General features: G+C 32.2%; 15 protein-coding genes, 2 non-coding genes and 1 pseudogene across 23 annotated transcripts; 12 read left to right on the forward strand and 6 right to left on the reverse strand.

Annotated features, from left to right (window-relative positions):
- The first annotated feature begins 20,685 nt into the window (after positions 1-20,685).
- Positions 20,686-24,245, forward strand: LOC123881897. 2 transcript variants are annotated; one of them, XM_045930654.1, is made up of 4 exons: positions 20,686-21,257; positions 22,712-22,752; positions 23,155-23,458; positions 23,612-24,245. In XM_045930654.1, exons 1-4 carry the CDS (start codon positions 21,182-21,184, stop codon positions 23,920-23,922), a joined length of 732 nt encoding a protein of 243 aa, XP_045786610.1. In that variant the 5' UTR covers positions 20,686-21,181; the 3' UTR covers positions 23,923-24,245. The 2 variants fall into 2 exon arrangements, with proteins under 2 accessions (XP_045786610.1, XP_045786609.1); XM_045930653.1 differs by having other exon boundaries at positions 20,730-21,257; positions 23,152-23,458.
- A 5,119-nt stretch (positions 24,246-29,364) lies between these two features.
- LOC123881899 (monogalactosyldiacylglycerol synthase 2, chloroplastic) lies at positions 29,365-32,669 on the forward strand. Its single transcript, XM_045930655.1, has 8 exons — positions 29,365-30,258; positions 30,589-30,761; positions 31,098-31,259; positions 31,360-31,501; positions 31,585-31,809; positions 31,891-31,953; positions 32,147-32,221; positions 32,314-32,669. The coding sequence occupies exons 1-8, from the start codon at positions 29,869-29,871 to the stop codon at positions 32,569-32,571; spliced, it is 1,488 nt and encodes a 495-aa protein (XP_045786611.1). The 5' UTR covers positions 29,365-29,868; the 3' UTR covers positions 32,572-32,669.
- A 3,734-nt stretch (positions 32,670-36,403) lies between these two features.
- Positions 36,404-38,223, reverse strand: LOC123881900. Of its 2 annotated transcripts, none has more exons than XM_045930656.1 (4): positions 37,132-38,223; positions 36,966-37,050; positions 36,740-36,872; positions 36,404-36,652 (listed from the first exon to the last, which is right to left on the reverse strand). In XM_045930656.1, the coding sequence occupies exons 1-4, from the start codon at positions 37,145-37,147 to the stop codon at positions 36,494-36,496; spliced, it is 393 nt and encodes a 130-aa protein (XP_045786612.1). In that variant the 5' UTR covers positions 37,148-38,223; the 3' UTR covers positions 36,404-36,493. The 2 variants fall into 2 exon arrangements, 1 of the variants encoding a protein (XP_045786612.1); XR_006799633.1 differs by having other exon boundaries at positions 36,501-36,652; positions 36,966-37,033; positions 37,132-37,356.
- Positions 38,224-42,852: 4,629 nt separating this feature from the next.
- Positions 42,853-45,730, forward strand: LOC123881901 (actin-related protein 2/3 complex subunit 3). Its single transcript, XM_045930657.1, has 4 exons — positions 42,853-43,073; positions 43,175-43,283; positions 43,999-44,268; positions 45,283-45,730. The coding sequence occupies exons 1-4, from the start codon at positions 43,071-43,073 to the stop codon at positions 45,426-45,428; spliced, it is 528 nt and encodes a 175-aa protein (XP_045786613.1). The 5' UTR covers positions 42,853-43,070; the 3' UTR covers positions 45,429-45,730.
- Positions 45,731-49,699: 3,969 nt separating this feature from the next.
- On the forward strand, positions 49,700-51,797 carry LOC123881902 (prostatic spermine-binding protein-like). Its single transcript, XM_045930658.1, has 3 exons — positions 49,700-49,980; positions 51,119-51,183; positions 51,269-51,797. The coding sequence occupies exons 1-3, from the start codon at positions 49,867-49,869 to the stop codon at positions 51,600-51,602; spliced, it is 513 nt and encodes a 170-aa protein (XP_045786614.1). The 5' UTR covers positions 49,700-49,866; the 3' UTR covers positions 51,603-51,797.
- A 2,867-nt stretch (positions 51,798-54,664) lies between these two features.
- Positions 54,665-59,219, forward strand: LOC123881903 (ubiquitin C-terminal hydrolase 22-like). Its single transcript, XM_045930659.1, has 3 exons — positions 54,665-55,909; positions 56,123-56,253; positions 58,188-59,219. The coding sequence occupies exons 1-3, from the start codon at positions 55,026-55,028 to the stop codon at positions 58,949-58,951; spliced, it is 1,779 nt and encodes a 592-aa protein (XP_045786615.1). The 5' UTR covers positions 54,665-55,025; the 3' UTR covers positions 58,952-59,219.
- Positions 59,220-60,284: 1,065 nt separating this feature from the next.
- Positions 60,285-63,076, forward strand: LOC123881905 (heat shock 70 kDa protein 8-like). The gene is made up of 2 exons (XM_045930660.1): positions 60,285-60,411; positions 61,265-63,076. Exons 1-2 carry the CDS (start codon positions 60,377-60,379, stop codon positions 63,060-63,062), a joined length of 1,833 nt encoding a protein of 610 aa, XP_045786616.1. The 5' UTR covers positions 60,285-60,376; the 3' UTR covers positions 63,063-63,076.
- A 650-nt stretch (positions 63,077-63,726) lies between these two features.
- On the reverse strand, positions 63,727-66,231 carry LOC123922698. The gene has a single exon (XM_045975397.1). It carries the CDS (start codon positions 66,229-66,231, stop codon positions 63,727-63,729), a length of 2,505 nt encoding a protein of 834 aa, XP_045831353.1.
- Positions 66,232-69,608: 3,377 nt separating this feature from the next.
- LOC123881906 lies at positions 69,609-71,671 on the reverse strand (annotated as a pseudogene).
- A 1,388-nt stretch (positions 71,672-73,059) lies between these two features.
- On the reverse strand, positions 73,060-76,003 carry LOC123881907. The gene is made up of 3 exons (XM_045930661.1): positions 75,845-76,003; positions 75,298-75,583; positions 73,060-73,358 (listed from the first exon to the last, which is right to left on the reverse strand). Exons 2-3 carry the CDS (start codon positions 75,548-75,550, stop codon positions 73,324-73,326), a joined length of 288 nt encoding a protein of 95 aa, XP_045786617.1. The 5' UTR covers positions 75,551-75,583; positions 75,845-76,003; the 3' UTR covers positions 73,060-73,323.
- A 2,785-nt stretch (positions 76,004-78,788) lies between these two features.
- On the forward strand, positions 78,789-82,110 carry LOC123881908 (uncharacterized protein At2g34460, chloroplastic). Of its 2 annotated transcripts, none has more exons than XM_045930663.1 (5): positions 78,789-78,962; positions 79,056-79,274; positions 80,674-80,793; positions 81,468-81,740; positions 81,846-82,110. In XM_045930663.1, exons 1-5 carry the CDS (start codon positions 78,855-78,857, stop codon positions 82,008-82,010), a joined length of 885 nt encoding a protein of 294 aa, XP_045786619.1. In that variant the 5' UTR covers positions 78,789-78,854; the 3' UTR covers positions 82,011-82,110. The 2 variants fall into 2 exon arrangements, with proteins under 2 accessions (XP_045786619.1, XP_045786620.1); XM_045930664.1 differs by having other exon boundaries at positions 78,821-78,962; positions 79,041-79,274.
- A 2,297-nt stretch (positions 82,111-84,407) lies between these two features.
- Positions 84,408-84,480, forward strand: TRNAR-ACG. The gene has a single exon. It is a non-coding gene; the product is annotated as a tRNA-Arg (tRNA).
- A 75-nt stretch (positions 84,481-84,555) lies between these two features.
- Positions 84,556-84,639, forward strand: TRNAL-CAA. Its single transcript has one exon. It is a non-coding gene; the product is annotated as a tRNA-Leu (tRNA).
- A 137-nt stretch (positions 84,640-84,776) lies between these two features.
- Positions 84,777-89,086, forward strand: LOC123881909 (translocase of chloroplast 90, chloroplastic). Of its 2 annotated transcripts, none has more exons than XM_045930665.1 (3): positions 84,777-85,108; positions 85,334-85,468; positions 86,709-89,086. In XM_045930665.1, the coding sequence occupies exons 1-3, from the start codon at positions 85,096-85,098 to the stop codon at positions 88,910-88,912; spliced, it is 2,352 nt and encodes a 783-aa protein (XP_045786621.1). In that variant the 5' UTR covers positions 84,777-85,095; the 3' UTR covers positions 88,913-89,086. The 2 variants fall into 2 exon arrangements, with proteins under 2 accessions (XP_045786621.1, XP_045786622.1); XM_045930666.1 differs by having other exon boundaries at positions 85,337-85,468.
- A 5,817-nt stretch (positions 89,087-94,903) lies between these two features.
- Positions 94,904-96,271, reverse strand: LOC123881910. Its single transcript, XM_045930667.1, has one exon. It carries the CDS (start codon positions 96,200-96,202, stop codon positions 95,120-95,122), a length of 1,083 nt encoding a protein of 360 aa, XP_045786623.1. The 5' UTR covers positions 96,203-96,271; the 3' UTR covers positions 94,904-95,119.
- A 12,514-nt stretch (positions 96,272-108,785) lies between these two features.
- Positions 108,786-114,626, forward strand: LOC123881911 (bifunctional purple acid phosphatase 26). 2 transcript variants are annotated; one of them, XR_006799634.1, is made up of 11 exons: positions 108,839-108,988; positions 109,098-109,300; positions 109,544-109,744; positions 109,937-110,048; positions 110,231-110,457; positions 110,608-110,746; positions 112,291-112,511; positions 112,669-112,790; positions 113,023-113,184; positions 113,942-114,049; positions 114,305-114,445. XR_006799634.1 is itself a non-coding variant. In XM_045930668.1 (10 exons), the coding sequence occupies exons 2-10, from the start codon at positions 109,124-109,126 to the stop codon at positions 114,375-114,377; spliced, it is 1,434 nt and encodes a 477-aa protein (XP_045786624.1). In that variant the 5' UTR covers positions 108,786-108,988; positions 109,098-109,123; the 3' UTR covers positions 114,378-114,626. The 2 variants fall into 2 exon arrangements, 1 of the variants encoding a protein (XP_045786624.1); XM_045930668.1 differs by lacking the exon at positions 113,942-114,049 and having other exon boundaries at positions 108,786-108,988; positions 114,305-114,626.
- A 178-nt stretch (positions 114,627-114,804) lies between these two features.
- LOC123881912 (bifunctional purple acid phosphatase 26-like) lies at positions 114,805-118,975 on the forward strand. 2 transcript variants are annotated; one of them, XM_045930669.1, is made up of 9 exons: positions 114,805-116,236; positions 116,542-116,742; positions 116,834-116,945; positions 117,126-117,352; positions 117,511-117,649; positions 117,791-118,011; positions 118,170-118,291; positions 118,440-118,601; positions 118,674-118,975. In XM_045930669.1, exons 1-8 carry the CDS (start codon positions 116,051-116,053, stop codon positions 118,459-118,461), a joined length of 1,230 nt encoding a protein of 409 aa, XP_045786625.1. In that variant the 5' UTR covers positions 114,805-116,050; the 3' UTR covers positions 118,462-118,601; positions 118,674-118,975. The 2 variants fall into 2 exon arrangements, with proteins under 2 accessions (XP_045786625.1, XP_045786626.1); XM_045930670.1 differs by lacking the exon at positions 118,170-118,291.
- Positions 118,976-119,695: 720 nt separating this feature from the next.
- LOC123881913 (synaptotagmin-5-like) lies at positions 119,696-127,118 on the reverse strand. Its single transcript, XM_045930672.1, has 12 exons — positions 126,665-127,118; positions 126,515-126,565; positions 126,315-126,435; positions 125,593-125,714; positions 125,046-125,147; positions 124,796-124,870; positions 123,948-124,027; positions 122,984-123,134; positions 122,648-122,878; positions 121,031-121,327; positions 120,612-120,725; positions 119,696-120,026 (listed from the first exon to the last, which is right to left on the reverse strand). Exons 1-12 carry the CDS (start codon positions 126,872-126,874, stop codon positions 119,880-119,882), a joined length of 1,701 nt encoding a protein of 566 aa, XP_045786628.1. The 5' UTR covers positions 126,875-127,118; the 3' UTR covers positions 119,696-119,879.
- Between the last annotated feature and the right edge of the window lie 11,796 nt (positions 127,119-138,914).

Consider the following 138,914-nt stretch of genomic DNA (forward strand, 5'->3'; position numbering starts at 1 on the left):
TTTCACCGTTATATAGCGATGATAAACTCTATTGAAAAAATTGTGAGGCGCATAGAATGAGTTATTTTCACTCACTTAAATTTGTTTCCTTATCACCTGGATTTTTCGGGCAAAGAGGGCAAGATAACACTTTGTATCACTTACTTAAGTGTTGAAATTATAAATAAATAAAAAAATCTACTTAAGTGTTCAAATTTCTTGTTGTAAAAAAAAAGTGTTCAAATTTCTTACCACTTACATGAATTCGTTGTTGTTACCTTTTTACAAATTTATACTATATTGAGTGTAAAATTCCAATTTTATTCTAATTTTTAATAAAAAAATCTTTTCAGACTTAAAATTTTCTTCTTCTTTTGTCCTTAGACGAAGTGATAAATATTAATGAAACTCAGCGATCGGAAGGAAGCTAAAGCCACACTTGATGTCAGAACTACCCCAAAATCATATTAGTGGTCCAGTGGGCCACATACAAGTGGTAGAAACCCAAATAAATAAAAAATCAGCGAAACTCACACATAATTGTGAGGTTCTAATTAGTTCGAACTCATGCGCATGTGCCAAACCTAACAATATCGACATTGTCAGTTGCACTAAAATTTATTGATGAGTGAAACTCATTTTAACCCGTAAAACAAATTTGTGAAACCCAATTTAGACACTAAAAATAAATTGTAATCTCCGAAAAAAATTAAATCGGTATAGCTTATTTCATACCCTTCTTACATCATTTCCTTATCTTGAACAAAAGGTTCGTGTCTTTGACATGGAAAATAGAAATTACTTGCATAACAAAATCATAAAGATTTGCCTTTTTATTTATTTATTGTTTTTCATAAGCTCTTCGACATAGATAAATCTTATTTGAACATATTTACACTTAAAAATGAACGGTAAAATCTTTTATCACCCACTAGTTAGGTTGAAATGAAGTGATTTGGCAATTGGATGCATCATAGTGAATTAATGGAGGATGGACTGATCAAAACTAAAATGATTTTTGGCTCATAGTCGAACTTAATTGCTAAGTCTAAATGAGTTTGGAGGTTATTATATTTTATCATGAGTTATATTATAAAATCAACTCACATTTGATCATGAGGTTATTATAGTTTTAGCGGATATAAAGTTTAAATGGGTTTTGAGGCAGCTATTGTATCTTGGGGGTTTCTTTAATGAAAGTCCAAAAGACTACAATATAGATTTGGCCAAGCCAAAAATCTTATAACCGCTTGCTTACATGTGACATGATAAATTAAGTGGTTACAAATCGAGAAGACTAGATAAAACTAACTAAAATGTTAGTTTGAATGACAAAAAATGTGGTCAACACTCACTTTCTTAATAATAGGAATACATAGACATGTGTGAGCATTTAGTTGTACAAGTACACTAGAGGATGCATAGTTGTACAAGTACACTAGAGGTTGCATAACATGAACATAAATTGGCCGTTAAGGACAATAAATGAAACACATTATTTTAGAATGAGGAAACATTTCATTTTTATTTTTATGGAATAAAAATAGAAGAAAACTTATGTTTTGAGAAAAACACACCAAAACTTAACGAATTTCCGAGCTTTATTTTCTTCCTATTTTGCTCAAAACATTTTCAAGCCACTCACTTCTCTCATTTATTTTTCGCCTCTTCAAAGAAATATGTCTCTTTGATATTCAAAGTGGTCATAACATTATTTTTCTCTAGTCATTCACAGTAGTCACATAATATATCATTGTTCACTAGGGGTGAGATTGTTGTGTTACAAGTGTGTGGTTAGTTTTTACATCAACTGTGAATGAATTAAATCTTAAATATATAATAGAGATGACATATATATCCAATGTCTCGAGCTCTTTGGTGGAAATGTTGCGTCTTCCTCTATTGTGGTCCTATAACATTGACTCATTGTTACTTTCGACACTCTCCCATACTCAAGACACGTTATTGGTGCAAAGTATTCATGAGTTTTGTCGATAACTAATACCTATTGGAGAATCTTGATGACCACTTTAATAGGTCTCCCTTTACAATTACATATTCTCCATCAACCTAAGACTTTGTTGAAGGGATCAAAGTTGAGTTGTAATTTGACCAATGTAATATTGATCGGAATTCATCTTTTCACTAGTATAAACAACACTCTAGTTATCTAGAGAAATGATATTTGAATATAAAAAATTTATGTCAAGTGTTTTTTATGGATATTTTTTTTCTACAAAAAAATAATAAATCGAATGGATGTGTTTGAAATGTTTGAAAAGTGTTTTTTTTTCACTATGATATAGATAAAAAGTTTTCATTATCATTAGTAAAAAAGTTAAGAATGTTAATAGTTATCTTTATCTATATACTAGTGTGAAAGGAGGCTTCTACATGCAATAACAACTCATGTCTTATATGGTGCACAAGTCTTTCGAAGACTTAGATTTTGTTTTTTAAATAAATAAAAAGTTAATCAAGACTAAACCTTGGCTATTGAATTAAAAAGCACGGTTCCCATGAGCATAGTATAGTTGATAAGAATATTATACGTAAAATGTAGGGATTGAGATTCGAATTCTGACACTCTCACTTATTCATTTTTAAAAGTGAAATTCTAACTACCAAACCACTTGATAAAAATAATAGTTAAAAAACACCAAATCTTAACGTTATTATGTCATTTATATATGCATGGTACAAGACATATATGCATGCTATATAAAGCCCTAGTATGATAGCAATTTTTTATTTTTACTTTTAAATAACATATCTCATTTATTTATTTGAGAAATACGAGCCAATACCTATCTCAACGGCGTATTTCAAACGCATACGATGCTAGGATCAGCTTTTCTCTACCACTTTTTCTTTGGATTATAAAAGTTGATTATTCCCTTGTTTTTAACTTTTCTTTTTATGTAACAAAAATAAAAACTTTTCTTTTTCATATCTATCTAAAAGAAATATCTCTTTCATCTACTATAACAATATATAAAATAATATATAAAGACAATACTTTCAATTTGATTATAATATCGTAGAGAGATAATATATAATAGAGACTACTGCCGTATCTTCATTATTTTGAGCATACAAATGTGATGCATGATAGTATTATTTGTTCAAGAAAAAAATTATGATGCATGATATTTCACTGTCATTCAGTTCAAATGGGCCAAATCATGCAATTAGGAGGTGACCAACATGCATGCATATTTTCGCCCAGATTCGTATGTATGAATTTTTTTTTTTTTTTGGTACAACATGTATGAATTGAATACAACGAAAACAACCTTTTTCTTTCAATTGTAAAATAATTAAAATTTGTGAGCTACTTTTATCTTCAAGTGTTTCTGAAGGTCCCAACTATGCTAATTTGTGCGTGAACATAACTCAGCCGATAGAGATGTTGCATGTAATATGTAAGAAAAATGTGGTTCGATGTCACTCTGATACATCTACTTATAAAATGTTCTAAAAGTATTACTATGGGATATTAAGAAAGTTGATTGTTGTCAAATTTATTGACAATTAATATGAATTTTACAAGTTTAGCCTTTTAAGAGAAAAAATTAGTCGATGTTTATATTAATGTATATTTATACGGATTGCAAAAAAATAAATAAAAATTAGGTTTAAATGCAGTTTAACCCCCCTGTTTTGATTAAATTAGAATTTTACCCCTGTTTTAAAATGCGGACTTTTGCCCAAAATCTGCTTCGTAAAACGTTAAGTAATCTCTCTTTGTAACTCCAAATTTAGTGGGGTTTGATTATGTTGAAAGCTAACTCGATTACGGTCATTTCGGTATCCGTTTAGTGAATTATTGATCAAAATTGAGTTGTGTGTGAAACTTTAAAGTTGTGACTCGAAAGCAGATTTTATGCAAAATTTTGGGGGACATATCTTCACTAAAACGGTAATTAATCTCTCTCTGTAACTCCAAATTTAGTGGAGTTTGATTCTGTGGAAATCTAACTCAATTACGGTCATTTCGGTATCAGTTTGGTGAATTATTGATCCAAATTGAGTTCTGTGCGAAGCTTTGAAGTTGAGACTCGAAAGCAGATTTTGTGCAGAATTTTGGGGGACATACTTTCACTAAAACGGTAATTAATCTCTCTCTGTAACTCCAAATTTAGTGGAGTTTGATTATGTGGAAATTTAACTCGATTACGGTCATTTCGGTATCAGTTTGGTGAATTATTGATCCAAATTGAGTTCTGTGCGAAGCTTTGAAGTTGAGACTCGAAAGCAGAATTTTAGGGGGGCAAAATCCAAAAAATTATAAAACATGGGAGTAAAAGTCTGCATTTTAAAACAGGGGGGGTAAAATTCCGATTTAATCAAAATAGGGGGTAAAACTGCATTTAAGCTTATAAATTAATTAAGAGTATGTTTGTACAAAAATAATGATTGCAAAATATGGTTAAAAACTTAAAATTATAGCTCTTGCAATTATAGCATAATTTTTATTGTGTCAAAGATTTTTTGTCAAATAGCTTAGTCTAGTGGCTAGAATTTTACATTTTTAATTAAGGTGAATAAATGAAAATATTAGGATTCGAATTATGGTCTCTGCAATAATTTGCATGTCTCTAAAGCTATGTTCACCGGACTATTGTGTCAAAATTTTGTCCTATATATTATTGTGACTATTTTTTTATTGTTGGAGCCATTTTTTTTTCAAAAACAAAACCCTTGTTTTAGTAGCTTCTTGACCACACCCTAACAAGAAATTATATTTGTACACCATAGTAATTAATTCATCATATGTAGACCCATTCACTAATCATTAACCATCAAGCAAATTAAGATGCATATATTGTTGTGTATGCAAATGCAATATATAATAATTGAATTTCTTTCCTTTTCATGTTAGTTTGTACTTGTGAAGTGTGACACACTCCAAATCATATGAAACTAATATTAACCAAACCATGATCAATTAGAAAAACAAAGCTTTAAATTTCAATAACACAAAAGGTGAGTGTGTGCTGTCATGGATGGTGGAGGGTCCAAAAGAGACCAATTTGGTAGCCATCGAAATCCATAGCTGAAGTTGGCAGCATTTGCAAATTGCAAATTGCAATTAGGAAGGTAGATCCAAAATCCACATTTGTGGGACTCTTGTCGTTTTTTTAAGGTTTAATTGGAGGAGGTTTCGATGGGATCGATTACATGTGCTATTATGCGAATCTTTTTTTTATTGTTCATCTAAATTGTGCGAATCTTCTTCTATGGTCGGAGAGCATTTTTATGCTAATCACTTATTAATAAATAATTTGCCAACTATGTATACAAGAAAAAAAAGAACATTATGTTCTAGCAAACTATTATTATTTATAATTGCTTCAAAATAATAAACTCTTGATAAAATAAATGTCACCGACATTTGTACTATGAAAGATTTAGTGAATCTCCTCTCCAAATGTGTATATATGGTGGAGGTGTCCTTGGGGGAGAGTCAACCTAGCTATATTGAGACTTGGAGGTTATATTCTATATATTGGGTGTGCTTGCTTTGGATTTACATATCTTTGGGTCACATGTTCAAGAGTTTGACTCCAAGATTATATATTGTGGATTTGGATCTCTAATGTTTTTATTCAACCTCATATCTATAGAGAAACAAATTGGTGCACAAATTTCTTGTTAAAAATGACTATTTTCTTTGAAGGAGTTATTTGTAGATCATGTTTTTTTGTTCTTGGTATTTTTTTGTCTTTTAAATGATGTTAGTAGTAGGGTCAATTTACATTGTGTACTTCATGTTGGAGTTGATGGAAACATTTTGAAAAAAAGTCTCGCATCACCTTATGTACTGCATTGAGCCTTGAGTCCAATAAACGCTCGCCATCTTACATATGGTCGTGTCTCTCTATCCAACAGTCAAGGAAGTCAGTTTTTTTTGGATATATAGACGAAATAACAAATCATTAGAAATTTACACACAACAACGTGGAGGACCGTGGATCGAATCAGAGTCATGGCGTCCAACACTAATAATTTTGATATTTTTATCAGTTGAGATATAACAATTTTGGTCTTTTGTAATACCAAAGAGACTTTACTAATAGTAATGATGTTGATAAAATCTTTCGGGTAATAATCATTGTCATTGGGTTAAGTGGGACACTGTTACTCAACCTCGTTCTAAAGGAGGCCTTGGGATTCATGTTGCTAGAAAGTCCAATATTGCTCTCCTAGGTAAACACATTTGGGATTTAATTCATCATCCTGATAAGTTATGGGTGCAATTGTTGGCGGACAAGTACCTCCGCCATGACCATATTCTCCACGCGACTAAATCTCAGGGGGCTTCTTGTGTGTGGAATTCTATTGTTAAAGCGGTTGAGGTACTCAAACCAGGTTTTAAATTTAGGATTGGTAAAGGTGATGTGTCTCTTTGGTATGATAATTGGCTTGATTATGGTTGTCTTTGTAATAGTGTTCCTTACGTCCATATTAGTGAGTCTCACCTTTTATTGAAGGATGTCTACAATCAGGGTAATTGGTTGCTTCACTCTTTAACTACACAAATCCCCGACAATCTTAAGTTGCATATTCAGAGCATCTTTATTAATAATGACTCACCAGACATTCTCATATGGGGATTCTCAAATTTTGGAGTTTATTCAGCCAAGTCTGGCTACCATTGACTCTCTCAACATTATGCTCCACCCCTTTCCATAGCTCATCATCATGGGTGGAATTGGTTATGGAAAATGAAGATACCAGAGAATATTAAGCACTTTTGCTGGCTTATAATGCATGAGAGTCTGCCCACTAATGCATTCCGCCTCAGACGTCATTTGACTTCCGACTCCACTTGTAAAAGGTGTCATGCACCTGAGGAGAGTTTGATTCATTTGTTCAAGGATTGTCCTTTCTCTGTGGCAATTTGGGATATTGTTCCCTTCTCCAAAGAAAATTTTATGTCCATAACAGATTTCCTTGATTGGTTTGCAAACCATGGAACTTCTTCCAACGGAATTATGTTTATTGTCACTTGTTGGGTCATCTGGCAGGCCCGAAATGACATGGTTTTCAATGATGGTAAGTGGACTATCTGGCAATGTCTTAATAAAATTCATTCTTATATGGCTATTTTCTTGCAGGTCTTAGGTACTTCTACCATCCAAAAACCGATGCGCGGGGTCACTTGGATCCCTCCTCTCGAAGGCACCATAAAAATTAATGTGGATGGCAGCTCTTTCAATAATCCGGGAAGATCAGGCTTTGGCGGTACCTTGCGTGATAGTAATGGCAATTGGTTACTTGGATTCTCTGGCTTTATTGGCATCTCTACTTCCTTATGTGCCGAACTGCATGCAATTTTAAATGGTCTCAAGATTGCTCAAGCTAAAGGACTTAGAAATATTATTATTGAATCAGATTCCACTCTAGCAGTTAATTTTGCTTCTCATGGAACTTCTCACTTTCACCCTTATGCACCGATTATCCAACAAATTCGTCATCTTCACCAGGGGGATTGGAATGTTTCTTTTCAGCATACTCTTAGAGAGGGTAATGAATGTGCCGATTGGCTTGCGAAGACTGGAGCCTCCTGCAATGATACTTTGAAGATTTGGAATAGTTGTCCTCCTCAACTCAGTCTCGTGTTGATGGCTGATGTTATGGGTGTTGCTCGTCCAATAGCTTAGTTTCTTTTCTCTTTTTGTTTTTGTGTTGTTTGTTTTATTTTCCATCTCATCAAAAAAAATAGTAATGATGTTGATTATTTTTTTTGGTACAATAATGTTAATTAGTGGTAGGCTTTATGGGATAAAAAATTGGTATATAAATGGCAAGAAGAGAGAATGAATTATTCTTATTAAAAATTTAAAAAGGGTCTTGTTAACATGTGCATATAGGGCACATGATAAGGTATCTTAATATAGAAATTTAACATTTAATGATACAAGACATTTAATGCTTGAAAAGTTAAAATGCACAAATTCTAAGACATAATTTCTATTTTTACTACCTTAACATGTGCCATATATGCACATGTTAACATTCTCGATTTAAAAAAACACAGACTGAATGAAGGATAGTTTTGGAATTAACAAAATGTCAAGCCACTTTTTGACACTTTCTTCGCATATGGATGAGAAATGAAAAGTGGGTGGGGTCCATGAAATTTATTCTCAAATATATTCTCTAACGTTGCATGCTCATCATTCATGCATCTCCCCAAAAGTTTTCTTTGATATTTTTTCGGAGTGTCGAGACTGAAACTTTCTACCTTAGAGAATAGTTTCCTTTTTTTTTTTCGGTTTGTTTTTTGTTTTGATTAGCCTTATAACAAAAAAAAACGAGAGTAAGAGTCTATCTCGTTGCAAAATAAAAAAACAAAATCTCATTATAAAAAAAAAATTAAAAAAATCTCTCTCTTGCATAGTATATTTTGGACTTTTGGTTACCAAACACACTATTAACAAAATTAACACTACAAGGGTGAACTCAAATTTGAGAGTTATATGCTTATATACGATGATAGCTCAATTCTTAAAGGACGATGTATTTTATATTGATCTTAACTGTTGATCAGAACAGGTAGATGGCCAGCTAGCAGTCCGTTGAGCAGGTGGTTGACGGCGGGTCGAGCAGCTGATCCACGGAGGGGGGTTGTACCTGCAGGTGCTCCAATGCCAAAGTCAGACAAGGTAAGAGAGCAAGAGAGATACTAGAGAGAGAAAGTAATTGAGAGAATAAATAGTGTTACCTAGCTCTCCTGTATAGGAGAGGTTATATAGCCCCCAGCTCTGGGCCAAAGGTCCTCTTACTGGGTTGAACTTGCCAAGGCCCAATAAGATGGACTGCCAAGATATCACCCTTAGATAGTGGGTAGAACAGTAATTTGCTCATATTTTGGAGAGGTTCCACCATGTTCTACTGACATGGATGTGATGGGGCAAGCCATGTGGACTTTAGAGGGTATGAAGTGGACTAGTTCTAGTCTAGTCCAGAACATATATGTAGAGGTTGATGTTCGAATTCCAGACATCTCATTTATCCATTTTAAATGTGAAATTTCTAGCTATTAGGTTACCTAATAAAATAATAATAATAATAATAATAATAATAATAATAATAATAATACTAATAATAATAATAATAATAATAATAAAAGATCTTACCACATTTATTAATCAAGTCAGATTATTAAAAAAAATTAGATTAGATATTCCACATGTTATATAACTATTGGCGGGAGCTTTATTTTATTTTCTTACGAAAAATGAAAATTGGACTTGACACAAAGCGACAGCACCAACTTGATGGTCAGTTAAGGCTTCAAGCTAAAGTATCTCCAGAATGGTTATGTTTGATGGTTATGTTCCGTTAATGAAAATTAATTTTACATTGGTATTTTATTGTCGAAATAGATTATTGGCCGGAAATTTCACCTTAATCATGGATAAGTAAAGTGTTTGGGTTCGAACTCCAACTCTTACATGTATTATATGATATTTCTACCAACTGAGCTAAATTCACAGAGACAATTTTACACTGATATTTAATAAGAATCAAATGTTAAAATCTTGAACAGTTTCTCTTTTTCATTATTTTCATTCTTGAGAATCTAATTGTTCAGTTACAGTGGAAGAAGGAGACTCAATATATATTGGTCTTCTTTTCAATACTAGTGAGACTGCCACATCACCTAATTGTAACAAACTCTGTGACACGTCATCACTTATTGAACTAACTCCTAACAAACTAATTACACGTCAGCATAGGTTCTTAGTTTGACTAGCTAATTACACATTTAGATGCAACATTACATAAGTGCTTATATACACTAATATCCCCCCCTCAAACACAAGGGGTTTCATAGCATGAGAACACCTTGAGTTTGCTTCTGATGTCTGCATAATTGTTAGGAGATAGAGGTTTTGTGAGTGGGTCTGCAAGTTGATCAACTGCTGGGACATGAAGAATGTTTAGCTTCTTTGATAAGACCTTTTCTCTCACAAAGTGTATATCTAGTTCAATGTGTTTAGTCCTTGAATGAAGAACAGGATTGTGAGCCAAGGATACTGCACTGAGATTGTCACATAAGAGTGTAGGAATGTGACAGGGGATTTGAAGTTCAACTAGTAAAGACTGAATCCATAACAAATCTGCAGTAGTATTTGCCATGCTTCTGTATTCTGCTTCTGTACTTGATCTAGCTACAAGAGGCTGCTTTTTGGAACTCCAAGAGACCAAATTTGATCCAAAATAAATGCATGAACCTGAGGTGGATCTCCTGTCATCTTGGTCATTTGCCCAGTCAGCATCACTATAGGCTCTAATTGAGAAGGGAGGGCTTGACTTTGAAGGATGTAACAGTAATCCATGATTTTCAGTTCCCTTGAGATACCTTAAAATTCTCTTGACTGCTTTCCAATGAGATTCCAGTGGATGTGCCATGAATTGACATACTTTGTTAACACTAAATGCTATATCAGGCCTTGTTAATGTTGCATATTGTAAGGCACCAACTGTAGATCTGTATAATGAGGGATCCTCCATAGTATCAGTGCCAAATTTACTCAGTTTGCAGCTGCTTACCATTGGTGAACCAATTGGTTTACAGTTTTCCATTTTGGTTTTGCACAGTAGATCCTTTATGTATTTGGATTGATGAAGCAGTATGCTGCCTGAAGTAGAGTGATGTACCTCAAGGCCTAGAAAGTAGTCTACCTCACCAAGTTGTTTGAGAGCAAATTTGATGTTGAGTTTGTGGATGAGATCCTTTATGAGATGTGGTGCTGAACCTGTGATGAGAATGTCATCAACATAAACTAAGACATAGGTACAAGCTCCATTTTGATGATGAACTAGTAGAGAAGGATCACATCTACTCTTGGTGAAGCCCATTTGAAGTAGTGTCTGAGTGAGTCTATCGTACCAGGCACGTGGGGCTTGCTTTAAGCCATAGAGGGCCTTGTGAAGCTTGCACACTAAGTTCTTGTCAGAGCTTTCAAATCCAGGAGGTTGTGTCATATAGACCTCTTCTTGTAGTATACCATTTAGGAAGGCATTGTTAATATCAATTTGCTGAACAGACCATTTATAGGTGACTGCAAGTGTGAGGATGATTCTGATAGTTACAGGTTTGATGACAGGTGAAAAGGTCTCTGTAAAATCAAAACCTGGAGTTTGAAGGAAGCCCTTGGCAACTAGGCGTGCTTTATATTTGTTTATGGAGCCATCAGGATTTTCTTTAACTCTAAAGATCCACTTGCATCCAATGGCCTTTCTATGGGGTGGGAGAGGTACCAGGGACCAAGTTTTGTTATCCATTATGGCCTTGTATTCTGCTTGCATAGCTTGAAGCCAGTGGGGTTCAGCTAATGCACTTTTTACATTGGTGGGTGCAATGTTGGCAGTGAAGGTTTTGGGTTTGAGATTGCCAGTTTTAGTTCTTGTAATCATGGGATGTTTGTTATGCTCAATATTGGTGGGTGAGGAAGAACTGCTGGGTATGTCAGAGTTTGAGGGTGGGGTGGTTGACTGATCATTAAAGTTGGAAGGTATAAGGGGTTGAGTTATCAAAGAGTTGATTTGAGCTATTGTTAAGGGTGCTGTTTTTGATGTTGTGTTGGAGTTAAAACTTGTAATGGGAATAGAGTTATTTTGTAGTGATGTAGTGTCAGAGGTGTTGTCACTAGTGCAGTTTGGAGGGAAAATAGTAGAGTAGGGAAAGTGTGACTCATGAAAAACTACATCTTTAGACACATATACCCTTCCATGTTCATCAAGGCATTTATGACCTTTGTGTTGAGGGGATACTCCAAGATATACACAGGGGCTGGATCTGAATTGAAGTTTGTTTTTATTGTATGGTCTCAGATGTGGAAAACACAGACAACCAAAGACTCTAAGTTGAGTGTAATCAGGAATGCAATTGAATAGTGCTTGATGGGGTGATTTGAATGATGACAGAGCATTAGATGGTAGTTTGTTTATTAGGTGAACAGCTTGGGTGAAGCTATGGTCCCAAAATTTCAGGGGCATAGAGGCTTGTGACAATAGAGTAAGACCCATTTCTACTATTTGTCTGTGTTTACGCTCAACTGTTCCATTTTGATGGGATGTGTGTGGACATGTGATCCTGTGTTGAATGCCTAGTGTGTTCAGAAGTGAAGTGAAAGGCCTGAATTCACCCCCCCAGTCAGATTGGATAGCTTTGATAGAAGTTTGAAACTGGTTTTTAATGTAGGTTAAAAACTGGTTAAATGCTTTTAAGGCATCAGACTTTTGGTGAAGGAAATAGATCCAAGTGTACTTAGTAAACGTATCTACAAAGGCTATGTAATAATTGAAACCATTGTGAGATACAAAGGGAGCAGGCCCCCACAGGTCACAATGAATTACCTCAAAAGGTGTGGTGTAGATAGTGTTAGATAAAGGTGCAAATAACCTGTGAGATTTGCCAATACAACAAGGAATACAAGGAATGACAGTATCTTTATTGGAAAAAGGTATATTACACATATTCAAAACAGTTTGAATTGCTTTATTATGAGCATGGCCTAACCTTAGGTGCCAGATATGAAAAGTGCTATCTAATTGTCCATTGGACATAGCATTATTACATTGAACATTATTATGCAAAACAGAAAAATTACTGAAAGTAGAGCTAGGGGACTTATGCAGAGTAGAGATAGGATTTGAAGACACCTTGTGATTGACATTGGTGTTGGGAGGAGTGAACTTGAAGGGCTTGAACTTGTATAGTCCATCAGATCCAACTGTGCCTTCAAGCAGAGTGTGTTTAGAATCCTGAGATTTCACATAGCAGGAATGAGGGTGAAATTCAAAAAATACATTGTTATCTTGTGCAAACTTACTCACAGATAAAAGATTTTTGGAAATGTGTGGAACATGTAATAAATCATTGAGTTTGAGTTGCACATTAGGGTCATAGGGAGAGTAAAAATTGGAGTGACCTAAAGAGTTAATGGACACACCTTGACCGTTTCCCATTAGAACTTGATCATGTCCATAATAGGGCATGCGATAGCCAATGTTGTTGGGATTGAAGGTAAGATGATGGGAAGCTCCTGAGTCAGGGTACCAGGAAGCAGTAGAAACTGAGTCCATGTCTGGTGTGTTGTAAAATTGGGGTATGGCAAGATGAGCAGTGGGACGAGGGTAGGGATTGTAGTGTAAAGGTCTTGAGTTGTTACCAGCATTGTGACCACGACCTTTAGGTTTAGAGTGAGGAGGTTCATACCTGTACCAGCAAATTGCAGCGTCATGGTTAGATTTTCCACAAATTTGGCATTGAACTTTACCAGTGCTAGGTGCATTTTGAGTCTTGCCACGACTTCTGCCTCTTCCTTTTCCTCGTCCACGGCCACGATTAGTGTTGACATTGTAATGCTCAGTGCCTGATTCTTGATCTTCATATTCCAATTTAGGACTATTGGAATTGGTTTCCACCTGAGCTATGTTGGCAGAAACGCTAGGGTTTGCTAGTTCTTGGCGAAATTTCTCAAATTGAACTTCTTGAAGCAAGAGTAGGGCTTCTACGTTCTCAACTGTTGGTGTTTCAAACCGACTATAAACCATCATTACGAATGAGTTGAATTCTTCTGGTAATCCCTCTAATATCGCATCGACTTGTTCTTGTTCAGAAACAACATCACCTACAGCAATAAGGGAATTCACAATGGATTTAACACGAAGAAGATACTCGTTTACCGATTTTGAGAGTTTCTTGGTGTTCTTGAGCTCAGATCTTAATTGGCGTGCACGCGATTTGAGTACAGAGTTGAAGAATTTGTGAATTGTGTCCCAGACTTCGTGCGAATGCTTGCAATTCAGAACTCGTGGAAGAACACTGTCGGAGATGGTGGAAAGAAGCCACGTGAATAGTGTTTGATCTTTGAAAAGCCACCGTTGATATTCATCGGAATTCTTTCCGTCTAAACGATCGGCGACGGAGGTGTATTGCAGCGGAATCTCTGGATTGACGACAAATCGGTGAAGATTGTGAGCAGTTATGACTCCATTGACTTGTTGATTCCATAGGAGGTAGTTCTTTTCGTCTAATTTGATGGTAAGTGAATGAGTGAGACCTGATTTTGACGAACCCTTGGTGGTGGAGGGTAGATCAGTGGTGGCGATGTCTTCGGAAGCGTTTGCAGATGGAGTTTGTGGTGGCTCCATTGAGGAAGACGACGCGAGTTGATAAGTAGTGCGGAAGCGAAAAAAAAATGGTTGAACCTTAAAGGCTCTGTGATACCATGTTAAAATCTTGAACAGTTTCTCTTTTTCATTATTTTCATTCTTGAGAATCTAATTGTTCAGTTACAGTGGAAGAAGGAGACTCAATATATATTGGTCTTCTTTTCAATACTAGTGAGACTGCCACATCACCTAATTGTAACAAACTCCGTGACACGTCATCACTTATTGAACTAACTCCTAACAAACTAATTACACGTCAGCATAGGTTCTTAGTTTGACTAGCTAATTACACATTTAGATGCAACATTACATAAGTGCTTATATACACTAATATCAAACATTTATTTTATGTCATACTATTTCCTCTTTAAATAATTTTTTTATGCACTAAGTTTAATTAATTTTTTTATCTTAGTAGTTTAATACTATTGTCCTACTTAACAATTCATCATTTGACCTGAAACTTGTCTAAAGTTACCGACTTAGTGTTTAGTTTAAAATTTATTTTGACAGCAACCTTAGTTTTAAAATTAGAAACCGCGAGAATGTGTCAATATAAGACACAAATCTTATATAGTTTTAAAAGATCGATTAGATAGAAAATCAAATTTTTTAATTAGAAAAAATAGAAAGATAGATGTGAATAATATGATATGGGATGAACACGTAAATAGATGCTGGCACTTAATCTCTTTCGTGCCTAACAATGTTTTAGGATAAGATCTGGTTTACCTAATTGATAATATTATACTCCCAAAACCAAAAGTACATACTATTCCTTAAATCTAATTTTCTTTCTTTTTGACAGATTCTAAATTTAATTCTAATAAAACCAACGCTGGGATTAAAATATAAAGAAGGGAATTGTATTTTTTAAAAATTATTCTATTTAATTGTCCGTAAAATCTTAGACAGTTCAATTAACAAATGTCAATATTTAGTCTAAATGCTTGTAACTAAATTTGAATATGAGATCTCGCAGTCGTGTGTGAGATGTTTTTATTATAGTTATTACTTCGTCCAAGAGAAAAAAAAGTATGATACTTAATAATAAAAAAATTATATACAAAATAAAAAATATTTTTTTTAATAAAAATAAAACAGTGATGGGTAAATAATTTGAGACTGCCAGAAAGGCTGATTGCTTCATTGCTTGTCAGTATGTTACATAAATATATTATTTTTTTGACAGTCATAAATATAAATATATTGTGTAGCTAATTAATGATAATTTGGACACTATGTATGGATTTATTTTGATGGAAATCTAGCTCAAGGTTGAGGTGACCAAATGGAGTGGACATGAAGGCCTTTGAGTTTATACACACATACATACATCAAACCCTTATCCATTCCTCAAGATAATTCATCAATCCACACCCTCCAATCCATTACTACTCCTTTGCGTGTATCAATTAAATATAAGTGCCTAATTAATCAGATGTGATTAAAAAATTATGATACTCTTATTCTGGTCAAAATTTGATTATATATTGAAATTTGAATTGCATAATGAAATGACCTTTCATACTTGTTTTAGACAACTTTTTCACATATAAAAACTATACTAGTATATAGTATAAAATAACTACCTACATTATTCAATTAAAAACGTTGAATTGTGGGAGTAGATAGAAAGTAGTACAAATTTTAAACGTGTCGCCTATATTGTGGAAACTTTATTATAATATATTTTTCCGCATGTCTTGGCATGATGATATTGTATGTGTTTGGTTCTGCGGTGGATAAAATTGATTTTGATAGAATTGAGTTTGACAGAATTGATTTTGATAGAATTGAGTTTGATAGAATTGATTTATGTTTGGATATATTCATACAAAAGTGAGTTGAACAAATAATTTGAGTGTAAAAATCAATTCTAAAATGAGAAGCTACAATTTCTAGCTTCAAGTAGAATCCATTCTGGAGGCAGAATCAATTCTAGTTTTGAGGAACCAAACAAGTCAGAATTCATTCTACATGTCCAGAATCAATTCTGGCTGCTCCAGAATTGAAACCAAACATACACATTGTATATTAAGCTTTTGTTTTGTTTTTCTTGTTCTTTTTCAGCTGTAAAAAAATATTTTTAAATATAAAAAATGAACTAATTTAAATTGTAAGAGATTTGAGTTTTTAAACAAATTATTAGAAGTACGATTAATTAATGACTCTTGCGTATATAGTAAAAAGTTTAGTTGAAAAGAGTGAAACCACTTTGTACATCCCATTAAATTCTTTAGTGGAAAATTTCAAAGTTCATGCATATAATAAAAGCTATAACATGGTATACAAAAGAAAATGCATTTTCTTGACACCGAATATTAAATGACCACAAGCTCCCTTTCTTTGTAAGTTGTTTATTGCTTTTAATTACTACAATACAACAATGTCATGTCACAGATTCACGAACACTACGAAATTTCGTTCAAGCTATAGTGTTTGAAACGTATGATGGAATGGAATGGTTTTTACTCGATCACTCAATAGTAAATTAAAACACTTAATTTGATCCTAGTAAAATTGTACTCCCACTTCCAAAAGTCTATTTTTGTTGCTGTTATTATTATTATTTTTTTAAGGGTTATGTTAACTTGTGCCCTAAGGGCACATGTTAAGCTACCTAAAAATAGAAATAGAGCATTTAATGATAGAAAACATTTAATGTTTAGAAAATTAAATACACCACAAGTTCAATAAATTTTTTCCACATTTATCTTCTTAACATGTGCCCTTAAGGGCACAAGTTAACATTCTCATTTTTTTAAATCCATGATTTAGTCAACCAAAATTTAATAATAAAGAATTTTACTATTCTACCCATTTCAAAGTGGAGTTTTAGATTGGCTCAAACCCAATTAACATTCATGTGACTATATAATCATCACATTATCACATATCAAAGTATGACTCATTCTAAATCTTTCGGTTAAATAATATAGTTGTTATATTAGTTAGCAGTAAGAGTAGTTTAGACTTTTCTATTTCCTTCATATATATTCTTATTGTAAGACTATGCATTTAAGCTTTGTTCATTGTAATAACCACATATTTATTAGATAAATTTAGATATTAGAGCGTTTGCAAATACACTCTCACTATTAGATATCATATCCACCATGAATTCCGATCAAAGAAGAGTAGCACGAAAAATCACATACCTTACAAACTACTATAAATATTAGTATGATCTTTTTAGGTATAAATAAACTCTCGTATTTCACTTAAATCATGCCTACGCTATACTCACTCCTGACATAAATATAAATAAAAAAAATACTTCAAATTTTGGTCACTATTATAAGCAAAAATTAACTACTTTTAAACTAATTAATACTACTATTCATAATATACTCTTATTTAATTCTATTTTATTTTAGGCATTTATTTCACGTTTACACTTTTACACTTTTCAAAATGGGTAATATAGTAAAGTTAACTCGTGTTTTGCATTAAATCAAGAAAAATAACTACACTTAACTAAATTTCTTAAACACCGTGTAAACAATTTTCTTTCTTATATTTGTGTCTGGAGAGAGTAGTATCTTACTTTGACATAAAAGTGTCTTTACATGTTCACCATTTCACTTGAAAATGAAGTGAATAAAAAGTGGATCGGAAGATGTTTTTGAACAAAAAAGAAAGAAAGAGAAAAAGAAAAAAATTGAAGAATGAAGGGGAAAAAGTGGAAGATTACATATTTATCTTTGAAGATTTCTCTCTCCACCCCTGCATTTCTTTTCTAATTGTCGTTTTCCAATTTTTCCTTGAATAAATATTTTGGAACACGTTTTTTTTAATCTTTTTTGCTTTAGGAAACAACTCTGGAATGTGTTTTCGGAAATTTTCCCAAATTTAAAATAGAAAAATTTCAGAAAACGCGTTCTGAAATTTTTATACAAAGACAAAAATGAAAAAAAGGGGTAAAAAAACACGGGGGTGGGAAGAGAATTTTTTTTATCTATGAGGATATGCAATCTAATGAGTTATTTATTTCATTCATAATTGGGTATTTGGGCCTAGTACTGAAAACTTAATATGGGTCTTTTGGGCAGAAAAGTTCTTTCCCCCGAGATTCTTTTCTCCCCCCTCTCCCTGAAAAGTTTTTTATTGCCCGTGCATAAAATGTTCGGAAAATAATTTTTGAATTTTTCTAGTGTAAAATTTTATTTTCAAAGACAATTATTTTTTGAAAAATACGTACCGAAATTTTTAGCAAGGACAAAAAAGTCTTTTTAGGAGGAGAAAAAAGTCTGGGAAAGGAGAACTCTTCTTTTGGGCATTTGGGTCTAGTCCTGAATGAGAATGAAAATTTTAGCTCTTTTAATTTTTCTCTTGTCTCAATACTATATTCTTTTAATTTTAGCTCTTTTTTCTTTTTAACAAAATTTTAGCTCTTTCTTAATACTATAATGATTTGAGTATGTGTTCTGTTTGGTAGAAGAAAAAAATCAAATAGTTAATAAATTAGTTTACAGCGGATGAATTAATAACAAATAATTTATAGTTTATATACACAGTCAGTGTAAAACTATTTTACACATGCGTCCGATAATATACCAATACATGTATTGCGTTTTTTTTTTTTTGGTTTATAACCATCTAGTTTCGAGGTGAAGAACATAGAGTAATAACAAGAAAATAAATGAGACCCACACATGCAACACCATAAGCTCCACCGGACACTCGTTCCATCGCCGTAAAACTGAATCAAGATCGTTCACAGTCAATGGCTTTACGACCCATTGTGTTGACTGTTCCCACCGCCACAATTAAATCCACAACACCATCAACAGTAGAATCGGCCAACAAAACGGAATTTCTAATGCGGGCCAATAACTCCATCTGCAATTTTATGGCTCCGACGGAGGGCGGATGAGACGGCAGACGAGATATAACCTGAGCATTAGCCTCTGTCGTTGGTGCAGAGGAGACTTAGAAGGGAACAAGATTATCTGGATCTAAAAATTTTCTTTTAGTTTTTATTTATTTAAGGCTTAAATATCACATTAGTCCATGTATGTTCCCGGTTTTTTTTTGTTTTAGTCCATGTATGTTTTTTTTTTTTTTAAAACAGTCCCTGAATGTCCAATTCCTTTTGGTTTTCGTCTCACCCCTCTCAAAAATATTGATGTGGCTAACGACATGACATGTGGCATGCTGACGTGGCAAATGAAGGACCAAAACAAAAAAAAGTTATTATTGAAGGACCAAAACTAAAAAATAAAGTTTAAAATCCCTAAAATTTAAAAAAAAATTGTTTTTACTTTAACGTTTTTTAATTTTAAAAATAAAAAAAACAGTTATTTTTTATGTAAGACAAGTTATATTATTAACAACTTTTAGTGCCTTAATGCTCACTTGTTATTAGTTTGTGCAATATTAAGGCTCCGTTTAGATTAGCTTATTTTTGAGCTTATTCAAACAACTTATACAATATAAATTAGGCTTTATGCTATTTTATAAGTTCACACGAGTGAAAATTGTATTTTATAAGCTATTTTATCACAAATTACCTTGACAAACTTATAATACTCCCTATTAGTGAATTAAAATAAAGGTATAATAGGAAAATAAGGTGCAAAAATACACTTTCTTAATATTATTTTTTTTCTTCTAAAATGTCAAGTAATTTGAAACGGAGGGAGTAATACATAAAAATTGCATAAGCTGTTTGCATAAACTCAAAAATAAGCTAATTCAAACGGGGTCTAAGTTGATGTGCAATTTTAAGCATAGTGTCATTATAGCCAGATTTTTTAGAATGTCCTAAACCAATTTTAGCACATTGTGAACAAGTTTTTACACTATAGACTTATGGATTTTAAATTTTAGCACCCTTATATATATATATTTTAAATTTTGTTTTCTATTTGAAAAAAAAAATTGGTTTTTTTAAAACTAAAAAATGTTAAAAAATTGTTTTTTTTTTTAAAAAAATAAATTATTTTAGGGATTTTGTTTTTTTGGTTTTGGTCCTTTATTAAATATTTTTTTTGGTTTTGGTCCTTCATTTGCCACGTCAGCATGTCACATGTCATGTCGTCAGCCACATCAGCATTTTTGAGAGGGGAGAGACGAAAACCAAAAGGAATTGGACATGCAAGGACTGTTTTTTTTAAAAAGAACATACAGGGACTAAAACAAAAAAAAAAGGGAAAATACAGGGATCAATGTGATATTTAAGCTTTTATTTAATTACATCGATGTAAGTTAAATAAATTTGAACCATTGATAAGTTTGATTTCCATGTGTCAAATATGTAAACTATGGCCAAGAAATTGTTCCACCCAGAAATCGAACCCAGATTCTCGCGAAATCCGTCATTTTTGGTGGAGTTCATTAACCACTTGAACCAAACAACTTGGTTACTGTGTTTAAGAACACATAATATGTCATTTCATTAAAAAATGTGACAACATATCATTGAATGCACATATAAAAAGACTCTATACAGTGCACAACAATTAACCTCTTACATATGAAATCAACTTTTTTATTTTAGGCGAAGAGAGTACAATACAACACAATAGTATGGTGTTCCTCTTTGCAGTTGGAGTGAATAATTAATCCCCAAACTAAACTAGTCACTCACTCACTCCAGAATTTTGATGAATACCATTGCCAATGCCATAATAAACAAAAATCTAGTAACATGTTACATATCCAGTTACAGAAAAAGGTTGTTTATGCTTTCTTAGCCTTCTCAACACTACTATGATGACGTGTTCCTGTCAAAAAGACAATCCACTCCTCTTTCTTTCTACATGTTTTTTCATTCATTTGACACCAGAAACAAAGACACAACAACAACACAACACAACATAATAACATAAACAAACACATTTCTTCACCGTTCATTCAACCCATCATAAAATAAAATAAAAAAGCTCTTTTATAAACTTTTCTTGCTTTTTCGCCGCATAGCCACAAATATAGCAAACCCCATTTGGTGATTCATTCTCAACCATCAAATCCCTTTTTCATTTTCTTAATCAAATTAATGGGTAAACGCAAACGAACTTCTGATTTCACTCATTCCCATAGGGATCATTATCCTCCTTCCTCTTCTTCTTCGGGTACGTTTTTTCCTTTAATCTTAACTGATTTTTAACCAGAGGAAATCAAGGAAACCAATCATCTTTGTTGACCCTTTTCTCAAGATTTTAATTTGGTTTTAATGGGGTTTCTGGGTTTGGTTTTTAGCTTAAAAATTTTAGATTTTGATTCTTTCTATTAACCCCTTTTGAAGTTTTTTTATATATTTGTGCTTGATCAGAGTATCTTTAAAAATTTAATGGAAGTGGAGTTTTCTGAATCTAAGATGAGGGATGATACATAAATGTAAATCGATTTTATTTATTTACTAGCAGGCCAGACAGGCGCGTTCCGCGCCTGCCTGTGTCTAACTTATGTAAAAAAAAAAACTCTTATGTTATGAAATTAAAAATCAGAGATTAATAAAGTTTTGCAATTAAAAAAAGTACCTTATTTAAATTTCTGCAAGAATTGTGATAGTTGGAAGACCTTAATAAGAAAGGACCATTGTGTTATTTGAATTTAAAATTTGAATTTAAATTGAAGGGTAATTTGGACAATATAAAAAATCCAGCCCAAACTCACCTATCCTTTTTATATATTGTTATAGATTTATTTATTTATTTATTTTCTGAGCAGATTTTAATGCGTTTTATTGCCTCATGCAATTGACATAGCTAAGCTAAGTACTATTACACATTAAACTATGGTCAGTTTTTGGCATTTAGTTAGCATATAACCGATCTGAGAATGTTTTATTATCCTTTTACATCATCACATTGCGTATTCAATTGCTATGCTTTATAAGTATGGACTAGGTGGGATTGAAACTTAACCTAGGTAGATTGACGATTCAATTGAAAACGTGTCCGGTGTTCAACACTGAGATATGTGGTTACATTTGATCATTTTTATTTTCTTGTTCACATACCAATGTGGAGTGTATATGGTGTTTGTGTGTGCTTCATAACCAATTTGAGCTGGCTAGGACATGTGTGTCAACAGATTATGTGATATAAAAGTGAAGTTACAATTTTGATTTTGAAGTGATGTGCTATAATTTGCATGCTATAGTGTACAGAAAGGAAATGGTCGGTTTTCAGTTTTCATTTTCTAAAATATACGTTCATTTTAAATTGATAACAAGGAGATGGAAGACTCGTGCGTCAATAATTGTAATAGAGAGAAGGTGGAAGGGAAGTTAGGAATAATGTGTTTTTAGAAACAATGTCTTGCCATTTTCAAAATTCCTGAAAATGCTAGATATATTTTCGAAAATTGTAAATTAAAATTGTGAGGAAAATATGTAATTTGTATTCTCTCATGTTTATTAGTTGAAATGAAAATGAAATTGGGAAATATAGAAAGTAAACGGGCCCTTATTTTATGTTTTCCCTTTCTGTTATTTGTTTTTAGTTAGTAGGCTTTATGATTTGTGTGATTGATAAACCATATTACTAAATGATTGTTGTCGTTTTTATCAATCCTGCAAAAGCAATTCAATGCTCTTCGAGGATGGAGCTGTTGTCAGACGAGGTTGGTTTTCTTTTCTCATTCTTTCAATATAATGAACTAAAAGTTCCTCAATATTACTAGTTTACATGGCTTGTTCATAAGGCCATACATGAATAAACGTGCACAGTTAAATAATGTAGACATCTGCTTAGCTTTGGAAGTAATATGGAATTAATTCACAATTGCTTCCTTTTGATCTTTTTTAAAAAGTTCGGGAAGAGGAATTCATTATTAATAACGGTGACACTAATGACGATTTTACAAATGTCCCATGTGAGATTTGAACCATGTTCCTTGAGGTTACAAAGTCAAGTTCTTACTGTTGAGCCGATACCTCTTGTACATTGCTTCCTTTTGATCTAATTGCGCACATAATTGATACTTGATAGGATTAACTTATGTCCTTTTTCTTCTTTCTAGAAGCCTTCATATTCAGGCGACCAAGGTACACTCGCTCTGCCATCTGTATTGGATATAACAGATGGATCTATGAAGGTACTTAATACACATCCATCTATGGCGCATCATAATCATCATCCTCAGAATCTTGGTCGTTCAATATTTTTGAAACGATCACGGTATTACTATGGTCACCAGTATTCTCGCCGCAACTCTGGCAATCATTCCAATGCCTCTTCTTCTCGTAGCAAGGGTACATCCTCGTACGATGACAAGCTTTCTTTCAAGGTGGTTCCTCAACCCAACTCGGCACCCAGACAACATACAGGTGTGTCTTTTATGCTTATTTTTTGCTCCACAAGTTAAAAGCTACTTTACATTCTTTACGCTTTGAGAAAGAAACTCACTCGATACTAGCGTTGAATTTTACTAGGAAGATTGATTATTCAAGTTTTTCTTGTGCATTTTCGATCTATTTTAGAATACAGAGAGAAGGCATTTTCTAGGCCAGAGAGAATCAGGTCAAATTCTTTCACAATGGATTCCGTATCACCGGACATAGTGAAGATGACTTGCATGATATGCGAGAAGCCACTGAGACGGAAATTTAATTTTATGGGGAATTCACTATCTTGCAATGAGCTTGCAGTTGTAGCAGTCTTAGTATGTGGTCATGTTTATCACGCTGATTGTCTCGAGCAAAGAACTAGCCTCGAAGAAATGCGCGATCCGACATGCCCCATGTGTGCAGGTTTACTCTTACAGGATCATGAATGTAAAGAACAAGAATAATTTTCAAGTAGATGAATGTTACATTACAACTTAACACTTCTATGGAAGAATAACAAAAACTGAAAGATAGGTCATTTTGCTGCAAATGGACTATGTAGCTAGGATGAAGATCCTGTTGACTATCAGGAAAAGGATCTCTGCATTGTCTTGAGAATTTGCAGATTTAGGGAGAGTTTATGTAATTTCCTTTAATACTTAAAAAAAAATATTAACTAGGCACATAGTGTGTTGTAATATTACTGTATAAAAGCTGACCAATGATGCAGAAATTGTAGTAGTTGTAAATGTTTTAGAATTTAAAAGATATACTTGTTTGATCTCCACTCTTCATGCATACCATATTTCAATTTTCAGCTAATGCATACTTGATTAACCTATATATGCTAAATGGTTGCTATTGACATGGCTCCATGGTACAAATTGAAGTGAGCTACTGAGGCAGAAGAACCAAATTGTACAAGCTAATGCCATGAAGACTAGAATCAATATATAAACAAGGCTCCTCTAAAGTGAATTTTTCACTTTTGGGAAGTGAGTAATATATGAATCGATCGTCGTTATTATAAGCATATGCATAAGAAATCATGAGCAATTACAACATCAACTCTTGATTTTCTTACTTCAGTAACTACTCACTTTAGATGAACAAATCCATAATCAATTTATGTATGCAATGTGGCAGACCTTCGTTTATATGAAGACAACTATGATATAAATTTTTCCAGGTCATAATGAAACATTATTATTCAAACAAACTACTCGTACTTGGCAAGTTTTTCCAGGTCATAATTTTGCCAAGTAGATATATATTATGCTCACGACACCTCATAGACAAAATGAAACATTGAATACGCCGTTCTCGTGAACATAATTCAGTTTATAGGGACATTGAACTGAAGTTTGAACATGGGATTTTCCATTTATTCACAAAAAAATGATGTATTTGGTCTATATTTTAGACTAAATATATCTATTTTCTAATGAATCTAATAAAACTACTTTTGCTTACATATGAGGTTGGAGGGAGTATGCTTCTATGAATCAATGCTTCTATTATGAAACTACAGCGCCGGACGGTCCCTTGGCCAACCAAAGTTATGAACACACACACGCACTAGCTATACTCGACCACAATTACATATAGACATAACAGCTCATTCATTAAAAAAATACTCGTATTATGAACTTATTTTATCGCAGTCTTTCTACTTATGTTTCTTAAGGCAGCAGCCTTTTGATCATGTTAACCATCACTCACTCTATACCTTTGATTCATATTGTCTTATTCAGTTGACAAAATAAAAAGTATTCTAAATATGTGTATATATTTTTTGAAAAAAAAAAAATTTGTTTAATATGTGAACATGTTTTTTAGTCATTTTCAGTACGGATGACAGAAAAACCTAAATTCAAGAGATCCACGTGAACCCAAACTCAAGTCAACGGGCAAAACTCGATTTGACTGGGTTTGAGTTTGGATTCGGGTGACACCCGATAATATGGGTGTGGGTTTGGTATCGGTCAAACTCCCACCCGAAACCCATACACCCACCCGAAATATTTTATAATTACCCCATAGACTCCCTCAATTTTCTTGGAATACCTTAATTTTAGCTGTAATTTAATTTCTTGAAAGTCTATGTTGTAATTTCTTGAAAGTCTACGTTTGAATTTTCTTGGAAAGCCTTAATTTTAGTTGTGATTTAATTCAAAGTCTATGTTGGAATTTAATTTCTTAAATTTGCAAATTATTTTCAAATGCGCTGCGGGTTTGGGTGGAAAAAACCCGAACTCAATGAGTGTAGGTGTGGGTGTTGTTTTGCCACCCGGACAACATTTGGGTTTTAATTTAGATGATAATTTTGGGTGTGAATTTAGTAAGTGTCAAACTCACACCTATTGGCGCCCGTTGCCATCCCTAATTTTCAGGTCAAGGGACTACCTGGTAAATATATAAACATAAACATGGAATATATTCTTAGGCGCAAATGCATGTATTTTTTGGATTTAACAAATAATGGCAACTTAGTCAACATAGATAAAAAAGCAAAAAAACAAGTAATGCCAACTTTTTTGCATTTGCCCCACAAACATCAGCATAATCCATTATTCCAATGGGATATTCTTCACCTCTCCCTGAACAATTTATTACTCTCCGTTCCACAATGAGTGAGTCGGTTTATCGTGTCACGCATGTCAATATATAATTTTGATGATTAATATTTTTAATTGTAAAATAGTAAAAATTATAAAAATATGATATTTTGAAAATACCCATCGAGATGAATCCAACATCTTATATGCTAATATTTGTTTTTATTTATTAATAAAAAAATAAAATCAAAACAAGATATGTAAATAGTACATATAGTAAAAAATGACTCACTCATTTTGGGACGGAGGGAGTATTAGTTAAGCCCCCCTTGTTTTTTTTTTTGGACCTAACCCTTTACCCCATTGTTTCTTGTTAATAATACATTACCATATTTCTATTATTTATATTTAGTAAAATATTTTTGTCAAAAAAAAAGATTTAGTAAAATATTCTTATACACGTAAAGTACAAATGTTTCATACTGCACTCCAAAATAAACTAAAAATAATATTGTATTTGAGTAAAATAAATTTTGAAAAAAATGCGACAACAAATATGTAGTTGAATTTTAATAACTCATCATTTGTGCAAATATGTTTGGATCCTCTCCTTATGTTGAAAGAAAGACAAAACATTGAAGAGAGAAAAAGTAAGAGAGATAAAGAATAATGATTTATGTAGTTTAATTTAGTTAATCACTGTAACTATAGGGTTTAGATAACTCAATCTTTTAAATTTTTGAAATAATAATTTAGTCTCTTAAATTAATTTAGCAGCACACATTTTAATGTTATATACTACTTGTCTTGATGCAATATAAAATTGTTCAAAACAGTATGAAGATATTTTTCATTGATTTTAAATTTTTGATGAATGCTTTTCAAAAAGATGGTTTTTCTTCTTTGTAAGATAAAATGAATTAAGTCTATGTTTGTTTTTGGCGGTGGATATACAAAATAAATTGACGACTATTACGAAGTTACAATTTGTAGTTTCTCGATTTTCATGTTTGAGCTGTTTTGAAACGTGAGAAAGATCCGGTAAAAGCCAGAACAAACATACTACATATAACTTTTAACTTCTAAACTTACCACTACCATGAAGCTATAACTTTTAACTTCTCTCTTTTCACGTTTGATTTGTCTTGAAACGCGAGAAAGATCCGATAAAAGCCAAAATAAACAACATACTACATGTTTGTTTTGACAGTGGATAGTACAAACTAAACTCACGATTATCATGAAACCACAACTTGTAGCTTCTCTATTTTCACGCTAAATTTGTCTTGAAACGCGAGAAAGATCCGATAAAAATCAAAACAAATAATTCTATTAATGTTCTTTAACTTCAAGAATCATATATTAATTCCCTCAACATTATGTACCACAATCTTGTTTGAGATAATGTGAAACACTTAATAATAAATAGGCTTAAATGCAGTTTTACCCCATCTATTTTGAATAAATTGGAATTTTGCCTCCTATTTCACTAAAACGGTAATTAATTTATCTATGTAACTCCAAATTTAGTGGAGTTTGATTATGTGAAAAGTTAAACTCGATTATGGTCATTTTGGTACCAGTTTGGTGAATTATTGATCAAAATTGAGTTATGTGCGAAGCTTTGAAGTTGAGGCTCCGAAGTAAACTGATACCTCAATTTTGATCAATAATTCACCATACTGGTACCAAAATGACCGTAATAAAGTTAACTTTCCACAAAATCAAACTCCACTAAATTTGGAGTTACATAGAGAGATTAATTACCGTTTTAATAAAATAGGGGCAAAATTCTGATTTATTCAAAATAAGGGGGTAAAACTGCATTTAAACCTAATAAATATATCTATTCATTTTCGTGAACATAACTCAGTTGATATATAGAGATATTGTATGCAATATGAAGGATCAAAATTCATTTTTTTTTTTTGGTTTACAATGGAGCCAATGATGATTGAACCTAGGACATCATGCATATAACTCAAATCTCTCACAACTAGTCCAAACTCAGTAGCTTAAAATTCGAACTTTGGTACATTCACTTTTTCACATTAAAAGGTGAAATTATAACTACTATACTAACAAAAAAAAAACATATTTCAACCGATTTCAAATTTTTATTTTATTTTATTTTATTAATCCTCTAATTCCTAGGAAAAGAGGGTCCTAGCAAAATTTAAATTTTAGATCGACATGTTGATAAAGACTCATCTTTCATAAGACTATTCAATTTATAATGTGGATATTGTTATACTAAACACTTTTGATTCTAACCGTGCAAGTATTTTTCACTTTATTAAATTAAATAAATGATTCCTTTTTTTGTAACAAAAAAAATTAAATAAATGATTTTCACTGTTTATAAAAGACAAGTCACTTTTTAGATTTATTAAATAATTAATGTATTATGTAAAAAAATAAAAAATTAATGTATTTAATTTAATCTATATCTATAATATTATAAAAAAACATAGCATACATTTTATATCCCTTTTTCATTTAAACTGAAACTAAACAACTCCACTTCCTGACACGCAACAAAAAACCACATTAACTAGGCATGGCAATGGGTACCCGCGGGTACGGTTTTTACCTTCCCCGTTCCCCATACCCGAATCATTGATAAATACCCGTTCCCCGCCCATTACCCGACGGGGATGAAAAATTGAACCCAAACCCCGTCCCAAATGGGTTCGGGTATACCCAAATGGGTTCGGGTATCCCCGAACCTTGCCCTGTCCTGCTGAACCTTACCCGAACCCAAAATTTTCCCGAACGCTGACATACATACAATATAAATAAATAAATTTTCCCGAACCCAAAATTTTCCCGAACCCAAAATTTTTCCGAACACTGACATACATACAATATAAATAAAGAGAGAAGGAATCATTACTGCTTGTTGGGAAGTGAAATTATTGGAAGTGAGAAAGAGAATTAGGTGGAAGTGGGAAGTGGCAAAGACGTGAAGTGGGAAGTGGCAAAGACGTGAAGTGGGAATTGGGAAGCGAGAAGATGAGTTATATGATTTGTGACATTATAAATAAATAGGGGTAATATAGTAATTTTATATAAACGGGCGGGTTCGGGGATGGGTTCGGGGTGGGTACCAATATCCCCGTTACCCGCCCCATCCCCATGTTTTGAAATCGGGGAAAACCCAAACCCAAACCCAAACCCAGTCAAATCGGTTTTTCCCCGTCAAACTCGGGGTGGGTTCGGGCGGGTACCCGCGGGTACGGGTTCTGTTGCCATGCCTAACATTAACCCTTCCTTGCCTCACTTTACTTACAAGCAACGGTGAAGAACATATATAAGTAGGGGCAAACTAGTCCAAACAGTTAAATTATCACAACAAGTAATAACTACCAAACAAAACCAAAGTCATTTTCAATTTTCAATTCAAAACCAAAACACATGATATGCAAATACAAAAACCAAAAGGACATAACAGCAAAACCACACAACACATTAATAACTAATAACTAAATTAAACAACTCAGCAACAACATTCACAAAGATTCGAATCTTCCTCTCAGAACATTCCATCACAAACCCAAAATCCAACGGTTGTAATCCACCTAAGCTCAAACAAAAATTCCATGGCATAATTCCAGCATCACCTCACATATTACACAAACATTATTACCAACACAAACCGTTCTATATACCTCTCTCATCTTCCTCGTATTTCGATTATTTCACACCAATCATTTTCTTCACTTTTTCTCAATCTCAATTTTCCTTCCTCCGCCGGAGAAACCTTGTATCAGTGGCGGGAACAACGTGTTTGACTGTTAGGTGGTGAGTTTGTTGCATTATTTTCTTCTTCCTCTGTGACTTTTCGAAGCCATGGAGGTTTCAGATGTGTTACCTGAAAAATCACCGAAAATGTCTATAGTAGAAAAAATGTTTGGAGGATCAAATTCAGGGAAAGGAAGTTTCAAAAAGTCGCCGGAAAATTCTAAAGTTTCCGACGAGTCGTCGTCGGAAACGCCGAAAAAATCTAAAGATGTGTCACCGAGAAAGTCTATAGTGGAAAAAGTGTTTGGAGCAGGGAGTGTTAGCTTCAAGAAGAGTTCTAACAATGAAGATAACGAAGGTGGCATGGAATTAATGGAAATTGGTGGAGAAAGAACAAAGAATGTGTTGATTCTTATGAGTGATACTGGTGGTGGTCATAGAGCTTCTGCTGAAGCAATTCGTGATGCTTTTCAAATTGAATTCGGTGATGAATACAGGGTAGGTTTTGTTTTGGATCTGTTGTTGTAGCTTTTGTTTCATTTTTTTTTTTTATTAACCCTCTGGTTTCCGGGAGAAGAGGTTCGGTAATCCAGACTTCAGAGTTCGGACACGAGTAAAGTAAAGTCCGACAAAAAAATAGTTTCTACCAGGAATTGAAACTCTGTATTTTTTGTTCACATGTTTTTGTCTTGTCTTAGGTTGTGTTTGAGTTGTTTTTGTCGTTACTTATAATCTTTTTCTTGGAACCATTTGCGCAGCTATCTATGAAGTTTATGTATGTGTGCTGATGAGGTGACTTTTTTTTTATTTTTTGCCTTGAAATTTCAGATATTTGTTAAAGATGTTTGGAAGGAGTATACAGGGTGGCCATTGAATGATATGGAAGGTCAATATAAATTCATGGTTAAGCATGTTCAATTATGGAAGGTTGCTTTTCATAGCACTTCTCCTAAATGGATTCATTCAGTTTATTTGGCGGCCATCGCCGCCTACTATGCAAGGTATATTCCTTTTCTAATCCTTTATCATTTTATTATTGATTAATTAGTTCACTTTGATCACTATTCATTTGTTGAGTGTTGTAATAATGATCATTCTTTTTTTGTGTTATTTGTATATCAATAACATATTATATTATGCAGCAGCGTTAAAACTCTTCAGGAGAGTTTTGCCGCCCATTTGAGTCCCACAAGACTCTAGAGATTAGTCTCTGCAGTCGCATCGATTTTTTTATTTATTTTTTTTATCAATGATTGAAACTATGTACTTAAGACATTTTGTGTGTTTATGAAATCATAATTTGTGTTTTCTGATTGAAACGATTGTCTCATTTTCAGAGAGGTGGAGGCAGGGTTGATGGAATACAAGCCAGATATTATAATCAGTGTTCATCCTTTGATGCAACATATTCCACTATGGGTTTTGAAGTGGCAAGGTTTGGAAAAGAAAGTTGTTTTTGTAACTGTTATCACTGACCTTAGTACCTGTCATCCTACTTGGTAATTTCATGCTTCATGGTAGTAGCTTTTTGATTTTCTTGTTTTAAAGTCAAGTTGATTAATTAATGTTTAAGTACTCAAATTTTTAAGCTTTTTGCAGGTTTCATCCTTGGGTGAATAGATGTTACTGCTCTTCACAGGAAGTGGCGAAAAAAGCCTTACAAGAGGGACTTGAAGAATCTCAAACTCGAATTTATGGTTTACCAATCAGGCCTTCTTTCGCTCGCGCAGTTCTTGTTAAGGTACGAAGCATAATGAAGGTGTAACTAAATTCTGTTTTGATCTCATTGATGGAACAGTGGAACTGAGTTTGTGTTTATTGTAGGATGAACTAAGAAAAGAACTTGAGATGGATCCTGACTTGCCAGCCGTTTTACTGATGGGAGGTGGTGAAGGAATGGGGCCTGTCAAGAAAACTGCAAAGGCTCTTGCAGAATCACTTTATGATAAAAAAGCTGAGAAACCGATCGGGCAGATTGTAATCATATGCGGTCGCAATAAGAATTTGGTAGCTTCCGTGGAAGCCATTGACTGGAAAATTCCAGTGAAGGTAATAACTAATGAGTGAACAATTAACTACATGTGAGCATAATAGTAAGACAGCCACTGAAAAAATTGTTTCTTTGTATAGGTTAGAGGATTTGAGACAATAATGGCCAAATGGATGGGAGCATGCGACTGCATCATAACAAAAGTAAGTTGTACCGATTTTCTCTAGGCTGCAACATCATAGTTTTCGATGTCTTGTTGCGATTGAGAATTTGAGTCTGAATGTGTCGCATTTGATAGCGACTCTTTGTAATATAAAAAAACTTGATTTAGAAACCTTTGTTTTATGTGCTAATTCATATGTTAGCATATGCTTATTAATTCTATGGAATGTTCAGGCTGGACCAGGTACAATTGCAGAAGCATTGATTAGAGGTCTTCCTATAATCCTCAACGACTATATCCCGGGACAGGCGAGTTATTAAACCATTCTCCTCATTTTTATTCGGTCTTTTTCATTCCATCCTTGTACTGATTCTCAGCTGCTGCTATATGGTAACTACAGGAAAAAGGTAATGTGCCTTATGTGGTAAATAATGGAGCTGGCGTTTTCACCCGTAGTCCTAAGGAAACAGCGCGAATTGTGGCAGAATGGTTCAGCACAAAACAGGATGAATTGAAGACAATGTCAGAGAATGCACTTAAATTAGCGAATCCTGAGGCCGTGTTTAACATCGTTAGGGACATTCATGAACTTGCTAAGCAACGCGAGCCAGGAGCCTTTCCTTACGAGTTGACCGCGTCATTTACTAGCATAATCTAATTGATTATTTGTCTGTTCATCTTTCATCATAGTTTTTTTTAATCATTTCCATTAGTATTGACATGTACAGTTAATTTTTCAAGTTGCATCATTCTTTATAGTATTGGCTTGGTTTTACTATATCATATATAAGGTAAAAATCTAGTAAACAAACAGCGGTTTCAGCAGACGTTGCGATTTGTTTAGGATATTTGTGGGAGTAGGAGATGGGTTTGTCTTGTAAACAAATCATATAAATTATTCAAAACTTGAGTAACTTGATGTTATAAGGTTGCTTAAAGTCAATGTGATTATATGTTATATGTCCTCACAAGCCACAATCTTAGCCACTGCTGATATAAACTTTGAAACTTTAAAGGCATGATCAAAAACAATTTCACCATAAGCAAAGAAATCATAGTATTTTGCTTGAATTTTTTAATGGACAAAACTTAGATTAGCAATGTTCTTGCTGTTCTCAACTAAAAAATAAGCATAATTGTCACCGATAGCATTGCATCTAAGCAAGTGATCAGAGTTCGATTCCTGACTTTTTGCGTATGGAAAGAATTCGGTTGTGTGTTTTAGAGGTTCTGAGTCTCATGGAAACTAAAAAAAATGACATGTATATATGGTAACATGGGCCAGAATTGAAACAAAAGACATGTCATATGTTCACTTAGCATGAGTTTCCAAAACTACCGGCAACTACCAAAAAAGGCAAAACAGAAGATGGTTGAGAAAGCTGTTAGGTAACATGCGACCAAAAGACTAGTAGTTTTGACTCATGAAATTTGAAACCTTGGAAATATGAGTATGTTTCTTTCAGATTTTTCACCAAAAAAATCTATTTTTTTATTTTACTTGTGTTTGTTTCAGATTTTTTCAAAAATTATTTTAGTAAAAAAATTATTTTTTTCATCAAAATGAGAATCTATTTTCAATTACTTTTATCAAAAAATCCATTTTTTTATCACTCATCATCCCTCACCATCTTAAAAAAATAGATTTTTATGATCGAAAACAAACGAAAAATAGCTTTAGATTTTCTTATTTTCTTGAAAATGATTTTTTTTAAATCTCAAACAAACATACCCTATATATTATAACATTTTTTTTATTGATTTTAGAAAATGAATCGAAGTAAAGAAAACCACAAATATAGGGCATGTTTGTTTCAGATTTTTCACCAAAAAAATTTATTTTTTGCAAAAAAAAATCCATTTTTTTATCTTATTTGTGTTTGTTTCAGATTTTTTCAAAAATCATTTTAGTAAAAAAAATCATTTTTTTCATCAAAATGAGAATCTATTTTCAATAGCTTTTACCAAAATCCATTTTTTTATCACTCATCATCCCTCACCATCTTAAAAAAACAGATTTTTATAATTGTAAACAAACGGAAAATAAAAAAATCTATTTTCTTTAAAATAAATTTTTTCAAAAAAAACCATTTTTTTAAAATCTCAAACAATAGCAATACTAATACTATTGCTTGCATACTAAGATTGTGTACACTACTCCCTCCGTCCCAAAATATAAGGGAAAATTGGTCAACCAAAGTTGATGTATCTAGTCCAAATTTTTAACCAAATACATCAACTTTCTTTGACCAATTTTCCCTTATATTTTGGGACAGAGTAGTACTTAATTACAGGTGGACATTAGACAATGAGCATTTATTTGTCAAAGAGTTAGTTGGTGACAGGTTGTTATCATTCCAAAACATGAACACACATTGGTTGAGTGAGACAAAATAGCATCGTTGTTTTCTACTGTTCTTTTTTTGTTATATATATTCCTTCATTGAGGATGATTTGATGAGAAATCATACTGATTTGAATTTAAAATTTAACACTGCATGTACTCAATAATTGTTGTTAGACGTCCGATAAAAAATGAAGGGTTGGGATCAAATATTATATTAAACTGTTAAATCTATATTGTAAATTTAAATAGTTAGATCACAAATCGATGATCGAAATCGACTACTGCGTGCAATTGCTACAACAGCCGATTCAAATCCGAAATCATACATACTTAATTAAGTAGAAGGACATTCATGTTGTCATGTTGATGAATAATAAATAAAATAAAAATCTAAGGGCAAATATAAGGTATCGATAAATCTACAGCATACTAAAGTTTCCTTCTACCAGCAAGGAAACTGTGGTTATTATTATAGTTTTGGTAGTATTAGGATTTAGAGCTAATACGTATTGCTCATGTCTTTCTCTTCACTATTAATTCTCAAGTGGCCAATAGAATAAACTCTATTATACACACAATTTCGATGATGATGTGTAAGCTATATTTTGGATTAAGAAACATAAATATCTGTCAATTTGAAAAAAGAAAGACCATCAACATCGTATTAATATTAAGACAATATATCTATCTGTATCGACAAATATGAACCATACAAATACAAATACTTTTCAACTTAATCAAATGTCTTAGATTCAAATTCATAATTAAAAGGTCATCAGTTCAAATCCTGGTGAGTATTTCCAACATAGTTGGGATGTCATAGTTATCATGTGATGTCTGTGCACGCTAATGTTATATAAAAAAAAAGTTTTAGATTCAAATTCATCTAGTTCACAAAAATGTTGAAATTGTTAAATCGAATGTCATAACTAGAGTTCAAACTCCAGCTTCCTCACTTATGCGTGTAAAATTTTAATGGCATTGACATTTGATCTAACTAAAAACAATCCATCTTTAAAAAAGCAACAATACCATTAAATCTCTTGAGGGTGGTTAAATTTTATATGGATTCCATAAAAGTTATATGGGTCCACATTTTTTTATGGGACCCATGTGAATTTCAACCAATAAAAGAGAGTGTATTGGAGTGTGTTTGTTAAAGAGTGTGTTACTAGCATTATTCTGCCCAATATAGTCCTACCCGCCGAAGGGGCCTATCTTTATAGTTTTGTGCAGATGAATATCCAATTAAAAAAAAAGTTATTAAAAAAAACTCTATTTAATTATGTCATGTCTTCTCAATGGTAACTTATACGACAAGTTTATAAAAATCATTTCATAACAAAATAATTTTTGAAAGAAACTTACGCATAAGCCTAACTAAAATATTAAAATGACTTTTTTTAAAGTCTAAAACAAACGGGTCCACAAATCTTCAAATTGTAATAAATTAGAAGACAATACTAAAAAAATATTCAAACATATTAAAATAAATTTTACGAACACTTCCAAAATTAATATTACCTCCTCCAAAATGGAGTCAAATGTAAAATTAATAACATCAAAATTGTATTTGCTTGTAAATTCTCTAGCAAGTCAAATGTTACCTATTCATTTTTGAAAGGGTTATAATTGGTATTTTAAATAGTTTTATGTGTAATGTGGTAATTTAACTGATTAAAAACTAAAATAAATGAATTAAGGGTAATATTGAGAAGAGAATATTTATTAATATTAATCAAACAAGCTCTAAATTTTCTGCCATGATTTCATTTTGGCCAAATGAATTTTTAATTGAAACTAGTATGATACCCGTGCCAAGCACGGGGGCAAACCTTTAAAAATTTACTTATTTTTGTTTACAACATAAATAAAAATTATGATGAATAGAGTAACAAAAAACGCATGATAAAAAATAATGGTCGATTTTTAGAAAATCAAATAACTCATATAATTTCTTTTCGTGATATCTAAACTAATGGTCAAATTTTAGGAAATCAAACTTACGATTTATTGACACCATTAACAAAAATATATCATCAAACGGTGAATCTCATTTAAAGTAATAACGGATTTGTGCTACATGAGCTCACACATCTCATATTAAAATTTTTGTATTTTATGAGCATAAAGTACTATTAAATTAAACTTAATATATGCTTTCATTAGATATATTAGAATGACCCATAAATAAACACATTTTCTTTTGATATAAATTTTAAAAAATAAATGTTTACCCTTGACTAACAATTAAAACACGTCTACTGCATGTTCTCCAATAATACATATTATCATAAGGAATCACTTTGGTATTGCATACACAGGATAAATACCACCAATCGCAGTTAGGTTCCAAATGTTCTACTTTGCCCAATATAGCGTACACCGACCCCTGCAATATTTAATTGTGACAACTTAGGTACAACTTCATAAATCTAAAATGAAAATAGACAAACAAATCAATATCAGTAATGGTTACCATTGCACATAAACCAAGGGTTGATAGAGTATGTCTAATTGTTTTGTACACCCACTGATCCAATACATGTGCTTTTGTAGTTTCATTTATTGCATATATCGAATGAGGCTTAGAAATTGTTCTGTCCAGCATTCTATAGATATAAAAGACATATTTTATTAAGTGAACATAAAATGCATTCCAAACTACTCCGTGTATATACTGTAAATAGGAGAAAACTATAAACCTTTGCTTCAATTCTGCAGCGGCATCAATATTTGGATTGAATAACACCCTTGTATATTGTCCGAAATTCTGAACAGTAGGTATACCTGAATTATAATTTAGTTATGTTGAATTTTGTTTAAGCATCGAAGCCTTATTAAAATTACACGGTGAGGGTTATGTGATACCTTTCCAAAAATTCATCCTTCCAAAAAGCAATACAACACATGTACTGTCGGATGCATCAGACTTTAAAAAATTAATCAGCTTGTCCACATAATGGCCACGTAGAATACACTTAAATCGATAACTAAACAAAACATAAAGATTAATAAGTTACTCTCTCCATCCCAAAATATAAATAAAAATAAAAGAAAAAAACTTGATGTATTGGGTTAAAAATTTGGAGTACTTTACATTATTTATTTATTAAAAAAATAAATAAATAATTGACAAACGAAAGTCTTAGTTTTATAGACAAACGAAAGTTTATTTAATTTTATGCTAAGTATATATTATAGACAAACCTATCAAATAATCGGTATCATAGTTATCATTAAAAATCTTATGAGGTTCACTGATCATGTATATATTAGCAGGTATCAACTTGTCATCAAATTTTTTGATTTTAGTTCCAAATTGAAAATTAATTTTATAGGCATGATTGGTGGTTCTATATGATCCCACATTAGTGGCAACACTAAAGTTGCTTATGGAATACACATGGCCCTCAGTGAGTTCCTTTTCATATTTGTAAATTAATGTTCTTCGAACTGTTGCATGGATCTTTTCACCCTAGAATACACACAAAAAAAAAAAATTAGATATGATTGCTTAAAAAATTTAAAAAATAAATTGAAAATCAAGATGTGAATAAACCTTCTTATCCATCAAAACCATTTCTAAAGAATATGGCAGCACATCTCTATTCATATCTTTAACAAACCACATGCGAACAATTCTAACCAATACATTCCATGTTTCTTTGGATGGAGAAATTTCAGAAATATAATTATATTTTGGAGGCATTTTCTTAAAAATTCAAGTAAATAAAAAACAATGAAAATAAACAAAGAGATATAACTATAACTAAAGAGAAGAGAATTGAGAAATGATGAGTTTTAGGGTTGAGATTAAGGTCCTATATATAGTGAAAAAAGGACATATGAGTAATTTGGTCAAATTAAATGTTTCCTTTTAAATTACCCTAATAAAAATTTAGGAATGTTTTATGCACATGATTTGAATCAAGACACAAACAATGACTTTATCCATACCATCCCCACATAATTGCGATCCAAAAAAAAAAAGCATAAAAACTATAAGCAACAATCTTCCCCACATATTTCCTTTTTAATACTATTGTGCCACAATTTGACAGCTTTGATTGCTATGAAATAGGATCACCACATTAATATTACTTTTTATAAACATAATTACATATTTGCCGATCAATATCAATTTGTATTGAATGTAAATAATCAATTCCCTTTTTATATATTATTATTATTATATATTTGATTATTTGAATTTTTTGTGTAAAAAAAAATTATATAAATAATTAATAACAATTTCCGAAAAAAAAACTATATATTATGTCTATCAATATAATACAGATGTTGTGACAAATTTCCGGAAAAAAAAAATTAAATTAAATTAAATGGACAAATATATGAATGTCAATATATAGAATAATCAATTGCCGAAAAAAAAAATTATGCCTATCAATATCAATTTGTATTGAATGTAAATAATCAATTCCTTTTTATATATTATTATATTATTATATATTTGATTATTTGAATTTTTTGTGTAAAAAAAAATTATATAAATAATTAATAACAATTTCCGGAAAAAAAAAACTACATATTATTAGTGAGCAATCTCATATATTCCTGTTTTATAGTATATCCTACAATTAGTGACAAATCTCGGTCATAATACAGATGCTGTGACAAATCTCGGAAAAAAAATTAGTTAACATATTTCCTTTTTAAAATATCTATATTCAATACAAATATTGTAGGATGATTGTGAGCAAAACATTTGAAATTGAGCAATAAATACAAATATGTGAGGATGAATGTGAGCAAAGCATTTGAAAATTTGCATTAAATGAGGCTTAGAAAATAAGCCTCAAATGTATAGTATTAAGATTAAGATTAAGATTATAATAATTCAAAATTTAAGATGAGTCGAGTTAGTAACATGAATGAATTATTTCGAGTTTGTATATTGTACTAAAAAGTGTGGTTGTATAATTTTTGGTAGTATAGTTGTATATAGACATATATCATACTATTCTTTTGTGCTAATTCAAAACTCCAACAAATGATTTTGTGTCAACCTCAAGTTTTAAACGAAAAGTACAGATAATTCATTGTTGATTATAGACGTTGTAAAAATTAAACTATACACAAATGATTGCTACTAATTCATTGTTGATTTTTTATTTAGAATTTTTTTCTTATTGGTCTAGTAAATATCAAAAGAGATGATGGTGAGTATGCATTTAGTTTGTGATGATGTTAAAATTTCTATTTTCTATATAAAAGATTTTTTTACCGGTATTAATGAAATTTCTTTTATACAAAAAAAATAATTTATTTAAGAAAATAACTTTGCACGGTATCTTAAGCGTGTGTAGTTGATGGTTTCCGGTAGTAAATATAAATCATATCTAAATTATAAAAAAATTGCACATAAATTATAAATGTTTCCGGTATTTCTTTAGTAATATTAATTAATATAGTACAAACTCACATAATGATGTTGGCTAGAGACTTTGAAGTGTGCCCATCTCAAAGGGCTCAGGTTTGATTCCTCTCGGAGAAAAAAAAAAAACTCTAATTTTAAATTGACCCCCACAAGTGAACGGTAGAATTGATCCCCTTAAATAGTCGATCATTGGACGGGATACTACATTTTCAAAATAGGAAAAAAAATTAATATGGTACAATCATATTTTATTTTACCATAAAGGATTATATATATGTATATATATATATATACAACAACAACAAATAAATTCATTCATTTTATTTCCTTACTATAATAATTTTTGTTTAAAATAAAAACATATTTTAAAAAAAAGCACAAAAAATTAAACTTGTATTTTGTTAAAAAAATTCCTGCAACCAAAAATAATTAATTTATTCAAGTTTTCAAATTATTGGAAAACAAATTTGTGATAATAACAATTTGAATTATTTCTTTTTTAAGTATGCAAATTAAACGCAATGTTATGTTTGACTTTTTTTAGTGAAAGTCATACGTATGGAGCATTGAAACTTAAAATTCTTTTCTTTCTTTATCGGGTAACCGATTGCACAGGTTGACAGAAAATATTTTGTTTTTAACGTGTTGTGAACATTGTTGTCTTCTACTGCCTTTCCTCTGTGTTATATTTTGCTGCGGGATGGATCTATTCATTAAATTCAATATTCAATCTATTAAAGGAAGCCAATAATTTCGGATCAAAAAATGGAATTCAATAATTTCATGGAATCAATTTAATGTTATTTATGTATGAGAAAAATAAAAATTCATTCAATTATAAAAAAATTAACAAAGAAAACATTTAATATTATATATTTTTATAATTAAATTCGTTTATTTATTTAATTTTATTTAACATTACTTTGTTACATATATTGCACGAAAATTCATATAAAATATTTAAAATTTATTTATTTTTATAAATTAGTTTGAATTCATATAAAATATAATTTGTTTCAATTCAATATATTTTTTTTTACTTTGTTACATCCTGTATGAGAATTCCTATAAAATATTTTAAATTTTATTTCGCTTATTTATTTCAATTCATTAAAAAAAAAAACAAATTCATTTTATAACATGAAAATTCATATAAAATATTTTATAGTTTATTATATATACACAACACATTTTCATGACAACATCGTTTTATAATTTTTCTTATGATATATATGTATGAGACTCTTAAAGAAAAATCATAATAAATAAAAAGATGAAAGTTAATTATACTAAAGCAATAACATAATCTTTCAAACCAAAGCAACACATTGCTTAAGCTGTAAAATAATATTTACGATAGAAATATTACATCTTTTCTATATATAAAAAAAATACACAATACACCTTTAAAATTAATTTACATTCATACTTGTGAGAAAGATTAACAATCACTTAAAACTCATATATTATGATTAACAATCACTTAACCCTAGTTCACATATCACTTATATTCTTCTTTTGGGTTCCACATCTGCAAAAAGTGAAAAGAATGATGAATATATAGATTAAGAAGAATATCGATAATAGAAAAATTGAAAATAGAAAAATTGAAAATAATACAAAGAAAATAGCTAAAGAGAAAAGAGATGGAAAATGTGTGATTTGAATGTTCAACCAAAGACCATTTATATAGGGAAAAACATGGGTATATAAGTAACTTTATCCATAATATGTAATTAAACCGATTAATAACAAATATATTGATTCCTTTTTTGGTGAATGTCATCTTATGATTTTTTGTAGAAAATTTAATATTTAACACACAAACATTAGAAAGAAGCAAAAAATCTCATGAAAATTAAATGCTTATAATGCAATACTAAAATTAACTTTGAAAAAATTATTATAATTTTTAAATAATTTCGTGATTATTACTCTTAATTATAAAAATAATTTAACAAATAATTTATTTATATAAAATATATAAACCGACTACAATTTTTAGAATATGTTTTTAATTTTTTTCTTTATTTTTTCAATATCAATCACTTGAAATTAAATGTTTCCTTTTAAATTACCCTAATAAAAATAAATCAACATATAATATTATATTTTAGGAATGTTCTATGCACATGATTTATACTACCTTTTATATATTGAATAAATCTGTGATACGAAATTTGAATTTGAATCAAGACACAAACAATGACTTTATTATAAGCAAAATTTGACAACAATGAAAATTTTAATTTAGGTAGTAAAATTATAACAACTTTCTAAGCAAGCCAAAAAAAGCCAAAAATCTCGAAATATTGAAGTCAATTTAATGCTATTAATGTACAAATTATTTTCAAATAATAATTTCGATTTAAAAATTATTTTCTTTTGAAATAATAATAAAATAATAATTTAAATATGAAAATTAGTATTTAAATTCGTTTTTTATTAGAAAAAAAAATCATGAAAAAAAAATTTGTGAATAAATTTTTTTCTTCCATAATCTTTCATAAATATGTACTTTATTTGAAATATAAATATATATTATTAATTTAAACTTGGTTATATTTTTATAATATTTAAACAAATTTGGTTAATTATTACTTAAATTTATTAAAAAAATAAATTGACTTTGAATATCGATTATTCACGAAATTTAATATATAATATTTTATAATATAATTTATTTATTTATGTGTTATATATTTGTGATTTATTTATTATATTTCATTTATATTATACTAATTATAATTATAATTGTATGTTTGGAATTTTATTATTTGAATTTGAAATATTTCCTTTTTAAAGTATGCTTTTAATATGGTTGTGTGAGGATGAATGTGAGCAAAGCATTTGAAAATGAACAATAAATGAGAGCTTAGAAAATAAGCCTCAAATGTATAGTATTAAGATTAAGATTAAGATTTACTGATTTATTTTTGTCATCTACCAATTTTCTCGCGCGTCTATAAATTTATTAAAATACTCTCATCTACTACTTAAGTAGCGGACACACCCTAAAAATATCCTACTTTTATAACGTTCGCTACTTAGCGGATGACATTTTTCTAAAAATGTTGATCTTTATAACGTCGTGGAAGGATAAAACCGGGTATGATGTAAAAGTAAATTTACTACGGTGCGACCCACATGAAATAAAAAAAATAAAATAATGAATAAATTACTATTCTCAGATCCCATTTTCTGAAGTAACGTCTTCACCATCCCAATTTATCAAAATTCAATTCAAGCTTCACAATTTGTTGCAATAAATTTATCATCAAAATCCCAAACAATTACATACTATTTACGTATCTGGATTTTTTTTATCTCATTTCCAGAAACATTTGGGGGTTTCAAATTTCAATTGAATTCTTCTAAACAAACCTTATTATCATCATTACACAAAGAAATGGTACGTGAATTCAATTCAATTTCAAATCATTCTTATTCATAATCCCTAATTCCCCAATTTTGATTCCAATTAAAAATAATTGTTTATTTTTGTTGTTGAAGGTTTATCACTCTAGTTTTGTAGACGATGATGGAGTTGACAGAGCTTGTGGTTGCCCTCTTCTTCCTCTAAAAAGCCACATTAAGGGTCCTGCTCCTGTTTCAGATCAAGGTTGTTTTTTCTTCAACTCAAGGCTCTGTTTGTTTGTATAAAAAGCTTAATTTGCAGCTTATAGCGGTTAGGAATTATCTATGTCTATTACACAAGATACAATATAGTCGAATTATTTTTGTATATAGTCATAAGCTGTTTTCATAAGCTATCTTATAGAACTTCGGATGAAATTGTGTATAAGCTTACATAAGCTATTTTTACAGAATCAGATAAAATTAAATTAAATTGTTTTTGTATATGCTATATGCTATTTTCATAAGCTATTTTGAAGAACTTACAAAAATAAGCTGCAAAAACTCAAAAAAGTTTATGAAAAATGCCATAAGCTATTTTTAAGAATTCTAAATAGACTCACAAAACTTATGCCAGTAGATAAGCTTGAATTTGTCAATCTAAGCAGGCCCATGTCATAAGTTTTTTCAACAAGTGCTTATGCTACTAAGGGCCCGTTTGGATTAGCTTATTTTTGAGCTTATGCAAACAACTTTTGCAATATAAATTAGGTTTTATGCGATTTTATAAGTTCACACTAGTGAAAATTGTATTTTTATAAGCTATTTTATCATAAACTACCTTGACAAACTCATAATAATAAATAAAAACTGCATAAGCTGTTTGCATAAGCTCAAAAATAAGCTAATCTAAACGGGCCCTAAATAAGTTCAAATAAAATCCAAACAGATTTTGATATGTTGTGTGTTGTGAATGGTAGATAGAACTGATATTGTGGATGAAGCTATCACATTCTTCAGAGCCAATGTGTTCTTCAGGAACTTTGACATCAAGAGTCCTGCTGATAAGCTTCTAATATACTTGACTTTTTACATTAATGTTGCTCTCAAGAGGCTTGAAGGTTGTAGAACTTTGGCAGAAGGAACCAAGGCAGTTATCAACTTGGGTCTTGAAAATGTTCCTGTACCTGGAGAGTCTGGTTTTCCTTTTCCGGGCCTTTTCCCCCTTCCTCAATCACACAAAGAAGCAGGTCGGTATTCCTTTACCTTGCTACTTTCATGATTTGGTATACTTATGCTTAGTTTAATTAATCATCTAATGTTGTGATGTGTTATGTTTTACTGTATCATTAATATTTTAGTAAGTAGTTTCAATTTTCTAAGAACTTGTATTTCTTTCATTCCTTACTGGTGATTTGATAAATTCTTTACATTTGTTACCTTAATATAGTTTAAACTTTAAACTCATGTGACCAAATGAGTGGCTAAGGATGGTCATGCCTCGTTCTGTGGCATTTGTCTGAATGATAATATATACTGTATTGTATCATTGGTTGCTTGGGTTGACACTAGGAGAATGTAGATTACAACAATTCCTTGTATGTACCTTGCATAATACTGGAATGAAGCTAGATAGGCATTTCATAGACTCGATCAAGATTAAAAAAATGGAATGGTGTCAATACCAAATGTTGATGTGTTAGCATTGGTCATGACTCACCTAATTTATAACTCAAGTTTGAAGTTTGGAAACTATTGTTTAGAAAAGAGAGAATGAAAACTCTTACCTTCTCGTGAGAATGAAAACTTCAGTTCTATTTCTTTCTGCACGTAAAGTGAGTATTCAGCATGAACGTATACCTTGTATATGAAGGCTTCTTATTTCCTCTTATATTTTTGTTTTTGAGCTTCTGTAGAGTCAAGTCCAAAGTATTTTTACTTATTTGTTCAACTAGCTTATGATCTATTAGATGCTTTCTACATTGGAGCTTCTGGTCTTCCATTAAATGTGATTGCAACCAATGTTTCACAATGCAATTGCATTGCTTTACATGATATTTTTTTTTTGTAAGCACTTCACATGATATTTGATTGGAAGACTTATACATATTGAGATAGCTTACTGTACTGCATATGATGGCTTACATTGAACTTGAATATTGTTGTTGTGTTCAATCTGGTTGATGCAACAATGCAATTTAATTAATTTGTTTATAGATCACATGTATTCTTATATGTAAGCTTTGTGATTTCAACAAATGCAGAATTGTTCAGAAATTATTTGAAGCAGATAAGAGAAGAAACAAGTGGAAGGTTACTAAGCGTTGCATACAGACCTAATGGCACTCCAAATAAATGGTGGTTGGCATTTGCAAAAAGGAAATTTATGAATGTAATCACTCCTTCTTGAATCATAGATTAGCTGTCAAAAAAGCACTTCAACACTATTGATCTACCAATAAAAAAATATGATGATTCTTGAGGGCATGTTGCTTGTCTATTTTGAATATTTTATTTCGAAAATCCTCAACTACTAGCTAGGTATAGAAAGAATTCATGATGGTAATCGTTTTCACGTCTACTTTGCTTCACATGCTGAAGTGAGTGATCAACTGATCATGATTGAGCTATGACCCCAACCTTTTGCTTGTGCCTTATGTTTAGTTGTTGTATTGATCATGAAGTTATTGCAAAATGGCATCATTTACACTACGGATTCATCGTATCATAGTATTCTACAGATTCTGCTTCAAAAAAAACAAGTATTCCATAGATTCATCGTATCTTCAGTATTTGACTTGTACAAAAGTGTACTTTCGGGAGAATCATATTTTTTTTAAGATGAGACTTATGTTGCCTTTTAAAGAATTATGGATAATTTTGTCAACACCAATAAAAGTTAGTCACATGTAGCTTACAAGCATATGAAGTAGAAGTATTTTTATTATTTTATTATAAAAAAAAAGTAGGAGTATTTTTTACCCACAAGATAACTTTTACTCCACTAAATTTATTCATGTAGCTGATTTTTATTGGATGTTGAGTAAATGACTTACAATTTTACCACAAAGGACAACATAAACAAAAAAAAAAAACTTTTTTAAGTATATGTATACTTACTTGAACCTTTTACTTTGTTTGTCAAAAAAAAAAAAGAAAAACTTTTATTTTGACATAGTATAGTACTTTTTAACCGAGTGTGACAATGCAAAAAATTATCTCAACTCTTCTGATTAGAAAGTAAAGTACTACTAGTAAATAAAGATTCTAGCCCTAAAGGGATAAAAAATTATTCTTGTATGGCGAAGATACCAAATTTAAATTTCTTGGTCACACAACATCTTTACTTTTGCATTTTTTTTAAAATAATAATTTTACAAATAATCAAAAAAGTAATTCAATATTTTACTTTCATGTGAGTGTGACCAAAAATATATGTTGATCGAGATACCACACAAGAATATCTCATGGATACAAGATCCATAGGCCAAATTTAGAAATCAAATCAAAATACATTTGATATCGTAAAACAATTGTTCTAAAATGAGCGTCAATTTTTAATTTTTAAGTTGTACAATCAAACTTTTTTTTTTGACAAATGTTGTACAATCAAATTATTAATGTGTGAATCACTCTCAATACAAAATAAAAAATGTGTGAATCACTCACAAATTCATAAAATTAATTTATTTTTGACTAAAATATATTTCATTTATTAAAATTGTTATTCTCTTTCTTTTACCTATAGTATTTCCTTATTGCGTGTTCGGGTTTTTCACATGACACACGACATGGACGTGCGAATGATTAAAATCTCCAATTTATTGGCTTCACAAAGTCCTAGAGACCATAACAAATCGTTAGTTGGTTCAGTGATGATTGATGTTGGACTCGATAGGGAGAACCATAGTTCGATCCCCTGAAGTCAGAACTAACTCCCGAAACAGATTAAACAGTCCAGTGAGCTGCATACTGGTGGTGAAAACAAAAACAAAAAAAAATCGTAAAGACCATGACGAGATAATAACAATGCCAACACTCTTCTAAACTATGAATTAGTTTACATAAAATAAAATCACAATCAATAAATTTAAAAAACAATGTATTAATGCTTTTTTATTTACATTATATTTATAAAAAAAAAAAAAAAGAGAGGCGTGGAAGTGGAAGTAAATAAATAGGGGGTGAGAAAAGCAATAAAGCAAGTCCAAATTGGTTCCGAAAAACCCTAAAACGGTGGAGTTTGAGTTGAGTTGAGTTTAGTTTCATCAGGGTTTACTCTTTCTCTCACTCTAAAAATCAAAATTAATTTGCACATATCATGTATATAATAACTACATTTTTACTCAAATAATTGCACATCTCAATTTTATAGAATGTAATAATTAATTTGCATTGATGTATATTCCTTTTTGGTCAACCTAGTGGCTAAAAATTCCACTGAATAAGTAATCTCTCTTAATGTCTTAGGTAATCTCTCTCTATAAATACAGAGACTTATCGATTCTCAGAATACAATTCAAATTCATTTCATTATACTCTCTAATCTATACGGTCATAATTTATACAATATGAATACTACAAGGAATATTGCTATCACAATGATATTCTTATTATCTTTCTTTATCTTTACATCAGGTTTGAAACTAATAAGTTAATTTACACTTCAATTTTTTATTTTTTTTTACAATAACATTAATTTTATATATTTGTATTGTTTGAATATGTAGATATGTGCATGGCAATAGAAGGAAGAGGACTTACCGAAAAGTTCCCATGTAAACAGGATGGAGACTGTCATTGTAATGGTGGAGAGAGTGGAAGATGTCTTGGTGGACAGTGTTGGTGTTTTTCACCACCATCTTCTACTAAGAAACATACCTAGCTACTTTAATACACTATATTACGACTTGAGTATTCAATATTGTTATGCAATAATTTCCTTTCTGAATAAAAATTAACACGGAGTATTCTACTACTATTATTATCATAGTTTTAATTTTTTTCTTCTTCTTTTTTTATTTGCAGAAACATAAGTATTAATGTTTGTCTACTTTTCTATTATTCTCATTTGAATATATATTTTAATGCAATCAATTATAAAATATTTGATATATACCACCAATTTTTAAATAATTATGACTCGATTCATTTTTTATCATTTGACCAATTTTCCCTTATATTTTGGGACAGAGCGAGTATATACCAAAAATAATTATAACCTGGTGTAAGAAAATAGATAATCCTTCCGGACACAATTATAAGTAAAAAACACTTTTTAGATTCATTGAAAACATAATGTATCCAGTCTATACTATTAACTAGATACATTATTTTTTCAATAAACTTAAAAAGTAATTTTTTTCTTATAATTATGTGCGGGCAATAATAAAACAGAAAGACACGTTAGTGGGTGTCGTACTAATATAATTATTAGTATACTTAAAAAAAAAAACTTTTTTAAGTATATCTATACTTCCTTGAACCTTTTACTTTGTCTGTCAAAAAAAAAAACTTTTATTTTGACATAGTATAACCGAGTGTGACAATGCAAAAAGTTATCTTAACTCTTTCGACTAGAAAGTAAAGTACTACTAGTAAATAAAGATTCTAGCCCTAAAGGGATACAAAATTATTCTTGTATGGCGAAGAGACCAAATCTAAATTTCTTGGTCACACAACATCTTTACTTTTGCATTTTTTTTAATAATAATTTTACAAATAATCAAAAAAGTAATTCAATATTTTACTTTCATGTGAGTGTGACAAAAAATATATGTTGATCGAGATATCACACAAGAATATCTCATTGATACAAGATCCATAGGCCAAATTTAGAAATCAAATCAAAATACATTTGATATCGTAAAACAATTGTTCTAAAATGAGCGTCAAGTTTTAATTATTAAGTTGTACAATCAAACTTTTTTTTGTTGACAAATGTTGTACAATCAAATTATTAATGTGTGAGTCACTCTCAATACAAAAAAAAAAAGAAAGTGGGAATCACTCACAAATTCATAAAATTAATTTATTTTTGACTAAAATATAATTCATTTATTAAAATTGTTATTCTCTTTCTTTTACCTATAGTATTTCCTTATAGTGTGTTTGGGTTTTTCACATGATATGGCGTGGACGTGCGAATGATTAAAATCTCCAAATTATTTGCTTCACAAAGTCCTAGAGACCATAACAAATCATTTTTTTTGAAGAAACTAAATTAGCCCCCCCAAATTGGCGTCAAAGAGAATCGAACCTCAGACCTTAAGAGAAGCACACTCCCAGGTCCCAAGCCAATATCAATGCACCAACCTAAGTGGGTTTGACCATAACAAATCGTTAGTTGGTTCAGTGGTGATTAGTGTTGGACTTGATAAGGAGAACCATAGTTCGATCCCCTAAAGACATAACTGACTCATAAAACAGATTAAACAGTCCAGTGAACTGCATACTAGTGGTGAAAACAAAAATAAAAAAAAAACCGTAACGACCATGACGTGATAATAACAATGCCAACACTCTTCTAAACTATGAATTAGTTTACATAAAATAAAATCACAATCAATAAATTTAAAAAACAATGTATTAATGTTTTTTTATTTACATTATTATAAAAAAAAAAAAAAGAGGCGTGGAAGTGGAAGTAAATAAATAGGGGGGTGAGAAAAGCAATAAAGCAAGTCCAAATTGGTTCCGAAAAACCCTAAAACGGTGGAGTTTGAGTTGAGTTGAGTTGAGTCGAGTTTCATCAGGGTTTACTCTCTCTCTCTTTCTCTCACTCTAAAAATCTAATCAACAATTCAATACCTATTGTTGACTCCTCTTTCTCTTTCTCTCTCTCGGCAATGGCACTAGCAACGGAATCTCACCTCCCAATTCTCTCCTTCGTTGATCTTCCCTCTCTCCTCCAAGCCGTGGCCGTCGACACTCTTGTTGCTGCCGCTCAATCTCTCGCTCTCGTATTTCTCTCACTCTTTTTCATGTTTCGCTTAAATTCTACCGTTTTTTTTTTTTTGCTTTACTGTGCATATTATTCAGTTAATTCAGTAAACTATTGTCGAAATTAGGGTTTATTGATTTGCTTGCTTGCTACTCTCTGTATTTTGTTTTGTTTTCTGTTAACTGTGAAGTTTCTTTACAATTGTGTTTCATGTAATGTAATGTAATGTAATGTAATGTAACTATATTGAATGTGACTCAAATTGTTTGTTTCTCTTTTAGTCACAACAAAGTATGAAGTAATTTAGGTTAAAAAATAAGTAAATTAGGATTAATGATGCGATGGTTTGCTATAGTGTAATTTGCCTGGTCTGTGAAACACAAATGCAACAGACACTTACAAGTCGACACCTATAATAATTTAAGAAAATTACATAATTCAATGTAATCATAAGTGTCGCTGTCAGGGTGTCGGACACCGACGAATGAGAAGTGCCCGTGCTTCATTTGCCCTGTGTGTTGTCTGTGGCTTGTGTCTATGAAACACTGACACCGATACATCGGCACTAATACTAATTTAATTTAAGAAAATTACATAAATCATAAGTGTCAGTGTCGGATACACTCGATGTCCGATTTCAGGATACACGCCTAGTTCGAGGAGTTCCCGTGCTTCATAGGCCTTGTTTGCATGCTTGAATTTTGTCTCTTGCTTTTCATTCGGAGCATTCTATGCGATTAAATTTTTTAATTCATTAAGAAGGAAATGTATTGTGCAAGAAGATCATGAGTTCTTCTATGCTATGAAAGATCACGAGTTTTCCCTTGCCCGTTTTTGGGGATTATGAAAATAGCCATTATTATGTTTGCTTTTTGTATCTATTAATCACTATCTTCTTTGAGGGTTTCGTCGTCTTTTTCGAAAGCTATAATTTTTTTTTTTTGCTTCTATTGTTTCATTTTTTAATATGTGCAAATATTGAAACTTCTGTATGATAAGTGTGTTCATCTGTATGTCACGCTCACAGCCTCACAGGTTTATTTGGCCTAAGATATCTATTTCATGATGAGATTAAACTAAAGTATCCTTGGAATTTGTATGCTGTTGCATTCAATTTGGTAAATATTTGTATTTACTTCTTTTTGTTTTCTACCCAGATTGGATATCTGTTGACGAATGTCCCTAGTTTGGTGTCTCCAAATTTGACTGCTATGGATTCAAGGTAAGAACAAAAACATGCACCTCAGCAACTGATTTAAAGGTAACACAGTTGTTGCTTATTTTTATCCTTGTTAAATCCTTGTCAGGTTTCCTTTAGAACACCTTCTTGGGAAGAAACCTGCTTACTTAGAAAACAAGAGTGATACGGATGATGATGACGAGGATGACGACGACGACGATGATGATGTACAAGATGAGGATGACGACGGAGACGAGGAAGACTATTCGGGTGATGAAGACGATGAAGAAGGGGATCCCGAGGATGATCCTGAGGCTAACGGTGCAGGAGGAAGTGATGATGGGGATGATGAGGATGGCGATGAGGAAGATGATGAAGAAGATGGTGATGATGAAGAGGACGAAGAGGAGGAAGAGGAAGATGAGGAGACTCCCCAGCCACCAACTAAGAAGAGGAAGTGAGAATTGTATTGTATTAGTAGGAAATTGGTTCCATATTATGGTCTGCATTTGAGTTGAGCTTAGTGATTAGGACTGATAAATTAGCAACCTTAGTGAGTGAACTTGCTTCGCTTTATTTATATGTCAATTATGGAAATTGTTATATTAATGTTTCTCTTTGTTTCTACTTTAAGTTCTGTCCAGTTATTATCGTCAGTGAGTGTCATTTGAAAAAGTTAATTGCTTTTACAATCAATCTTGGCAAGTTTTTCTAATACTATATTAATCTCTGGATCAAGCTCCTCTAAAGTGAAGTGAGTAATATCAAATCCTTGATTTGTACACTTTCCAAACCACTCTCTGGATGAAGCTCTTTAATCTCCAGTTTTAGCTGTGATATTAATCCTTTTGTTGGCTGTTTATCCCCTTTTGGGATCAAGGTAAAGGCTCTTTGTATATCTCTAATCTAGGAACTACTGATATAGTAAAAGTTCTTGTCAAAATTGAAAACAAATATGTCATGATCTTTGTCATGACACCGCTGGCTAATGTGTATTCGTTTGTTGAGTCCTTAACCCTCTGAAGTTAGGAGCATTTGTATGCGTCTCTATTCGACATTATCTCATGGTATTTAAGATCTGTAAATACAGTACAATTGAGAAGGAAGAGACATTTCTCTTAAAAGAAGTAAGATTGTATAAACACGACTTTCCATATCTTAAACTTTATGACAAACCTGATCATATTTCATAATACAATACAATGTGTACCTCTCTTTTTGTTTAACAATCGTTATCACTTTCACACAAACATCTTTCTATAGCCATTTCCGCATCCACCAAACTTAACACATTTGCAGAAGTTATGAATCATGTGAGTTGGGATGATTCCATCAAAGCTAAACCGTTGGCTTGGACAAGGACAATTGAATTCAAATGGATAATAAACAAAAAGAAAGGCATGTGGATAGTTGACCTTGAAGAAGTATGAAGTGTGGCCCATTGCTCAAGGTTATACTATTATCACGCAGCATTCAATTCAATTATTAACAGGATCAACCAAATATGACATTTGAGACCAACCATTTTACTCCATAGCAATAATCTCAATAAAGAAGTGGATATGCAACATTGATTTGTAAGGTGTACCAGAATTTTATTTATTTATTTTTCTTGTCAACAACCGGAAATCTTTTTTTGTTTTTTTTTTTACTAAACAACCGGAAATCTTTTGAAAAATATAATTATAGAGTAATAAGTCAATTTAGTCCCTAAACTATCACTCTCTCACCAACTTAGTCCATAAACTATTAAAAACAACTAAAAGGTCCCTAATCTCTTTTTCATCCGTCAATTTAGTCCCTAAATTATCACTCTCTCACCAACTTAGTCCCCAAACTATTAAAAACAACTAAAAGGTCCCTAAACTATATTCACATCCTTCAATTTAGTCCCTCATAAACATCATTTTATGATTCCTAACAAACCTGTTATAATATCTCCAAGGCACTTCTTAACACACTGACATGAATGAAAAAAGCTAGCTCCTACTAGTATTACCAATAACACAACCAGCCTGCAAATATAATTCACCATACACATGCTTGGAATTTAATAAGAATTTGTTAGCATACTACATATAATGACACTTTTGTACCCTTTATATCATCATTATACACACTAACACCCCCCAAAACATTCCTTACAATAACAGAAGAAAATGAATAGAAGGATAAAAAAACTCCCAGACCCGCAAGAAACAAGATATCACAGCATAAACTTCAAACGGATAAAACAAAATCACAAACCCTTACAAATTTACAAAAGTGAGAACAAAAAACAGACCTTATTTTAGCGTAGTCTTTAACAATAAAAGTAAGTGCTCGAGCTTGAGAAGCTTCCGGTCCAATGGGACCATAAAACTCACTAGGATAAGCAGTATTATTAAACCAGACAAAACGACAAGCTATAAAACCAAAAACGGTTGAATCATATCATTTTTTTTCGTAATCTTTCAGTCAAAAAGTTGAATAAAAAATATATTCTGTGTTAAAAAAAAAACCGACAATTGCCACTGTTTTCATACTAAAGATCTCTTTAGTTCTAAATGATTATTCTGAAAGAATGAATTGAGTTCGGCAACTAGAGGTTGTTTTCGTCGAAGCACGTGAAAGAAGAAAAGGTGATAATATTTTAGGGTTTTATAGACAAGTTAACCGAGGACTAAATTGACAGATGAAAAATAGATTAGGGACCTTTTAATTGTTTTTAATAGTTTAGGGATTAAGTTGGTGAAAGAGTGATAGTTTAGGGACTAAATTGACGGATGAAAAATAGATTACGGACATTTTAGTTGTTTTTAATAGTTTAGGGACTAAATTGACGGATGGAAAATAGATTAGGGACCTTTTAGTTATTTTTAATAGTTTAGGGACTAAGTTGGTGAGAGGGTGATAATTTAAGGACTAAATTGACTGATTACTCTATAATTATATGTTGTTTTGAATTGGGTTAAAGTTCATTCAAACAAGAAGACTTCACACCTAAAAGTCTAACATCGCACATGTAACCTCCTCCAAGGATAATCACCGCGTGATGGACGCCCCCCACTCCATCCACATAACAGTAGAAACTACTTGACGATCGTTTCTCCACGAAACTACTCACCTCAATGGTTCAGTCTCCCATTGACTTGAACATTTTTTTTTCTCTCTACAACACAAAAAAATAACAAGCGAAATAATATTTTAATGTGAGATCAAGATGAATCATTAAAATTAAAATAGATGTGTGATTTTTTGGATAGAAAATGATCATAATTATGACATTTGACACCTCATTGTGATTTACTAAGAGATTAATCTCTATTCATAATAGTTAAGTCAGAACCTAATTACCCAAAACACTTTATCCCTTCTAAAAAAGTGTTTTGTTTAGGGAGAGAAATTTATTTTCTTCCTACGAACTTAGCTTAACAAACTTTGGATTATTGAGGGGGCTTTCCTCTTTCAATAGATTAAAAGAATAAAAGTCATTTTATATATGAAAATGTCAATACTATTCGATCAAACATTCTTACAAGGATTCAAATAAAAACGTCACAATTATTTACAATATTATTTTTTTCATAGATAGACGAAAAGACAAAACTTGAAAACTTACGTACAAGACAGGAGTTCGAGATTCGATCATGAGATCCCAATTAACAATTTCAACATTTTATAAGAAAAAGGTGAATGAAATAAATAAAAAATGACAATTGGTAAATGAATAAACTTAATAAAAAAGGAAAAGAAAAATAGTGTGCGAAGAAGTTGGGATGGGAGAGAGTAAAAGTAGGAGCTAGCAGCCAGCAGCTGAACACCATATTGAGTGAAGCGCAGCCCCTCACAAACAAATCTCCATTCTCTCCCATTCCCAATCTCAGCCGTTCATTCTCCGATCCATGTCCTCCAAAATCAACGGTCAGATTTCCCCACAGCCATGTCCCCACTTGGCCGAGTTCCGCCGCACTTCCTCCAAACCATTCCTCTCCCTCCACAACTGCCTCCGCATCAAACCTCCCGGCGGCCGTGCCTCTCTCCGCCGCGATCCTCACGAAATTCCTCACTGCACCGCCTGTGGTCTCTCCGCTCCTTCCCGCCTCTACGCTTGCATCTCTTGCACCGCCGTCTCATGCCACTCCACTGCCACCGGCGTCATTTCACACGCCGCCGCACATGCCGCCTCAATGTCTCCCGGTCATCAGATCGCAATCGACGTCGACCGCGCCGAACTCTTCTGCTGTGCCTGCCGCGATCAAGTATACGATCGCGACTTCGACGCTGCAGTAGTGATCGCACAGACAGTCGCATCCACTCTCGGCAGCGGCGGAGAATCAAAACTGATCCCTACGCCGCATCCGGAGAATCTCAGAAAGCGCCGCAGAGTAGATTATCGTCCTTCAACTCCGGATCTACGCGAGCGTTCTTTGATCGGAAGCTGTTCTGCTCCGATCGACGGTTCCGGTCGTTCTCCAGATTTTCCACGGGGATTGCGGGGACTGAACAATCTCGGAAACACTTGTTTCATGAATTCAGTGTTGCAGGCGTTGCTTCACACGCCACCGTTGAGGAATTACTTCCTGAGTGATAAGCATAATCGGTACTTTTGCCAGAAAATGAACAATGCCGACGGTGATGATTCTGTCATAGCAACAAGGAAGAAAAATGGAGCTAACAATGGGAATAAGAATGGGCGAATATGCTTAGCTTGCGATATGGATGCTATGTTCTCTGCTGTTTTTTCTGGAGATCGTCTTCCCTATAGCCCCGCAAAGTTTTTATATAGGTTTGTGGAGTTAATCGGCGCCATGTAAATGTTGTGTGCTATGTTTTATAATATAGATCAGATACATTATTTATTTAAAATGCTATTTTTTTTTTTACTTATAATAGTGACAGACGGGTGTAGATATGTTACTTTTTATGTATGAATTGCTGTTACTGAATTCATGTAATTATTGTAAGTTTAGCTCTCTGAATTGTTGTTATTGTGTTTCAGTTGGTGGCAACATGCCGCCAAGTCCACCCTTGCAAGTTATGAACAACAGGATGCGCATGAATTTTTCATTTCAATGCTGGATGGAATTCATGAAAAGGTGGACAAGGATCAGCGTAAGCCGCATAGTGAAGGTAATGTATTCTAAATGAGTTATTGTTTTCATTTTCTTTGAAGTGCTTAATTACAACAATGTGTTATTGTCCCTGTTTTGAATTTTTGTATTTGGCTGGGAGAGAGGAGGATTTGGTTCGATTTTATCGCAAAAGAATTTTTTGTATGAATGAAGTCGCTTATTCTATTATCTTCTGTAATTTTTTATAAACCGAATATCAACATAAAATTATAACTTGTGAAATATATCAAAAAATTTAGATTTGTACTGCTAGAATCTGAAAGGTGGCTTCTTTTGGTTAATACAACAAAATACTAATTTTCTAGATAATATCAAATCTGCTAGGCTTGTTTCATCTAACCTTTGTGGAAGGTGTGGTTTATTTGGTGTTTTTGTTCAAATCTTTAAGGTATGTTTGTTTCCGTGGCTTAAAGTCATGGTTAAGGTGTCATTAAAAAAATTAATATAGCTATGACGGCTATGGATGTCATTTATCTTTAATAATGGTAAATGGTGTTATTATTGTGGCGGGTGGACTTCTGCAATGACCAAAGCCTACATTATCTCACCTCAATCCCTTGTTTCGTAGTCAAAAATTAACTGTATGGTTTTATAGTTACGAGAGAATTTGAATCTTAAAGGGTAACAGGATACTGACATTTGGTATTGAGCAGTATCATTAGATTTTCAAGAACATAAAACTTTAGATGGTATAGAAGATTAATCTGCTACCCATATCAACAGATGGTCAATAGAGAGTGTGGTTGTCTTGCTTTCTTCAATGTTTTCATATTTTTAGTTCTCAAAATGATTTAGAATAATCTTTAAGATAACATAGTTACCGTAACATTGAAATGCAGGGGGAGGGTTTAGATCTCTTGCTTGTTGCCCTAGGAGTTGACATTGATCAAACAATTATCGCCTTTTCTCAATCACAACCTGTGCTATCTTGATGGTGTTAGCGGCTACACTCCAGTGAGTCTCAGTAAGTCAATTTTGCCTTTAGCCTATTCGATTCATCTTATAGAAGATTCTAGATCGAATGATGTAGATGTTAACTCCACCTTTTTCCATTTTTAGGCTCTATTAATTAAACTATCCTTGCCTATCCCCAAGAGAGGCTCTATTAGCTAAACAAGGCCTGTCTATGCCTGAGAGAAAGTTGCCTTAGTTTGTTAACCCCATAAGGGTGATAGAAGTATAAAACTGGGTTTTCTAAATTCTTGGCTAAGATTTTAGCCCTGAAAGAATCTTATGCGGTTCTTTCTACTTGATGTGTTATATCCCACATAAAACACCAAAAGTTTTTCTGTTGTTTGTACAGTAGTTATGTCTTCCCAGTTTCATTGCAAGTTCCCTGCCCTCCTTATTCTCAATCAGAAGCCCAGATTTAGGACCCTGTTAATTCGAGATTCGGCTCACTGTTACAGAATGTGTTTTGGATTGGACTCCTGCATAGAGGGATTCTGGATAACACTAAAATACATCCGGTTCTTAATTGTGGGGTGCAAAATTTTTAAGAGGCTATAAGATGTGAATTTTCTTTAGATATCTACAGAAAATTTAGTATCATTGAAATTATTCATGCTTGATCTGGTAATGACACGAAGGCAATTTAAAATGGTAGTGAAATATTTGTTTCAAAATGTGGAGATTGCCAAGCTAGAATGTTAGTCATGTATATAGTGCCTCAACTCTTCTAGCTCTACTTTTGATTTTCTCTATTTTATTAAGAAAAGAATAACTGCCTTTTTTTGGGGGGGTTAATATCACATCCCGCCTTTTGTCTTATTTTTTATTATCCTTAAACGAACTTATTTTCTACCTTTTTGTGTACTGAAAAGTTCAAACAAAATTGCTGAAATGTGCAAGATCTTCAATGTTAGATGTGCTCTTGAACTTGCGTTTCTTGAAGGTAACATTTTGTGTGACCACATTTCATTGACTGTGCAGGCAGCGGTGATTGTTGTATTGCTCATAGGGTGTTCTCTGGTATTTTGCGATCAGATGTTATGTGTATGGCCTGTGGTTACACATCAACAACTTATGATCCATGCATAGACATCTCACTTGACTTGGAACCAAATCAAGGTGGCCCTACTAAGATTGCTGCTGCAGCTTCCAATCATTCTTGCAATGGTGAGGCTGATTCCAGCCAAAATTGTGGGATATCTACCTTGACGGGGTGCCTAGATAGATTCACAAGAGCAGAAAAATTAGGGTCAAACCAAAAATTCTTCTGTCAGCAGTGTCAGGTGAAGCAGGAAACTCTCAAGCAGATGTCCATAAGGAAGCTTCCCCTTGTTTCTTGCTTCCATATAAAAAGATTTGAGCACTCTTCATCGAAAAAAATGTTAAGGAAGGTGGACCGTTATCTGCAGTTCCCATTTTCACTGGACATGTCACCTTATCTCTCATCCTCTATCTTAAGGAGTCGGTTTGGTAACAGAATATTTCCTTTTGATGGGGATGAACCTGATGCTTCAAACGATCTTTGTTCAGAGTTTGAATTGTTTGCCGTGGTCACTCACTCTGGTAAGCTAGATGCTGGCCATTATGTGACCTATTTGCGATTAAGCGATCAATGGTACAAGTGTGATGATTCTTGGGTTACCCAAGTTGATGAAAACACTGTGAGGGCTGCTCAGGGTTACATGATGTTCTATGTACAGAAAATGCTTTACTATAAAGCAACTGATAAACTGGTTGCCTCATGATTGTCACAAGCGATGGTCCAAATCATTGGTAAATGGTACTATGTCATGGTCAATATCAATTTTTGTCCTAATGATATGCCATGACTATTCCATTCATACACAAGAAAATTAAAAAAACAATGAAAAATATAATTTATTTGTATCACTGTTTGCAATTGTGTATCATTTTTTTAGGAGACGAGAGTTAATACTGGAGCTAGAAACAAGCCAGTATTAATTAATTTATTTGTAACACAGTTTGCAAATAAGTATAATTAATTTATCTGTATCAACCATAAAAAAATATGCATATTCTCAAAAGTCAAAAGTATCATTCTTAAAAACATATATATGTGCGTCAAAAAAAAAACTTATATATGTATGTACCAAAAATAAACTTATTATAAAAAAACCTTATAATAACCTAGAGATATTGTCAGAATTACTTTTTTTTTATTTAGATGGCCAATTAGTTTTGAACGCAATTATGTAATTATTGTTTTTATACTATTTATAAAAATCACTACAATTTTGTAAAAAAATCACTACAATTGACACAATATATATATATATATATATATATATTGTTTCTATTCTAATATATATATATATTAGAATAGAAACAAATACCTATTTATTTCATACCGTCAAAAAAATACCTATTTATTTCATAAATTGACACCACGACTTTTTCTTATTTTTTATTTTATCTGGTAATCACTGAAATGAAATTCACATATAATTGTGAGATCCGGATTCCACGACATTTTTTTAATTATACTTAACGCGCGACCCACGCGGAAGCACGATTATCTTACTAGTTATACTTAATTTTTTAATTTTCTAACAAAAAAAAAAAGTTAATTCTTTTTGACAGAATAAAATTATTAATTTTGATCACTGCAATACTTTTGTTAAGCATAAACAAATTTAATTGAATATAGATAGAGAATAAATTGTTTAATTGCATATGATTGAAAGTGTATGAGGCTGCATACGTCAGTACATAATTTAAATATACAGAGCACAAATAAAATGTCTTATTTGAAATATAAAAGGATGGATTAAGGGTATTTGTCGTACATGAAACATTGAAAGTATGAAAGCTAAAAGATATCGAGATATTAAACTAAACAAATATTTACATTATCATAGCATGCAAAAACATCTCAACAAAGCTATGAAAATTGACAACATAATGAGTACATTTGAATTTTGCATTTCATTCGATTGTCAATTAAAATTTAATATTAAAAAAAAGGCTTTAAAATGTTTAATCAACTTCAAATTTAGACAATGTTTTCTCTATATATCTTAAGGAAGTTAAAGGGCTTTAGTATATATATATAGTGAGTGAATTTTCACTATCAGAATCAGAATCCAATCTAAGGAACTGAAAGAATTGAGAGAGAGACACATCAAGAACTGAAACCTTCCATCCATTTCATGTGTAAAACACGCAGCCCCCGCCATTCTATGAGGTTTGTCTTCTCTTTCTTGTTCAACACTCTTCTTCTAATCTTCCATATGATCAAGGTTCTTCATTTTAATTAATTGCTATTCAAGAAAATTCAATCTTCGTTAGGTTTGTTACACTGACACACATGCAAATGCACAATTGAGTATGAAGTTCAAGAAACATTGAATTGGAATGCAATTAGTTAGTTATGATCATCACTTCATTTTTATTCAAAACTGCAAAATCTTTCCTTTTCATTAGAATTCAAGAATTTGGTTTTTGAGTGTTGAATTAGCTTGCTTGATTTATGGCATGACTTCATTGAAATGTGATTTACTTATTTTTGTTTAATGTGTGAATAAGTTTTGTTGGTTTTTCACAGTATATCTATTAATCTTGATTACTTGTTCCCAAATATGGTGAATTCTCTGTGTAATGTTTTCTATTTTGTAATGAAGAGTGTGGTGTAACTGTGTACAATTTGTGGTCTGTGGTCAGATACTGCACATCGTGTTTTTGTGTGATTTTGGAATGCAATTAGGTATGGTCATGTCTTCGTTGAAATTCAAGAATTTCGTTTGTGTGTGAATAAGTTTGCTTGATTTGTTGCAGTGGCATGTTGCATGATTTCATTGAAATGTGATTTACTTATTGCTATTAATCTTGATTATTTTGGGTCTGTACATGTTCCCAAATGAAGAGTGTGTAACTGTGTACAATTTGTGGTCTGTGGTGAGATACATATACTGCAGCATATCATGTTTCTGTGTATATTTAGGACTATAGAGGAATAATGGTCATTGTTAACATAAATGAATTTTTCAAACAAAGTAATAATTTTGGTACCAAATTCTCAACTTGTTTTTTAAACGCAGGATGACTGAACCTGATGACAGTGATGTCAGAGATGATGAGTATATTGTGACTCTGGCATCTGACAGTGAAACCACCAACGAGGTAAACTTGTTGCCGCCTCCTGAAATACCAATTGGAATTGATATTGGCACATGGCCATGTTGTGTTGCGGTGTGGAATGGTTCCGATTTTGATCTTTTTAGCAACAAAACAAACGAGAACATTATGAAATCAGGTGAAATTTTCAAATTTGATAGCTCTTCTATTGGAGTTATTAGTACTAGTGAAGTCTCACTCTCCCAAGACCAAGTGCATGACATGTCGTATGAAGCTACAATTTACAACATGAGACGCTTGATAGGCAGAATTGATACAGATCCAGTAGTTCATGCAAGTAAAAATTTCCCATTTAGGGTGCAGACGTTGGACATTGGCGTTCACCCTTTAATTTCAGAAAAAATGACCGATGGCTGGAGATATACCACTGTAGAACACGTCCTTGCGGTATATCTGAGTCAACTAAGAGTATTGGCTGAAACTCAACTGAAACGGCCAGTAAGAAATGTTGTGTTTACGGTTCCAGTCTCATTCAATCGATTCCAGCTAAACCGGATATACTATGCTTGTGTGATGGCCGGTCTTGTTGTTCTCAAGCTAATGCCTCAACCAACAGCAGTGGCTTTGTTGTATGCGCAGCAACAACTGCAGGCTTCTTCTTCTTCTTCTTCTTCTTCTCATGAGGATATGGACAGTGAAAGCAACAAAATTGCTCTCATTTTCAATATGGATTCTGGTTATTGTGATGTTGCTGTGACTCTTGCTACAGAAAGAGAATGCCAAATGAAAGCCTTGGCAGGAAGTGCGATTGGTGGTGAAGATTTGCTTGGAAATCTGATGAATCATCTCTTACCAGATTCTAAAAATAAATTCAAAAAACATCTAGATGGGGACAAAGAAATTAAATCAATGAGTATACTTCGAGCAGCAACCCTGGAAGCGATTCATCGACTTTCCTCTCAGACTAGTGTTGAATTTGATTTAGACTTGGGAGATGGTTTGAAGATATGCAAGGTTGTGAAGCGGGAGGAGTTTGAGAAGATAAACAATGAGGTGTTTGAAAAGTGTGAAAGGCTAATCAAACAGTGCTTGCAAGATGCAAATGTAAAAGTTGAGGATATAAATGATGTTATAATTGTTGGTGAATGTTATCATATACCAAGGGTGAAGAATATTGTTACTAAAATATGTAAAGTAACAGAACTTTATAAAGGTATGGATCCTTTGACAGCTTCTGTTTGTGGTGCAGCCGTGGCAGGAGCTATTGCTCCAGCCATTCATCACACCTCTGGGAACTTGGACTTGTTAACTTCTCACGTCACACCTCTTACAGTTGGAATTCGAGCTAATGGCAACAACCTTGTCCCTGTAATACCAAGGAACACATCGGTGCCAACAACGAGGGTTATAGATTTCACAACTATTCATGATAATCAAACTGAGGCATTGATCCTAGTCTACGAAGGCGAGGGACAGAAAGCAGAAGAAAACCAGCTTTTGGGATATTTGAAAATAATGGGAATACCTGCAACACCAAAAGGAGTTCCAAAAATCTATGTGGGTATGGTCATAGACAGTAAAAACGAGCTGAGAGTTATAGCTGATGTTTACATGCCTGGATTGCAGCAACCTGTAATTCCTGCTATTGGAGCTACGATGCCAATGTCAGTGATCGATGATGGGCATTTTTGGCATGCTGAGGCACTAAATAGAACCTATGGTGACACAATGGATTTGGTTACTCTCCTCAAAAATAAATAATATAGTCACGAAGATATCCAGCATATATCATTGTATATTGTTTAGTTGTTTTTTGTGTTTCGTTTCAGCATCAAAGATTGATGTATAGGTCTAATGGAAATAATACATAGAGGACTTCAGTTCTAGTTAACTGTGAATTTACAAGAAAATATGTTCACATCTGTTAGTTGAGAAATTGTCAATTAATAGCAATGATCGGTCTATCTGTTACTCTAGCCTTTCCCCCACACTTAGTTCTAATCATACCTCCATTATATTCAAATTAGAGAACTTAGTCTAAAGAATAAATATTTCAGAGATTTATCTAGACATTACTAAGTTTGACAGTGTTCAAGCAGTTGTGCATTAGGTTGCAAAGACTATCATGTCAAGTATCAAAACAAAAAACTCCAAAAATTTCACTGACCCTACAGCTATCTGCCCTAGCCTTAGAACATGTGACTACTCATGATGATTTATTTTATTATTATTATTATTATTATTATTATTATTATTATTATTATTATTATTATTATTATTATTATTATTATTATTATTTTTTATTTTTTTTTTAAAACACAAAAATGTAAATGTAAAATGTCCCTCCCCCACACTTAAACCAGACAGTGTCCGCAATGTAATCTAAACATAAAGTGAGAGTAAAGGAAGGAACACACCCGAGGGGCTAAGGTGTAGCGGCTGGTGCTTCTATGTCTGGTGGTTTTGGTGGAAGCCCTTCCACACTTTTATGGAGCAGCTTCAACCGCTGTCCTTTTGCTTTGAAAACCTTGCCAGTACCTGTACTTTTAATTTCTATAGCACCAGAAGGAAAAACATTAGTCACGACAAAGGGGCCAATCCACTTGGATCGAAACTTACCAACCATATCTTTCAGGCGAGACTTAAACAGCAAGACTTTTTGGCCAACAGAAAATTTCTTTTTGGAAATCATCTTATCATGGAAGTGCGTAGTCTTTTCTTTATCATGGGAGTGTTTGGTTGGGGCAGCCGGAATGTCAAGAACTTTAACCGTACAGACTGCCTCATTGACAACAACTTCACCTGTATGAATGTTATTATCCTGCAAATCAGATTCAATCTTAGCACAAACAGAGCAAAGGTTAGTGTTAGTAACTAAATCCATATAAAAAACAGAATGTTCTTCCACGGGATGTTTCATGGCATCAAAAATGTTAAACTTAGCGACAATGTCGCCAAACTCCATGGACATGGTTCCATCATAAACATCAACTTTTGTTCTTGCCGTTCTCATGAATGGTCGGCCTAGAATGATGGGTGCCCTGCTGGAATTAGTTTCTCCCTCCATGTCTAGAATGTAGAAATCTGCAGGAAGAATCAAGTCATTAACTTGCACCAGGACATCTTCTACCTTCCCAGCAGGGCGGGCATTGCTCCTGTTTGCTAATTGCACGATTAAACCTGTAGGCTGCAAAGGACCAAGATCAAGGTTATTATAAATAGAAGTAGGCATAACATTAATACCTGCTCCCAGATCAAGCATACAATTTTCAAACTTGTGATCCCCAATGGAACAGGGAATACCAAAAACTCCTGGATCATCACACTTTTCTGGCATGGTCTGACTGAGAACTGAGACATTAGCTGAGGAACCAGTTTTGGGCTGAATGAAAGCAGAAACATTTCGTCCCAAACTGACTCTCTCATTTCCCTTCAACTTCCTCTTGTGTGTGCACAAGTCTTTCAGGAATTTTGCATATTTAGGAATCTGTTTAATTGCATCAAGGAGAGGAATGTTAACCGCACATTTTCTGAATACATCTAAAATCTCCTTGTCTTCCTCAACTGTCTTCTTGATATTTTTCTGTACCCTTTGAGGAAAAGGAATTGGTGGCACATATACTCTTTCTTTTTCGGGTTCGGTCTCAGTTGTAACAAAAGGAGGTTCAGGAGCAGATGATGATGCAACAGTTTTCTTCTTCTTTTTCTCTGGAGCTGGTTCTGACACTCTTCCAGATCTCAAAGTAATTGCACTCACATTCACATTCGGATTCGGCACTGTTTGTGCAGGAAGGTTACCAGAGCCTTGAGCTTGTAGTTGGCCTATTGCATTGGCCATTTGTCCCATCTGCGTTGTCAGGTTCTGAATGCTAGCATATGTTCGTTGTGCCAGTTGCTTGACAAGGTCTTCCAGTGAAGAAGTGGCTGGTGGGGCAGCAGGGGCTGCAGCTTGTGACTGATTCCCATATTGGAGGTTTTGATGATTCCTCCAACTAGGGTGATATTTGTTGGTGGAGAGGTCAGGATTATTGTACCTGTTTTGATTATAAAGGGTTGCTGCTGCTGCATATGCTTGAGGAAGCTCAGTTATTGTTTCATCTTGTAGAATGGGGCATGTATCAGTCGGGTGCTCAGAAGAAGTACAAATACCACACACTTTTGCTGGTTGAGCTTTGCTAACTGCCAACTTTTTCACCAAGGAAGTAAGTTCATCAATTCTAGCATCAAACTTGGTTTCGAGCGCCTTGATGGAGGAAGAGGAAGACTGAATCTCATTTACACTTGCAGAATTATTTCTGGTTGTAAACTGTTGCGAGTTGAGTGACATGTTCTCGATCAAGGCCTTTGCAGCAGCTGGAGTTTTATCAACAAGTGCTCCACCACTTGCAGCATCCAAAATGTTTCGATCCATTGGTAGCAACCCTTCATAGAAATATTGGATGAGTAATTGCTCGGTGATCTGGTGTTGGGGACAACTAGAAACTAGCTGCTTGAATCTTTCCCAGTATTCTGCCAATGATTCGTTTCCCTGCCTAATGCCGCATATTTCTTTTCTGATTAACGCAGCTCTAGAAGCGGGAAAGTATCTCTCTAGAAAGACCTTCTTCAAATCATTCCAAGTTGTGATAGAATTCGGCTCAAGATAGTACAACCAATCTTTGGCAGCACCCTGGAGCGAGAATGGAAAGGCTCTAAGCTTGATATGATCCTCTGTTATACCTTCAGGCCTCAATGGTGTAGAACAAACTACCTGAAATTCCTTCAAATGCTTATGCGGATCCTCACCTGCAAGACCATGAAACTTGGGCAACAAATGTATCAAACCAGATTTCAATTCAAAAGGAATATCAACGTCAGTATATTGAATGCATAGACCATTGTTATTGACATCAGGAGCAGCAAGCTGCCTTAGTGTTCTTTGTTCAGCCATGTTATCAAAAGCAAGTTTAGAATCAAATAAAGTATGCAAAGAGAAACTATGTAAGAATCAGAATCAGACTCGTTAATGAAACAAATAGAAAGAAGAGATATGGTTAAAATAGATTCAAAAAAAATATAAAAACACGAAATTTAGTGTAATTAAGTAAAATAAGAATTTTGGAAATTAGTTTGGAATTTTCTGAAACTATAAAAACAGAAATAAATTAAAATAAAATAGTAAAACACGGAATTTGGACTTTTTAGGTTGCCATCACCTATTTTGTCCCAAAATAGGGGATTTTAAACTCTGATTTTTTTCTGATGAACAGGTACAGGAAAAACTCGATTTAGAAAAGATTTTCCAGAAAACTGTTTTTTTACGAAAACTGATTATTAGGGCACGTAAAATCCAGAAAACACGAGAAAGCAAAGGCTAGAACGCAACCACACAGAAACTGAGTCTAATATTAGCTAAAATCAATTGAGAGTCCCCGGCAACGGCGCCAATTTGATCACCGTCGTTTCGTGATCAAAATAATTTTAAAATAAAAAGTAGTACAAGTTAGTTAACCTTGGTCGTTTCCCAAAGACTCACAATCAGTTTAACAATATTAGGCACAATTCAAAAGCTATAAAATCTGGGGTTTTTGTTTGTGGAAGCAATAACAAAGATTACGAATTTAATTAATATAAAAGCAATCAATCCATTGGTTTTAGGCAACTTTGTTTATCATCTATCATAGGTTCTTATATGAATATTCATACAGTTTATGCTTCGGCTGATTATAGAACTAATTTAACAAGCGAAAATCAGTTTTATAACGAATTCGTTGATTAAGCACCAGCGTGTTCGACTAACTATGGCGATGATCAAGCGTCACCAATAACACAGTTAAAAATCATAACAATAATTCGGCAGCCCTATTTTACAAGCGAAAATAATATAACAATTTCCTATTCAGATTAATTTGAACAAGCGTGAATTAATTTGAATAGTCTCAATGTTATGAACGTGAAACAAAATAATTAAGCATCAATTGCATCAACTCATACACAAAAGAGAGACAAGAAAATTGATATATGATAAGCATAAACATAACGATTTGCTATTAAAACCGAACCTCAAGATTCGAGAACAAAGTTCCTTACACCAATGGATCAATAGAAGTTTAGTTCTCCATGGAAGATGACGGCTGCTCTAGGGTTTGAATATTTTGTGAACAGTGAATGATAACCCTAGCTGCCTTTTTTCGGTTTAAATAATACATGGAACGGGCCTCAAAACAATTGGGCCGAAAAATATAAAGTTGTGCTGAATTAAATTCGTCTGGAACATAAACGCAATTATTTGACACACTTTCGCTCCGAACTGGGTTTTGGCCTCAACATGAAAGTCGTAGCTCTTGATCTCAGCTTTCCAACGCATCTTCCCGCGCCTCAATCCGATATTTGTAACTCCAGTTATGACCTGCGGACCAGAAGGGTGTCAAAGTGCTATTTATTCATAAATTAAGTGCGAAAATAAAATAGAGTTAGAAATAAACTTAAATATAAAAACACCTTAAAATAGTGAAAATAGTAAATTAAACCATAGGAATACACTAGTACAATAGTAGAAGAATGTGCATTAAAATGCACTGATCAGATGTATAGGTCTAATGGAAATAATACATAGAGGACTTCAGTTCTAGTTAACTGTGAATTTACAAGAAAATATGTTCACATCTGTTAGTTGAGAAATTGTCAAATATAATAGAATGCTAAATGGAAAGATAGTGATTTTGTTTGAGATATGCGATTTTGTTGGGTGACTTTTTTTTTTTCTTTGTTCAGAGATATGTCCTCATAATCCATTTGTTGGAAACTATAGTTACATCTCTAATAACTAAAAAAAAAAACTATAAAAAATGATGAATGGACGAGTTATATTTAATGTACTACATTCCAAACTTTGCATTTGTAAACCTTTTCATTATAACAAACTAAACATATTTTAGGGAGAAGAATTTTCTGCTAGGATAGTAAGCTACATGTCTAAGTCGGAGGTAGACTTGAGAAGAAGTTTCAATTTTCAGCGTTTATCTGTTTACTTGCTGTCGGGGAAGCTGTGGAAGATCTTGCAGGCTGCTTTTCTTGCTTTACTAGGTTGTAATTTGTGGGAGGGACTGAAATGATTTAATGACCTCTAGTTTTTACATGTAATGGTGTAATATCTAAAGCTTTTTCTGCATTAAATTGAATGAATGTAAGCTATATAGAAATAATTCAATTACAACTTTGAAACACAACTTTGTCTATGTTGCATTGTATTTAGCAACTTGCAGCACAAGTTACTTCTGGAGAATGCTTTCTGATTAGGGTCAGGGACAAATTTTTTGTGAAGTGGCTGGGAAAATTAATGAGCCAGCTTTTAGAATTTTCATAATCTATATAGTAACTGTCTATTTTCCCAAGATTTATTGCAGAAGAACTTGAATCCGAGGTTCTTAAAGATTGGTATCCTTTTGTACTGATTATCTGGTTAATGATTGGAGGGCATGTCGTGACATAAGGGAGTTGCATGTCCCCATCATTTTGCTTGGTGCCTGAATGATCCGAAAACTTCTTGGCATGTTTTTGTCAATTGTCCTCAGAGTGTGATCGTGTGGCAAGAGGTTGGAATGTGAAATAATTCAAACAACGAAATTGACAACTACTAATTTCGCTTCCTACATATTCACAGTGCTGGTTTGGTCTATTTGGCATGGAAGGAACCGAAAGATTTGGGATGATGTTCAAGACAATTTTTATGGTATCATAGCTCGAGGCACCTCTACTTTGGAAGAATGCAATAAATCCCACGGAGGATATAGCAAAGTTAATATTAACACCTTGGCTTCAAATATGACTCGATGGTCTAAACCGTCTTCGGGTTTTCTTAAATGTAATATTTGATGCATCTTTTCCTACGCATCATAATGTTACTGGCATCAATTTATATTTGAGGAATGAGGACGGAGCGCTTATTATATCTGCTAAAATCTGTTTGCTTATCACCATGGGTAGCTGTTCATGAAGGGGAAGCATTGGTCTATATCAAGCATGCTTGAGGATGTTGAAATTAAATGTCAAGGTCATTTTTGAGTTTAATGCTTAGTTTGTGATTGATAGTTTTCATTCTTCTTTAATAATGATTTCTGAGTTTGGCGCTATTTTAGAGAGTCATAGAGTCTTGCAACTTTATTTTAAAAACTGTTATGTTGGGTTCTCTATGAGGGAAGCAAATGTGGCTGCTAGCACCTAAGGGTATTCAACAAATGAATTTAGAAGACATATATCTCAACAAGGAAAAATAAAAGTCAAACAAAAAAATCACATATCTTTACATGTATGTAGCATTCTGTTGTATTTGACAATTTCTATAAAATTTCTCAACAGACATATATGAACATACTCTCTTGTATATTCACTTTTAACTAGTTTCTCAACTGGATTGTCATTAATTTCCGCTGAATCATCATAGTCCTATACATCAACCTATGTTGCTGGAAAAAAAAAGAAAAGAAAACTATGCAAGATACAATGATATATGCTTGTTATCATGCTTTTATTATTCCTTGTTGAGGCGAGTAACCAAATCCATTGTATCATCATCAAACAAACCAATCTGTCCATCAGCAAACTCTGTGATCCTTGCTTCAATATCAGGGATGTCAGATTGTCGAGAACCAGGCATCACTTTAGAAACAATAACCTGTTTTTATGGTCTATGTCCATGCGAACATGGATTTCAGTAACTCCTTTTGATGCTTCAGGTATATCAGTTATTTTGAAATATTCCATAAGGTGATTCTCCTCAGCCTTCTGTGCGTCACCTTCATAGACAGCGATCAATGCCGCAGCTTGCTTATCATGAATAGTTGTGAAAACTACATGCCTCATTGTTGGCACCAATGTGTTATTCGGAATTACAGGTACAAAGTTGTTTCCATTAGCGCTAATTCCGATAGCAAGAGGTGTGAAAGGAAAATCAAACACCTCCAAGTTCCCAAATGGATTATCAACTCCTAAAGCAATCACTCCTGTCATTGCTGCACCATGAAGTGCAGCATCCAAAGATAATATCTTCATAAAGTTCCTTTCCTTTGCATATTTCAGTAACAAGATTCTTCACCTTTGGTATATTACAGCATCCACCTACAATTATCACATCCTTTATATTCTCAACTTCTACCTTTGCATCTTGCAAGCATTGGTATATTAGCCTTTCACACTTCTCAAAAACCTTTTGTTTACTTTCTCAAACTCGTCCTGTGTTACAGCCTTGCGTATCTTCAAACCATATCCCAAATCTAAATCGACCTCGACATGTGTCTGAGACGAAAGCCGAGTAATCGCTTCCTGGATTCCACATCGAAAAAGAGCCATCGATTTAATTTCTCCGTCCTTGTGAACATGTTTCTTGAATATATTTTCAGAATCCGGTAATAGATGACGGATCATATTTCGAAGAAAGTCTTCTCCACCAATAGTACTTCCTATCAAGGCTTTTATTCGGCATTTTCCATTTGCTGTAGCAGTAACATCACAATATTAACCAGCATCCATATTGAAAATCAGAGCAATTTTCTTGCTTTCATTGTCCATATTCTCATGAGAAGAAGCAGAAGCCTGCAGTTTTTGTTGTGCATACCACAAATCCACTGCTGTTGGTTGAGGCATCAGTCGGATAACTTTTAGACCAGCCATCACTCAAGCGCAATGTATCCAGTTTATCTGCAATCGACTGAGTGAAACCGGAACAGTAAGCACTACATTTCTTATACTTCTTTTCATCTGAGTTTCAACCATTTCTTTTAATTCTGCCAGAAAGTTCCCAAGGAGTTCTACTGCAGTGGTGGATCTCCGCATTCTGCTAACAAATGCAGCGATAAAAGGGCGAACCTTAATGTCCAAGTTGTGCATCAGAAATGGGAAGTTGGTACTTGAATGGACTACAAGATCACTGTCAACCATGTCAATCAAGCGTTTCCTTTTGACAACTGTAGCCTCGTGCTCTTTCGAGAGTGTGATGTGACTTCACTACTAACTCCAATAGAAGAGCCGTCATCTTTGAATGTTTCACATGATCTCTTAATCATCTCATCTATGGTGAGTTTCAAAAGCTCCACTTGTGAACCATTCCACATAGAAACAATACATGGTGATGTACCAATATCAATTCCGATTACTGTTTCAGGAAAAGGCGGCGACGTTTTTTTTTTCCTCAGTGGTTTCACTGCAAGAAGCAGATGCCACAGTAACAGTAGATGCAGGTTTTGTCATCCTGCATATAAAAGACAAGAATGTTGAGAGTTTTCTACCAAAACAATTTGAATTAGATATAAGATTAACACTCAGAACTCATAGCTTTGATACTGTTACATAGTTATCATTACTTTTATTTTAAAAATTCATCTATGTTAACACTAATTAAGCACTCCTCTATAGTTCTAAAATCATACATTCATTGTATAGTAAAGGTAAAGGTTAAGAACACATAGCACAATGAGGAAAAACTTGGTAAATCAAGCACTCCTGCATAGTCCTAAAATCACACAAAAACTTATCTACATGTATCTTTCAATATTGTATACATATATATGGTCAAAAATCTCTATCTAATTTTTTTCTTTTTTTGTTTACAATGAGCCGGGGATCGAACCCAGGACCTATAACGTACTACCCAAACCCCTCACCACTAGACCAAACCTAGTGGCTTAAATCTCTATCTAATTTGCATTTTCATCAATCATACATGTATCTTAACAGGCCTAAGGAACAAATGTTCATCAATCATTATCATACTGATTAAGAAAAAGACCAAAACTAAACCAGTTAAAGTTATTATTTTCTTGAATTAAGATGAAATGCATGAGAACAAGACTTGAAGAAGAAACGTATGAAATGTATTAGGCAAGAAGAAAGGAAACGAAATACCAGAAAACTAATTGAGAGTACAAACTAAAAAAAAAAAATTGAGAGTACAAACTAAAGAAAATTTAACTACTTTCACTTTTATAATGATGTAATTCCTAAAATATATCCAAATAAAATAGAACAAGTTTAATATTTTAATATGTGATTAAGAAAATTAATTATACTTATCTAAAAATTCTTTATAAGTTCAATGTTAGTTACTTTTGTTTATAACTATTTTCTGTTAATTGTAACAAACTTTTGCTAACTGACTAACTAACTAAACAACTCTAAGCTCTATTAAGATATATATATATATACACACACACACCATTGAGACAATGAGAAATCAAAAGATTTAATTTAAAAATAATTAGTCCCTAAAATGTATTAAATTTTTCACGTAGTCTTTGTGGTTAAAATGTCTGTAACTAACGCAGCATATATATATATTAGGGACTAAAATGATTGATTTTATATATTTCAGAGATTAGTTTTTATTTTTATATAATTAAGGAGCTAAGTTGGAGAGAATGATCCTTCAAGTATTAAATTGAGAATATTTGTTATTTGTATAAAAAAAAAACCAATAATTTTGCTGAAAAAACTAAGAATTTAATGTTGTTGCGGTTTTTTCAAGTTTTAAATTTAATTATGTTATTATTTGAAGTTTGAAATATAAACTTTAAGAAGTACGTGATATTTTCCGTCAAAAAAAAAAAGTATATGGTATTTTCTTTTGGCACATAATTTATACATACATTGCAAATCTTTCATGGCCTAAAGTTGGTTTGGGAGCCAGGATTTCACAAAATTAAATGTTTCTCGGACTCGATGATTGTTATCAAGTTGTCTCAATGGCCTAAAGAATAGATGATATTCTAACCTTTCAATGATCATAATCAGCAAAATGAGTATGAATATGAATAAATTTAAACCATAAATCACGTCACATCTAGTTGCCTTTCGGGGTTACATGTTCACGGAAACAGGTCAATTGATAAGCTACCATTCGATCAACAGAGTCTAAGAAAGAACAAACAACTTATGAATCACGCTTATTTGTTAAACTAATAACTGTAAATAAGTTTGAGTGGAGATCAATTTGTGACTGGAGTGCTGGAGAGGCGAAATGTGACACTGGTTGTACCAAAAAATCCAGAGTTTATTTGTCAAACTCCCATATCACCCCACCATCCTCTGCAATACAAAAATAAAAGAACATGGCGAAATCTCAAATTTTAAATACAAATTAAGAATAAAAACACTGGTTTTCAAACAACTTAGCTTTTTCATTTAGCCTAGAATATTTGCTTCTAACAGTTGAAATCCTTACATATGAGATAGTCATAAACCTAAAGCAAGCTTACTTAAAATGCATTGAACATTAAAATACATAATTATGAACACCAATAGAACAACAAACACATAGTTTGGTAACTGAAAACTTATCAACGTCTAAGGTAGAAGAAAATGAGACGCGTCTTCCCAAAATTAACCACCACCCCGTAAAACAAGTAAAACACTAAGCAGTGATTAACGTGAGTCTAAAAGCTTCAATTGCAAACCCAAAACCCTAATCACTTTAATGAGGTGAGCCATAACTTTGTTTTAAAGAAATAATATGTATGACTAAGACCATGATGTAAGTTAAGTCAATTAAAAGTATGCATTGCAGAGCATAATGTAATCCAAAGAGATGTTACAGAAATATGAAATAAACATCTGAATGACAGTCTAAACAGAGACAAATTCTGAAATTTGAATGAAAAGCATAATAATCAATAAAGACGAGTAGTGCATATCAAATATTATGAGAACTCTACATACTGAAACATTCTATTATTATACTAGAGATACTTACTATGTAACTATATATTTTTTGTTATGACTTAAGCTAAAATGGTGATATGCGAGAGATATTACTTGTTTGAATGGGAAAAATGAATAGAAATTATTTATGTATTAGTATAAAAGATGTCCAGAACTTCTTAAAATTCTCATGTTGGGGACACAAGATTCAAACTCTATGGCAGATTAGTAAAATGCATGGTAGTTCAACCAATGTGCTCAAAATATTCCTTGGGTTAATTTTATCAGCAGATCTTACAAAGGAGAATTGTGTTCTACGTCTACTCTACTTTTTGAACATTTCTTATACAGATAACTCTACAAATATGGAAAGAACTCTATCAAATTATTAAGAACTAGAATATTATGCTTTTCATATTACTATGCAGATGATGCAAAGAACTCTACTATAAGAGTACTATTAATTAGTTAAGAACTAGAAAATTATTAATTAAGAACTCTATCAGTGAAGCGTCATCATCTGCATAAGAGATAATATGCAAAGAACTCTGTCGGATTATTGCAACACCTAAAAAGTCATGTCTGGTATTACTAAGGCGAATGGGTGCCAGTCCATTTTTGTTTTGCTTATTTTATTTCTTAAAGAAAAATGTGGATGAATCGGAATGGAAAAGTTCAAGTGGTAGTTTCCATGAAAGCAATGAGTATAAGTATAACACCAAGTTTGATAGTACCCTAGCATTAGCAGAAAACTAGAAATAGGAAGCTTTTCAACTGAAAAGAAAAACAGAATGTATTCCATCAGGTTCTAGAATATTTGCCATACAATATGAATACTATTTTATTTCATTCCATTTCATTCTAACTTTTTCTATCAATCTAAACACATTCTAAAATTAGTATTAGTCATTGGCGTTAGGGCCACAGCACACATGTTTAGTCCCATAAACTAAATAAGCATTTAAGGGTCGATCAAATTAGCCCCTCAAATTTGCAAATTCAACACCACAACCACAATTGTAAAGGTCTTACGCTTATATAAGTTATACCGCTGTAGCAAAAGATTATTCAACTCAATATATAGCCAATAGGTCTTTCATTGGGTTTTTATAGATATTTACCAAAGAAATATTTTGATGGAGAGACTAAATTGATTGACATTCTATAATCTAAGGGACTAATTTGCTGCTGTTTCATAAATATGAGGGATTAAATTACTCGGCCGTTACAATTTTGAGGACGAAAATGCTGATTTACTCTATTTGAGACACACCTAAATTGAGAGGTTAGTATGAAGGAAATGAGAAGAAATCATAAATATGAGTACCTTTAACTTTCTTGTTGATCCAGGCTTCTACTAGCATACCGGCACCAACTCCACCGGCAATACAGGCAGTGCAGAACAACAAAGCGGAAGGTAGTGGCCATTTAGGAAGGAAATAATAGTCTGGTATGTTCCTAACTCTCTTGGGGAGCCGTTTTGCAAGTGCTGGTTTAACACTAGGGTTTTGTTGCATCTCACCACCAACAGATTTCCAATCCACCCCTTTGAATGGATCACTTCCATTCTCACTTCCCATTACACCTTCAATTTGATTCAAACCTTATCTCACCTAGCACCATTTTCAATTCACAAATTAAAACATAGATTAAATTGTTAATGAACCACAAAAATCAAAAATTAAGTAAAACAAGCGGAATCGGTGTGAAATCAGATTGGAGGCTAGGTTTAGGGTTTATCAGATGATTTTGAAAAATTTGAATTTGATCATGGGAGAATGAAGTTAAAGTAATGAATCTAGTTGGGTTACTAGAACATGAAATTAAATTAAAAATGGACGAGTGAAAAACTTACTGAAAGTTAAAAACCTCACCGGAATTCACGATTCCTGCAACACAGTCAGGTAGTGGCGAGTCGACGGCGGAGCGTTCAAGAGGATGACGACGGCGGAGCCCCGAGAGAAGAAGAAGAAAGTGATTGAGAATTCGGGGCTGCAGATGCTCTGCTTCGCGCCTTGACGAAGAAAGGGATCCGATAATTATAATCAAATTTATTTATTTAATAAATTTAAAAAAAAAAACCAAACACAATAATTTCACCTATATTTTAACAATATTATATAACAAATATTTAAATATTTTATTCTAAATATTTTTTTATAGTATTCTAAATAATATTCTATCATAATATAATGACAAACTTAAATATCGAATAAAAGTTAATGACTCGTGCGAATGCACGGGTCTTTGAACTAGTTAATAGTATAAAACAGTAAATTACATAAGTCTACTAGTCTTATATTTATTGATCGATTAAGAGAAAGATAAATATACGCGTGTGAAACCCATTAAAAATAGGATAAAATGTATTTTTAGTCCTTCTAAAAACAATTCCTTCAATTTAGCGCCTCTAAAATTTAAAGTCATAAGTTTTGGTCCTCACTAGATCCGTCAGTAAAATTAATCGTGGCGTGGCTTGGTTGAGTGACATGACAAGTGACTGGGCAACAACATGGCTAATTTAAAATAAAAATAAAAATACAAAATTAGTTGAGAAAATATAGGGATACGAATTACCTTTTTGAAGATTTAGTTAAGAAATATAACATAAATTTAGTATAATATGTTTTTTTTTTCAAAAAAAAAGACTATGAAAATTAGTGGGCTGGTCCATCGGGCCGTGTAAACTTTTGCTTATCGGGCCAGGCTAAGCAGGTCGGGCCATGAAGTTAACGGGTCGAGTGGGCCGGCCCCTTTATTTGATCGGACCCCTCCAGGCCGGGCCAGGGCGAGCCGGCCCCTTTGATAGCTCTAATCAAATACATAAGCTCTTTGTGATTCAACAAATAAATAAAAACATTAATCCAAACAATTGTAAGTTTGCTTTCTATTATCAAATATATAAGCTATTTGTGATTCAAAAAATAAATAAAAACATTAATTTGTTCTCTTTTTAAGAAGCATCTCTAACGAAAAAAAACTGATGCGAAGAGGATAATAATAACTAATATTGATAAGGAGGATGGTGTCAATTGAACTCAACTAGCTATATATAGTTTGACTCATTTGGTTCACAAATGGACTCAATTGTGTGTGTATATATATATATATATAACACTTTAAAAGTTTTTTTAATTTATACATTTGAATTTTTTTTACATTCATATTTATATAAATTTAGTTTATACATTTAGATAATCGATTATATATAAAATACTTCAAAACAAATAGTTCCACATTGGAGTGTACATGGAAAAATGGATAATAAAATTATCTATCTATAATAATAGCAACAGAAGATGCCAAAATTTGATTTGGAGTTTGCATTATAATATTAATTATTATGCACAATATATTTATTGAGTTTTTCATTAAAATTGGTATAAAATCCAATTTATTTATGAATCTAGATTTATTATTTTTTTTACTTGAGTTGTTTAGCCAATAAACTGGTCCAAATTATTAGTAAACTCTCAAATGGAGTTGAGTTCGAGCTAGAGAAAGTATTCATGTCGAACTCTCGATCTTAAAATGAACTAAACCTAATGACTTGAACCATACTGCTCGTGAAATTTAAACAGGCCAAACTTGGACTACAAATAAAGTTCGTTTCAAACTCGAGTTAAGTTTTAACATAAACCAATTTTTATTAAGTCGAGTTCAGACAAATTCGACTCATTTGTAGCCCATAACTTGTTAGAACATTTGTTGGAGGAGTGCTGCAAATACTCAAACTATAAGAAGATGATGAACGACGTGATGAACATATTGCACATAAATTCCAAAGCGTGTGTGAACACACTAAACTTTAGGTTCGATTTGCCCCCACCATAAACTGGATATAAAAGGGTTAACCGGTGAATCCCCTTCAGGATACTTTGGAAACCTTGACATGGATTGCATACACATATCAAACATATCGATCAATGATATTTTACAGAATAAAGTTCCTTACAATTCCTCTTGTGCACTAGAGAAATGAAGAAATATTTAGAAATATTTTTTAGACAGAATCCTGACTTATGGAAATATAATTTATGTTGTATGTTTTCTGCCTCTTAAGTGTCTTTATTTATAGAGAAACTTATGTCAAATGATGAGGGGACACAACCTTTGAAAGGATTTCAAAAATGTAAATTTGAATTTAAAATTAACCATTGCAATCTTTCAAATATATTTTCGAAAATATCCAACATAATTTTACCCATATAATTATCAATATGACAAGAGAGGCAAGGGGAAAGAGAGGGTGTTGACATTTTTTAATGATAGATTAAATAGGACATTCTCGTAAAAAAATAAATATCAATGCATATGAAATTTTATGAAATATGTTACATTAAAAAACTTTAAAAATAAAATAAAAAGTGGAATAAAGTTCCCATGGAAATGAAAATAAATTCATATGTATTTACCCATTATGGATGTTTACAAGAATATTATAATTTTAGCTAAATCTTTTTTTTCAGAAGTGCCTAGGATTAGGAATAAAACTGTTGTAAAAAAAAAATAGGGATAAAACTACCATCATTTCATAGGAATAGATGTAATAAACTTAGCAGATGAGTCCGTTTGTGATAAAACTACCATCATTTCACATAGCAGATGAAAATTTGAGCCGTAAGTGGATCAACAACACGCGGGAAGTAATTTCTATAATATTCAAAAAATGATTATTTAATTAATTAATTAAAAATATTAAACAAAATAATCTGGACCGTTAATTGTTTAATCGGCCGACACGATGGGATTTTACCATCACAAATGAAAACGACGTCGTCGTATGAGAAAAGGTGTATGAATACGTGGCAAAGTTGTAGCGTCTTGTTTGGCAACCTGGAAATTACAATAAAAAAACTGCGTTTTCACAATGGCAGAGTTTAAATGGCTTTTCCACTTATTGTAAGAAATCCTAGTACTTTCCACACTCACCAATTCACCGCCTCCTCTTCCTTCAGAACCAAATCTCTTTCCCTCCTCAATTTCGCAAAGGTAAATCACACTTCATCTCTGTCTTGTTTAGATTTCATCGTTTCAATGCAAAACGCGTTAAGCTTTTTTTGTTAATAGCAACTTTTTTGTTAGATGGAAGGAAGTGAAATCACTGAACAAGTTACAGGGAAAGTAGTGGAAGATGATGATTTGATTTTGAAGAAGAAAGTTTTTGTTGCTGGTGCTACTGGTAGCACTGGGAAAAGAATCGTTGAACAGTTACTTGCTAAGGGTTTTGCTGTTAAGGCTGGGGTTAGAGATTTGGAAAAGGCTCGGACCTCATTTTCATCTACCAATCCATCTCTTCAATTTGTAAGTTCTATTTCCCATTATCTTGCAAAGTACTTCAATTTAAGGTTAATCCAATTTATTACCATGTTAATTTAGTTTGATTGTCATTGATTGGGTGTCTTTTTGTGATTTGATTAATAAGCAATTTTCCCTGTTTGGATTAACTTAATTAAGGGCCTATAGCAAAAGTGCACTTATTTATTATTTAAGTGATTATGTAAAAAGGTAGAGGCGCAACTTGTTACCTGTTTGTCTTTCGTTCATGTATATTTATTAATATTCCAAGTCAAAGTGTTTTCATACCATGGTAGTTAATCCCGGATTGCGGAGCGGGCGGCCAGCCCCAAAATTGGGATAGCGGCATCACGGGTAGCCGGAAGGCCGTTATTTCATTTTTTTTAATTACATAAATAATACTATAAACATATAATTAATGTAAAATTAAACAAACATCTCAAAATCCATAAACATTCATAAATTAAAAATTTATGAATAGGTCATGGGTTTGGGTAGTACGCAATAGGTCATGGGTTCGATTCCCACTCATTGTAAACCAAAAAAATAAAAATAAAAATTCAAAACACAAATCTCAGGTCTTGATCAAACATTAGTACATCCAAATTACCAACAAAAGTCAAACAAATAAAGAAGCATGAAAATATTCAAGTCTCCAACACTTAGATTAATAAAGTAACTAAAAATTAAAACTCAAGTTCATCATCAAAGTATAAGTCTAAAAATCATCCTTAAACTCATCTTCTTCAACATAATCCCCATCGGCCTTGATGAGGTAAAGTGGTCGAGGAGACGAAGACTCGAAGCTTTGATGATGGTGAAGCGGCGGATCGGTGAAAATGTGAGAGAATATGATGGTGAGAATGACGGTTAAGTGTGTTAACAACAAAGGACATGTAATTCCATAAAAATAAAAAAAAACAAAACAAAGGACATGTAAAAAACCAACTGTGCCCTTACTAGAATCAGTCAAATTTCAAAAATACCCTTTAAAACCCACTAACATGAAATAGCAGTCCTGACCCGGGATATGGAGCCGGGATCCGCTCCGCTCCGATCCACTGAGATCCCGACTGTAGCGGCCGGGAACTGTAACTGCACCGCTCCCACCCTACCCGTAGCGGCAAGGCACTGAGACGGGACGCTCCACCGGGATCCCGCGGGATCGACTACACTGTTTCATACTATAAGTTGTTTTTTTTCATATAAGCTATCCTTTAGAGCTTATGAGAATAAGCTGAAAATAGCTTATAGACGTGTCATATCATATGTTGTTCCATGATCTATACCAAATAGTCTGACAAATACTTGTAGATGATCTCAAAATAAATCAATTAAACCACAGACATGTGTGTATGCGAATGACATGGTTTGTAATTTGGAGATATGGTGAGTTCATATGCAGGTTAAAGTTGATGTTACAGAGGGTTCTGATAAGCTAGCCGAAGCTATTGGCGATGATACAGAAGCAGTAGTATGTGCCACAGGCTTTCGGCCAGGGTGGGATTTGCTTGCTCCATGGAAGGTTTGTTAAATTTTTGTACATGTTGTAATGGTTTGATGTATATTCATTTTTTCGTGTTAGCATGCCTAACTTTTGATATGCCTAACTTTTGATATCAGCTGCCACTGATTAATAAATGGCCTTGACTTGGTTTAGATTTAGAACTTAGGATGATTTATAAATGGCCTTAATAAGTTGTCTGTTACATTTTTGTAGTAGGCTACATTATATACATGGTTTGTTGTTGAAACTTGAAACTATTAATTCCACATTTTCCCTCTGGTTTCTATGTTAAACTATAACACTAATCAGGATATCTGTTTCTTCATTTTCTATAGTTTTCTTTCATGCCACGGTTCTTGTTTTAGTAACCAACATAATTTTGGGATATTGGATAAAGTTGAAGACGTGATGAAGAAATGTTTTATCGTACTTAGATTTGCTAACTTTATGCATTATTTGTCATGTGCACTCTCTTTCGGGAATTACGACTTTCCAAGGTTATATTCTACACTAGTTAAGGAATAAAATGTTTGTAATACGAATTTGAAACATGATCTGTCCTTTAAATAGCATCAGATCATAAGAATACTTATCAAGTTATAAAGAAAATCGCCAACGGAACTAGGTTGGGTGGATTATTATCTTTTGTTATTATACAACCCTTTCTTATAATAAAGAGATATATTATGCAGGTTGACAATTTTGGCACTGTCAACCTTGTTGAAGCATGCAGGAAAGTCAACGTAAACAGATTCATTCTTATAAGCTCCATTTTAGTCAATGGAGCAGCTATGGGGCAGCTACTCAATCCAGCTTACATCTTTCTCAACGTTTTTGGACTCACATTAGTAGCAAAGTTACAGGCAGAAAATCATATCAGGAAATCTGGTATAAATTACACAATTATAAGACCTGGAGGGTTGAAAAACGATCCTCCTACCGGAAATATTGTTATGGAGCCAGAGGTATTGCTTAAATATCTGTCTTTCTATTACATTTGCACAACAGAATCTAAATTTATTATATGCTTGTAGAACAAAATTTGAATTTTTTAATTTTCTTTGTATCAGGACACCCTTTATGAAGGTTCCATATCCAGAGATCAAGTTGCAGAGGTAGCTGTGGAATCATTGGCTTATCCTGAGTCAGCTTATAAAGTCGTGGAGATAGTTGCTCGACCTGATGCTCCTAAACGCGCATACCATGATCTTTTTGGTTCCATAGTTCAACGATGATATCTGAGATTAGGACTTGGTTGCAGATTAGCAAATCGCTTTCTGGTGGAAAATTTGTATTTTACTCTTTGTTAAAGTGTGTCACGTTCATTGAATTGTATACCAAAGTAATGTGGGTATATATCCTTTCATTTTATCCTTTCTATTCTATCATCCCCATTGAAGGTTAGTAAAGAATTTCAATAGAAAACTGACAGAAACCATCTCTGCTTGCTTTCTTAAGAAATTTGATGTGTTTGACAATATGGACAGTGATAACAGAATACCAGAATGAACAAGGACTCTTTAGGTAGTTAAGTAGTTTAGTACAGTGGTTAAGGAGTATTGTTTTAAGCGTTTTCGTTTTCTTTTCATTTGACTAGATTGCAATTCATTGTGCAACTGTCTTTCTTAACTTGAGGACTATGTCTGAAGTTCAATTTCAATATACCGAGTGTTTCATGTTTATGGTATTTATCGTAGGTTCGGCTCCTCTAAAGTGGAAAATTAAGAATTGTTTCAATAAACCTGTAATTTACTACAATGTGCTTCAAATATCAACTAATTTAATCATCAGTTACTTAGACTCTAAACAGCTCATTTTAGAAGAGTTAGATCCTTTATTGTATTATAAGTGAATGAAATATTGCATAAATGTGAAATGTGTCACAAACTAAAATATCCAATAAAATTAAAGAACTAAAACAATTTATGATTTTGCATTTCCTCAACAATTGCACAACAGGACTATCATCACAAAGTTTATATGAACCAAGTAACCACAAAGGTAATGACTGCAAGTGTAGGTGAGACACCAAGATTTACTACTCCTTTGCTTTCCATTGGTGTTGGTGGAATTGCAGCAACATCTTCAGCTACACTCTCTGCGAAACCACAGGGAGCGGAGACAAGTATTGCCATAATGAAGATGGTGAAAACTATCGCAACCCTGCAAGTCTCCATTTTTGTATGTCAGCTCTAGCTCGACGAAGAACTTGTATGTAAATGGTTGAGATGAAAATGATAGTGGAAGGAACAATGCAACTCCTTTTTTATAGCTGAGACAGCGAGACAAGTGAGCAATATTGAGCTGTAAAATGTTACATGTAGCTTTAACAGTAAACATAATGATTTGAGAGTGTTGGGGATAATAATACTAGTAGTAATGTTATGTCTCCCTCATTCTAAACTTTTTGCGGGTTGCACTGTATAACGGTGCTCAGTTCATGTTAATTTGAATGAAATATCATTTCAATCATAGTAAGCATTAAGCATGTGAATTAGAATACAGTATTTGTCAATTCTGCCAAAACAATAATAAAAGTATGATAAAGCAACTTATTTATTCATTCAAAATTAACGCTACTCGTGAAATTGTTGAGGTAAACAAAGTAGTATAACAACCCACTAGTTTTGGTCTAGTGGTGAGGGATTTGAGTAGTATGCTATAGGTTCTGGGTTCGATCCTCAACTCATTGTAAACAAAAAAAACTAGTATAACAACTTATTTAAATTATGCGCTACGGTGATTGTAGTTAATAATTTTTGTTCATATCGAATCGTTCAGCAAAATCTAAAATCAAATTTCCATAAGAATTTTGGATTACAAAGTCTCATTCACTTCAGAATAGGAGGATTAAGAAAAAAATAAAATAAATTGATACTACAAAGGCTATATACAACAGTTTTATTTTTCAACATCCACCTTTTTCAGCTCATACCATCTTCTTTCTCTTCCATCTAATAATTCGGCACTCATTCAACTTTTACTCACTACAATAATTTTGTTTAATAAAATTCAACACCATACTTCACCACTTTTATTTCATATTCTTTTTTTAGAGCTACAAACTAAAGTTTATTGAAAGCTAAATAGAAAAATTAGTGGGAAATTTTTTTTTTTTTTTTCAGTGTCCAAATGAAATGAATCAAAGTCTCTATTTATAGACAAAATAAATGATGAATATTGGTGAAAAAATAAATTTAATTGACCCCAAATAATTAGGATGAAATAAAAATCTAAAAATCACAGCAACCAATAAGATGTTGTCAAGTGTAGGAAGGAGACTCATCCCTCCCCCACCCACTCGTGGTTTGGTTTCAACTATTGAACACTTTCAACCCCAATTTATCCACACGTTTTTCAACAACCTATTCATCACCTATTGCATGTATTCAATAGTTGAAATTGTTTTTCAACACATCCATTGCATGTAGTTAACAAGCAAGAAAATGGATCTGAGTACTCTTGTAAATGCAGTTTAGTTAATAATTGCAAGAGAAATTGATTTGTAGGAGTTTTGAATTGAATCTAAATCTTAATCTTAATTTTAAGTGTGTGATTTTAGTCATTAGAGTATGCCAACTTTTGTTGAAAACGCTAATAAATATAATCCATACTCAGAATTCAACATCAAAGACTCTGTGGCCCAATGGATAAGGCGCTGGTCTACGGAACCAGAGATTCTGGGTTCGATCCCCAGCAGAGTCGATTTTAATTTTTTTTTGGTCGGTTATCAATACAAAGTATTGTATTTAACTTTATTTAACAAACACATATCAACAAGTCAGGATGGCCGAGTGGTCTAAGGCGCCAGACTCAAGTTCTGGTCTTCGAGAGAGGGCGTGGGTTCAAATCCCACTTCTGACAATATTTTTTATTTTTGTTCTTCGTTCTTTTCTTTATCCTTTCGCAGTTCCTTGAACCGTCCGTGGGTGGGACATGCCCTACCCTAAGTAGCGCCAGTTTTTGTTTTAACTCCAACAAACATAAATTATTAATAAAAAAAAAAAAGAAAAGAAAAATAGAGTAAGGTAAGGTTTGTATCGTGTTCTCTTCTTCGTTAGTCTCTTTCTGTCTTATCCCATAACACAATACAATAATCTCTACCTATCTTTCGTTTTCTTCTTCTTCTTCGTCGTCGTCGAAATCCTTCACGTTCTTATTCCAATCTTTTTTTTTTCTCTCATTCATCGTCTTTTCGTACCATTAATTGCTCCTTCCTCCTCCAAAATTAGGGTTCCCAACTTCACCACAAAAATGCTTCTTTGCCTCCATGCCTTTGCTTGATGCTCAATCATCAATAATCTCATATACTACTTGCATATGTTAGGTTTAGGTAAACTACTTGCTTTTCGCCTTTTCAATTTTTGTTACAAATTTTTACAATTCTCTCTTTAATTCATATAATTCGTTTGCTAATTATCATGTTCCGTTTTGCACATTTGCACTCATAGTAGTAGTATATTTGGAGTTGTTATTTTTGCTTTAAGAAAAACCTAGAATTTCTGTTTTTTTTAGTTATATATGGAGTTATGGACTTTTTTGATTTCATATGTTGCAGAAGGTAGGATGAAAGGTTTTAGAGATTGGGTTTTATCCCAGATATCGTCTAAATCATTGATGTCGCCTACGCCATTATTGGGCAGTGATAGTTTATATGATGAAGGGCGTTCTAATGAAGATTCTAATGAGCAAGGTACAACCCTGATTTTAGTGTTTTTGTTAAATTATTATTGAAAATGCACATCAGTAACTTCTCAAAAGAGAAGCTTTCAATGGGCAGTGAATATGATACACATACTACTATGGGGTCTTGTTTTGCTTTATTGTTTCATGTGTGTTAAGCCCTGCAGATAAATAGTTCTTTAGTAAAAAGAAACTCATTTGAATTACATGATGTTACATATGCTTCTTCATAGACTGCCATTTGAGATTAGTAGTAGGTATCACAATGCTTAGACTTGGTTTTTGGAAGGGATATAAAAATCATATTTTAAAAGGGTCAAGATTAACCCATTTACTTTCTTACTACGATGCTTACATTTACTTATGATTATGAATTTTGATTTAAGTTTAGGTTAATATTGTGATTTAGTGCTTATTTTTCCTTATCCATGTTATTTTTTTGTGTGTATATATGTAATAAGTATAATTTAGGTGTTTTATGATTGTGAGTTGTGATGTGACCAATTATGAGTTGTATTTGATTTTAGTTTAATATTGTAATCTATAGTTTATTTTCTTATGTGTCAATTTTTTATGCATATATCTGAGTGCTAGAACATTTTAGCGTTTTAGGTAAGGATCATACAATCCATGTTACGATCCCCCATGTTAATCTTTCACCCCCTCCCTATTCTAAGTAGAGTCTTGATTTTGATAAAGTTGGTTCTAGGGGTGCAAAACTCCCCATAAAGAGTGTGTTTGGTTGAATTGAAGGAATGCAAAAATATTCCCAGAAAAGTGATCTTGGGGATATAACCCTCACCTCACATCACATCACATGTTTGGTACAAATTCTGAAACAATAGTTCTAGGTATCATCAATTCATAGTAATGTATTTGGAAAGAACCTATATTTTCCCTAGCTTCCCAAGGGAATAGAAGTTATTTCAAAAGTCAACTATAGCCTCTAACTTCCATCTTATTCTACCACATTTTTTCTATTTTAGTATATTTGAGCTAAATAAAGTTTAATAGCATTCCTAGGAATATGATATGATCCTATACATTTAAACAAATGCCCCCAAAGTAAAAAGTGGTTTTCTGGTGTTGATCTAAGTTTTCTGTTTATGGCTAAAGCAAATGTTGATAGTTTCCAATACCTAAGAATAAATTCTGAACCATGTTTGCATCAATATTATTTGTGTGATTAAAATGTCTCTCATCTGTATAATTTAGACAGAACTCATATGTTTGCTTTTTGTTATGTTTAGCTCCCGCAGCTAACTCTGTAGCATTGCCGGTTCCGTCTGCCACATCAAACTCTTCTACCAATCAGAGTAGTTCCACCTTGCAGCAAGCTTCAGAAGCAGAAAATTTTCAATCTCAACTTAGCGGTAATGGAAGACGGAAGGATACTTTGGCTAAAGTTGAGGATCTACAAGTTCAATTTTTCCGCTTGCTCCAGCGCCTCGGCCAGTCAAAAGAAAACCTCTTGGTGACAAAGGTTCTTTATCGCATGCATCTTGCAACTTTGATTCGTGCTGAGGAATCGGATCTGAAAAGAGTTAACCTTAGCAGCAGTAGAGCCCGAGCAATAGCAAACCAACAGGAGGAAGCTGGCATGCCCCAATTGGGCTTCTCCTGCAGAATACTTGTCCTTGGTAAAACTGGAGTTGGTAAAAGTGCTACCATAAACTCTATATTTGGTCAAGAAAAAGCCATGACTAATGCTTTTCAACCTGCTACTAATTGCATCCAAGAAATTGTGGGAACTGTCAACGGGATTAACATAACGTTTATTGATACCCCTGGTTTCCTGCCTTCCTCTACTAAAAATGTGAAGAGAAATAAGAGGATTATGCTTTCTATTAAGAGATTCATTAGAAAATCCCCTCCAGACATCGTTTTGTACTTTGAACGGCTTGATCTTATCAATTCTGGTTATAGTGACTTCCCACTTTTGAAACTCATAACCGATGTATTTGGTGCATCAATATGGTTCAACACTATCCTAGTCATGACCCATTCATCCTCAGCTATTCCAGAAGGACTTGAAGGATATACTGTTAATTATGATTCTTATATTTCGCAATGTACTAACCTAATACAGCAGTATATACATCAGGCAGTGTTAGATTCAAGGCTAGAAAACCCTGCACTTTTTGTTGAGAACCATCCTCAGTACCCAAAAAATAATATGGGGGAGATAATTCTTCCTAATGGACAGGTTTGGAAATCTCAACTCTTGTTATTTTGCATTTGTACCAAAGTTCTGGGTGATGTAAATTCCCTCCTTAAGTTTCAAAACGGCATAGAACTAGGACCAGCAAACAATGCCCGAGTTCCTTCTCTGCCCCATCTCCTTTCGTCCCTGCTACGCCATCGCCCTGTATCCAATCAAAGTGGAATCGATGATGAAATTGAGGACATTTTACATTCAGACAAGGAAGAAGATGAGTATGATCAACTTCCATCCATACGGATCTTGACAAAATCCCAGGTTGAAAAGTTGTCCAAGCAGCAAAAAGAAGATTATCTGGATGAATTGGAATACAGGGAGACCCTTTACTTGAAGAAACAAATGAAAGAAGACTATCGCAGGCGCAAGGAGAAGTTACTCTTACAAGAGCAAGAGTTTTCTAATAGTGATAATTCTGATGATCCAGAACCTGTTCAGTTACCGGATATGGCTGTTCCTCTGAGTTTTGACTCAGATTGCTCTATACATAGATATCGCTGCCTTGTTGATAATGACCAATTCCTTGTAAGACCTGTTCTTGATCCCCAAGGATGGGATCACGATGTGGGTTTCGATGGTATAAACTTGGAGACAGCTACTGAAATAAAGAAGAATGTATATGCCTCGGTTGTGGGACAAATGCATAAGACCAAGCATGATTTCAATATTCAATCTGAGTGTGCTGCAGCTTATGTTAATCCGTTGGGTCCTACTTATTCTATTGGCGTTGATGTTCAATCTGCAGGTAAAGATATGGTTTGTACTGTTCATAGCAACACAAAATTGAAAAACATAAAGCACAATATTGCTGATTGCGGTGTTTCTTTGACATCTTTCGGAAAGAAATACTACGTGGGTGCAAAACTCGAGGATACTTTGCTAATTGGAAAAAGATTAAAATTTGTCGTTAATGCTGGCCGTATGGAAGGTCATGAACAAATGGCATATGGTGGAAGTTTTGAAGCTAGTTTACGAGGGGAAGATTATCCCGTTAGAAATGACCATTTAAGCCTGACAATGACAGTCCTCTCCTTCGATAAAGAGACGGTGTTGAGTGGAAGCTTAGAATCTGAGTTAAGGTTGAGTCGAAGCCTGAAAGCATCTGTTAGTGCTAATCTAAATAGTCGCAAAATGGGGAAAATATGTATAAAGATGAGTAGTTCTGAGCATTTACAAATTGCCTTGGTTGCAGTTTTCTCAATTTTGAAGCTTCTGTTACGTAGAAAGGAAATTTAGAACATGGTGAAGAAATTCATGGAAAGATCTTAGGTTCTATTTGTTTAGTGATATTCATCTATATTGATCAGGGAAAAAGTGAAAAGTGAAGCATTCTGCAGGGAAGCATAGATGTGGACCATTTTCCCTTTCAGAGGGAAAACGGAATTAGAATTGGATATTTTTTAAGAGTTAAATTTTGTTGGCTTAATTGATAAAATGGTCCCTTAAAGACATTTTTGGTTTCAGATTGGTCCCTTAAAGAAAAAAAGGTTCAAATAGGTCCCTTAAAGAAAAAAACGTCCGAATAGGTCCCTTAAAGACATCTCCGTTAATCAGTTTGGTCCCTAAAAAGAGGTCTAAATAGGACCAAACTGATTAACGGATATGTCTTTAAGGGACCTATTCAGACCTTTTTTTCTTTAAGGGACCTATTTAGAATTTTTTTTCTTTAAGGGACCAATATGAAACCAAAAATGTCTTTAAGGGACCATTTTATTAATTAAGCCAATTTTGTTTTATTTTCACTATACTTCAGATTCCAGTTTTTGGAAGTCTCTTTAGGTAAGGCTGGCATCTTGAACCTGTAACCTTTTATGGATTGTTGTTCAGCAATCAGTATTTGGGTGCTTCTCCAATTATAGATGTTTATTTGTAGTAAATAAAGTCATAACTGTACATTAAAGCGCAGAAACTCTGGTTGGTTTCCTTCTGTGATTTGTTCGAATAAGTTACTGTATATGAATTATCGGTTCAACAGTAGTTATTGCAATGCTGAAAGTGTTGAGGAGGCTCGGGATATATTGTAAATGAAAGTACAAATGGTTGCTGATTATGCCATTTTAATCTGAGGTTTTGAATTAATTGTAGGGTGCCTGTAACATCAATTATGTAAAATGGAGAGTGGTAATCATTTTATTTACTTTAGAATTAATTAAGTTTTATTAGTAAGGAAAAGGGTATGCTAGTGATTAGTGAACAGAGGAGAGGGTAATTGAGTAATTGGACAAGACATTTTTCCATTCCATCCTCTTCATTCTTTCTTTTCCAGCAGCACTGATCCCCAACCCTCTACCCTCACAAACTCCATTTTAACACCTTGAACCTTTCCTTCTTTGCATGTGTACTAAGTTTATAACCAATCCCGGATCCCCATTGTTGCTAAGAACTCAAGTTAGGAAGAGAAGTGGGTACAAAAGGATTATGGTCATCAAGGTTGAAGACCCATTGTCATCATTAACCTTCAAGCTCTCACTTTCCCCTTCATATTGGAACTCATTGAGAATAGGCATGGCAATGGGTACCCGCGGGTACGGTTTTTACCTTCCCCATACTCGAATCATTGATAAATACCCGTTCCCCGCCCATTACCCGACGGGGATGAAAAATTGAACCCAAACCCCGTCCCAAATGGGTTCGGGTTTACCCAAATGGGTTCGGGTATCCCCGTACCTTGCCCTGTCCTGCTGAACCTTACCCGAACCCAAAATTTTCCCGAACGCTAACATACATACAATACAAAAAATTTCAAATAATAAAGTACAAACCAAAATTTCAATGCATTAAACATACAAATGAAATGATATTCCAAAATATCAAACCAAAATTATCAAAACCATAAATGAAACATAGCAATATAAGATGTGTAGAACTTGAAAAGTTTGGAATGGAATTGAGAGAGAAGGAATCATTACTGCTTGTTGGGAAGTGAAATTATTGGAAGTGAGAAAGAGAATTAGGTGGAGGTGGGAAGTGGCAAAGACGTGAAGTGGGAATTGGGAAGCGAGAAGATGAGTTATATGATTGTGACATTATAAATAAATAGGGGTAATATAGTAATTTTATATAAACGGGCGGGTTCGGGGACGGGTTCGGGGTGGGTACCAATATCTCCGTTACCCGCCCCATCCCCATGTTTTGTAATCGGGGAAAACCCAAACCCGAACCCAAACCCAGTCAAATCGGTTTTTCCCCGTCAAACTCGGGGTGGGTTCGGGCGGGTACCCGCGGGTACGGGTTCTGTTGCCATGCCTAATTGAGAATAAGGCGAGTTCTTATTAAGTTGTGATTTTAGATTGGGGATTGAGTGATGATAGAAAGGCTTAATTAGTAAAATGGTCCCTTAAAGATATTTTTGGTTTCAGATTGGTCCCTTAAAGAAAAAAAGGTCCAAATAGGTCCCTTAAAGAAAAAAAAGTCTGAATAGGTCCCTTAAAGACATCTCCGTTAATCAGTTTGGTCCCTAAAAAGAGGTCTAAATAGGACCAAACTGATTAACGAAGATGTCTTTAAGGGACCTATTCAGACTTTTTTTTCTTTAAGGGACCTATTTGGACCTTTTTTTCTTTAAGGGACCAATCTGAAACCAAAAATGTCTTTAAGGGACCATTTTACTAATTAAGCCTGATAGAAATTGCTAAGTGATGATTAACAAGCTTAATTTAGCCATGAAATTGTAAAATTTGATTTCCCATTTTTTTAGAGGAATTCTAAGTAGAAAAATTAAGGTCTGGAATCAAAGGAATTGTGAACATGTTAAGTTACTTATTCCATGTCTTCAGTTTAGTTTTGATTTTGGATTGATTAAGAAACTAGTACTGTCATGGTTAGAGAAACAAATGTAGAGGATGATGTTTATGACAAATGTCATGCGTGTAGTGAAACTACATTTCTTAATACCCATTTCTAATAGAAGTCCTACTTAGAGAGGTTGGTATTATAAATTTATGAGTTAGTTGGATAATGGATAGAAATTTTGAAGTGAAAGCTGTTGAATTTTTCTGAAATTATGCAGGTGAAAGTTTCCTATATAGCCATATAGGGGATGAATGTTGATTATTTTAGTAGAATGGTAGAGATAGTCATGCAATTGGGATTAAGATGCCCATATTCAAATCTAACTCTTTAGTAGAATTGGTGTAATTTTTGATAAAAAATGATATTAGAACATTGATTGTTTTAGTTCTTGAACTATATGGGACTGTTATGGAATGGTTGGAAATGTAAGTATAAATTTAGGTTGTTATTTGATTTCTGCACAACTTTGCAGGTTTGGGTACTGCCTCACCAGTGAGGCCTAGTCCGGGAGGCTGATGGGGCAGGCGCGATCAGCCCCGTTGCTTTAATCTTTTGCGCAACTTTGAGAGTTTTTAAGAGTAGTGAAGGCATAGAATAATGTTAACTTTTATTCCCTTTGCTTAGTCTTGGTTCAAATGTTTTTGAAACTATAATGATAGTGGTTGAAACCTTGAACATAGTCAATTATCAATTGATTAGATAAGTAGAAATTTTGCTCAGTTCAGCCCTCCCCCTCATTGATCATAGTTTTCTTGTCTAGAAATCCAAAAGATAGTTAGTAGAGACCTTGATTGGTTAGAAAAACATAATATGTTGTTATGCATGTTAAAGTTAATGTTTGAGATAAATATTATTATTTATATAATTGAACTAGTTATTTATCATTTATTGATAAATGGCATATGTTGTGAAAAGTGCACATGTGTAGGGTAATAAAAATTTTGAGCAGAGGTACGCGATATTGAGTCTGTTTGTTTTAGCTTTCAAAAAATAGATTTTTTCTTTGTATATTTGAAAATAGATTTTCTAAAATCGTTTTTCAAAATATTACAAGTTTTTTTTATATTTATTTTTTCTAAATTTAAACACTAATTTTGACATCATATAATATAAACACACATTATTTAATATCAAAACTATGGATGACAATTTGACCTATATCCAGTGGGCATCCGCAAAAAATACCCATAACAGGTAGGGTAAAAACTCGCATTTTGGGTACGGGCACGAGTATGGGTAATTATCCGCAAAAATGAACGGGTATGGGTGCGGGTACGGGTACCTTAGTACCCACCCCACCTCATACCCACATAATATATTTATTTATTTTATATATGTTTTTATATAATAACATATGTATATCAATTTAAAAAAACACAACAACAATTAAATTATTAGATATTTTTAATAAAAATGTTTATTTATAATATAATACAAACACAATGTGACAAGGAAATGAACTTTAACATGAGATTGGTAAATTTTTTGTTTATAATTTTCCCGAGTCAACATTAAAATCTTTTTTTTTTAAATAATTATATTAAAACGATATGATATTTTATAATCGATCGATTTATTTTTATGAAAAATGCGGGTAACGGGTATGGGTACTTAGGTACCCATAGGGTATGGGGACGGGGACAAAGATCGTTACCCACACGGGTATGAGGATGGGTACGCGTATTTTTTTAAACTGCGAGTATGGGGATGGGTACTATAGTACTCTACTCATACCCTATCCATTGCCATCCCTAATCAAAACATAGTCAAAATCATAATTTTTTCAAAAAGTTGTATTTCAAAAATGATTTTTATGAAAATCTATTTGAAATAGCTTCAAAATTAAGTGATTTTTTGAAATTTTGATATCCAAAAAAAGTTTCAATAAAATGATCAAATACCTAAAATAACATTTTAAGAATAACTATTCAAACCAAATTTTCATTTGAAGCTTTTATAAAAAAAGTTTCTTTATAAAATATTTTTACACAAAATTAAGTAACACTATAAGAATCTATTTTTAAAAAATCTATAACAAAAGATCCATTATCATCTTGACATGCAACTTGTCTAAGACCGCTCACACTTATGTGATCTCATCCCCCTTATGTTTTTCCCCCTTAGTTGATAATCTTTCAGTTAGCTTTCAGGCTGCATATAAAAACACCTCATTTAGACAAGTATAATTCAAGATTGACATTTTTTTGAAGCACTGAAACAAGAACTCTACGATCATGATGTTGAAATTTTGAAGTAAATAGATGTAGAGAAAGTTTTATGTAAGTTTCCACTTTTCTTTTTGGAATTTATGTAAGTTTTTCACTGTCCTTAAAATACAAACTTTGACACGTTACTTTGACAAAGGCCAGTTGGATAGGGTATGTATTGTCTCCATTTTTATGTTGGGTAGGGAAGGGAACAATCAGTAAGACGTGAGTCTCACAGAACAAAATTGAGGAAGCCAAATTGAACTTTAGCAATGCATAACTCCTAATCCATGTCAACCTGTTTCTAAATAAATAAAAAATGGTCTTTGGCTTTGCTTACATTTATTTATTTTTCAATTCTATAATATTTTTAATAGGTGGTGGAGAATATGCTTATGTGCCAACACTTTTCCTTTTAAGCCTCTAGCTATATGACACATGTTGAACACATATATCTTCTAGTTATTTAGCTATTTTCGTTCTTTCATTTTTATATTTTGTTTTGATAATGATAGGCTTATCAAGTTATTATACACCCAATAGAAAAGAGTGTTAAGAAGGGAAGAAAAGAAAAAAATGATGAGTTATATAATAAAAAACGAGGGAAATAGAGAAAAATTCACCTTGTTTATTTGTTTAACAGTTCCACGTCCCCACTCCCAACCACACGTTTCACATATTCCCTCCAAAATCCTGATTCCTCCAAAGCTGCCCTCATCTCAGCTGACTTGACTTTTGACTTATCAACAACCAACCACCAATTTTTTTTTTTGTCAAACTGTTTTAGTCACTATAAAATTTACCTTAAAGGTGAATAAGTGGAGTGTCCCGGGAATAACCCGCCACCATTTTCTCTATTCAATTACTCATTTCATTCACATTTTAACAAAATTTTAATTTCATTTGCAACCTAAGTGAAACAAGGTTGCAACTCTCAACTATCTGATACAGATTACCGATTAATATTAACCGTGTAATTTGAACGGTTTGAAGTCAAATCAACGACTGAGAAGCTCTAACCAACTTCCATGAAGTTATATGCATCCATTTTCTTATGTTATCGTGTAAGATTTTACTTTTTATCTTAGTGTTAAAAGACGCTTAAGTGAGTTGATTAACCTTGATCTTGATCTTTTTAATAATGTGGAACATTTTCATGAATCACAATTGGAAGAATGTCAACAATGTCTTTAAGATACTCAAATTACAAAAGCATTAACTAAAGTAATTAACAACCAATAAGTATTAATTAAATTTACAACTAAAATACAATTACATTAATTCCCTGTAAACTTAACTAACAACTATCGGAAAGAAGCTGGAACCACTTGATGTCAGAACTGATCTAGAATCAGACTAGACAGTTCAATTAGCCTTATACTGTAAAAAAAAAAAAAAAAAAAAAAAAAAAAAAAAAAAAAAAACTTAACTAACAATCTTGTAGCTATGGACAAGTACCCCACAAAACCTCAGCAACAATGGTAGCAGCTTCAGCATCAGAAACACAAGCTTCTCTAACCCTAACCAATATTTCACTCTTAATACCTCTTTTCTCTCTTTGCCTCAACCCTTCCCCAACCTCCAATTGCACTGCAAACCTCGCCACACAGTTTGAAAATTCGTTACTCTTCCCTCCATTAACTTCCAATCTCTGCAATTCAACAAACTTCTCCACCACACCTTCCTTCAACATACCTTCAACCGCTTCCTTCCTTCCAAAATAACCAATCTCAAGAACACATTCCATCGCTAAAACACTCAATTCTATATCATTTGAACTCAACAACGCGATGATTTTTGGTATTTCACCGTTGGATTCAATTTCATCAACGATCGGTGACCTAATTGATCTGATTAGAGAACATAGAACTTCAATTGAACGAACAGAAGCTATATCAACCAAAGCTTTAACTGTAGGACTCATCAAAACCTCGCCGACGAATACATCTTTGTTGAATAGAATCAACGCCGATATCGCGATACCGGCGTGTTCGCGAATTCCGTTAGAACATTTAGCGTCAAAGAGAAGCGATTCGAGTGAAGAGAAGAGTTTGAAATTGAGAATTAGTTGTTGTAACTCGCGGTTAAAGCCTTGTGTGACTCGGTGAGAGAAACGAGTCAATAGTGAAATCAACTCGTCTTCGTTGTTGTTGTTGGTGACGAGACGGGAGAGAGTAGTGACAGTTTCACGGTCGATCCATGATTGGAGTTCGGATTCGATGGAAGCGGCGGCTTTGGTGATGGAGTGAGTTGAGAGAGGACGAGTTATGAACGATTTGAGAGTCGGTTTTGAGTTATGAAGCGAGTTAATAAGTGATTTGAGGTTATTGAGGTGATGAGAGAGATTTGAATCAGTTGGGAGAATAGTTTGGAGTTGGAAAAGTGCTTTTATGGATGAATCGGATTCTGAAAAGTGATTATGGTTTTGTTGAATATTATGTGAAGCTTGTTTAAGAGCATCGAGAACTTGAAGAAGTTGAGTGATTGGGAAGTTATTGTTAAGTTTCAAATCTTTTTCTTCTTCCATTATGTTAGAGATTCAGCAGTTACAACTATTTCTCTGTTTCCCTCCGTAGTTTATATAAGCCAAATTCAATTCACTGTTTCCACGGAATAATCCAATATTCCAATTTAAGTGGGGTGTATTGAATCAAGGGCTAATGCTACAGTGGGGTTTATATTAAAATTTACCTTGAATCAAGATTTTGAAAGAATATTTTTTGCATAAATTTTTTTTGTGGATTTTAAAAAATTGTGGAAGATTTTAATGATTTTTAGGATTTTAAAAGACTATTAAGATTTGTAATTTGAATTTCATGGGATTTACATGATAATATTTTATAGGATTTGAATGACTTTATGTATTTATAGGATTTCAAGGAACAAAGTCATTATTGCCTAAAAAACTTATAACAAAGTGATTCTAACTTCATTCATCTAAGTAATATTTCTCCACATATCTGATTTTTTTTTTTTTTAACAATATATCTGAATCTATATTAGTCCTTCATAAATTGTGTGATATTATATCAACTCGGTGGATTTTTAAATATTTTCATTAGGTTGTTTGTTATTTTGACGCCATGTGTTTTGAATATAGTATGACTATTTATTACATGTAATATAACTATCCCTTTAATTTTATCACAAAATTATATGACATTTGCAAATTGATAACTGTGTAGAAAATTATTAAAAGGCGGTGTTTCCCGTGCGTTAGCACGGGCACTAGAACTAGTAATATACAATTCAATAGAAAAAATCAATAAAAAAACTACATAATAATTGTTATGAATAATATGTAATCAATGTCCATTATTGTGTAGGTTTTCTTGTCCCCTAATTGTGTCCTATAAATAGGACCCCTTTGTTACAATGTAATACACACATTGAATAGAACAATACAATAGTCTATTCCTTTCTCTTCTCCCTTTCTCTCCTCCTTCATCTATTCTTCCATATTATTGTTCATGCTTAGAAATTGTTCATAACACGTTATCAGCACGATAGTCTCCCCTTTCAAGAAAGGTATAGCAACAAAGGGAAGTGACAATTTTATTTTTATGTATGATTTTTTTATTCTATTCTTTCAGATAATTTTTTGTCTTCTTGTTTTTTTATATTGATTCACAAACCTTCGATCCAGAAGTATCGTGGTGAAATTTTTGAAATATGAATCCTGAAGATTCATAGTGTGATAAAATTTTAAAATATGAATCCTGAAGATTCATATTATGATGAAATTTTAAAATATGAATCCTGAAGATTCATGGTGTGATAAATTTTAAAATATGAATCCTGAAGATTCATAGTATGATGAAATTTTAAAATATGAATCCTGAAGATTCATAGATATAAGTAAAATGAACATCAATCCCTGAAGGATTGGATAAATAACTGATAGAATATATATTTGATCCGTTATACAGTTCTTAAACAATTTTAAAATCAATTTGTATTACCCATGAATTCCTGAAGAATTCATTACGGATACATCTTTGAAGGATTGTACAATTAGATATATTATAATATAACGAAGAATATGGATTATTCTTATGAGGATTGCATAAAGGATTATTCTTACATTATAACAATATTATATAGTTCCTGAAGAACTTAAAAGAAAAATCAAATTATTTCCTAAGAATTCGAGAAGAATTCAATATACATATCCATAGGATAGCTTTATCGATTTTTATAAAAATTTTGCAATCTACAAATTTCATTGGATTTATTTATTTATTGTTATATTGTACAAAACATAAAAAAAATTTAAAAAAAAAAAATGCATATCATACGCAAATTTTGCATGTATCATATTGAAAAGTATAAACAAATTATTTTTCATACTTTACCTATTCTATGCATATGCCAATTTTTTTTTTTCAATAACTTACTAATTAATATATGTTACATTATAATTATTATTATAGGTTACATTATAATTATTATTAATTTCATTATGTTACTATTTAATTTGCATTATAAAATTTTATGTTACATTATATTAATAAAGATAATTGGAATTTTTTATTTGACTGTGTTTATTATGTTTATCTAATTATTTGCTTAATTTTATTTGATGATAGTATCAATGAGAAATGAATGAAAAATCATTCCCAGAAGTGAATGAAGTCCGACCCACTGATGTTATTCCATTCACATAAGTGAATGTAGCAACACACGATTATCATGGACAAAATTGTGGTTATGGTCGTGGTAATAGTCATGGCCCCGGAAAAAAGTGGGAAAATTAGCAAAACTATTGAAAATATATGTGACATTAGCTAGTTCCCGAAGAACAAGAAAAGAAAAAGGGAAAACCTTAATATTGAAGCATCTTTGAATGATTGCTCAAAGAATAAAATTTTCTTGAAGAAATTATGAAGATTATTGTAATCATTATATGAAGATCACTTGTGATATAGTTCTTGAAAAGCTAAAGCTTTAATATTAGCGCATCTTTGATGGATTGCTCAAAGAATGTGCATTTTCTTAACCAATATTATGAATATTATTGGTATAATTTTTGAAGAACAAATAATTTAACCATTCATGAAAGATTGTAAAATTGTGAATTTCTCTAGCCATTATGAATAGAGATTTGTTGTTGAGTTCCTGAAGAACTAATTTTTTTTACAACATGATTAAAGTCCACATGATCTATTTGATCTTAGTATAAATTGGACCAAAATTAAAAGAACGATTATGTATGTCTCTTGAATATGCTCCTGAAGTAGCAAACTTATGAAAATAATTTCAAAAATATTTGGTTAATCATATTTTAGATTGGTACAATTTCAATAATTATCAATTGAAATGTGAAAGTTTTTACATGATAATTCGACTTTATTTCTCGATGCACAACTTAGTAAGATCTCTATCTATCTATTTTATATTTTACTATGAGGTAGACGATTATTATTCCCTATGAAATATATGCTAAGCAAAAAGTTACATTTAGCTTTTTATACATTAAACTTTGAATTTATTTTATGGTGATAATGTTTTCTTAAGCTTTGAATACAGTTATTTTCTTAATTACTTATAATTATAATTCGGTTACAGTTTGTAAATATAAACTGGTTTTTAATTATTCTGTTACTTATTTAAATCAATTTATTGATTTTAAATTATTAGATAAAAAAAAAATTAACTGTTACTGTTTTATAATTCTGCTGAAATCCACATAAACATAATTGTTAGCATGAAAATATTCATTGATATTACTATTTATGAAAAATTAAATTTTATATATTTTTTTTTTGGAAGGAATTAACTTTTATATTTAGTAGTACAAAAATTATTGAAGGTTCCAGAAGAGCCAATGCATTGTTATATCGAGAAATAAAGTTACGCTTTGCCAATATATTGTATATTTTTAAGTCTTAAAGATTTTTTTTATGTTTGAAGGATATTCGCATAAATGAATATCCTATTGAAACAAGAAATGGATGAGATCTTGTATCTCTATACATTACGAGACATATTATCAACATTTGCCTCTAGTTTGGGGTATATTTATATATATTTGTGCAATTGAAGCACATGTTCTTGTAAACCAGAAGTTTACAAATCATAATAAGTTTGTAATTGGCAAGATCAGTTGGGTCATCTCTGATCTATTATGATGCGAAAAGTTTCTACGGATATGTATTGAATGGCCAGAAGTTCATTCAATCTAATATTTTTTTGTGTATTACTAGCTCGCAAAGAAAATTGATAAATTAAGAAAACGAGCGTCTCTTATTTTTTAGAATATATATAAGGTGATATTTGTAAATCAATACACCGATCATGTGGACCGATTAGATTTCTAAAATTTGAATTGATGCATCAACCAAATGGTCACATGTATGTTTGTTATAAACTCACAACCAGAAGTTTGTGAGATTATTTTTAAGAGATCATTTTATATATATTATTCTAGAAAGTATTTGATAAATATCATATGTTAATTGAAATTTATACCAAACATCTTATGAAATATGTTCATACAAACAAAAAAATAATGGACCTGAAGATCCATTCTAAGTTATAGTTTGGAACATTCAAACATGTATGTTGAGATATTGAATAGCATCATGCCAACAAATTATTATATACATAAGCTCTCCCCTAATTTATTTGAATTTTAGTTTATAAACATATTTTCCCATATAAACATTTTTGGATGTGTTGGGTACGTTTCAATTGCTCCAATATAATGCATTTAAATGGGTAGTAAAAGAATATTGGGAAAATAATTTTTATATGAATCTCCAAAGTGAGCCAATAATTGGAGATTTTTTTACAGCTTTATGGGCTGATTATCAATTGGTGAATTAGTTTTCCCAATATTAGGGGGAGATAATAAGCAGCTAAAAATATGAACTAGAAGTTCAATTGAAATGTTTTGAAATAAATTAATAATTGTTATTTTGATCCTCTTAGAAATCAATATGAACCAGAAGTTCAAAAGATAATTCATTTGCAAAGTTTATGAAATCAATCAACAGCTGCTAATGCTCCAATAAAAATGAATGTCTCTGTTGGACAATCTAATATTGCAAATGATTCTTAACCACGCTTAAAGCATGGTAAGCAAATCGGTTTCAAGGATAAATTCCTCAAATAAGATAAGGAGCTAAAAAAGAGAAAGATGACCCAAGTGAGGATATGAAAATCTCAAAAGAGCATTTGACATAATTGATTTTTCAGTTCCAGAAGAACTTATTAGGTACCTAAAATTTATGAAAATAAAAAGATCTCAATAAATTATGTCATGAATGGAATACGATGAAACCGAGATGAAGTCAACGTTGACAATATTTTTGCACATAATAAAGCGCTATATATGTGATAAATAACAATGAGGATCATAAATCAAAGTCTATTAAGGATTATAGACAATGAAATGATTGACTAAATTGATAGACGCGATTGATACAGTATTAAAGTAGCTTTGCAAAGCGAAATGTTTTTGGACCAGTAGTTCATTTCATCTGCAGATGGAGATAAATCGATATGAATAAGTTTTCAAGAGAAAAATAATGTAAACAAAATATTTAGAGTTTGAATTGTTATTCAAGTATATTGATAAATGTCTATCATTGATTTTCAAGAAGCATATTCACCTGAAGTGAATTCAAAAATTAATTAAGTTGAGTAGCATATGAAATACTCAATTCATGTGAAATATGTGTTTTAACGTATTTGACTAGCTCACTTGATAATGATGATCCCTGAAGGATTTAGTTATATTTGACAATGAATTATTTATATCTGAGGCTTATATTAATGATAAAATATCATCTAGACTCCCGAAGAGCTTATGAGATATTCTCATTTAAATTTATAATTTAAATAAGATTATATAACAAAAGTGTTAAAACAGTTTGACATTGACAAATCTAATTTGTTGTATACTAAAAATGGTTGCAATGTCATTTGATGTGTCATGCCTCAAGAAAATGATGAACAATTTGAATTGGTCCTGAAGCTCCTTAATATATTTACTATAATTTCGTAGTATTTTATTTTTGCCTATTCATCCAACCCAAATGTTGAAGTAAAGCAAAACATACAATTATTTATACTTTAATGAAACAACAATATCATCCAATCATGTGAAGATTTTAGCACTACATCAAGCAAGCTGAGAAGATGTTTTTGTTGAGGATTGTAATTCAACACATACAAGAAATTCGTTGTTTTATTACAAAATGATGGTTCCTGCAACAACTCAACATGAAGATAATATCAGACGCAGTGCTAATTTAGAGAAGAGTATAATAAAGAAGATATGACAGAATTTTCTACAGAGTCAACTTTTAGTAAAACTTTGGAGCAGCTAGTACAGAAGATTATTTGATTTTTCATCTCATGTATAATAATTGTCTTTATGAGGGGGAGATATAAATATGTTCTGCACTCTTTTTCCCTTCACCGTGGTTTTGTCCCACTGGGTTTTCCTGGTAAGGTTTTTAATGAGGCAGTTCACACACAAATGATGATGTACTCTTTTTCCTTCACTAGAGTTTTTTTTTAGAGAAAGAATATCCTTCATGGACATTCAAGGGGGAGTGTTATGAATAATATGTAATGAATGTCCATTATTGTGTAGGTTTTCTTGTCCCCTAATTGTGTCCTATAAATAGGACCCCTTTGTTACAATGTAATACACACCTTGAATAGAACAATACAATAGTCTATTCCTTTCTCTTCTCCCTTTCTCTCCTCCTTCATCTATTCTTCCATATTATTGTTCATGCTTAGAAATTGTTCATAACACGTTATCAGCACGATAGTCTCCCCTTTCAAGAAAGGTATAGCAACAAAGGGAAGTGACAATTTTATTTTATGTATGATTTTTTTATTCTATTCTTTCAGATAATTTTTTGTCTTCTTGTTTTATTCTATTCTATTCTATTCTATTCTATTCAAAAGGGAAGTGATAATTTTTTTATTCTATTCTATTCAAAAGAAAATAGGTAGAATTGATGTGAAATAAGATAAATAATTCGGTAGTAGTCTTGTCCCGTTTTTTTTTGACATAAGTCTTGTCCCGTTCGGTAGAAGAAAAAAAGTTTTGGAAGATTATAAAAAGTTTCGGGAGTTGAGTAGGATTGTTGGATGAAAGTTTTGTGTGTAATTTCAATTAAAAAGTTCGTCAACATCCATTCTAAAGAAGAATTCATTAAAATCGGCAGACTTTTGAATACCGATAGACATTTTAAAAGTGATAAGAAATCTCAATCGAATACCAACAGATTTTGTTGTTCCGAAAAAAAAAATTAATTGTCTTAATTAAATACCACAAGACTTGTTTAACTTTTTTATAAAAATCTTGATTGAATATCACAATACTTTTTTATTATAAAAAAGTCATTTAAAATATTTTGAAATCTCAATCCAACTTATGTACATTCACCTGCTTATATATTCTAGACATCATAGTCAAAAAAAATAAAATAAATATAAATATAGACATCATAGACTAACTATTAATATTGATAATATTTTATTGGCATAATTAGTTAAATGGTCCCTTAAAGAAAAAAAGGTCTGGATTGGTCCCTTAAAGACATCTCTGTTTGCCAAATAGGTCATTTCTGTTAAATTTTAACCCCAAATGTATAAGGTGGACTAACACTGTAAATGGTCCACCATAGACCTCATTAAATCTTTTAATTATAACCGTTTGATCTTTTTCTTAAAATCTACACCTTTGAATCTTACATATGTATGATATCTAATAATGAACCGCCAACACTTAATCTTTTTTTTCTTCATCTTCTTCCCCATTCATCTCTATCACCATCTTCAATCTTCATGATGCTCATGAGAAACCCAGATTTTTTTTTTCAAAACCCATAAAATAAAAAAAACTTCTTTCATCACTTCCCTCTTTCTTCTTACACGCCCATTCTTTCACTTTATTCTTCCAACAACACGTTCCTCTTTAAATCTACCCTCACCACCACCATTTTTCTCATTTTTTTGGGTTTAAAATTGAAGATCTAAAGCCCAAATTTAACCCAGATCTAAAATCCACCCTCTGCAAATCTTTTGGAAAGAAAAAGTGTAAAGGTTTGAGAGATCCAAATTCAATACTTTCAGTTGTAAATCATCTCATATTCTCAATCCCTTGAAAGATTGTCTCAGAAATTTGCAAGTAACAAATTAAATGAACATATATATCAGAACAAGAATCTTATATTAAAAGACATATGAAAATTAAAGTATTGAAATTAGTGTGAAAACTCTATTAAAATGCTTTCTTGTCTGTATTGTATTTGAGTTGCTCTATGTGCTAGTGGAAGTTGCATGATTTTGGGTTATTTTTTAGAGTTGGAAGAAGGTGTAGCGGTAGAAGAAGGGGGCATTGACGAATTGTTCCCTTTGCTGTTTTGTGTTTTATTTTTAATTTATTTTAAAAGTGAGACATGTCTTAATATGAGTGGTTAGATTAATCTGACGGATCAAAACAGTTGAAAGGTAGGATGCAGTTCTTGAAAAAAGTAGAGAATCTCTTCCATTTGCCACATGTGCATAAGTTAACGGTTTTTGCAAAAAAACTAACGGAAGGGACCAAACAATAACTTATTTTATCTTTAAGGGACCAAACAGAAACTTATTTTCTTTAAGGGACCATTGTAAAACCTAAAATATCTTTAAGGGACCATTTAACTAATTAAGCCTATTTTATTTTATTTTTCACCACCGGTATCCGGTTTAGTAGATCGTTTAATCCGACTCGAAGTCAATTCTGACATAAAGCGATTTCAATCCCTCTCAATCACAGTTGCAGGAAATCAAATATTGGTTCTGTCTACCAAATTCAACGTCAATCACAATTATAATATTCTTCTTTTATGCTTCACAAGTGGTAAATTTTTGTAACTCAATGGATTATGTATAATATCTCTATCCTGAATATAGACAAGTTTTCCTTTTCTCTTGTGGTTTTTTACAAGACTTTTATTTTCTCTTTTATTTTTTTTTTTTTTTTTCGTTACACTCATTATACAAAACAAACGATTGCAAATTAATTCGTAATTCAACTAACAAATTAATGAAAAAGATTTATTATAATCTTATCTTAGTCACAAGACTTCAAATTTAGTTGGCTTAATTAGTTAAATGGTCTCTTAAAGACGTTTTAGGTTTCACAATGGTCCCTTAAAGAAAAAAGGTCTGAATTGCTTGCTTAAAGATATTTTTGTTAATCATTTTGGTCCTTTTCATTCATTTTTTCCAGAAAACGTTAAATACTGTATAGGTGGCATTGTAGCTTTAAGGGACACTACTTAACGTTTTCTGGGAAAAAAAAAAGGATGGAAATGATCAAAATGATTAAGAGAGATATTTTTAAGGGAGCAATCCGAATTTTTTTTTAAGGGACTATTGTAAAATTTAAAATTTCTTTAAGGAACTATTTAATTAATTAAGCCAATTTAGATAGTATCTTAAAGATTATGTGTTGAATTTTCAACTTCATTATAATATAAATAAAAAGGAATTGTTGAATTTGTTGTCTTTCAGAAATTTCACGTGTTTTTTCTTTGTGGAACTATAAGTCCAAAATTAATTCACGCAACTCGTGGTCCATGCCTATGGACCCTTTAGAAAAATATTGTCTTGCTCACCACGCTTTTTATTTTATTTTGTAGTGCTCAATAAATTGAAAAATGTTATCTAAACACATTTATTTAACAAAAATACAACAAATACAGTAAAAACTCTTTAAATTAATAATGTCAGGACCGGAGAAATTTATTAATTTATAGAGTTATTAATTTATCGATAAATTAATAATTATTAATTTAAAGAGTTTTTAAGTAATTATACTGTACATACCAAACAAAAAGGCAAATTAGTCTATGCCTCTTAGAATTACGTTGCAACGAACCTTGAAACTCAACGTAAATTAGTAACTATTGTGTTCATATGCATTGAAAAACAGACAACTATTGAATCATATTTCAATAGTGTAATATTTTTTTTTCTTCAGTTTCTATGAATTATTAATTTATGATTTTCTTGGGACCGAAAATTATAAAGGGATCTCCCAAAAAATCATTATCTTATTATTTTATCGAATTTTTCAATTTTTTACATTGGTCCAAGTCGAGACTGGACAAATTTATTATTTTAGAGAGTTTATTAATTTACCGAGTATTAATTTAAAGAGTTTCTACTGTATTTATTTTTTATTTTTTAATATTTTTTGCATATCTCATTTTGCGTGCTTGTGAGTGAAAAGAGAGTTGTATTAATTTTGTATCTCAAAATTTGTATTTGAATAACACACCTCCAATAAATTTAAGCAATTATTTATGACTTCAAATAGTTGTCTTGTAAGTTCTGTCATTTTTATATATGAGGTGTCTTATAGAACCGAAACTGTTAAAATGAGCTAGATATAAATGAATAATGCTAGCAACACACTCTTTAACAAACACACTCCAACGCACTCTCTTTTATTGGTTGAAATTCACATGAGTCCCATAAAAAATGTGGATCCATATAACTTTTATGGAACCCATATAAATTTTAACTAATAGAAGAGAGTGTGTTAGAGTGTGTTTGTTAAAGAGTGTGTTGCTAACACTCCTCAACTTTGTATAGACTGGTTGCCAAGTTTATTGCTCCGTCAAATTCACTAAAACTAAAACATAGGACTCAATAAATAAATTTAACAATTTTAGCCCGAAATTGTTTAAAGCTTTTTAATCCAATCCAAAATTATATAGTATGTGAGTTAAACTTCAAATATATTATTATAGTAATCTCTCACTATTGTAAGTTGATTTTTTTTAGTATTTTAATAAGATTTTTTAGTATTTAAGGCAGGTAGGCCATAATCCGTGTAGGGTATGACTCTGTCAGTATATTTACAGTCCATTTTTAAATGAGAATTTTTAACTCAACCTATAAAACTATGGTTGTTTAGGATTGGATAAGTCATTTTAACAGCTCTATCTGAATGATCACATGATCAGATAATATATAATAGTCAAACAAACAGGTTTATTTACATTTTGTATTACATTTTTATTTGACACTGTTAAGTTGAATTTTAAAACTAAATAAATAAATAGATAATATATCATGTAGGTTGCATAATATATTGCCCTTTTCTTTTAATTGTTGCTTTATAAAAAATAGTTTAATTGTTGTGCATAGTAGTGTAAAGATTCTTTACACATGCATGATGTCTTGTCACATCATTTAATAAACAAGACATATCATGTGTTTTTAAATACTATACATAATGTATTGATATATTATTGAACGCATGTGTAAAATAATTTTACACTGACGGTGCATATAAATTAAATTCTTATAAAAAAACATTTATCCATATTTATTTATTGATAAAAAGAGTATATTTTGATAATGTAAAAAAAATTTACGCTGTTAACTAATAATAGAACTAATAATTGTTTTGTATTTCGCTAAGTTACTTCATTTTTTCTATATGACATGAAAGTTTAGAACATTCTTCAATTTTTTTCATATAACATGAAAGTTTAGATTATTCTAATTGTATAAAATTAAATTATATCGACAATACGTATCTATTAAACTCTTATTTATTTATTTATTGTTCTTGTTTTGTCAATAATTTTGACTATTTGTTGCATAGAGGAAAAAAATTGTAGAATGAGATGGTAATATTTTAACAATATTATAAGAAATAAATAAAAGATTCTACAGTAAAATAAGAGATTCTATTAAAATTAATAAAAACAATTTAATTTTATTCATCTGTGTAAATAAATTTAAAAGATTTAAAATTATGCATAGACAGTGTAAAGTGTGTTTGTACAGACATCTAATAATTTTTTTTTTTTTATTTTGTCATGTCATTATTTTGAATTAAAATATTTAAAAAATGAATTTAATTTATATGCACCGCCAGTGTAAAGTTATTTTACATATGTATCAAATAATATACTGACACATCATGTATGATATTTAAAAACACATGATGTGTCACGTTTATTAAATGATGTGGCAACACATCATTAAATGCATGTGTAAAGAATCTTTACACCGACAGTGCACAACAATTAAACTCTAATAATATGATATGTTAAAATGGTGAATTTTGATTGGTTGTTCGTGTAAATGGCCCAAAAGAAAAAATAATGTGGGAGCAATGAAAAAAATTGTTTTCCTTGTTAATGTTAACTACAAAAATAGATTGATGTTTTCTCTTCGGGGGGCCATGTATCTTTTATACCCCCAAATATTCCAATTTTGCCCTTGATAAAAATTTCGGTTCGCAGAAACCGAAGTTTTTTCTAGTTCAAATTCAGGAAAATTTCGGTTAACAGAAACCGAATTTTTTTTTTCAAGGGCAAAAAAAATTCGGTTCGTAGAAACCGAAGTTTTTATTGAAGGGCAAAAAAGTAAAATACAGAGGGTGAAAAAGAATCATGGGGTCTAAAGAGAAAATATCAAATAGATTTGTTTTTTTCTTTGTTTGTACGCGTATATGACCCAAAAGAACTAGTAGCAGTAGTCATTAATGTATGGGCCGTAGTCCATTCCCTGCCACAAGTGCAGAACAAAAGATATAATTTTTTAAATGTTATCTTATCTTATCAAGCATTTTTTTTTCTTGCTTCAAAAAAAAGTATTTTTTTTTTCAGACGAAATGACAATTATCATAAAAAAAACTCAAACATACAATTGCAATGTTTCAAATTTAAATTCAAATAAATTTTTTAATTTAATAATATCAATATTTATCGGTTGATTTTAATGTTTTGTCTGTCTTATCAAATTTAATTCATACAATAATAGTACCCCAAACAACTTTCAAAATGGAAAATGATAAATATTAATACACAAGACCTACTTGTGAAAATTTAATATCAACAATAGGATTTTAATTATTTAATGACCGGTATTTCAAGGCAACAAACATTTCATGCCAAGACAATGAACAACACCATCTAAAATCAAAAGTCTTAAGCAACTATTATTTTAGCGTGAGAGATTTAAGTAGTATATTAGAGATCATAAATCTAACAAAAAATAATTGAACATAATTATTGAATATCTAGATTAACCGAAGGACTATAGATAATTTTCCACAGCCCACAGCATTAATCGGCGATGTTAACTGACAGTAGAAGACAGATCAAGTAGGAGTATTTGGACCAATACGACAATGACACGTATCCGATCTCAAAACCATTACTATATTGCAATGCACTTCACTCACACACACACACACCAACCTCTTCTTCTCTTCTCTTCTCTTATAACCCACGCTTCTCTCCATCATTCCCTTCTTCAAATGCTTCAATTTATGGTAATCTCTCTCTCTCTCTCTCTCCGATTTATTACTGTTAATCATCATGTCAATTTGATTGGATCCAAAAATGAATTAGCATACTAATGATTATCATTGATACATACAGGTAGTTGAGAATCTGTGGAATTGATTATGGATTCAAAGATGCAGGGCTTGTTGTTTTTTTGTTCCTTTGTGTTCTTTAGCTCTATCAGAGATGGATATGCAGGATTCACTAGTTCTTTTGTTAGGTCTGAGTTTCCATCTGTTGATATCCCACTTGATAATCAAGTATTTGCAGTTCCAAAGGGTCATAATGCACCTCAACAAGTAAGTCTTACATAAACAATAATAACATACATACCATCAATCATTTAATTATCTATTTATTAAGAGTTTCACATCGGATATATATCAGATCACCTCAACATGAGTTTATATATAGTTTATAAGTAGAGCTTCTCGAAACAGCTTATGCCGTGTCCATAAGCTGTTTTCAACTTATTTTCACATGCTCTCCAGGATTGTATGTGAAAACAACAACATATAATTTATATGAAAACTCTGATGTAGGTGCATATCACACAAGGTGATTATGAGGGAAGAGCAGTAATCATCTCATGGGTGACCCCAGATGAACCAGGATCCAACCATGTACATTTTGGCACATCAGAGGATAAATATCAATCTAGTGCAGAAGGCACAGTTTCCAATTACACTTTCGGCGAATACAAATCTGGTTATATTCATCATTGTCTTGTTGAAGGCCTTGAGGTAATTGTTTCAAATTAGTAGAGTAGAATTATCATCACTGATATTATATTTGCAATGTCAAAAGTAAAATGAATTGAACAGTGGAGTATACCTAAGAGGATAGCATATGTTTTTCAGTGTGTGTGTGTAGTTCTCATTTTTCCATGTGTTGAATGTATTTATTCATTTCATTCAATTATTTCTGTATTTCAGCATAATACTAAATACTACTACAAAATTGGAAGTGGTGATTCTTCTCGAGAATTTTGGTTTGAAACACCTCCTAAAGTTGAAGCAGATGCCCCTTACAAATTTGGGATCATTGGTATGTTGTCTGTTTCTCCAGATATCTTCTTTTACTAGACCATAATCTTTTGCATCCTTAATTGCAGACTCTTTCTATTTCTACTTCATAAACTATCATCTATCAGGATGTTATTTTGCTTTGATTTCTCATAATTTTAATTTTTTGATTTTACAATATGAATAATTTTATCTACATTTCAGGTGATTTGGGACAAACATTTAATTCTCTTTCCACTCTTGAGCACTATATAGAGAGTAAAGCACAGACTGTTCTATTTGTTGGAGATCTGTCTTACGCTGATAGGTACATGTACACTGATGTTGGTGTACGGTGGGATACATGGGCCCGATTTGTTGAAAAGAGTACAGCATATCAGCCATGGATATGGTCTGCAGGAAATCATGAAATAGAGTACTTTCCCTACATGGTGAGTACCAAGTTTTTTTTTTTGTATTTATTTTCTGGACCAGTAAAGTTATAAACCACTACCACAGTTATTTTATGGAAAACTTCACACTCTTTGTATTATAGGTTACAAACACCGCTTTAATATTCTTAAATAAATTTGCTTGATCAGGGAGAAGTTGTTCCGTTCAATAACTATCTTCGACGCTATACTACTCCTTATTTGGCGTCCAATAGCAGCAGCCCTCTTTGGTATGCAATCAGGCGTGCATCTGCTCATATAATTGTACTATCCAGCTATTCGCCATACGGTAACTAATCTCCTCTCTATTCAATTATTCATCTTTCTTACATGCTGATTGACAATTATATTCTTTTACATGAATAAGGTTTTTAGTGTTCCATAGGCGTAAAAATGCTTGTTTGCTCTAACTTTAAAGTTTTAGTTGGTGAGTAAAATCTTGTTTCTCATACTTGACAAAACTATGCAAAAATTTACAGCACTAAGTAGCTCTATTTATTCTTCATGGCAAACATGTGCTATTAAATATTCAGGGCCGGCCCAAGCCCAAAGCCAACAAAAGTAGGGCTTTAGGCCCCAAAATTATTGGGCAATTTGGGTCTAGAAATTAGGCCCCATATTTTGTATATATATGTTACTCCGTCTCTAAATAATTGTCGCAATTTGACTTTGTGCACTATTCATGCAAGCTACTTTGACCATATTTTTTTACTAATGTATAAAGATAAATATTAGCATATGAGATCTTGTTAGATTTGTCTCGATGAGTACTATCAAAATATCAATTTTTCATAATTTTTAGTAATACACAACTAAAGATATTAATGATCAAAATTGTGCATCGGCAAGTGTGCAGTTGTAAAATATGACAATTATTTTGGGACGGAGGGAGTACGTTATAAAGCATTGTAAACAATTGTAGTGCAGCCGAGCGGCAATATTTTCCCAATTGCATCAACATATCATGCGTTCAATTCATACTCATGGCAATTTTTTACTACTTTATTATTATGAACTATTTTTGAAGGATTTGCTACTTTATCATTACCATTATAATATGCACCCAAATGTAATAAAATGTATCTCTCCTTAGCTTTTCTTCACCAGATTTATCAAAACATTTCATAAAAGGTAAATAGGTTGATTTGAAATACCGTAGTTTTTTCCTGATGTTTCAACTTTATCTTCAAAAAATGGCATGAGACACTAGAATTATTGGAGGGCATGCATTTTTTATTTGATTAATTTAATCTCCTCTTTAAAATAACAAAAGAGAGTGCAGAAGCTTGCAGTTCGTCAAAAATGGTGAAAATGTTTTTCGAACTATTTACCAGCTCTCTTTTATAAAATATAATCATTAATTTATTTTTTTATAAAATATTATTATTAATTTAAAAAAAGGCCTCATATAATAATTTGCTTTAGGCATCAGAATATGTTGGGCCGGCCCTGTAAATATTGACCATTAATTAAAAAAAAAAAAAACAGAAATGAAAAATAAGTTTCCTAAATACAAGAAAAAATGTCCTGTTCCTAGAAGGAAACAAAAGAAAATGAAAAAGTATGTTTACTTCTCTACCTTAGGGATCAAGTGCTAGATTGTAGCTAGTTTGTCGTTAAGAATGGTGGAAGCCTACATTCTTATGTTTGTAGGTCTTAAGAATATAGATATTGTTTAAGAGCTATTTCTGTTTTGATTGAAAAAGTCACTGTCAATAACGTATACTTGTCAACTGCCACCACCTTTTATTAAAGTATATCTAGTCTTCTTTTGAAAGTGTTGTTTCCTTTCTTTTTAACACTTATACAATATATTTTGATCTTTCACAACAGTAAAGTACACACCACAATATAAATGGCTCAGTGAAGAGTTGACGCGGGTTGATAGGGAGAAGACACCTTGGCTCATTGTTCTCATGCACGTGCCGCTCTACAACTCTAATGAAGCTCACTATATGGAAGGTGAAAGCATGCGAGTGGTTTTCGAGAGCTGGTTCATCAAGTACAAGGTTGACGTGATCTTTGCTGGCCATGTTCATGCTTATGAAAGATCGGTATGGTTTTCACTCCCTGCTCATGTTTTTAGTCCTTGCACAATACCATGAAGTTGCTTGCTATTTTGGTGTTACTAGCTTAGGCAAAATATGATTCTTTAGTCATGTGATGTCACAGTGGATTCTTATGTGTGCAATATTTCTGTCCTGCTTTCAGTATCGATTCTCCAATGTAGATTACAACATAACAGGTGGAAACCGGTACCCCGTAGCCGACAAATCAGCACCTGTGTACATAACTGTCGGAGATGGAGGAAATCAAGAAGGTCTTGCTTCTAGGTAAAGTAAACAAATCACTGTCATTCATGGCCATTTAATGTCCTTTTAAAAGGCTAATCTAAGTTCTAACAACAGATTTGTTACATTTGTTTTATTTTATTTATTTATTTTTATTATTTTGGATTTCTATTGAAAGCTTTGTACATAAGATTTGATCCTCTCGAAAGGTGTATATCCTTGGTCACTTATCAAACATGTTGCACATGTTTTAATTCTGTTATTGGTTGTGAAGGTTTATGGATCCTCAGCCAGAATACTCTGCATTTCGTGAAGCAAGCTATGGACACTCTACACTGGAGATTAAAAATAGAACCCATGCAGTCTACCACTGGAACCGCAATGATGAGGGCAAGAAAGTGACAACTGACTCATTTGTATTGCATAACCAGTATTGGTAGGTTCACTTACCTTTTTCTTGGCTTAGCCATCACAGATAGTAGCTGGGAAAAATCTGTCATTGTCTTGTTGTTGTGATGAATTACATGATTGAAAGTTGTCAGTGAGTTTAAAATTGTCACAGCCTACATTCTGGTATCAATTGACAGTGGGTTTTTATGACATTTTTCTCTTTACATATTGATGGCTTGAATTTGCCTCCTCTAATTCTAAAGTGTAAAGGGAGAAAATCAAGGGTTGCTATTTCAACAAACTTGTGATTTGTTTTGATATACTTGCATTATCCACATTTGATTTGTTAATCAATGGTCGACATTACTCACTTTACTCTCTAAAGTGACTTTCTTCACAACACACAAAACCCTCTTGGAGATTATAGAAGACTTAAACCTCAAAAATCCAAAACCTTGAGCTTGTGTAGCACATGGCAAATAACTGCTAGTAGGTCGTAGTAACTGCCGTGCAAGATACTTTGGTTGGCAAGGATCAAGATAGTCAACTAGTCATGTACTGCATAGTATGTACCGCTTTAGTATGTACTATAGTACTATATAACTTGTGCAAATATGTACTAACATCTTCTAGTCATACATGTGTTTCATGTTTCAATCTTAAGTGAATTACAATCTGTAGTCTTAGATTCTCAACCCTTTTTAAGTAGTCACTATGTGATGAGAGAGAAATAAAACTGGTGAAGGCATGGAAGTGGAACCTTGTTAACACTAGCCTGACAAATAATTGTTTGCCCTTTGCAGGAAACCCTTTTTGGCTGTCGATGATTTATTTACTGATATATAAATCAACACAAATAAGACATCTCAACCATCAATGAGGAAATCTGTTAGGTCCAGAATTTTGTACATGTGGGTTTCTAATAAAACCAATGGTTGATATTCTAACATATCCATGATTAATTATTTATGTGCATGTAATATCAATTGTTTTTTATTTTTTAATCCGCAATTGAGATTATTTAATGTATTGTCTAAAGTGAATAACTCACTTTAGAGGACTAAATCCATAATGCAATTTGTTTTTTGAAATTGTGTGTATTGTAAATTAGCAATTTTGTTCATTCAAAGGATATTTTTCAACATGGTTGAATTCTGGCTATGCAGGGGAAACAATAGGAGAAGAAGAAAACTGAAGCATTTTATATTGTCAGTTATTGATGAAGTTGTCAGCATTTAATAGGAATTTGAACCAATCTCGTATTTGATGTTGTTCAAGAATAAAAATGTGCCTCCTGATCGAAATATGCTGCTCAATAGTCTCCGAGTGAGTGAAATGATGGTTGTCAGAAATGGTTCTATGTACTTGGCTTGTAGTATCTATGTTTCCTTCGGTGCTAGTAATGAATGTTGAACATATACGGTTGTAGTCGGAGCAAAATGTTTCAGACCAAGGTATTCATTATTATTAAGGATAATTGGTGGTCAAGTTAACTCTTCAAAGCATTCAGAGATCAATTTCAAATTATTTTTTTTGTATTGAAATACTTATAATCTTCAAAACATTGTCCATAATAAAAATCTTTTCCAATTCAAATTTATTTAACCATAGGAATGAAAACCACCTTCATGACACCGGAGACCACATTTTAAATCCCCCCCCCCCCCCCCGCCTCTGCAAGGAACAAACCAAGATGTATTAAGAAAACAACCATGTCTCGAACAAATTTGTGCGCCAAAGCATACAAGACATGCACCAATTTTATTGCAACAAGATTAGAGAGTTCAATTTTGTAACTCAACGGAGCTCCATGTAAAGCTAAAGAAACACAATCCACTAGAGTTCTTGAAACCTCAGACAGTGGTACGAATTAAGTTCATTAGTGTCCCAAAACCACTATGTCCCTTTAATAGAAACTAGATCGAAAGCATTTAATCTCTTGGCTAAATTGAAGATCTTCTGGTTGTAGCACTCTTTTGTTGTGCTCTCCTGAGCCACTGTTGTATTTGCAATTCATTCATGAGCATGGTTTTTTTCGTTTCATAAAAATCTGCCATGAATTTATTTATATCTTCTCTATCTTCAATCATAGACACCCCCAAAGAAGAACATTAACAAATAAGAAGCTCCAAAGAAGAGTATTTCGTCGGAGCAAGAGCTTCAGACAGAGATATTTAAACAAAGTCAAATGTTAGCAAAATATATGCAAAAATGATCCAAAAAAGTAAATGAATTTAGTCCAAAATTTAGATAATAAAAACGTGACTTTTTACACTTATATTTTGTTACGGAATAAGTATGTATGAGTATGACAAACAAACTTCCCTTACAAAATAGTACTACTGGATGGTATAAAAAATGTGACAGAGATCTGCTTTTTCCCCGGATGTATGTCAATTTAGGCTGAACTGACTAAACAATAATCTTGGTGTTTGTTCATCTTCTCTCTTTATCATTGTCTTTGGATTAATTGTGTGAAATGTGAATTTGTCTTGCACAAAGGTTAAATATTTGTTCTTGTTGAATTTATTGTTGGTTGGACTGTTTAGTTTGATCATCAATGTTATTTGTTCCTCTTTGTCTTGTTAGATTCACACGTGGTTTGAATTCACAACACTATTGATTGATACATGATATGAGTTTAAGAGCATACCTCTGACCTAATTGGTGCTTGCTCATTCTTAAGTAACACCATAGAATCTGTGGGGCTGAAAGGAATTGAGCAAGTACTGTAAGAGAAAGTACTTTGGACCAATAAGATAGAGATACATGTCCGATCCAAGTTTACGTGAACCATACGATAATGATAACCATGTGCACGTACCGTATTCATATCAACCTCTTCTTCTCTTAGAATAATAGATGCTTCCATCAATCATTACTTTCATTTCCTTCTGCAAGTGCTTCAATTCATGGATACAAGGATGCAGGCCTTTTTGCTTCATCTTGTTCTTGCTTCCTTTGTTTTCTTGAGCTCTATCAGAGATGGATATGCAGGGATCACAAGTTCTTATGTTAGATCAGAGTTTCCATCTGTTGATATCCCACTTAATCATGAAGCATTTGCAGTTCCAAAGGGTTATAATGCCCCTCAACAAGTAAGTCTTACAAAAAATAACATAACATGGATCATTTTATTTTCTATTCCTATTTCTTTATGTGATATTTGGGGTCTATTTTAATTGACTTATTTGAGCTTACATAAATATTTGTAAGACAGTTTGTGAGAGCTCATGGAAACGGTTTATGCGGTGTCCATAAGTTTTGTCAACTTATTTACACAAGCTCTCTAGGATTGCTTGTGAAAACGTATCATTTATATGAAAACAATTCTATTCTATTTTATTTTTCGTTATAAAACAGCTTATACATAAGCACTTATATTTTATTTTTTCCACTGTAGGTGCATATCACACAAGGTGATTATGATGGAAAAGCAGTAATCATCTCATGGGTGACCCCAGACGAAGCAGGGTCCAGCCATGTACAATTTGGCACATCAGAGAATAACTTTCAAGCTAGTGCAGAAGGCACAGTTTCAAATTACACTCTCGGCAAATACAAGTCTGGTTACATTCATCATTGTCTTGTTGATGGCCTTGAGGTAATTGTTTCAATGTAGAAGAGTAGAATTATCATCACTGATATAGTTCTCATTTTTCCGTGTGTTGAACGTATATATTCACTTGATTCAGCATAATACTAAATACTACTACAGAATTGGAACCGGCGATTCTTCTCGAGAATTTTGGTTTAAAACACCTCCCAAAATTGAACTAGATGCCCCTTACAAATTCGGGATCATTGGTAAATTATCTGTTTTCCCACATATGTTCTTCTACTAGAAAATAATCTTTTCATCTTGATTGAAGACTCTTTCTATTTCTACTTCAAAAACTATTTTCTATCAGGATTTAATTTTTCTTTGATTTCTCATAATTTTAATTTTGTGGTACTCCAAAATGAATAATTGTATCCACATTTCAGGTGATCTGGGACAAACATTTAATTCTTTGTCCACCCTTGAGCACTATATAGAGAGTGAAGCACATACTGTTCTATATGTTGGAGATCTTTCTTATGCTGATAATTACGAGTACACTGATGTTGGTTTACGGTGGGATACATGGGGCCGTTTTGTTGAAAGGAGTACAGCATATCAGCCATGGATATGGTCTGCAGGAAATCACGAAATCGAGCACTTCCCCTACATGGTAGAGTACCAAAATTTTACTTCTTTTTAGTTACTTTCTAGGCCAGTAAATTACTAAACCGCTACCACGGTTTCAGTTTTCCCATTTGTCGCATTGGAAAATATGAGAGACATGTACATGTTGAAAACTTCAATTCTGAAATAAATCTGCTTGATCAGGGAGAAGTTGTTCCTTTCATGTCCTATCTTCAACGACATACTACTCCTTATTTGGCGTCCAAGAGCAGCAGCCCCCTATGGTATGCAATCAGGCGTGCATCTGCTCATATAATTGTACTATCCAGCTATTCGCCATTTGGTAACTAATTTCCTCTATATAATTATAAATCTTTCTTACATTAAACTTTAACACCTTTTATTATAGTATATCTAATCTTCTTTTGAAAGTGTTGTTTCCTTTCTTTTTAACACTTCTACATATATTGATCTTCCGTGACAGCAAAGTACACACCACAATTTGAATGGCTTGGTGAAGAGCTGAAGCGGGTCGATAGAAAGAAGACACCTTGGCTCATTGTTCTCATGCATGTGCCGCTTTACAACAGTAACGAAGCTAACTATATGGAAGGTGAAAGCATGCGAGTGGTTTTCGAGAGCTGGTTCATCATGTACAAGGTTGACGTGATCTTTGCTGGCCATGTCCACGCTTACGAAAGATCGGTGTGTTTTCACTCCGTGCTCATGTTTTTAGCCCTTGCAAAATACATGAAGTTGTGTTATTTTGGTGCTACTAACTTAGGCAGTATGGTTCTTTAGTCGTGCGATATCACAGTCTATTCTTATGTGTCTAGTCACTAGTGTTTCTGTCCTCCTTTCAGTATCGATTCTCTAACATAGATTACAACATAACAAGCGGTAACCGGTATCCTGTACCTGACAAATCATCCCCTGTGTACATAACAGTCGGAGATGGAGGAAATCAAGAAGGTCTTTGTTCTAGGTAAATTAAAAAGCTAGTCTAACAACAGATTAATATTGAAAGCTATGCACATAAAATTTGATCGTCTTGAGAGTTTTATGTCCTTGGTCACCATTTATTAAACATGATGCACATGTTTTAATTCTGTTATTGGTCGTGATTCGTGAAGGTTCATGTATCCTCAGCCATAATACTCCGCATTTCGTGAAGCCAGCTACGGACACTCCACATTGGAGATAATCAATAGAACCCATGCTGTCTACCACTGGAACCGCAATGATGACGGAAAAAAAGTTCCAGCTGACTCGTTCGTATTGCATAACCAGTATTGGTAGGGTCACTTACCATTTTCTTGGCTTAGCTAGCACGTATAGTAGCACAAATAATTGTTTGCATTTTGCAGGAAACCCTTTTTGGCAGATATGTAAATCAACACACCTAAGACATCTCAACCATCAATGAGGAAATCTGTTAGGTCCAGAACTTGTACATGTGGGTTCCTAACAAAATCAATGGTCGAAGCAATCTCATATTTGACGTTATGCGAAGAATAAAAATGTGCCTCCTGATTAATATATGCTGCTCAATAGTCTTCGAGTAAGTGAAATGCAGGTTATCAGAAATGTTTCTATGTACTGGGCTTGTTATCTATGTTTGTATATTCTTTGGTTTTAGTAATAAATATATTGAACATGTATGCTTGTAGCAGAAGCAAAATACAATTGGATATGACATAGCTACAAAAGTCATATATAAAAGTGTTAGATCAAAAATTCTAATTACATTTTTAAGAACTATTGATCTTGGCACATGAAGAGAAGTAGCTCACTTCCTTATTCTTGCAAGCATCGCAAGGAACAAAAAAGAAGACTAAAAAGTTGTTTCATTGTATCTAAAAACACCATTAACATGGATTGAAAAATGAAAACTGAGCATATGGTGATCAATAGAAAACTATTTTTTACTCAAAATTAAAAAATGAAAATAATTTCCTGTAAGTAAGCAGGCATTAAAATTGTAAGCATTTTTTTAACATGAATCATGTGATAGGTATGGCCTTGTAAATGTGAGCATTTTTATGTACCATTGAATATGACTTTATTTTATATTCGAATAATTTTTGCATATTATGCCTTCTCTCAAGTGACAACGATGTTAAAAGCTAGTCTTCGAGTAAATAAACCCACTTGTTTTTCATATAAATGTTTATTAACTTCTCTTTTTGATTCAATAATGTTCATTAAACATGAAAACAGGCCTAAACAATTTAGGTAATTTATTTTTTACTTTGAAACGCATAGTGAAACTAGTCAGTTTTAATAGTTTTAAGCATAATTACCTTTTAATAATTATCTTTTATAATCAATTATTCTAATTGTTGAGTATGCTAAAAAATCACATAGGTTAAATAGTGATAAAGAAAACTTAAGAAAATTAAATTTAATATAGAAAATTGAATGTCTTTACCAACAAGTTTAATAATACAAAAATTTACATTGCTCGCTGTAAGTGTATCAAGATACAAGATGCACAAGTAGGTGACAATATGGTCTCGGATATCCACAAACTACAATCCTCTATAAAGTGACAAGAAGGTCGAAAGGGAAATTTAAGAATCACGGTAAATTGATTGTGCATTCCACTTGAGATGCAAATTCAAATAGCCTGATTTTGCACCATCTAGCTCAAAACGTTCTTTGTATTCCCCTTCCAGTATCACCCTGGTAAGTGTCAATATCACTCTGCCCATGTAGTCCTGCGCGAATTACAGAGAGAACTTACAAGTTGGTTTATTTGAATACATTAGGGGTATTTGAATATATAATTTAATTAAGCACTTACTCAAGAAGTGCTTATCATACAAGAGCTTATCTATAATCTATTTCTATCATCAAAGAGAGAATGAGCGTAAAATCTAGATAAGCTGAAAACTATATATGACAATATACAATCTAGAAGAGTTTATGAAAATAAGTTGAAGACTAGTTATGGACATATAAGTTATTTTTATAAGCTCTTTCAAACACTTATGTGCTTATGTCATTAGATAAGTCCAAATAAAGCTCTTCCAAATGTCCCCTATATTTGTATTCAAAGTTCAGCTTTGCCAATTGACTAAAAGTCATCAAGACGATTATAATAAAAGAGTGAAGACCCAAGAAAATCCTTGGAAAAAACACAGACCTATTTGTTTCTAAATATGGAACCTACCAAATTGATACTTTTCATTTTTCAAGGACCAAAATAGATCTCCTGTGTTTTTTCCTTCAAAGACTATGGCCTTTACACTAATAAAAGGGCAATCTTTGTAACTAATTCAACATGGTGCAAAATTTATTACCTTTCCAAAGGTGTCGTGGTCATAAACTTCAACAAGTAGCATATCATGTAATCCGTCCTCTACAACAAAGTCAAATGTTTGATTCCAAACAGGATTCAAGCTGTTGTTCACAACCTGAGAAATTAACAAACTTTCACAGTCAAGTTAATATGTTAATAAATAATGCCACAAAATTGGAAAGCAGTGTCCAATATAGGAAAAAGATCTTAACAAATAATTAAGTTATTCAACTATAATAGTTTATTGTCATATTGACTAGTAATTTAGTAGTATGACATATTAAGCTCCTAACTTCAAGAGAGATACTGTGCCTATGTCAAACATGGGGCTTAACACCACAACAGGCTAACAACTTAGACATTTTCAAAATGGCTATAAAGTAGATGCTACTTTTTATTCTTGGTTCAACAAAATCTTACCCTTGTTTTGTTTTTTGTTTCTGCTTTCTTCAATGAAAGAACAACAAAAGGATCAGATTTCCCCATGAAATCCACGGCAGGCAAGTCTTCGGCTGATATCACAGTAACAGAAAGGACTCCTCTAATAATAACCTCCTTTCTCTTCTGTGCAGCATCACTTTCACTTCCATTAGACTCCAATCCATTCGCTGAACTTTTAAGAACCTTTTCCAAGGATGTCATCGAGTAGTTGCGAGAAAATGGGTTGGTAAAGTTATTCTCCATGCCAAAAGGACAATACAAAAGCTCCAAATGTACCTAAACAGAAAGAACAATAGTTATACCATGTCTGACCTTGCTTAACTATTAGGTGAAAATGTTTTTCATGATTTCAGAAGCTCTTGGTAAGATTTTGATTATATTATTTCGAGCACAAAATAAGTTAATCAACACACATTTAACAGAGAAACAAATATATTTATTATGTCAGATACAAAGTAATGTTGACAACTGTTTCCAAACTAAGAAATGGATACAAATCCAAACTCGCTGGTAATTTAGAAGAAAGAAATATGAAGCCCCTAACTTCAAGAGAGATGCTGTGCCAATGTCAAACATGGAGCTGAACACCACAACAGTCTAACAACTTAGAAGTTCAAAAATATTTCAATTTTTTATTAACCTTGTAATACTAAACCAGGTAAAAATAGCCACTTCTTAGATACTTTCTTTTGACTATTCTTCACAAGTAGTTAAGTTTTTGTGCTTAGGCTCTTAATATATGTGTAATTATATTATTTTGGTGAGACCACAAGTCCTCTGCATTCTTTTTATTCTAAATTTTTATGCTAAAGATAAAGTTTGCACATATGACCACACACACCACAACAAATTATAATGACTGCACTGGTTGATAACTTGGTAGTGATTTTATTACTTTTGTTAGTATATGTTTTTGACCTTGATGACTTTGTATGGCTGAACGGCTGAAATTACTGGCTAAATTCATGCTTGAGTTAGGACCTGCTCTTTTACTCTTACTTTTATTTCATCTTAAAATTATTCTTATCAAGTGCAATAGTGCAATTAATTTTTTTATCTCAAAAAAAATGTAAATTCTCAAAAGTGTCCTTTATTGGAACTTGTTCTGTGAGAATAAGAGTCATTGAAAAATAAAATAAATACTACTCAATTTAGAAGTATTTTAGGAATGACATCATTAAATAGAGTGAAAGTAGTCAAATTTGTTTATATTTAAACTACCGCATATGGGTACTTCTCTTTATATTTGAGCCAGAGTGAGTATATTTCTAACAAATGCTTAATAATATGTATATCATAAAAGTAAAAGAAAAGAATTTTAGATTTCCCAACAATTAGTTGATATTCAAGTGTTCCAAAATAAAGCGGACTCCATAGTTTCAAAAGGCAGTGGAAATAGAAGATGTATTAGAGTATGAGGTTCAGATTTATCCAGCCTTAGGCATTCTGCTAAATTGATTGCATTCACTAACCCATTATAGTGGGGATTGTAAAGGTAAACACTAAAGTCGCAGAGAACCTACCAAAACTAGGAACCTTCCAGACCATCTATAGCTTTAATCTAGAAAGCCATACATGAAAGATAGGGTTTCTTACCTGCCCTCTGTTCTTGTTATCTCTTTGGATCTCCAAATCCTTAACCAGCTTCAACCACACATCTTTTATTTTACCAGGTTGGAGTTCGTTAAGCTTTATGTCAGTACATCCAATTAATTCCGACGACTGTAAACCCTCATTATCATACACTTTAACAAATAAGTGCTGAGTGGACGCATCTTCAACTATAAATTCGAAGTGTTCATTCCATATTGGATTCAAATCATTGTTCTGGAGGGGAAAAAAAATTAGTGTTATTTCTTCTAGGAACGAGAACCAAAAAATGCTTGAGAAAGAGAGAGTGAAAGACAGAGACAGCAAGGAAAAAACACTAACAATTGTCTTGCTTTTTTTCGTTCTGTTGCGTAAAGGTCGTATGTACAATACAGCGTATGGGTCTGATTTTCCAATGATATCCTTGTTTGTTAAATCCTTTGCTTGCACAAGCTTGACTTCTAATATCCCCACAGGCTTCAACTCCAGATCACTGAATAAGAAAATACAGCAAGGTTCAATATGACAAATCTGTGATTTAATCAGTCAAGATCATAGTGAAAGTAATCTAGTGATAGATAAGTTGTTGGAATATCTCAAAAACATCTCATAAAATCATGTATTTCATAATCATCAAATTTTAATCAGAATAGGAGTCTAGTACTAATATAAATAAGGGTGTGTGTTTTTTATTTTGTATGACATCCTTCATACCAATACCAATAAAGTATCAGTCCTTATCCTTGTTCTCTATACTACTTCACCCTCTAATTTCAACATAAGTCAACCAAATAAGATACCCTATGATTGATACAGCCATAGACCTGCAGATCAGACATAAACAACATGGAGAAGCATATTTCAAAAGGTCACCCTCAGTCTAGCATCTTTCCATGGTTTTAGTAAGATAATTTGGTATTAGCTATAACTTCTATCGTGGAACTACTAACTAGTTCCAGAATCTCATTTATAATTCAATATGGTCACCAGATTGCATGCATATTTTGAGGAAACAATCAATTGGGTTGGGGGTATTACATATTCCAGATAAAGCATTGAAAAAGAACAAGTATACTCTTGAAATTGAGCTAAAACAATATGTACCATCTTCTGATGATTACAATTCATCTAAAAACGGTAAAGAATTTTAATAGAACCTAAGAAAAGATAATCTACTAAATGCAGTAAAAGCTTCAAAGACTACCGTAAAACCAATAACTTGAAGGCCAGCAATGACTAAAATAAGCACCAACGATGGTAAAATTGAAGTGTGCTTGAGTGATCCTTTGCTAATTTAATTTTTTACCTGTAGTCTCCAGGCAAGATGGGTACAACCTTTCTCACAGGCCAAGTAATAGAATCTTCAACGGCATCTCGGATTGCCCCCTATTATTTAAAGACCAAATTATTAACAAACATCAGGATCAGACACCAATTAGTTGATCTAATAGGAGATAAAAAGAAAGAAAGGAAACACACAAGATAATGGAAAGAATAATAGCACAGCTGACTATTCTGTTCATGAAATAGCACAATTGTGGGTACATCAAAATATAAATTCTATAAGTGAAAAACATTACACCACAGGATATAGACACACTAAGATACTCTAAGTATCCGAGGTAAATACAAATAATACATACTACCCACACGTGCACACATATAAGTCAACTACACTAGATACATGTATAATGTATGCTAAAATTTAGAAAGAGAGAGTGGAATGTCAGGAAAAGAGATGGCAAGGGAGTGAGATGTAATATAAAATATAGTTGTTCTATATTTCAAAATCACATTTACAATTTTAATTCTTTCATCGGTTTATTTAACAAAAAAACTAATAAATAAGGAACTTTGGAATGTTTTTTTATAGCAAGTGAAGATCAAAGTCCACCTTCGGTTCTCTTCACTAATAGTAAAGATACTTGCTGTGAAAAATAAACCTCAATTCTACAAAATCACATTTGCTTTTCTATTACCAAATTTAAGTTAGAAGTTTCTGCATTAATATTGGAATTTGGAAGGGCTATCAAACAGCAAAATGTGCTCTATCATGATTAATATGACATATTCATCATGGGAGATGTTAAGGTAAGCAAAAGAATCATGAAAAGCTGCAAAAGGATATCATTAACAATTAGTTGTAATCCAAACCTCAATTGCATCGTATAATCCAGGGATTGCTGATATGTCACCACCCACGACTTTTAGTGTAAAATCCAGCTTTTTCTGTAAGTTAAATTTGCTGAAATGATTAAATATATTACACATGTTTGTGCATCAGCTTCACAAGAGCGTGTTGGGCTCCATTGTACCACAAAAAATATGATCAAATTCATTGAAATCCTAATCTTGGTACACCTAAATAAACGAGAAATGAATGGCTTTAGAAGATATACCATACCTTCTGCCTTAGTGAATAGCTAACAGCTCCAAAGCCAGGAAATTCGTTAACCAGTGGCTTAAAAATCAACCTGAAGACGCCTGTAAATCCTATATTTTTAACCTAAAGAATGGAGAATGTAAGAACACAAAACCAACTATAATTTTTAGGAATAACCCTTGCCAACTTAATATGCAGTACTTGTGGTCAAATGACTAACATAAAAAATCAGAAAGGTTGTTGTAAGAAACATCCTTAAAATTCTCTATGCATGTTAACAATCGCGACAAAGGAAGGAAACCTTTCCTTCAATCAGTTAAAGTCGCCCTATCCTCATATCAATGGAGTACTCTTAATATAAAACCCAATAACTCTAAGGTTGCATTCAATTTGATGGATTATAACTTTGATTAAATGCTTTGTAAGAATTAGAGCCTTAAAATAGTCTATTTGAGTGAAAATAAAAAACATTATTGAAAAAAATAGAACATTTGAAGTCATCTAACCAGCTACTAGAAAAAAGTAGAAACCAGACGTGCAGTGGCAGCAACTAATCCAAGAAAACTACCTGCACGGGCAGTGCAACACCAACCAGAGTTTTAATATCAAGTATAATACTTGGGTTTCCATCCCACTGCATTTCTAATTCCATTGTAACACCATCTCCTCCATCTTCTATTATAGTCACCCCTAAAGAAGAACATCAACAAATTAGAAATGCAAAGAAGTGCATCATGTTGCTTACACAATAGTTTAACCTCAACAAATATGACAAACAATTCTCCCTTATTCATAGCCAAAAGCTAGGAATCAACATATAATTATCATCCTATTATCAAGCTTCAATTCATTATACATGATGAGTGGGTGGGATGGGTAGCTCAACTGGTTAAGCTAGTTGAGCTAAGGGTTAAGGAGTTGGAGGTCAGGGTTCAAGTCCTGGCAAGGAGAAAAATTAACATAACATTGTAATATAATAATAACCAACAATTTGCCATTCAAAAAAAAAAAAAATTATACATGATGAGTTTAAGAGCACGCCTCACAAGGAAACTAGTTACCCCCCATTTGGTAAATTATGTTAAAAGATACTATAAAAGTTTGAAACAATTAATATTCATTATCATCTATGTAGCATCAACAATTCAGATTGAAGGCGTGTCCACTGACCAACATTGACTCAACGCTGACACATATAGTTACATTCAAGATAGTATTACTATTTGATTTAGAGACAACATCCACATTTATTTAAAACCAACCTAAAAAAAAAAAGTGAAATGAACAAACCTGTAAATTGTGGTGCAACAGTACCAAGAGTAAACTTAGAAAATTTGAGAGAAGATAAAACCATAGGTTTATATTCTTCAAGGATCGGTTCCACCGATGTCTTAATAAGCTCAGAAGCAGCCTAACAAAACCAAAACTAATTAAATAACAATAAGGACGAATCATTCGAGAGAATCCGAATTTGAGAAATAATTTAATACCTCATTAACATAGGGCCAGATCTTGGTAAGATGTGAGTTAAGCCAAGTTAACTGAAAAAAATTGAAGAGAATAGGAGTGAGTTAGTTGAAATGAAAAAAGAGGATTAGTATTAATCTTAATTAATTAGAAAAGAGGATTAGAGGACTAAACTTTTGTCTGGAAGAGAAAACAACCCAGGAAGGGTAGAATTGAGAAGGCAAGAGTTTTCTAGAATCTTCGACGGACATTTTAGCAAAAGCGGCGATGGTGGTTGCGAGGTGAGATCGTCGGGCGGAGCGGGAATTCTCGGAGCGGACGAAGGCGACAATGATGGCAAGGCCGACTATGATTCCGGCCACCACTCCAAAAATGAAACCCATTCTTCTTCTTCTCCGGAGAAATCGAAACTGAAACTGTGATGTGATTTGAGTGAGTGAGTCTGAAAGTGAAGTAAAAGAGTAAATAGTAATAGTGGTAGTTACATTTAGAAGGAGAGTGAAGTGGTGATTAGTGATGATTAATGGTGATTATGGAAGTTGAATCAGTTGAAATGGTTGTTGGATTAGGGTAAAGAGAGTTGGAAGCAACAAGTCACGGTTTGTTCCACCTTTGGTAAAAAATAGTCCTATATTGCTTCTTACATAGGAATAGGATTTTGGACCTTTTCAACGTTTTCATCTTCTTTTATTTTTGGGCGAAAAAGAACTTCATTTTTTTTTCCCTTCGTCAATTCGGTCTACTGACCATCTAATTTAATTTGGTGATTAGTTCAATGTCAAGTGACTCTAACTATTTTCCAATTGCACTTACAAAGATCAAACTATGATATTCCCTAGCTATCGAGTACATTTACAATCACCACTAAACTAATTATCAAAATATTGTACTACTATAATACAATTTGCCATCTCTTTTATTCTATCCAAGGTTGGTTAGATTTATTCATAACTTTTTTTACTATGGTGGTGTATTTAAAAAGAGTTTAATTGATATGCACTGACGGTGTAAAATAATTTTACATCGTCAATAAATATCAACCATGTTTTCCGAATGTGTAATAAAGCGGGATAAAGTGGCGGAAAATATGGTTGATATTGATTGACGGTGTAAAATTATTTTACACCGTCGGTGTATTTAAATTAAATCCTTTAAAAAAAAGTCTGACTACTACTGTCTAGTGTTTTCTGCCGTCCAACTAATTAAATTGCTCAATCATATGCTATTTTATTTTGTTTTGAACAATCATATGCAATTTTATTTTGTTTTTTTGGTCAAATTATATGCTATTTTTTATGAATTTAATTTATATGCACCGTCGGTGTAAAGTTATTTTGCACATGCGTCCAATAATATACCGACACATCATGTATGGTCATTAAAAACACATGATGTGTCACATTCATCATTAAATGATGTGGCAACACATTATTGGATGTATGTGTAAAAAAAATTACGCCGACGGTGCACAACAATTAAACTCATTTTTTATTCTTGAGATAAAGGTGGTTTTTATCGATAAATTTCTTTTTTTTTTTCAAATGTATTGCAGCGTAGCATCTTTTCGTTTTATACTTTTATTCACATCAAATCTACCGAAGATTGATATTTTATTTGAGTTTAGTGGATATATTATAACTGCCCCTACAAAAGAAACTACAAACTATACATACATTCTTATAATTAAATTGGAATGTGGTTGAATAATTTGACAAATATATGATTGTTATATGTGACTTTGTGAGTCCTATTTTTATTTTATTTTTATTATATAATATTGTGTTTGATTTGCGAAAAAATAAAAGACTGGACAGAACAACAAACTGTTCTTGGTACTGGACAAACTGGGGTCTGGGGGCCAAGGGACAGGACAAAAACTGAAATTTGCGTCCCCACTGAACCACGAGACAACTTTTTGTCTTATGCACAAGTTATCTAAAATATCAAAATAACTTTTTGTCCACCTAATATCATACAACACAAAATTTGTTCAATACATTAAACGTTTGTGTTGTGTTGTTTTGTGTTTTACTCTATTGTTCTGTTCAATATTGATTTTTTTTCCTATTCATTTTATTTATTCTATTGTACGATATGCATTTTTTTCCTATTAATCTTTTACTAGTAAAAGGAAGGTTGAGTTGCTCCAAAGCCTTCATTGTGATGATGTGGCACCTCTAATAAAATTGCTTACAAAAGGATATATCAATATTAAAAAATGATAAAATGAAAAATTAAATTAAAAGGGACCAACTAAAATTAAATACTCCTAAAACAAAACGGAAATTTTTCATATAATTTATGATTGTGTTAATCCTCTAGAACTTGAAAGAGCACAACTTTTCATATATAAAAAACGTTTACAAAATTAAACATATTTGTAGTTGAGTAGTATCATGTGTAAATGTGCAATAACCTATCCACTTTCTCACATCATGCAATTGTAATACTCATTTTGTGTGTTTATTCTTTAATCTATCAACCTCTTTGTACTGAAATGTGTTTCTTGCTCAAAGGAACTTCAACAAGTTAAGTATCATCGTTTCAAACTCTCATTTTTTTGCGTTATGAGTATATTTTAAAGATTACATAAATTCATTAGTGTGTGTTTCTATATATATATATATATATATATATATATATATATAGTTACATTCCCAAGCATGCGACTCAATGTTTAAGAAATTGATATACATAGGTATGAGATAATTGTCTTTCATTTAAGTTTGTAAATTATAATTGTTTGATTGCTCTTATGATCTTATAAGACATCATATGTAATAACTTTTTTAATTATCTCCATCTTTTTTCAAGTTGAAAATGGTCATTTAGTGTTTTGTTCCACAGTTGCAAGCTTTAAGTAATTGTTAGAATATTGTATTTATTTTCAATTTTCAAATCTATTTATCTATCTTCTATCTATTAAGCAAGCATTGTGATGATTTGACCCTCTAAAAAATTTCATGCAACTTCTTATTCTAGGTGAATAAATAAATAATATAACTTTTACAATTCTACAACTTTCTATCTATCTATCTATCTATCTATCTATAATAAAAAAAATTGATTTTGGATCATCATCGCTTTATTCAAACAACTATTTGATGATACTCTTCAAATTTTTCATTGGCTTTTCTTATAGGATTGAAGCTGAAGTCACTATATATTTAGATTAACCAAATCTTTTTCCATTATTTTATTTCATAATATTGTGGATATTACATTGTATATGTGCTAAAACTTTCCGATAAAAAAAAGTGCTAAAACTACAACCGTCTTTATGTTCTACATTTTTCATTCATAATCAGTATGAATTACGTCTTCTAATAATTGTGGATTACGTTTTTCTATAATGGAGTTATGTGTGCGGTCAAAATCAACATCCATTTTTTGGAGCTAGATATATGACCAATAACATGTATGTGACGGTTCGTCTTCAACAAGCTGTGTATTTCACTCTTGGTTATTTTGAAGCCTCCATATTTTTGCCTGTGTAGCATGCTTTAGAGAAAATTTTCTCTAGCTATATTTAAACATTACTCTAAAATTTATTTTGTGTCCATTTCATCATCCAAATCATTGGTCTTGAGACTAACATAAATTATATCTAGGCAGATTATAATGAGTTTAAAACAAATGCAAATATTGTAAAAAATAAAATGCAAGTAACATAATATTACGTTTATATATGGTATATTATATCTATGCATACCTTGGAAGTATTGGAAATTAATAAGTAACAAATAATGTAAATTAATGGTGCTAAAATAAAAAAAGAGGATCAAAATTATAAAAGAAAAAAAATGAAAATACGTCACTAAAGTATGTATATATAAATTATATGTATGCTCAACATAAAAAATATATTATGTATATATAATGACATTTACTATTCTTATTCATTATTCAAAGGTTACATATTATTCACCTTCTATTAGAATGAAATAACTTTTTGCATTGAATACCTTATGGGTTGATGGTTACATTTCAAGTATTGGTTTTTGTGGTAGTTGATGAGTCAATCTCTTAAATATTAGTTATGTTATTCAATGATTAAAAAATTATATTAGTTTACATATATGTCTTTTATTGTTTATAAATTTCAATTTTTTATACGTTCTCAAAATCTTTCAAGACATCAACTCTAATAATTTTCATGTGTAACCAGGTTACTGGATTTATAAATTGTATCATTTATATTGCTTTTATGATCTTGCCAGACTACAATTCGATCTAATAATTTTTTGTGCATAATATTTTGAGAATATGATTTAAGAGTACTGAAGTGGAAGAAATAGTCACAAGAAAGGGGGGGGTTTGAATTGTGACCCTTTTTAAAAATTAATCCTGCATTCTACAAAATTGATCTCAAGTGTATACTTGGATAAATGTTAGTGAATTATAGAACAGTTTGGTCTGAGAACGTTCTTTACTATAAAATAGATTGTTCTGAGAACGTTCTCTACTGCGTGAGGATTCAAATTAAATATAATGAAGTGCTTTGTGTGATGTGTGTTTACAGTAAATAAAAGAGGATAAGGAAGAGAAACAACACACAAACAATTATCCTGGTTCACCCCCTAATAGTATGGGCTACTCCAGTCCTCACGCTCCTGTGAGATTATCCACTATGAGATACTACCGATCTCAAATTACACTTCTTCCTTGATCTAGTCCAAGATCATAATCTTCCAAGCTTCACTCGCTTGATCTACCTAAGTCCTCCAGACTTTATAAGGTGTCACTCAATCAATAGTTACGTATTGACTTGAGCCAATCTTTTACAAATGATGATGGTTTGGATCTTCAAGCTTTTACAAAAACTCAAACAATTGAGAAGCTTGTTACAATGGAAAAAACTCTCAGTTCACTCAAATGATATACTGATCCTAGTATTGAGATTACAATGTTTGGAGTGAGAGAGATTTAAATAAAGAGACAAAGATGTAACCACTTAAAAATGGGTTATGTTGAAAAATGGTCTCTTGAGTTATTTGCTTTTAGAAACTCAAAGGTTAGTTTGAGAAGCAAATAAAAAACACTCTAAACTCAGAAGTATGATGAGAATGTAGATCTTGAGTGTGAGTGATAAAAGAAGAGTTTCATGACTTGTAGACAAAAACAAGTGATTGATGATTTGTAGCTTCAACTCTTGCTCTTCAATGTTGCCAAAGCCTTCCTTTTATAGTTGAACCTTGAGTCTTCAGTTCCTTGGTCCCAAAGGAAGTTTTCCAACGGCTAGTAGCTTTAAAATGGACAGCTCATGCTGAATTGTTGAGTGGATAAGCTTGGACTGTTCTTTCTCAGAACGTTCTCTCGGCTGTTCTTCGTATTTTCAAACAAAAGAGCCATAATGACAGCTTGCAGTGAGTTGTAGATAGTTGTCCATTGCTTTTCCACCAAGTATAGCCGTTACAAATCATTTAAACACGTTTTGGCCAGCTGTAGATGAGTTTGCATCTTCAAATGTAAAGGACAGTCATTCTCAGCATCGTTCTCAGAGTGTTCTCCAGACTGGGTAATATATGACTTTGTTCTTTTGAAGCAGATTTGATGCATGACAGAAACCAGCTGTAATATGTAGAGGAAGCAGCTGTATTGTCCTTCTTGGAACTGTTCATGATGTACTTTCCATGTACATTCTTCTTGAACAAAATAAAACACATGGGAGAATGTTCATATAATATCCTTTTGAAAGTACATGACAACTAATAGTTGAAGATGTGTTGTCCCATTCTCATTGGTCTATGTAAACATTGTCTAAACACTCTTGATACACCTGATGAGATGTTGCCTTGAGAATTTATCATGTTGCACATGCTTGATCCTTAACTATGGCCAAAGGGGAAAGTCATTTTTCTCCCAAATATTCCTTGCCTTAATTGATCATAAACTGTTGTGATCTTGTGAGTTAAAACCAAGATAAAAGTGCTTCTTTGTCTTGAACAGAGTTGACTTAAAGAAATAAGTACTTTTGCTATGAAGCTTGTTCTTGGAGAGAATGAAGCATAAACTGTAGAATGTTCTCAGAGCATTCTTGAACCAGCATTCAAGATTTTCTTCAAGGAGTGAGACACGTGATCTTTATCAATTAACTTGAAATCTTGCTGCTGCAAAACTTCCCACAATTCCTCTTTGATGTTTTGCACACATGGTTGCTTGCTCATTGATGATCTTTAAGGTTCTTTAGTGGAGGCATGAGAGTACTCATCATTGAGAATGATTAAAACTTTTATTCCTTGTGCATAAGCTCCTTTGAAAAACTCATGGACCATCATTCTCAAACGTTGTCATCTTGAGAAGCTTTAGTAAAATGATACTTTGAGTAGATTTTGAAGATCCTCAATGAATGTATTATTCCCATTAATATTAATTGTAGTAGTAAATCCTCAAAGCATATAACTCAAAAACTCATTGTAACCCTTGTCACATAAAATCAATATATTCTTGAGTAGCTTGTGATGCAAGTTTTTCCATCCTGATTCTTCAACTATGATCCTCAAATTCTTCCTTGATTATTCAATACTTGTTCTGATCCTTGTAGTGACGAGGAAGACAATTAACCATGAAGCTCACTTTCTTTCTTGATCCTTTGATGAATCTTTTTATGATTCAAAACAACAGTCTTTAAAAATCTTCTTGAAGCTTGTGATACTACTGTTGTAATTATCTGATGATACTTCAATTCTTTCATTGTTTGAGTATATAAATGCACTTGTTGACGTGAGTAGCCTCTAGCTCGTCCACTTGCTAATATCTATCTTTCAACAAAAACTCAAGTGCAAACATCAGTAGACCACCATTCATAAAACTTAACATTTATTCCATAAGGTTTGTTGTCATTAAAACACTAAAATGGATTTTGCCTCAACAATCTCCCCCTTTTTGATGATGACAAACCTTTTGAATAAATTTTATGTTTTATGGATGGAAATAATTATAAAAGCAAGAATGTTCATAGATATACAATTAAGCTCCCCCTAAACACATGCAAGAGTTTATTTTATATTATTCTAATTAAACTCCCCCTAAATACATGCAAGAGGTTAATTCATAACATTCTTCATTAATTAGTTCCATCTAACAATTCTCTCCCATCATATATATCTCTCCCCCTTTTGTCATCTATCAAAAAGTATTGGAAAAATATGAAATATGAAGTGCAATGATAGGAATCAAGAGAAGAAATGTATTGCATATAGAAATCATGCAATTAAGAAGTTCATTCATATATCAAACATTAAAGCACAAATCATGTATGACGATCAATAATCATTCCATTAATATTGCAATCATAACATGAATAATGATTAAATCACACGTAAACACTTGTAACCATTTGATTTTAAAAATTGATGCTAAACACTCAATTTTTAGAAAAGGTGATTTTGACCTCAATGACAATGCAAGTCAAACATTCTCAAATTTAGAGAACTCCCCCTAAGTCTTATGAGATGGACATTCTTTTAAAACATGATCATTCTTAAAATAAGGAAATGATAGGCAAGACTAAAATATCTTTTAAAAATATTCCAATGATTTTTTAAAACTGGAGAGAAAATTGCGCATATGAGGAAGCTGTGAAATCAGAGTTAATTGATATCTTGTCAAAAAAAAATTCTCTCTTTGTTTTGAATATTCTCATAAAGAAGATGATTATGTTTCAAAGCAAAATTTTCAAAGAATACTTCATTGTAAAAAAAATATTTGATCACAATTCTATTTTGACAACTTAACACGTAAGTGTAGAAACAACACTTTTATGTTAATAAAAAGTCAAATATGAGTTCAAGAATACAATGTGCAAGAACTATTATTCTTAGACCAAATTCTAATTTTATGGAGAGTGGACACACAAATTATTCTCATGAAGACCAATCATATGTTCTCTTGTTAAAATCCTTCAAATAATAAATCCAACAAAAAATGGATATTAATTTAAAACCTTTGAAGGAGGATCTTTTACATATAACAAAATCTCAATTTTTTTGAGAAGCCATGTTCAAAAAGTTCTACTTAATCATCAATTAAGCAAACTATAGGCTAATCAAGATGTGCAACAAAATTGGATTCATCCAAAGTTTTATATTGAGAAAAGTGCACATATAAAAGACTTATAGAAAAAATGTTTTTCATAAAAAAGTGCTATAAGTCAAGCTTATGGAAGACCAAAATATGACATATAATTGATTATCAAAATCATGAGTTTTTGTCATTTTTGTTCTAAATGTTTTGGTCTATCATGAAGAATAATTAAGAGACTAACTCCAAAAATTATTCATTGATCATCAAGGATAATTTTTCATTAAGCACATAACATAGCTTGCACGAAAAAAATTGATTAGCACTGTAATCAATATACTTTTTAAAACATATGCCATAAGACCATAAAAAATTGAGTTAAGACAAATGTTAATTCAATCGATTTTTGGCATGTTAAATTAAAACTTGATCATTGTGAAAATAGAAACAATATGACTTGATCAAATTAAACAACCCTTAACAATATTTTAATAGCAATATGAGTAGCATATTTGAAAAATAAATGCTTACAAGGGTGTAAAAAGATGATATTGCAAAAAAAATGAAGTTCATGCATTTCACACTTAACATCATATTCTGAAAGAGATAATGTGTGTGCAAAAATCATGAAAAGTATATGAACAAAGAGTGCAAACCTTATTGCATTAAAGCTATTTGAAAGCACAAATATATGCAAGTCATGACAAAAAAAATTGATGTACAATTTAAGCTTTAGAGTGATATACTTGAATTTCAGAAAGCATTCTAGATTTCAATATCATCCAATCAATCACATAATAACATTGCATAAAGATATTCAAACTTATTATAATGCAAATGTGATTAAATTTAAAATTTTGTGTACCTCTTTTAATGACTTCCTTCTCATGAGATTTTAATGATGAGAGCATCTTGAATTGTTTCATAATTCCACCATATGTTCATCATTATAAATAGAGGACACTTGATTGATGATGGAGGAGAAAAGATTTATCCTTTGACGTATTCTCCAATGTTGAGTAAATTCACCCTCTTAGATATTCTCTATGAAAAATCATCTACATTGAGGAGAAAAGATTTATCCTTTGATGCATTCTCCAATGTTGAGTAAATTCACCCTCTTAGATATTCTCTAAGAAAAATCATCCTGGTAGAGTAACTTTAGGTAATAGGGATGAAGAGGAAATCATGTTTAGAACAAATTACTCATAACTCAATGTTGTAATCAGAAACATTTGGATTTCATCATTTGATTTTCCTTGAGATCGTTCTTAGAACTTTATGATCCTTCAAGAATGAGATCCACATGCTTATTCATCTTTCATTTTCTTCGAAAGAAAATTTAGTTGTCATTCCATCAATGGTGATTTTTAACAAATTACTTGAGAATTCAGAACTGAAAAAGGATTCTAGAGATCCTTGGGTAGAATTCATCAATGGTGAAAAGAGTGATTGATTAACCGATTTGGTTGTGAGAGTAAAACCTTCAAATATCATTGAAGCAATTTGAGAAGAGGTTAATCCAAGACCAATGTCAATTCTTGAACTAAAAATCAATGAGGTGTCAAGATAACAAAAGTAGGACTGAGATTGGTTATCTTCAAGTAGAACTTATTTGCCTTCGACACTTGTTGCCTTTGCAGGGAGAACATTCTTAGATTGATCTGCTGGATGAAACGGAGAATTTAAGTAACTCGTCCAAGTTATTTTCTTTTCCAAATTCCTATCTCCTTTTTTGTTCTCAACCTCAGTAGTAGAGTCCTCAAAATTAACAAACTCATTTTTCATTTGATGAACATTTGAAATCAAAGGTAGTGTAAAAGTTGACTGTTTTCTTCTTCTTGAAGTCAATCTTGTAGATATCAATAATCTTGGTGAGGATCATCCCATAATGAAGAGTAACTTTCCTTGTTGCAGACTCTGTTGCATTGGTCGTATGTTGCAAGATGATGTATGAGAGGTTCAACTTTAATCACTTAGTAAGGTGATACATGACAAACATGTCATTATCCAAAACCTTTTCTTTGCTCTCTTTTCTAGGAAATACACAATGTTGACATATGTTGTGAAGTAGCTTGTATTCCTTCTTGAGAGTTGATGAAGGAGAGTCATTCATCTTAACACCAATTGCAAATTGAACATCTCTACGATTAAATCATTTCTTCGCAATTTCAAAGTGGTGTACCAATACCATTGTTCATTCTAATGGAGAATGTTATTGTTATATCAATGAAGCTTTTAAAGGTTCCATCTTGAGGTTGATGGAAAGTCTACTCTCAACTCTTTGGATGTATTTGTAAAGATGATGTTCGAATAATTTCAATCTATTGATCCATGATTTTTTGTCGTTGTTGTTCATTAACATCAACACCACTATTATCTCTTCTCTTCATATCAAACTCATCAAAAGTAAAATGCATAAAGAGAGTATCCCAAAAATTGTTTTCTTTACTATGCCAAAAATAGTAATAACATCAAAAATATAAAATCATGATATGATTGAATTTTTATACTTTCAAAATGGCATGAAGTTTTACTCAAGATACAAACATGATTCAAAAACATAACATGTAATATCTATGGTTTCTTTCAAGAGTATTTTTCAACGTTTAAAAATATTTCAGCCATTAAAACAACTCTATTTTTGTTGAAATTCTAAATCAAGAAAAATCAACTGAAATACCATTTTCTTTAAAGAAAGTTGTGAAAGAAAGTTTTTCATAATCTCCACATGATCACTACTTATAGAAAATGATTTTTGAGCTTCTAACAAATAAAACCTTTTTCAAAGAACTTTAAAAGGCACCACTCTTATGCTTTTAAAAATAATGTCCAAGTAGATTATTGAATAAATCATCAAGAATAAAGAAGTCATAAGACTTGTACTTTTGACAAGAACAAATAAACCAATATGAAGTGGTTCAAGAGTTTTTTGGTTGAAATTGTATTTTTGAAAAGAGACAACTCTTGATACAATAAATATAAGTTTACAAATTATATCATTTTCACAACCAATTTTGAAAAATATCTTATCAGACCAAATTTGGATAAATTTGCAATAGTTGTCATATTTGACAAAACTCTTTTATGCCAAAAACATTTAAAGTATGATATGGTCTAAAATTCATCTATGTATTAACATAAATATTTTAAATGAAAAATTATGATCAAGAGGATGAATATGAAATAACTTCAGTTCCCATGTTACCAAATTAGAGAAGTTATGTGTTAAACCTTCAACATATCAATCATCCTTAATTTATGCAAAATCATTTTACTAATGATACAAATACCTTTGGTTTGATTTTTGTCAATGATTCCAAAGGTTGCAGATCACATTCATTCATCCCTTTTAAATATGAGGAAATATTTTCTTTCTCAAGTCATATTCCTTGAGTATCAATTTTCCAAGTCTTAAGGCTTTTTCTTGACTGCTTAAAGATGTTCCTGCAACACAAGTTAGTAATGATTTTGGTACCCATAGTGATCTGGGTCCTTGAAGGTTAGTGTCATTCCTCTTATAAGATTTCTTCTTATGATGATAAGTTGATCTCTTATAGGAAGTTTTGGAATAAGAATGCATTTTGAGAACCTTCTGAGAATGTTCTTGTTTCTGATGAGAATGTTCTTTTCTTTTGAATTTTTTCTTAAAACAAAAGGATTCAATATGTCCATATTTGTAACAATATGAGCATTTATATCTCTGTAATTGTTTATCTTTATGAGGAACAAAAAAATTCTCATAAGACTTTTGTTTTTGAAAATTTCTACAACCTAAATAAGTTTTGTCAAAAATTACTACTTGTGATTCCTTTATGTTTTGAAAAGTTTCTCTAGATTTTGCAGAACTTGTAATGTCGTTTTTCAATTCTAAAACATTTCCTTTCAAAACATCATTCTCTTCATGATTCATAGAGCATTCTGGAAGATGATTATTGATTTCTTTCTCGTTGAGAATCTTTGTTTGTTCAAACATTTCCAAATGAGAGTATTGCAATTCTTGAATCATTTTAAAATATTTATCATTTAAGATTTGCAATTTCTCATTTTCTTTCTCAATCTCAAATAGTCGATTTTCCATAATTGTATACTTTTGAGATATAATGTTTGAGCTTTTTAGAAGATTATCAAATCCAACTTCCATTACTTTACATGCAGGACAAAATTCAAAAGTTGTTACCTCTTTATCTATCTTTGAACATGAGTTGCCTTTTTCTTCTATTTTTGAGCCATCAAAGTCATCTTTAGTTGCCATCGTAGATTTCATCTTTGAAGCAAGCTTTCTTTGCACTTTCTTGTTCTTAGGACATTTAGTTTTGGAATGTCCCTTCTTTTTGCATTTATGGCTCGAACTTTGATTTGCAGGTTTTGTCATCACTTCCTTCCTGAATCTTTTCCTCT

Source organism: Trifolium pratense, linkage group LG4, assembly GCF_020283565.1.
Source record: "Trifolium pratense cultivar HEN17-A07 linkage group LG4, ARS_RC_1.1, whole genome shotgun sequence".
Taxonomy (NCBI): Eukaryota; Viridiplantae; Streptophyta; class Magnoliopsida; order Fabales; family Fabaceae; genus Trifolium; species Trifolium pratense.

Coding starts and splice junctions, on each gene's coding strand:
- LOC123881899 (XM_045930655.1), top strand. CDS start 29,869: ATGGAGGTTTCAGATGTGTTACCTGAAAAATCACCGAAAATGTCTATA. Junction 31,260..31,359: donor AGTACCTGTCATCCTACTTG/GTAATTTCATGC, acceptor AGCTTTTTGCAG/GTTTCATCCTTGGGTGAATA. Junction 31,502..31,584: donor CTCGCGCAGTTCTTGTTAAG/GTACGAAGCATA, acceptor TGTTTATTGTAG/GATGAACTAAGAAAAGAACT.
- LOC123881902 (XM_045930658.1), top strand. CDS start 49,867: ATGGCACTAGCAACGGAATCTCACCTCCCAATTCTCTCCTTCGTTGAT. Junction 49,981..51,118: donor CCGCTCAATCTCTCGCTCTC/GTATTTCTCTCA, acceptor TTTTCTACCCAG/ATTGGATATCTGTTGACGAA. Junction 51,184..51,268: donor TTGACTGCTATGGATTCAAG/GTAAGAACAAAA, acceptor AATCCTTGTCAG/GTTTCCTTTAGAACACCTTC.
- LOC123881900 (XM_045930656.1), bottom strand. Junction 36,873..36,965: donor GCTGCAGAATTGAAGCAAAG/GTTTATAGTTTT, acceptor TTATATCTATAG/AATGCTGGACAGAACAATTT. Junction 36,653..36,739: donor CCCTTGGTTTATGTGCAATG/GTAACCATTACT, acceptor TAAATATTGCAG/GGGTCGGTGTACGCTATATT.
- LOC123881913 (XM_045930672.1), bottom strand. CDS start 126,874: ATGGGTTTCATTTTTGGAGTGGTGGCCGGAATCATAGTCGGCCTTGCC. Junction 122,879..122,983: donor CGAAAAAAAGCAAGACAATT/GTTAGTGTTTTT, acceptor TTTCCCCTCCAG/AACAATGATTTGAATCCAAT. Junction 120,726..121,030: donor AAACAAAAAACAAAACAAGG/GTAAGATTTTGT, acceptor TTAATTTCTCAG/GTTGTGAACAACAGCTTGAA.
- LOC123881911 (XM_045930668.1), top strand. CDS start 109,124: ATGGATTCAAAGATGCAGGGCTTGTTGTTTTTTTGTTCCTTTGTGTTC. Junction 109,745..109,936: donor GTCTTGTTGAAGGCCTTGAG/GTAATTGTTTCA, acceptor TCTGTATTTCAG/CATAATACTAAATACTACTA. Junction 112,512..112,668: donor TTCATGCTTATGAAAGATCG/GTATGGTTTTCA, acceptor TCCTGCTTTCAG/TATCGATTCTCCAATGTAGA.
- LOC123881908 (XM_045930663.1), top strand. CDS start 78,855: ATGGCTTTTCCACTTATTGTAAGAAATCCTAGTACTTTCCACACTCAC. Junction 78,963..79,055: donor CCCTCCTCAATTTCGCAAAG/GTAAATCACACT, acceptor CTTTTTTGTTAG/ATGGAAGGAAGTGAAATCAC. Junction 79,275..80,673: donor CCAATCCATCTCTTCAATTT/GTAAGTTCTATT, acceptor GTTCATATGCAG/GTTAAAGTTGATGTTACAGA.
- LOC123881907 (XM_045930661.1), bottom strand. CDS start 75,550: ATGGGAAGTGAGAATGGAAGTGATCCATTCAAAGGGGTGGATTGGAAA. Junction 73,359..75,297: donor GATCAACAAGAAAGTTAAAG/GTACTCATATTT, acceptor TTTGTATTGCAG/AGGATGGTGGGGTGATATGG.
- LOC123881897 (XM_045930653.1), top strand. CDS start 21,182: ATGGGTAAACGCAAACGAACTTCTGATTTCACTCATTCCCATAGGGAT. Junction 22,753..23,151: donor TGGAGCTGTTGTCAGACGAG/GTTGGTTTTCTT, acceptor TCTTCTTTCTAG/AAGCCTTCATATTCAGGCGA. Junction 23,459..23,611: donor GGCACCCAGACAACATACAG/GTGTGTCTTTTA, acceptor GATCTATTTTAG/AATACAGAGAGAAGGCATTT.
- LOC123881903 (XM_045930659.1), top strand. CDS start 55,026: ATGTCCTCCAAAATCAACGGTCAGATTTCCCCACAGCCATGTCCCCAC. Junction 55,910..56,122: donor CCCGCAAAGTTTTTATATAG/GTTTGTGGAGTT, acceptor ATTGTGTTTCAG/TTGGTGGCAACATGCCGCCA. Junction 56,254..58,187: donor GCGTAAGCCGCATAGTGAAG/GTAATGTATTCT, acceptor TTGACTGTGCAG/GCAGCGGTGATTGTTGTATT.
- LOC123881901 (XM_045930657.1), top strand. Junction 43,284..43,998: donor TGCTCCTGTTTCAGATCAAG/GTTGTTTTTTCT, acceptor TGTGAATGGTAG/ATAGAACTGATATTGTGGAT. Junction 44,269..45,282: donor TCAATCACACAAAGAAGCAG/GTCGGTATTCCT, acceptor CAACAAATGCAG/AATTGTTCAGAAATTATTTG.
- LOC123922698 (XM_045975397.1), bottom strand. CDS start 66,231: ATGGCTGAACAAAGAACACTAAGGCAGCTTGCTGCTCCTGATGTCAAT.
- LOC123881905 (XM_045930660.1), top strand. CDS start 60,377: ATGTGTAAAACACGCAGCCCCCGCCATTCTATGAG. Junction 60,412..61,264: donor AGCCCCCGCCATTCTATGAG/GTTTGTCTTCTC, acceptor TTTTAAACGCAG/GATGACTGAACCTGATGACA.
- LOC123881909 (XM_045930665.1), top strand. Junction 85,469..86,708: donor TGAAGATTCTAATGAGCAAG/GTACAACCCTGA, acceptor TGTTATGTTTAG/CTCCCGCAGCTAACTCTGTA.
- LOC123881912 (XM_045930669.1), top strand. CDS start 116,051: ATGGATACAAGGATGCAGGCCTTTTTGCTTCATCTTGTTCTTGCTTCC. Junction 116,237..116,541: donor GTTATAATGCCCCTCAACAA/GTAAGTCTTACA, acceptor TTTCCACTGTAG/GTGCATATCACACAAGGTGA. Junction 117,650..117,790: donor ATCCAGCTATTCGCCATTTG/GTAACTAATTTC, acceptor CTTCCGTGACAG/CAAAGTACACACCACAATTT.
- LOC123881910 (XM_045930667.1), bottom strand. CDS start 96,202: ATGGAAGAAGAAAAAGATTTGAAACTTAACAATAACTTCCCAATCACT.